Source organism: Prionailurus bengalensis, chromosome E1, assembly GCF_016509475.1.
Source record: "Prionailurus bengalensis isolate Pbe53 chromosome E1, Fcat_Pben_1.1_paternal_pri, whole genome shotgun sequence".
NCBI lineage: Eukaryota > Metazoa > Chordata > Mammalia > Carnivora > Felidae > Prionailurus > Prionailurus bengalensis.
The window spans coordinates 35176278-35313432 of NC_057347.1; the positions used below are offsets into that span (position 1 = coordinate 35176278).

Here is a 137155-nt window from a genome sequence, read left to right on the forward strand (position 1 = left end):
AAAAGTACCCTCACTGCAGGGGGGATTACTGCTCCAGACAGGCAGGGAGGGGGATGGAAGAGATTACACCCCATTCCCCACCCGTCTAGCCTAATCTCACAGGCCAGCCGGCTTGGTGCCTGACCCCAGGGAAGGAGTGATGGTAAAGCATTTACTGCTCCTTAAAAGCTTCTTCGGGAATTCTGGCTGGGGGTGTCGCTGAGCTAACCAGGAGCCCATGAAATAATAATCCCGCTCATTAGCCTCAGCCTTCCAAGCTCTGGGCTGACTCCACCCTCCTACATCCCAAAGCACTTAAAAGGGTTTCACCCTTGGAAGTCTCAGGACGAGGGAGATCCAAGCACCTCAGTAATCCAGTTTGCCCCCATGCTGCTGCTGCTGGAGGTGTTGGGGGTCCCAGGGTCACTGGTCCTGACTGCTGGTTCTCAGCTCCTCCTCCCACCCTTAGAAGCCAACTTTCCCACCTGGCCAGAAGCGTGGGCCCAGACCCCTTGGGCTGGGACCAGTTAAGATGACTCACCAAAGGGTGTGGGAGATTCTGGGCAGAACACTCAGGGGCCTGCGCCCTCCTCCAGTCCACACAAGAGTTTCTGGGGACACTGTCCAAACTTCCATCCCTCAGCTAGGTGAGATTTCTGTCTCACCCAACTTCTGCAGAGGGGTCGGGGGACCTTTGAGGGGAGGCAGGATTCCAGCTCCAGACTGGAACTTGGAAACCCAAGTCCCAAAGCTTGTTCTTTAAAGAGGTCTTCTAAAAAGGGCTAGGAGGGAGGGGAGATTGATGATGGTTTCTTCAGCCTGTCCCAACCCAAAGTGTAAAATTGCCGGCGGGGGGGGGGGGGGGGAGGGGGGGAGGGGAGGGGGAGGCAGGGGAGGAGGAGGAGCGGGGGAAAGGGCAGAAAGCAACCCTGGGCAGCTGGGCAAAGGAGGCAGGTGTCACTGGAAAGCCTGAGGTCTGGGTTCATTTCCGGTTCCTGCTTGGAGCCCAAATCTTCCCTCTCCCTTAGCCTCTGGATCCAGTCCTGTGGTTCCTGGCCCCTCCCTGTCCCAATATTCAGGATTCCCAGGCAGCTTCCCACACCCCATCCCCCATGCTCCTTTGCACGTGTTAACCGGCTTATATCCCCGCAAAACCCACACACACCCCTACAGTGGAGGGGTGGGAGGATCCCCTACAACAGCCCTTCTAGGCGAGCTGGAGAGAGAGTGGGAGATTGGGAAGAAGAGGAAGAGGATGGAAGAGAAGAGGGCGGGGGAGGAGGCAGAGACCGCAGGAAGGCCTTAGATGCAGGAAGCAGCTGGGAGTGGGGGGAGGCTTTGTGCCTGAGTCGTTCCCTGGGTCCTAGGGTCCACACTGTTCAGCATTTTCTGAGATCTGTGGAGTGAGGCAGCGCATCTGGACCTGTCATGGTCTATTGGGTGGACATTTACTCCCAGCCCTGGCAGCTGGGGATGGGTAGAGGGCAACCCAGGCTCCTTGTTGTATATGTGGGGTTGGGGAGAGCATCAGAACAACTTTCTGGGTTGCCGGGACAGGGGATGTGCAGATCACTACCATATTTCTCCCTGCCTCCCTAACACACACTTGCACACAGTGGCCAGGATCCTTTAGATCAGAGACCCAAGCTAGACCTCTCACTGCTGAAACTTTGGCCCCAGCCCTCCAGAATTCCTCCTCCCAAACTCCTTCTTGTTTGAGAGGCAAGAGTGCCCTGGCAGGGGCTTGAAGACAGGGATTCGCCCCCTCTCTTGCAGCCTGGGTGCTGGGCAGGCTGACACCCCTTTCAGACTTCCAAAGGGCAAAGGCCAGCTTTGGGCTGCCACCTGGGCCATGAGGACCATTTCCTTTCTCCTTTCCTCCTCCACCACAAAGCCAGCAACACTGGACCCAGCTTTCACACCTTAGAGAGCGCAAACGGTTCTACAGGAGAATTTGTGAAAATGCAGATTCCTGCGCCGGCCTCTGAGATTCTGTTTCACAAAGTTTGGAGGAGGGCCTAGAAATCTGAATTAAAAAAAAAAAAAATTAAGTGCCCATAGATTTTGATGCTGATGGTCTTGAACCCTACTGGGGAACTCCAAGGACCATGAAGGATCCTTTGCCCCGCCCCACTAATCTCCCCTCACGTTTGGAATGGAGAGGGGACCGCACAGAGGCCACTGGGGCTGGATTGCCTCCCCGCACCCAATATTTGGTGGGGGTGTGCTTCTGAGCGTCGGGATAAGCCGCAGGCAGAGGTTGGGATGGAAGGGCCGAAGAGGACAGGCCGGGAACTGGGGTCAGCGTCAGGCGGTCGGCGAGGGACCGGCAGGGGAGGGGATACGTTCGGGAGGAGGGGAAGGGGAGGGCTCACAGACTCCGGCCCCGGAAATCCGATCCCTTTAGGACCCAGAGGTGCCAGTCCCCCAGCGGCGGCGGCGAGAAGGGCAGCCGCTCGGTCTCGGGCAGCCGCCGCTCGGGCAGAGCCAGAGAAAGACCGAGGCTCGGGGCGCGGGGGGGAGGGAGGGAGGGAGGGTGGCGCGGCGGCGGAGCGGCCCGGGCCGGCCGAGCAGCCATGGGCGCCGGGGTGCCGGGCCCCCCGAGAGCCGAGGCCCCCGGCCGGGTGGGGGACGCCCGGGCTGCCAGCCCCGCTGACACCGCCTCGGACGATGTGAGCCGGCGCCTCCGCCGCTGCTTCGCGGGCAGGGCGCGCGGTCCCACCGGCCCCGGCCGCCGCTTTTCTAATTTGGGTGGGGGCGACCGTAGCAGGCCGCTCTCTCGGGCTTTGAAAGAGGGGCTGGCTGTCTGTGGCAGCTGGATTGGGGGAGGCGACCCACACAGGGCGCTCGGAGATTTTTTTTTTTCCTTTTTTTTTTTTTTTCTTCAAGCGGGGTTAACTGTTTTTGGCAGCTTGGTTTGGGGGGAGCCTAAAAAAGGCCTTCCGGGGTTTCTTTTCTCGGGGGGGAGGGGGGCGGTGGTCCCGACTTGGCCAGCCGCCTGTTGGAGGGGGGGAGCGGGAAGCGAGGGGATGCGCCCCCGTCTCCCCCCACCATGATGAAGACGGAGCCGCGGGGGCCCGGGGGTCCCCTCCGGAGCGCCTCCCCGCACCGCAGCGCCTACGAGGCGGGCATCCAGGCGCTGAAGCCGCCGGACGCGCCCGGGCCCGACGAGGCACCCAAGGCGGCCCACCACAAGAAATATGGCTCCAACGTCCACCGCATCAAAAGTATGTTCCTGCAGATGGGCACGACGGCGGGGCCGCCGGGCGAGGCGGGCGGCGGCGCGGGCCCCACCGAGGCCCCGCGGGCGCCCGAGCGCGGCGTGCGCCTGTCGCTGCCGCGGGCCAGCAGCCTGAACGAGAACGTGGACCACAGCGCCCTGCTCAAGCTGGGCACCAGCGTGTCGGAGCGCGTGAGCCGCTTCGACTCCAAGCCCGCGCCCTCGGCGCAGCCCGCGCCGCCGCCGCACCCGCCGTCCCGGCTGCAGGAGACGCGGAAGCTGTTCGAACGGAGCGTCCCGGCGGCCGCGGGCGGCGACAAGGAGGCCGTGGCGCGGCGGCTGCTGAGGCAGGAGCGCGCCGGCCTGCAGGACCGGAAGCTGGACGTCGTGGTGCGCTTCAACGGCAGCACCGAGGCGCTGGACAAGCTGGACGCCGACGCCGTGTCGCCGACGGTCAGCCAGCTCAGCGCCGTTTTCGAGAAGGCCGACTCGAGGACCGGCCTCCACCGTGGGCCCGGGCTCCCCAGGGCCGCGGCCGCCGGGGTTCCCCAGGTCAACTCGAAGCTGGTCAGTAAGCGGTCCCGGGTGTTCCAGCAGCCGCCGCCGCCACCGCCGCCCGCCCCGTCGGGGGATGCACCGGCCGAGAAGGAACGCGGCCCTGGAGGGCAGCAGCCTCCGCAGCACCGAGTGGCCCCTGCCCGGCCGCCCCCCAAGCCCCGGGAGGTGCGCAAGATTAAGCCCGTGGAGGTGGAGGAGAGCGGGGAGTCGGAGGCCGAGGCGGCGCCCGGGGAGGTGATTCAGGCGGAGGTGACGGTCCACGCGGCCCTGGAGAATGGCAGCACCTTGGCAACCACAGCCAGCCCCGCGCCCGAGGAGCAGAAGAAGGCCCAGGCGGCCCCGGAGGAGGCCACGGCGACCGTGGCTGCACCTGAAAGAGGGGTGGGCAACGGCCGGGCCCCGGACGTGGCCCCCGAGGAGGCGGATGAGTCCAAGAAGGAGGACTTCTCGGAGGCAGACTTGGTGGACGTGAGCGCCTACAGTGGGCTGGGGGAGGACTCTGGGGGCAGTGCCCTGGAGGAGGACGACGAAGAAGACGAGGAGGATGGGGAGCCCCCTTACGAGCCCGAGTCGGGGTGCGTGGAGATCCCGGGGCTCTCGGAAGAAGAGGACCCGGCCCCGAGCCGGAAGATCCATTTCAGCACGGCGCCCATCCAAGTAAGTGAGCCCCCCTCCCGCCCCCGCGCCGCCCCTGCCACGTGCACGCCGTCGCCCCCGCCTCGCCAAGCCGGGTTTGGCAGGCTGAGTCAGCCCCTGCCACCCAGCCCCCTTCCCAGAAGTTACCACCCTGAGGGGGGCGTGGGGGAGTTCCAGCTGTTTGTCAGAGGGGCACGATTTTCAGGCCTGAGACAGGGCGGCCTGCCCCGACCTGCCCTCAGGTTCCTCTGCCTGCTACCTCGCCCAGGCTCCGCCGCACCCGCATCCTGGGACACCTGCTTTCCCTTCCTCTCCCAGACGCGCTTCCTCCGGAGGCTGCCTGAGGCTGGGACTTGGGTGGTGGGGAGGTGTGCGTCTGTGTGTGTGTCCTCAGGAGACCCTCCCCACATCGGTCCTTACTCCACTCTGGGCGGGAGAGGTGGGGGGAGCTTAGAAACACCCCACCCCCACCCCCACTTTTCCCCTATAGAGGAGGGAGGAGCCAAGAACTTCCTAAAACGAAGGTGTAGGGGACCGCAGCCCTTCATCCCGTCTGTAGCCCCCACCCCAAGTTTGCAGAAGTGAAAGAGGGAAGCAGGTCTATGAGGGTGAGCTGGGCCGGGCCCATGTCACTGGGGGTGGGGGAAAGGCCTGGCGCTGGGGCCCTGTTTCCTGGGGTCGGTGCTGGGCCATCTGGGGAGGTGGAGGTGTTGGGTTCCACAGGGAGCAGGCACCTTGCCTGGCCCATGAGGGGGCTGGGCCTTGGACTGGGCACGAAGAGAGGGGGTGGGGCTGGGAAAGCCCCCAGGATGCCTGGCAGCTGCCCACATGCCTTTGCTCTTGGCTGCTCAGTAGGACAGACTCTCATGGCCTTGGCAAACTCCCAGTGCTCTTGCCACATTCTCTGGGTGCCCTAAAAGAGGGATGGGAGCTGCCCCTTTTGGGGGTCTCAGTCCCCCCCCCCCCACTTCCCCACCATCGCTCTGGGTGATTGGTTTGCGGCTTGTGCCAGTGCCCTGAGCTCCTCAGAACAGTGCCGACGGGGTCTGGGTAGGGGGACATCCCTGGGAAGAATTAAGAGTCCCAGGTCACCACCCCCCACTTCCTGCCACCCTCCAATCTTGGCTAGCACATCCAGTCTAGATGGCCCTTTCTCACCACCCCAGGCTCAGCTGTGCCCAGCACCAGGTCTGCTGCAGGGGGGTGTTCGGGCCCCTGGACTCTCCTAGGCCTGGACCCTGCCTTTACCCCTCCCCTGCCAAACCCTCATCTGTCTGCTTGAAGTTTCCATAACTGCTCTTGGACACTGAAGCTGCCCAGGTTTCCTCCCACCCCTCCTATCGACGGCTGCCCCTCTCCCACCTCCCCGCTCCCACCCCAGCGGAGGCCTGAAAGGTGCCACTCCAGCCACGCCATCCCTCCCCCATCTGGGGCTGCGACCTTACGTGTCCTTTCCCAGCCCTCCCCCTCCTGAGGGCGACAGGATCCTGGATGGCCTGGAAGGAAGATTATGGTGTTTCTTGGGACCCGAGGAGGAGGTGGGGACCACGGAGGGAGTCAGGACCCTCCCATCCCCAACCAGTTCTCTGAGTGGCCTGATCCCTTCAGAGGTGGAGTTTGGTTTTTCAGTCCTGGGCCTCTGACTGTCTATATTTGACACCTTACCCTGATTTTTGGGTAAAAAATAGCGCATGATTTGGAGCAGTGTTTCCCGACTCCCTGGTGACCGTCGCTCGCAGGAGTGTGGGAGCCAGTGGTCTGTGGTGCCGCCGTGGTATGTGTGACTTTTGACCTTGCTGGGGATTTCCTCCTCCCCACCCTGGGCAGTGGGTCCCTGTTTTTCCCCTTTCCCTGCCCCCATTCTGCATTGACACTGATTGGAGGGTCTTGTGTCCTACCGATGACCTGGTTGTTGCCTCTATGGAGGCTTCTGCTGAGGACAGAGAGCCCGATTCCACATGGTCAGTTGGGGGCGGGGGACTGGGCCTTCTGATAGGCTCGGCACATCGTGGTGGGCAATGTGAGGGGTGGCCTGGGGCCTGGGGTGAGGGTCAAGGGACTCGTGCAAAAGTGGGCCAAAGCCGATTTGCGAGGCCCGGGGGCATGAGTGCAGCGGGGACGAAGTCACAGGTGACCCACATGCCAGGGCCCACCGGGTGGAGTCTCATCCTGCCCGACCACTGGCCAACCCGAGTGACCTTAGCGGCAGACCTGGCATCTTATTCTGTCTGCAGACTGGGTGGCCCCTCCCTCCAGGGGGCTTGGAGGCCAGCGGCCAGATGTCAGGGGGCCACTGCACAATTGACGATGAGCTTTAAGGGCCTGAGCTCGAGTTTCTCTGATGCAGCGAAATCGAGGGGAGTGAGTTAAGTGACCACATAGGCCCCTCCCAGCTGCACTTCTAATCCTATGAAACCCCCCCGTGGGAGCGAGGCTCCGGTGGGGAGTGGAGGATGACACCGAGCGAGCCCGAACAAAGGCTGGGACACAAGTCTACTGCCCGCCAGGGTGCCCCTGGGCCTGCTCCTGGAGGAGAGAGGGCCCCGGCAGGGGCCTCGGGGGACACGGTGCTCCACTCCAGCTGCTCAGGCCTCAGGCCCAGCCATCCGATAGAGCTGCTCCCACCCTTCCTCGCCCCCGCTTAGCTCCAAGTGGTGCCAACCTGTCGCTGCAGGCAACGAAGCATGAACGTGTCATGGTACCCCAAATGGTGCTCATTAACCTCCTACTGGGGGTACCCCCGCCTGGACCCAGAATTAGGCACTCCCACAGAGCCCCTGCCCTAGCTTCTCTGTTCTCTGGGGGAGGGTCGGAATTCTCCTTCTCACAGAGAGCCACAGGAAGGAGACAGCAGAGGGTACAGGGGCCGACAAGGTAGGGCTGGCCTTGGGGCCTCCCTGCAGGCTGGGCTCACTGTGGACCACATCAGAGAGGCTGCTGCCTGCCCGGGCTCCTTGCCGTCACCAGGGCCCCGAGCCTCTGGCCTGGGCCTCCTAGTGCACTGGGGATAAGGGGCACGCCTCAGAGCTGCTTCTCTGGAGGGAAACTGAGGCCTGGCCATGCAGGCAAGGCCACGTGGGCCTGGCGTTCTTCCCCCCATCCTCCCCACCTCCCGTCACCTGAGGGGCACCTCAAGTAGAGTGCTGCCCTTTCTCCATGGGGCTGGGGTGATCCTGCCTGCCTCCCTCCCCCACCCCAGCCTCAACTTCAAGTTCAGGTCAGCTGGGGCCTGGGGTCCTGGGTGCCTCTCTGTCCCATTCTCTCCTCCTCCCTCCCCTCTCCCTGCGTCTCACACCCGCTCCCCCCTCTCTCCCCATCTGGCAGCCTCCCGGATCTTCTCCATTCTTACTCCCCTCCTCCGCTTCCCCTCTGCTCCTGCTCAGCCTGTTCTTTCGACTCTCCCGGACTCTCCCCGCTGCCGTCTGTGTCTGCCCTTGTCTGGCTCTCTGGGTCCTCCTCTGTCTCTTTCTGCCCCAGTCTGTTAGTCTACCTCTGACCTGGCCTCCTGGCCTCCTGAGTCTGACGGTTTCTCCAGGGTCGCCCTTCCTTTCCTTCCACAGCAGCCTTGCTCATGCCCAGCTGGGGCTGCAGGAGAGAGTGACGGTGTGGATGGGGCGACAAGGTCCCTTTGTCTCGCGCGCGCTAGCAGGCCCTTCCTTCCGAGCTGGGGTCATCTTGGGGCTGGGGGAGGCCTGGAGCAGGCCAACGGGTGGCCTCAGCCGGCCCTGGCGGCCTCTCCGTACCAGCTCTGCCCTTGCCCTCTGACGAGCCGCCCCTCTGCAGGTGTTCAGTACCTACTCCAACGAGGACTACGACCGGCGCAACGAGGACGTGGATCCCATGGCCGCCTCCGCTGAGTACGAGCTAGAGAAGCGGGTAGAGAGGCTGGAGCTGTTCCCTGTGGAGCTGGAGAAGGGTGAGACACGGCCGCGGGGTGGGGGTGGGGGGTCTCTCCACTGGCGCCAGCTCTGCCCTGGGCCCTGGCGTGGGGCGGGGGTGGGGGGGCTTCCTCGGGGACTTTGGCGTCGCCCCTGCCAGCGCCCCCAGCCACACGGACTCCATTGCAGCCGGAGCTCCCACCACCGACCCTGTCCTGCCCCACTCTGTGCTCACTCAGCCCAGCTGCCAGGTCCCCGGGGGGGGGGACGCGCTGGGGGCTGGGCTCTGGGTTCTGTGTGGGCCTCACGCTGATGGGAGGCCGGCACTGATGGGACACTCCCAGCCAACTGTGTCCTCACAGGCTGTCATGGGTGCCGGGCAGGGATGGGAGGGGCCGCCGTAACAGCATGTAGACTCAGGTCAGTGGGGTCCCCGAGGAAGGAATGCTTGCATTGAGCTCTGAAGGTGGAGGTGGGGGGGGGGGGTGGAACTCAGGAGAGCTTGCGGGAAAGAGAAAAGAGAGACTCGGCTAGATTTTGATCACGAGGGCAAGGGGGTATGTGGGGCCTCGTAGACCACGTGGAGGACAGGTGGTCCCCGTGGATGGACCGGGAAACCGTGGCAGGGCATGGGAAAGGTATTTTAGAAAGACCACCGCAGGCTGTGCTGTGGGGAGAAGGGTCGTAAGTGGATGGGGAGAGACCACAGTGGTGTGGACCAGACGATGGCTGTGTGGGAAGTGGGCGCCCTGGAGAGATCCTTGCGAGGCAGAATCTGCAGGATCTGGAGGTTATTTGGCCGGGGCGCAGCCCGTGAGGGGGGAGGGAGGAATCCAGGTGACTCCCAGGCCCCAGGAGGGAGTGGCAGACGGGAAGAGCCTGTTTGTGGGGGAAGATAAGAGTTTGGATGTCAGAGGCCCGTGAGACAGGAGGGGGGGCAGCTGCGGCGACTAAAGCGGGAAACGCCATCCCGTCCCTCTGCACCCCTCATCTGCGTGCAGAGTCGTCTCTGGCCCACCCCCCGGGCCACCCTCGGCCTGCCCTGCTGCCCAGTGGTTCTTGGGGGTGGAGAGCACAGAGCAGGGAGTGACCCACGAGCCTCCCGGTTGGCTTGACAAAGAGAGGGGAGAGAACGGTGTCCCTTCCCCAGTTGCGGACATCCCCTGAGTGCGGGGCCTGCTGCTCGAGGTCGGGCCGTGCCCTGGGGTGAGGTTGGAGACTGGGGTGGGGGGGACGTCTCTCTCTCTGTCCCCCTGCAAGCCCTGGCTGGAACGCCTCACCCCACCCCCACCTCCCAACACCAGCCTCTCACGACTTTTTGCTCCACAGACTCTGAGGGCCTGGGCATCAGCATCATCGGTATGGGGGCCGGGGCGGACATGGGCCTGGAGAAGCTGGGCATCTTCGTGAAGACCGTGACCGAGGGTGGTGCAGCCCATCGGGACGGCAGGTACCACCTCCCCCTCCCCCACTGGCTGCCAGCCGCGGGGCGGGCCACTGTCTGTGTGGGGCTCAGGTATTCCTGGAGCCTTACTGTGCTAGATGCTGGTCCAGGGGGTACAGCGCCAAACACAACTGATGGGACCCCTGCCCTCAAGGCACTCACATTCTTTGGAGGGGGGCTGCACGGAGGCATCGCACGTCCTGGCTTTCGGTGTGTGTTGGGCTGCGGTAGGGAGAGCACAGGCGTGGAGGTTGTGTTCCTGGCGGAGACCTCTGAGCTTTTTGATTTTCACTTAGCAAATACCGAGTCTCTGGCTCTGTGGGCGGGGCTGGAGCCAGCCCTGAGGAGTCAGTGATGAGGGCCTTGCCCTCAAGAAGCATGTGGTATGTTGAGGCAGACGGGCATCCAAGTGGACGCACAGAAACCACGGGAAAAGTAGCACAGGGGTGCCACGAAGGCATCAAAAGGAGGACGTGTTCTCTCTGGCTCGCAGGGAAGGCTTCCTGGAGGAAGCGATGTTGGAGCTGAGACCTGAAGGATGAGCAGGAGTTAGCCAGGCTGAGGGAGTAGAATGTGCAGCAGGTTCCAGGAAGGGGACTGAAAGCAGGCGGGTGTGGCGGGAGCATAGCAAGCAAGGGGGATCCAGGTGCGTGGTGTGGCTAGAAAGACTGGTGGGCCGTGCCTGGAGGGGAGACGCTCCTTGTGTGCGTGCGTGTGCATGTGTGCGCATGGGCGCTCTGCTTGGCGTCTGAGGCTGGAGGGGTCAGAAGGTTCAGGGAGGGCCTCCTGGAGCCCCAGGCAGCCCAGTGACCCCACTGTGGGCCCCTCCACTGTGTGTGTGTATCGCAGGGGGGAGGTGGGACGGGCTTTAGGGCGTCCCCGGGGTTGTCGGAAGTTGGAGGTCGATAATCAGGGGTGCCTTGTGGTGGTACCTCCCAACCCGGGCCCCTTCAGTGTGACAGAGGTGAATGGGTGTCCCTGTGAGGGCCGGGTGACTTGAGGTCATGTTGCTGGAGCTTGGGTTGCCTCACTCAGGGTGCTGCTGCCTGCTGTGGCCCTGGGGGCTCGGGGGGCAGACAAAAGGAAGGTGACGGTCTCCGCCCTTTCCCTTACCCCCTCATTTGAATTTCCAGAGCCTTCCCTGTGGTCCTCCGTTGGTGGTGTGGGAAGTGTGTGCCCATGTTGAGTGTGGCCACACGTGGGGCGTGCGGGGGTGAGCTCTTCACAATAGGCCATTTCCTCCATTTCCGCATAGGAGGCCGGGGAGAAGGCCTGGAGCTTGCAGGGAGGTGGGAGTGGAGGAAGGAGGTGGCCAAGGGTCCCGCCAGTCCCTTCGTCCCCCTCGGCAGGCTGGGCCGGACACCCCCGTCTCTCTCCTTGTGCCGAGAAGCAGGGCCCCTCGTGCCACACCGAGAACGTGGTGGGGGCTGTGTCCCCGTATGAGGGTGCCATGAGCCTACGGGCCAGCACGTGAGCGCCGCAGTTTGCTCCGCTAGGTGGGTCCCGGGCATTTGGGAGCCACTCGGCAGACCCGGGTCTGTAGACGTGGACTTAGAAGCGGACCGTGTGTCACCTGTGCTTCGGGCCCCCGCCGGCGTCCGTGGTGGTAATGAACTCTGGATGCTCTATACCCGCTCTGTCGGGTGTGACGGAGGAGGGACAGGGGTGTGATTATCGCAGGACGTGCGCCTGCCACCACTCCTGGTCCTGCCTGCCCGGGTCTCCCTGCCCGCTGGTGAGTCTGGGCGATACGGGATGCTCTGGCCTCATGCGTTTTATGCAAGTAGGCAAAGTACCAGGGCCCAGCGGGGACTGAGCCTCGAGTTTCGGATGGGAGGGGGACCACCTCTACCTCAGCTCCGGTTCCCCGGTGACCCCCGCTGACCAGTGTGGCCTCTCCCAGGATCCAAGTGAATGATCTCCTTGTGGAGGTGGATGGCACGAGTCTGGTGGGAGTGACCCAGAGCTTTGCAGCCTCCGTGCTCCGGAACACCAAGGGTCGAGTGCGGTAAGGGCCCGGAGCAGGGGGGGGCTGGGTGGGGGGGTGGGGGTGGGAGCGGACGGGAGGTTTGGCCCTCATCCCGGCACTCAGCCCACCTGGCCGTACCCAGATAAGGTTCTGGGCAGCCCGCCTTATTTTTTTTTTTTTTAATTAAAGTTTATTTTTATTTATTTTGAGAGCGAGAGAGCAAGCGGGGGAGGGACAGAGAGAAAGAATCCCAAGCAGGCTCTGCCCTGTCCGTGCAGAGCCCGACGTAGGGCTCGAACTCACGGACCCTGAGATCGTGACCTGAGCCGACTCCAAGAGTCAGATGATTAACCGACCGACCGAGCCACTGGGCGGCTCACCACACAGAGGAGCTTTCATGGCCTCCCTCCCCAAAGGAATTGCTGTGCCCATATCCCTACCCTACGCCTGCCGTCCTCTCCCAAGCCCCTGAGTACTGCTGGCCACCAGCACAGGCTTCAAGGCCCATGGCCCGCTGCACCTCCAAACTGGCCTCTTGGACTTATTCTTCCCCTGCGTGTCCATGACTAACTCACCAAAGAACCAAGATGTGCAGGGAGAATGCCATCCAAATTGGAGTCTCCCCCACCGGGCACCTACCCCATCCTTCTCTCTCACCCACTGTGTAATCCTGGCCGACTCTCCTCCCCGGGCCTGTCCGTGAAGGGAGTTGGGCTAGGAGCTCCTTGCGTCCCTCTCTGGCATAATATTCGGGGACCACTCCCTGCCCCCTCCAAGAGGGGCACTGCCCCCAGGAAAGGGTGGTGGACAGAAACAGGATGTGGGTGGCCAGGGAGAGGAGGGGCTGGTGCCTGGAAGTTCCACTACTTCCTCTCCATCCCAATCTCCACTCACCATCGTCCCGCCCCTTCCTGAAGCTTGGGGGCTTGGAGCTCACACAAGGCACACCCCCACAGCCCCAGGGCAGCGGAGTGGGGAAGCCGGCTGCTGGGATGGGTCAGGGCCCCGATTTCTCCCCCGGTGGTGGAGGAAGAGCCCCCTGCCCAGGCGGCTTCTGAGCTCCTGTCCCCTGCAGCCCAGCAGGGGGTTTGGCTGACATCACCCCTCCCCCCAAACTGGCCGCGAGGGTTAGCGGGCCTTCTGCCTCTCTGGGGAAGGAAACCCAAGAAGGGCCCCCAGCTCCCCCATTCATTATTAACACTCCACGGCCTCTGGACTCAACCCTCTCATTTCACCTCCCTTGGGAGGGTCCGGGGGGCGGAGGTGGTGCGCCAGCGGGGAGGATGGTGGCATCACCCAGTCGAAGACAGAGGCGAAGGCATGACGCTAGTGCCCCTGCAGATTTATGATTGGCCGGGAGCGGCCAGGCGAGCAGAGTGAGGTGGCCCAGCTAATTCAGCAGACCCTGGAACAGGAGCGATGGCAGCGGGAGATGATGGAGCAGAGATACGCCCAGTACGGGGAGGACGACGAGGAGGTAGGGACTGCCGGCCCGGCCGGTGGCATCATCGCCCCCTGGTGGCTGGATGGAGCATTACAACCATCCTCTGTCCCTGCTTTCCCAGGCCTTGTGAAGAAGGCGGGCGCACACCAGTCCCTATCCCGGGGGAGTCCCCAGACTGAGGGAGGACACGCAGACCCTTCCTTCAAAGAACACTTAGTCTTCTGGAAGGGGTCACACTTTCTGTCTTCAGAGACCCTTCCTGCTCCTACAAGGAAAACACAGTTCCTTCAAAGAGTCCCTACTCTAAGGGGAAGGCATACATAGCCTCTACCCTCAGGGGACCTAATCTAAGGAAGGAGACGGGGCTCCAGACCCCAGGGGACCTGTGGAGTGAAGGGAAAAGCACAGGCTGTTTCTTCAGGGCTCCCAGTCTTACAGGGGAACTACCTGGGCCTTCAGGGGACTCCCCAGGCTGCTGGGGGCAGACGCAAACCACGCCCACTGGCGTAGCCCCGGTCTGATGGGGGAGGCATGAACCACATCCCCGGGTAGCCCCCCAGTCTGACTTGGGCAGACCGTTGCCAGTCTAAGCCCCGCTCATCAGGGCTGAGGGAGGCCGGGGTGGACAGGATGTGCAGTCGCCTCTCTCCCTTCGCAGACAGGAGAATATGCCACCGACGAGGATGAGGAGCTCAGCCCCACGTTCCCAGGGGGCGAGATGGCCATCGAGGTGTTCGAGCTGGCGGAAAACGAGGACGCCTTGTCCCCCGTGGACATGGAGCCCGAGAAGCTGGTGCACAAGTTCAAGGAGGTGGGAAGAGGAGGGGAGGAGCGGTCCCTGGGCTGGTGGCGGGCAAAGGCAGGCCATTATCCCTCCCAACAGCACGGCCAACTCCAGCCGGAGCTGAGCGTCTGCCTCTCTGCCCCCACAGCTCCAGATCAAGCACGCTGTGACTGAGGCAGAGATCCAGCAGCTAAAAAGGAAGGTAAGAGCATGGCAGGGGGAGTGGGGTCACTCACCGAGATCTCTAGGGACGCCCACTCGGTGTGGACATCGAGACACTGGACTCGGGCTTCACGTGACCGTATACGCAGGTGCGTCAGCCTGCATAGGTACACCCTCGGCATCCGTCTGCCGAGACACAGAGGCACGACCCTCCCTCGGGAAGAGGGTCACAGGACGCGTGCATTCTCGCAGAGGGGCTGATGTTGGAGGCTGGCAAGCCAATTAGAGGCCCTGGTGGTGTCCTTGGGCGCGTGGTGACCAGGGCTGCCCAGAGTGCCGGCAGAGGGTATGGATAGGAAGGACGGGTTGGGGCTGCATCTCTGAGGTGGAGATGATGGGCCACACCCCATGCAGAGCATGAAAGCGAGTCAAAGGTCTGTTCGTGCTTTCAATCTGTAAAAGCCTATAAGGCACCTTCTAAGTGCCCAGCACTGTTCCGGTCCCCGTGGTGGGCAGAAGCAGATTTGATGCCTGCCCTTGTGCACAGTGACGTCTGTGTCCTTACCAACTGACACGGGGCTCTGTAGGAGGAGAGTACAGGGGTGCCGAGCACCTAGAGCAGGGGAACCTGATCCAGCCCGAGTGTGTGTAGGGGCGGGTGGGTGCGGGGGGCAGAGCTGTTGGAGGGAATCACAGGAGACTTCTGTGGGGAAGTGACACACTGAGCAGAGAGCCAACGAGTAAGCTAGGGGGAGATAATGGGGCAAGAGGGAGAGGAGGTGGGGGGGGGCATTCTAGGCAGAGGGAACGGCACGGGCGAGGGCCCTGTGGCAAGAGGGAACGTGGCAAGTCTGAGGATCTCCAAGAAGGCCCATGCGGCTGGGGTACGGACAGCAGGTGGCGTTTGCCACCAGCAAGGCTGGAGGGGGAGGCAGGGGCTTGAGGCTGAGCGCTGGCGTGGCAGTGAGACCGCGGAAAGGAGGACTAGATTTGTGCGGGTGGGGTGACCGTGAGAAGCGGGAGACAAGGTGGCAGAGGAGCCGGGATTGTTCAGGAAGCCACCGAAGCAGGGACTGGTCAGCAGGGCCAGAGGGGACAGAGGGCGATGGCGACCCTCACCGGCCCTGCTCTTTTACACCTACCCTCTTCCTGTGGCCCTGTGAGCTTGGCAAGGCAGGAAGCAGTCCCATTTCACAGATGGGAGGCCGGAGGCTTAAGACAGAAGTTGCCTTGCCGCAGGTCACAGAGCTGGTCAGCGACTGACCCGGGCCTCTGGCCCGCGAGGCGCGTGCACGGCGCAGGGGCCCTGGCTGGGGGCTCTGAGGCTGAGCTCCCGCCTCTCCCCACTCCGGGCTCTGGTTCTCAGGCTCAGCCAAGGAGAGTTACTAGTGGGGGGGCAGTGGGCTCCACACCTGCAGGCGTCCTCCAGAGACTGGCCCCGGGGCCAGGATGGGGGCGCTCCTCGGCTGCCTCTGGCCCGCACCAATCCATGGCTGCTCCTTCCTCAGCTACAGAGCCTGGAGCAGGAGAAGGGGCGGTGGCGGGTGGAGAAGGCCCAGCTGGAGCAGAGCGTGGAGGAGAACAAGGAGCGCATGGAGAAGCTGGAGGGCTACTGGGGGGAGGCCCAGAGCCTGTGCCAGGCTGTGGACGAGCACCTGCGGGAGACCCAGGCCCAGTACCAGGCCCTGGAGCGCAAGTACAGCAAGGCCAAACGCCTCATCAAAGACTACCAGCAGAAGTACGTGGCCGGGGCACTAGGAGCAGGGGGTGGGGGTGGGGGGCGGGTCCTGGCCCAGGGTGGACCGAGAGAGGCCTCTGGTGGTACAACCTCCCCACCGCCACCTGAGTAGAGAGGCAGAGAGCACAGAAGTTGGAGGGCGCCCTGGTGAGGGTGCCTGAGCCCAGGATGACTGGCCACCGGGGCCAGCACAGGCCCCAGAAGCTTTGGAAAGACCTGGGGCCTCCCCACCTAAGAACAGGGGGAGAGAGAGAGAGAGAGAGAGAGAGAGCTGCTCAGGTGGGGCTAAGGACAGGGCTGAGGGCCCTGAGACTCCTTGGATGGCAGTCAGACCACACACCCTCACCCATGGGCTGCCCCCTGCTGACCCCTAGGGAGATCGAGTTCCTGAAAAAGGAGACCGCACAGCGCCGGGTTCTGGAAGAGTCAGAGCTGGCTAGGAAGGAGGAAATGGACAAGCTCCTGGACAAGGTAGGCCCAGGGGTGCGCTGGGGGAGGGGACAGCAGGTAGACCCCTCCTCTCAGGCTCCCTGTGGATCCTGGAGGGAGACAGAGAGAGTCGTGTTGCTGGCTCGGGGTCCTGCCACCACCAGGGTGGGCAGAGGGGCAGGGCCTGTGCCTGGTATCAGGCCTGACCCCTCTCCCTTTTGTTTGCCAGATCTCAGAACTGGAAGGAAACCTGCAATCACTGAGGAATTCCAACTCTACTTAACAGGAATCACTCCTTGACGGGACAATAATTAATCCCCTCCCATTGTCCTCCCTCCCCTGTCCTCAATACTTCACCCCGCCCCCTACCAGCCTGGGGACAGGTGCCCCGACTCCCCCACCCTCCGCCCCACCTCCCCCAGCTTCAGGGACCAGAGGGCCTGGGCAGACAGAGGTGGCTGGAAGAACGGCCTCTTGCTCGCCCTGCGGGGCTGAGGCACGGAGGCCCAGGGATGCCGAGGGTTTGGCCTGGGTGGTGGATGGACACAAGGACCTGCAGACCATACTGCCAGACTTTACAACCTCCAGCCTTTGTCTCTGGACTGGAATGGGGCTGGGGGCTCTCCCAGCATCTCACCACCTGGAGGCTGCTCCCTGCCCACGGGGCTCCTACGTGGCCCCTGGGCCTCTTGACTTGAGATTCTACCTTCTTGGCCCCTTTCCCCATCCCCCATCATTGTGCTGTCTCTGTTGCATTCTGACCCTCCTGCTGGGAGGGGTTGCCTCCACGCCTCCTCCTCCCATGCTGGTCCCTCCTCCCAGGAGGGACAGAGTCCACCCTGGAGCCTGGAGGCTGGGACTGGCCCTGCACTGATTTCTCATGCATCCTTCGGGAAAAGGGGAGAGTCCAGGACACCTGGTCCCCAGCTCCCCCTTCCCTGGGGCAGCAGCCCTCAATTTTTCCTTGTGCCTCCCGACCCCCAGGTGCCAAATAGCCATAACCTCCTCCTGGAACTGTTCTGTGGCCTCTCTGGGCTCCGAGTTTCCTGGCCGAGCCTGGGAATACCAGGGAGGAGAGGTCAGCTTGGGGGGCCTGGCTGCAGCTTAGGCAAGGCGAACATTTCCCACCCACCCACCGGAAGAGCCAGGCCCTGCCCTGCCCAGGGCCACACCTGGAAGCCTTGTACTAACATCGCAAATTCCGCCTCGCTCCACCCACGCCCACAGTTTTCCAATGGTTTGACCGGAGGGCAAAATTTTACTACTACTCATCTTTTTGGAGACCAGGGCTGCCCGGCTGGCAGCCTGCTTTCTAAGTGAAATCCACTCCGTTTCCCCACTCTAACCCCAAATTGGGGATTGGACCAAGGGAGGTGAGACCCACCCCCACCCCCACCCCCAGGTCCCCTCCTCTTTTCAGGATCCCCCTCTCATTCTGCCTCTTCCTCGTGCCCCTGCCCCAGACTGGATTTTTGTTCATTTTTTAAAAACAGACAACCCCCATCACATCCGTTTGGGCTTCTCGACCCCTGTAAATAGACCACGCCATCGATCAGTATTTCTCGCCCCCCACCCCCGACCCCTTGCCCCCAAGACGTGCCCCTACCCCCTGAAAGAGCTGGCTGTCTCAGTGCCCAGACCTACGCACTTCTCCTTCGCCCCGGCAGATGGAGTGGGCGGGGCCGCGGGGCGCTTCCGGTTTCTCCAACCGGCACCGCCCCCGCCCCGCCCCCCCGCAGGACTGCGTCTCTGTATATAATATATATATGTATGTATTGTTCCCGGTTTTGTACGGACCATGCCCTCTGTCAAGTCGCCCCCATAAAAGCAGCCCCCAGAGCCTCGCTGACTGGTATCTTGTTTCGTGGGGGAGGGGCAGGGTTGTCGGTCTGTGCCCCGTGGTCCCCTCCTACCCGTGCTGCCTCTGACCGTGAGGCTCTTTCTACAGAGATCCCATCTATTCCCGCTTCCAGCAAATTCCTTGTCACCATTTCCTCCATCAGCACCCATACATTTTTACCCATTTCTCCTGGTCAGGCCTGGGGTTTCCAGAGAGTTCCTTAGGCCTATTGCATTTCCTCTTTTTAGGAGCCGCCTGAGTTCAGAGAATGGGTTAGATACGATATGGTCAGGGGAGCCGCAGGTCCCTCCCCTGAGAAGTCTAACCTGCTGGGGATACCCAGTCCCTACTCTCACAAGGCACCTTACCTGAGGTACCTGAAGGATCAAAGGTTTCCTAGAGGTGGGAGGGGACATGGCAGAGCAGTTTTGTCCCCCCCGGTGCTAGAAAACTTAAGTCGTTCTAGCCCCCAGCTCTGTGCCAGCGTGTCTGATTGCTATAGAATGGGTCTGGCAGTCCAGATACCAGGGTTCCAGGACGAGATTTGGTGAAGTCCCAGAGAGTGGAGAGAGCAGGGGGGAGTAGGGCCAAGGCTGGGGCAGTCCCCAACACCAGCCTTAGCCTTGCTGTGGGCGCTGGTGCGTGTATATGTGAGAGAACAGAAGCACGAGGCACTTGTGCTCAGTGGCCTGGCCCCCAAGGGGATTCTCATGTTCCCCTTTGCCTGAAGGAATGAAGTCCCAACATCAGGGCCCTTTAAGGTCACTTTGATGGGTCCCTGACAACACCCAAGATGACTGACCTCTACCAGAACCCCTGGTGGCAGTCAGCACCTGAGGCAGGCACTCCCTTGCGGAGGGTTTTGTCACACAAGTCTCATGTCAAGCCAAATTCTGGCACCCATCCAGCCTGCCACCCACCTGGAGGGTACTTAGAAACCTAGGGATGGTGACCATGCCTCTCAAGTCGTCTTCTCCGGGTGGATCATCCTTGAAGGATCCTTAGAATACTTCTGGGAAGAAAGCTCCAGGTGCCCAACCAAATCCCAAGATCAGAGACCACCAGACCACAAGGCCACAGGTCATGGCTCCAGAGATAGAGGTCACTGAGGCCCTGCTCAGGGAACCTAGCCAAGAAATCCCAAGAAGTGAAGTGGCCGGACCAACACGGGTGGGAAGGCAGACATGGGGTTGTGACACCTTCTGCTGGTCTGACTGGGGCTACGTGTATATGGTGGGCTCCCGGTGCCCCCATCTGTCCTGTGCATTGTGTGAGGGTCCTGCACGCTGCATGTTCCAAAAGGTGGGCCAAGTGGTTCCCCATGTCTAAGCCTTGAGTGTGTCGTATGGCTGGGGGTGTTATGTGTGGCTTTGCTTTGAGTCTCCCAGCCCTAAGGTGTGACATGACCATGACGTCTGTCCATGTTTGGGGCTATGTCAAGTGGCTATGGGCAGGCCTATGTGAGGCTTGTTACCACGGCCCTGCTCTATCGCCTGCTTGAGCAGGATGCCACAACCCCGGCACTTGCCATAGTGGAGGGCAATCAAACGAAGGGCGTTTTCTGAACTTCCAGAAGCTTAGGCATCACTAGAAACAGGGCTCCTTCCAGGTCCTATGGCCTAGCAGACACCCTCTCCCACACAACCTGCACCCCTCAACACTGGTGTTCCACACCCATGATGTCCCCACTCCCTACAGGGCCTATGTCATCAGCCCCTCGCTCCACCCTATCACCCAGACCTCACCAGATGCCTGAAAATCATGTCCTCTTGAAAGATCCCAGACTCAGCCCTGTAGGGTGTCACCCAGAGTCCCTGGCCCCCTCCTCCGCTCCCCACAGTCTAGCCAGCACTCCATGCCTGCTAGCAGATTCCAAAGACAGACCCAGAGATCCCTAAAATGCCCACAGATTTCCTAGGACAACTTCAGCCTTAAGGCTTATTAATTCTGTCCTCACCCACAACCCTCAGGCCATCCGGGCTCAACATGCCATTTCCCACAGCCCCTCAGAGACCTGTGACTACAGATACTCCAGCCGGCCATTGGAGAACTCTATCTCTACAGGCTGCACAGTTCCCCCTTGAGCTCCGGACCCCCTGTTTGCTCTGGAAGAAGCCACTTTCATTCTTCAAAGTCTCTGTTTCCCCCCTCTTAAAACGGGGGTAATAGAAACAACTACCTCATGGGTTTATTGTAAGGGTGACATTAACTATCAGGGAAAAACGTGCTTAGTACAGCGCCCGGCTCCTACGCCATCACAGTATGGTAGCTAGTTGTTGACTATTACACTATTTCCCCCCGGGGGCTGGCCTGCCACCAACTCCAGCTCACTGCTCCAAGTGTGATCTCATCCCTGCCCCCACCCCCCACCCCCGACTCCAGGACTCGAACCTCACCCAAGCCTCCTTCTCCTTCAGTGGCCAGTGGTCCCCCAAATCTGGCCAATTTCTTTCATTCTCTATGCCGAACAGTTCTCAGCTTGACCTGTGATCTTCAGGCCTCCTGCCCTCACCTCTCGGCCTCACCAGGGCTCTCCCTGCCTCCAGCTGGCTTCTCCAATCCACTCTGCACAGGGGAGCCAAAGGGTGCTTCCTAAAAGGCAAATCTGAGCCCCTCATTCCTCTGTTACTGCCCCCCCCCTCCCATGGCTCCCCGTTTAAACTGCAAGCACTCCCTCTGCACCTTTGCAGCCTCACTCCTCTTCCTTTTTTAGCCTGCCACCCCCCAACCCCACTAGCACTCCTACCCTGTGCTGCCTGGCAGGGGTAGCCAACACAACACCTCCACCTGGAAGCCTGCCGGATCGCCACCACCTCCACCCTCACCCACCCCCAGGCCTGGCCTGCGTCCTCCAGTGCGCACTCGTGGCGCTGAAGTGTCCTCTATGAACCGAGGCTCACGGCACCCGGGCTCGTCTGTCCCCCTGACAACGCCGCGAGCCCCGACGGGCCGGGGCCCTGGTGGTTCCGTTCCCCTCGGTGCGCTCAGGCCTTGGCGCCCAAAGTTGCTCGGTGGACGTCGGTTGAATGGATGAATCGGGAGCCCTCACAGACCTCGCCGAGGAGGCGGAAGCCCCGTGGGTCTAGAGGCGGGGCCGCTCTCCCACCCGCCCCCCCCCTCCCTCCCCGCCGGACTTCCGAGGCCCCACGAGTAGCTGCAACTCGGAATCCCCTTGCCCGACCACCGCGCGGGGCCTCCGCCTCCCTCCCGTCCTGCCGCCTCCGCCCCCTCTCGCTCCCTCCCTTCCTCCCTCCCTCCTGCTCTTTGTCTCCGGGCGCCCGCCTCCCCGCCACGCGCCCCCCGCACCGCCCCTTCCCGGGAGACCCCCGCGGACCCCAGCGGACGCGACGCGACGCGTGTCGGCCTGCCCGGCTGGGGGCCTGCATCCGGCGGGGCCCGGCGGGCGGCGGGGCGGGGAGGTGGTTCCCTCCGTCCCTCCCTTCTCTCTCTCTCTCTCACTCACACACGCACGCACACACACACACGCACACACACACACACGCGCGCACACACGCGCACACGCATACACGCGCGCGCGCACGGAGCATCCTCCCGTCAGGGCTCTGGTCCAGCCCCGCCCGCGCCTCCCGCTCCCCGCAAACCCTCTCCTCGTCTCCCGCTCCCCCCATCGCCTCCGGCTCCGGGACTCTCCGCGCCCGCCCCTCTCCCGGGATGGAGCGGCTCGAGCCCGCCCGCAGCCCCCCGCGGCCGGGGTGACGGTCCCCCGCCCCTCCCCGCCTGGCCCGCGCCCGGAGGACCATGGGCCCGAGGGGCTCCCGCGGCGCCGGACGCTGAAGATGACTGATGCTGGAGGTGAGGACCCCGGCGCGGACCGGGAAGCAGAGCGGGGGTCACTGGGGATCGCGGCGGGACCCCGAGTGGGGTCGGATAGGGCCTTTTTTCCCCAGCCCTGGGGGGCCGCGCGGAGCTGGGGTGCTGGGGCTGTCGGGGGGGAGGGGGCGGAGATGGGATTTGTGTCCCTAATCCTCTCCCTCCCGGAGAAATTAATTTTAAAAAACTGGTGGGGGGGTGCGGGGGAGAGGGCTTAACTCCTTCCTGCTCGGCGCGGAGTGGGACGGCTGGACCGGAGAGAAACTAGCCGCCCGGCCCCGACCGGGAGTGCGGTAGGTGCCCTGGCCTCCGCGGTGCTGGGAGCGCGCTCCGACTCGCCCGCCGCCCGCCGCCGCAGCCGGGGCCTAGGGGAGGGGGCGCCGCTTTCTCCGGCTCCCCATTGCCCGCACCCCCACCTCCAACCTCCCCTCCCGGCCTTTCCTTCCCAGCCGTTCCCAGTCGCACTTCTGTCTTAGTCTCTTTCTCCTCTTCCCGGGCCCCTTTCCCGCTGGGGCCCGCCCCTCTCCCGACAGCCACCCCTTGGGTCTCTCCTTGCAGCCCTTCCTGGGGCCTCACTCCCGGCCCAGGGGGCCCATCTCCACCACTGCTTCCCCGGCCCCACTCCTCTCTTCCCAGCTCTTTCTTCCTCCGCTCTGCAGCTCTGTGGACTGACTCTCCATCAACCTGTCTGCCCCTGTTCCTACTTCCCACTTCCCTCCTGGGCTCGTGCCCCTTTCTCTTTCTCCTTCCCGGGCTCCCAGAAAGCCTCCCTTACTCCCAGAGAAGAGTCAAAGGTCGTGGGCGCTGCTCCCCTGGGAACTGGAAGCTTTGGGAGGAAGGAGTGGCCTGGTAGCACCAGTCCCCAGCCTGTGCCCCGTTTCATTTCCACCTTGTGGCAGTTGCTGGTTGAAATTGCGCACGAGTGTGTGTGTGTGTGTGTGTGTGTGTGTGTGTGTAGGAGTGTGAAGGGGGGGGTGGTTTTCCAAAGCTCAGTTCTGGTGAGAGGGGTCTGGTGACCTCTCGGATGGCCTGCTTCCCAGAGTTCCCCACGGGTCGGGTCGCCCCATACACACCCCAGGGAGTTAGTTGTTGAGGGGAGGGAAGGAAAGCCGTTTGTGCTGAATCAGGATGGACGGAGGCACAGGGTGAACTGGAAGGCCCGGCCTACCCCAGAGGGTGCCTGAAAGAGGGCTCCATCCACAAGAGGGTCTCCACCCGGGACTGGGACTTGGAGTGCAGAACACGGGGCATCTCCATTCTCAGCTCGTCTAAGAGAGGAGGCACCGCTGCTGACCTCAGAGAGCCTCCATTCTGATGGGAGAGGCCGTTCTTCTCTTCAGAGAGTCCCTAATCGGATGGGGAATACCCTCCCCTCTCCTCAGGGAGCTCCCATCTGATGCAGGGGAGCCATGACCTATTTAGGGAATCAGTGAAGTATAAAAAATCCCCCATTTCCCAGTGGTTGGGGAAGGGCGGATTTAGAAATTATGTGGACAAATGGGAGGAAGGAGGGCTGTCTCAGACGGCTTTCTGCAGGAGGGGTCGGCCAGGTCTTGGGCAGATGAGGCTTTGTGATTGAATGAGGGAATTGTGCTCATTCTTAGGGGCAGCCTTGCTTCCAAGGCGGCCCTTCAGGCAGGAAGAGAGGTTCTAGAATTTCTTTGCTACTGGCACCCAGAGGTCAAGAATGGCACGAGAGTTCTTGGAGGACCCCTCTTCTCATACCTCACTTCCTGCTTTCAGCCCCAAGCAGGGGAGCTAGGGGTGGAGGTGGTTTAGAAGTTTCTCCCATCCTAGACTGTGTGGACCAGCTCCCCTTCCACGACGACGTCTCTCCCTTCTCCCAGCAGGGGCCTTTCCTCAGTCGCACCCTCCCAAACTGCAAATCGTCACCCAGGATGGGGCTGAGGAGCAGGAGACAGGTTGAGGTTGAATTCTGCCTCTTATCCCCTGCATCGGAGTTTTCCCGTGTGTACAGTGGGGATACTAAGAATCTCAAGCCTGGACAGCTCCCAGCGAGATGGTGTCTATGTAGTAACAGAAGAGGAAAGTTGGAAAAGACTCCAGCAAGCATGAGGCCAAGCTTCCCCATAGCTGTCAAATGCATTTCTAGCCCAGTGCCCTGCACTGCTCACGGGACCTGAGTGTTAGCAGTAACTGGAGATCGTTTTCCAGCCCTGCAGTGTGCCCCTGCCCCTGAGCGTCCTCTCTCTCTCACCCTGTCTGGTATTCCCCTTCCCCTCTAACACCCAGGCCTTGGTTTAGGGCTGCTGCTATCCTACGTCTGCTCAGGAGCCTGCCCACATAGTTTCAGATGCATTGCACATCCTGCTTCCCCACCTGCCTCCCTTCTTGCTTCCCCCACCCCCCACAAAGCAAAACAAAACCAAAGCCCTACCCATCACGCTTCCTCCCGGAACATACTTGATGTATCACAGAGATTTGGCTGTCCACTGTTCTGCTGTGAGTACTCCTCATACCCTTCTGCATCTGTGAGTCTGTCTGGAACTGTGAGAACTGTGAGTTTGTCAAGAACAGTGGCCCTGCTGATGGTGCCAGCTTCCTGAACAGCTCATGTTCAGGAAGGCAGGTGGTGAGCACACCAGGGGTGGGGGACGGGGGGTGAAGTAGGACTGGGTGATAGATGGGAAGACGGATGGATGGGTGGATGTATGAACTAATGGATGCAGAGATGAACTGATGGATGCAGAGATAGTATGAAAAAATGGATGCAGGGATGGATGGATGGATGAATGGATGGATGGATGGTGGATGGGTGAATGAATGGATGGATGGATGGTGGATGGGTGAATGAATGAGTGGATGGATGGTGGATGGGTGAGTGAATGGATGGATGGTGGATGGGTGAGTGAATGGATGGATGGTGGATGGGCGAATGAATGGATGGATGGTGCATGGGTGGATGAATGGATGGATGGATGGTGGATGGGCGAATGAATGGTTGGATGGTGGATGGGCGAATGAATGGATGCTTGGTGGATGGGTGAATGGATGGATGGTGGATGGGCGAATGAATGGATGGGTGGTGCATGGGTGGATGAATGGATGGATGGATGGTGGATGGGCGAATGAATGGTTGGATGGTGGATGGGCGAATGAATGGATGCTTGGTGGATGGGCGAATGAATGGATGGTGGATGGGTGAGGGAATGGATGGATGGTGCATGGGTGGATGAATGGATGGATGGATGGCGGATGGGCGAATGAATGGTTGGATGGTGGATGGGCGAATGAATGGTTGGATGGTGGATGGGCGAATGAATGGATGCTTGGTGGATGGGTGAATGAATGGATGGTGGATGGGTGAGGGAATGGATGGATGGTGGATGGGCAAATGAATGGATGGATGGATGGATGGATGGGTGAGTGAATGGTTGGATAGTGGATAGGTGAGTGAACGGTTGGATGGATGGGCAAGTAGATAGATGGCTATGTAGGTGGGCAGGTGGATGGATGGATGGATGGATGGATGGAAGAACCTGGGTTCTGCTCCTGATTTTGCCATTGGCTTGTCACGTGACCTTAAATTAACAGTGACCTCAACAGTCACTCTCCCCTCTGTTTCTTTATTTGTAAAACGAGAGGATTAGATTTAATAATCCCCAAGATTTCTCCCAGATTTGATGTTGGACAATTTATGACGGTCAAGCGTTTTTAGGGAATGGTGATGATAGAAAGGCCCAGCACAGTGAAGGGGGGCAGTTCAGTGAGCCGTGTGAAGGCACACAGCAAATCAGCTTGGCCACAAAGCATACGACTCCGCCTGTGTCTACACCCCGGATTTGCTCCTGCCCCTATCCACTCTTCTATGTCTGCCTCCTGCCCTAGCTCTCACAGTCCAGAGTATGGTTCAGGCGACTTCTTTTCCAAGGAGCTGGAGGAAGAGTTCTAAGGGAAGGTGAGGGGCCATAAGACCAGGAGCAGGTAGCCAGCCGCAGCTCCCTGGTCTCCACCAACCTGAACCTCTTATCCATGGTCGTTTTTTTTTTTTTCTCTCTCTCTCTCTCTCCCACCCGATCCTCCCCAGCTTCCTTGAGTCATGGCTTCTTCAAAGCTACGAGAACCTGCGGACGAGGTTTTTGGTAAGTTCTGTTTGCTCTAACTCTATCCAAGGCCATCGGCATTGGGGGGATTCCCTCTGGGACTTCAGTGTGTGTTGGTGTGTGTGTGTGTGTGCGCGCGCTCTGTGGCCTTTCAACCTGGGTCTTTGTCATTACTATCTATGCCAATTACAACAACAATAAGGGTCTTCATTTATCAAGTACTGTCTCATGCCAGGTACTAGGCTAACACCCCAGTCTCCCATGCGCTATATCATTTACTCCCCACAGTCATGCTAAGAGGTGTGCCCTTTGTCCAGACAAGGTGCCGAGAGCACAGAGTGCTGCAGTGACTTGCTTTAAAGATCACACGGCAGGTTAGTGGCAGAGCTGAGACTAGAACTCCAGACCGCCTGACTCCCTGCTCTCCGTGTCCCCGTGTCCCCAGCACAGGTGATACACGTTACCTCCACATCGCATAGTGAGGGACCTTAGCCTGCAGGATGTGCGTGGAAATCAAATGCATAGGGCACAGAGCCTCTGTACCCCCAGGCTGGCCCCCTCTTTACACACTGGGGTGCATGCGCGCACCTGCTCCTTCCATCATTTACCCCCTGCAGTCTTTCTATTGTGTGATATGGGGAGAGACCACCCTGACAGGGCCGAGTTCCCAGCATGCACTGGGGTGGAGAGGCTGTTTCCTAGCTGGATTTGGTGGAGGAGTCGGGGAGCAGGGAAGGTGAAGGAACATGGAGGGAGAGGTGGAGACAGAAGCGGTTGCCCGAAGCCGATGGCAGGTGTGGAGCCCAGGACACTCACATTTGTGTGCACAAGCCTCAAGGGGCTCCCAGCTTCTCCTCCCTTGCCTTCTCATCTCTACCTGCCCTCCCCTCCTCTGCCCGCCCTCTCCTGCTCACCCGGTTCTCCCCTGTGTGGCCACATGCCCTGGCAATGCCAGGAACTCCTGCCTCCTGGTTCCTGGGAAACTGCTTTCCTGGCCTCCCTGGGGCCCGTGGAATGAAGGGTTTGCCTCCTGGACTCCTCCAGCCTCCAGCTGCCTCTGGGCCTCAGACTCTTGGGTCTCACCATCCGCACCCAGGCCTGGCCTGACAGAAGTGAGCGCCCCCTTACCTCGGCTTCTGGGCCTCCCAACACCCCCTAACCCCAACCCTGCCTGTTTTCCTGCTCCCAGACCTGCTGAGGTAGCTGGCCGCCTTGCCTGCTTCCTGATTCGAAAGGCAATTAAATATTCATGACTCCCCAGTGCCCAGGGCTGGGCTAACTCCCTGCTGGGGGAGAGAAAGAGAGAGACAGAGAGACAGACACAGAGATGGAGGGAAGCCAGGGAGCCAGGTAGAATAGGGACCAGAGGAGAGACAGGCCCCCCTTGTCTCAAAAACACTTAAGCCCCCCTAGAAGTTCCTTCGCTCCCTCGACCCTCCGACCCTTCGAGGTAAGCTGCCTGCAGTCCTGATGTGGCCCAGAGTCAGGAGCAAAGGGCCCTTCTCCCTGGGCCGGGCACCAGCTGTCCAGGCGTCCCAGAACGGCGAGAACACTGGTCTGGGAGCCAGGAGGCCTGGATGCTGTCCTGAACTCCCCCTGCACCTTTGGCCAAACCTTGCCTGTCTGAGCCTCAGTTTCCCCACCTAGAAAATGAGAGGTTGGACTCACAAGGTGCTCCCATCTCCACCTCAGGGGAGGTAGAGCGGGCTGAGTACTTACACACTGAGCCTCCGGAGCCAGACTGCCTGTCACCTTGGCCCCTCTCTTCGGCAGCCGTGGGCCTTCAGGCAAATTAAGGCTGCCCTGGGGATTCCCGGAGTCTCTTCCTCCTAGGGTTGTGGGGAGTTTAAATGAGCTAGTGATCGGAAAGCACTTAGAACGGGTGCCTGGCACAGCGAGAGCCCCGTGAGTGGTAGCCATTCTTATTCTGTGGTTCAGTCCTTGCTGCTTGCAGATAACGCTTGGAGAGTCTGTGTCAGGGATCAGGGGGCAGAGGGCTCCCTCTGGAAAACCCCAGAAGCGACGCAGGGGCAGCTAAGGAACTAGAGGCACAGCGTCAAGGCTGGGGTCCCAAATAGCAGTCCTCGGGCAGGACCTCTCCCCTCGCCGAGCCTCCGCCACTGCGTCTGGACAACTGTGACCGTCCCCGTGGGTCCACCCTCCCCGGTGTCCGGGCCGGTCCCCTCTCCTTGCGGCCTCCACTGGCCCACACCATCCCTTCTCCTTGGAAAGTTCTTCCCTGTTCTCTCTACCACCTTAGCTCTTCACTGTCTCCCAGGCCTCAGCCCGGCTACCGAACCTATAGCCCCCAGCCCCTGCCTTCGTCCCTTCCGCAAATACCACTGGGCCCCTATCATGTGCCAGGCTCTGTTCCAGGCCCCAGGGAGACAGCACCGAACATGCCAGACAAGGTCACTGCCCTCGAGGAGCTTGCGTTCTAGCGCGGGGGCAAGCGGGGAACCCACACGGAAGCACCCACACGACGAGACAAGAAACGTGTCACGGTGCGGAGCGCTCCGCAGAGGACTTAAGTGCGGAGCGTGCACGTCACCACCTTCGCGTGTCTTGAGCCCGTCTCTGCCCGGCTCTGCGCTGGTCCCCAAAGGGTGACTTAGCTTCAATACAGCACACACCGACTGACCACCTCCTCTCTGCCGGGCCCCGCGCCAGCTCTCACGGAACACGGCGGACGGCGCAGGACTTGACCCTCTGCCGCGTGCGGACTGGCACGGGACAGACACTTCCGACCAGACCCTGGGGCCAGGCCTGCCGAGGGGCAGCGGTCCTGCGGGGCCGGCGGGATGATGGATTTGAGTTGGCAGCCGGACAAAGGAGGGGTGGGGCAGAGGAGCGCTGCAGGAGCGGCCCAGGCAGAGGCAGGTGGAGACAGGGACCCAGGTGCGGCCGGCAGGTTAGTACCGCTCCCGCCAACGCCACCCGCAGCTCGTGCTCTCTGAGCCCTTAGCCACGGGCATTCTGGCACAGCTTTATATAGTGATCTGATTTAACGCTCACACAACCCTGCGAGGAACATACTCCTGCCATGACCCCGTCTTGCTGACGCGGAAGCCAGTATCCAAATGTGAGTGACTTGTCCAGAGTCACCCAGCAAATGGCACAACTGATTTCAGCCCCGGCCAGCCGGCTCTTAACCATGGTCCCTATAAGAGCCTGCTGTGCAGAGGAAATGTGGGAAACACAGAAAGGGGGAGCTGGGACCCCTCCGGCCTTGCCTGGAGGGCTGAGGGGCATGGGCTTTATGTTGTTGGCTTTGGAACCCTCCCCCCTCCCCCGCCCCGCCCTGGGTTTCAAAAGCAAGCAATTATGGGACACAGTCAGAAATGCGCTTTAGAAAGTTTCTTCTGGCTCGTGACAAGTGGGGAGGGAGGCGGACCGTTGGCAGGGAGCTCAGGATGGAAGGACGCTGAGGCCGTGCTCAGCTGGCTGGGTCTTCGGGGAAGTGGCTGGTGAAGGCCTGAGCTCAGGCGGTTCAGTCCCAAGGGAGAGAAGAGGCCGGGTTGCAGAGGTGTGAAGGAGGCAGATGGACAGAACCACGGCTTTTCCATTAGAATGATATTTACCAAGACCCTACTATGTGCCGGCATCCATCCTGAGTTAGAGCAGTGAACAAAATAGAGGAACGTCAGCCCTCACGGAGCTGGCATTCTAATGACTGGAGAGACCACAAACTAAGCAAAATACACAGCATGCCAGAGAATGATACATGATATAGGGAAAAACAGAGATTGGGGTTCTGGGGCGGGGTGGGGGGAATTATAAGTTGAGTGGTCAGTCAAGTCCTCGGTGACAGAAAACATTTAAAGCAAAGACCTGAAGGAGGTGAAGGAGAGAACCACGCAGAAACCCATGGCGAGAGCCTTGCAGGAAAGGGAAAGAGGAAGTGCAAAGGCCCTGAGGTGCAGGCGAGGCTTGTGTGAGGAAGAGCCAGGAGGCTGGGATGGCCAGGAGTGGAGGGAGCACGAGGGGGAGAAGGAGAAGCTCAGAGAGGTAAGGGGAGCACGGAGTGAGTCTGGAAAAGCCACTGGGACGACTTGGCGCTTACTCTGTGCGAGGTGGAAGTCCCCAGAGGGTTCTGAGCAGAGCAGTGACAAGGGCTGACATGTTCTATCAGGATCACTCTGGCCACCGCTGTGTTGAAAATAGACCGTAAATGGGAAAGGGAGGACAAGGGAAGATCAGCTTGGAGGCTTTTGCGATAATTGAGGCAGGAGGTGATAGTGACCTAGACCAGGGAGGCTGTGTGTCCCCCTCTCCTCCCTGCCTTCCCATCCTCTCCCTGCCTCACCTCTTCCCCCTTCTTCCTCTGCTGTCCCTCCCCTTCTTCTCCGTGTGTATGCCAGGCTCCACTCCTATTCCCCTGGATTATTTTGAACCTAATCCAAAACATTGCATCGTTTCACCATAAATATTTCAGTGTGTCTAGAGGTATGTCGAAAGTGGAGCTAACAGCCGAGGGCAAAGGGTAGCTTGGGGCTGAGTTGGGGGGCTGGGTGGATGACGGGGCCTTCTGCTGAGCCGAGGAGCAAAGGGGAAGCAAGCCGGTGTGAGGCAAGGCGGTGGGTTCATTTGGGTGGATTCCTTGAGGAGCCTGGGTGCCTTGGACGTGGCAAGTGCCCTGGCCGGCGCCGAGGCGCCCCGGGCTTCGGGGGTGAACCAGGAGGTGGTAGTTAAGTCAGGCCAGCAACTGGGGTGGCTTAGGGGGTGTCTGCAGACAGGACAAAGAGGAGCAGGGAAGGCAGGGCAGGCATGAGTGATGGGATGGGGGACCCTGAGATCGTGGGGGGGGAGCGGGGAGGGGGAAGAAAAGGTCTGGGAAGGACATCTTCTGCCCGGAGACCCCAGTGCCGAGCCTGGAGATGCTGCGGGGCGGGGGCTTCGTTCCCAGGTGGAACAGATGAGAAGGAAAACGAGGAGCAGTTGGGATTTTGCATGACCCGCTGGGTTTGCCTCGTCTTCCTCCACGTCTTCATCCGGGACCCAGCCCGGCACCGCCGCCCCCAGGATGGCGGACACAGGCCTCCCGGGGCCTGGGTTTCCCCCCTGACGCCGCTGCTATGTTCCGGCTCAGCTGCGAGCCTTCTCGGCAGTGCTGTGTCTGAGCGCCAACCCCAGGCGTGGCCCGGCGAGCCCGTCTCTGGAGCCAGACGAGTCAGGCTCGGATCCCGGACCACTGCCAGCTGGTGGCTGCCCTCAAGAACTTGACCTCCCCGAGCCTCAGTTTGCAAGGCTGTACGACGCGCGTAATAGTTGTCCCTCGCTCACTGGGGTGTTTTGAGCGGACGGGGCGAGGTGTGAACCTTCCGGCACGTCGTCGGGGCTTCTTCAAGGGGAGCTGTTATTACCGTGATCTGTCCGGCCTCATCCCCAGCCCTCCTCTCCACAGAGCGACCCCGCAAGTGCCCCGGAGGTGCTCCCGCCGTGCGGAGAGCAGGTTGCCAAACCTCCTCTCTTGTAAACTCCCACCCAGACCTTAGACCAGCTTTGGTGCTTCCTCCCCTGACCCATCCAGACAGGACCCTCCTGTCCTCCTCGGTGTCCGTGAGCGTTTGGCCCACACGGCCGCATTCAGGTGCTGACGCGTCTGGCTTGCCCGGCGACCGTCCGGGACCCTGTTCTCCGTCTCATTCGTACTCCCGGGGCCCGGCACTCACAAACATTGGTTGAATGTCTGGGGTGTGAGTGCAGGCGGCTGCCTGAGGTGGGTGGGCCTCTGGGCTTGCTGTCCTCACGTGTCTGGTCTGTGTCCCCCCCCTCCCCCACCTGGTTCACAGACCTGGACTTGGCCGTGCCAGAGACCGTCAGACTGGACAGCAGTTTACATAAGGCCCGAGCCCAGCTACTGGCCAAGGGCCGGAGACACCGACCTTCCCGCTCCAGGCTTCGGGACAGTGCCAGCTCTGCAGAGGACGGCGAAGGCTCCGATGGGCCCGGAGGCAAGGTCGGGGCAGCCCACCCAATCACACGTACCCTACCCACCCCCCTCTGGCCCGCCCCGTCCCCCCATCCCTCCAAACCCCTTTCCAGGGAAACCCCACTCCTAGACTTCTGACATAGTAGCACCAACATTCACATCTGGCTCACGTCAAATTTTACGCAAGGTGTGATCATACCCATCATGCGTGTGAGGGACCTGAGGCTCTGAGAGGTTCAGTAACAAATGCACGCAGTTAGGAAGTGAGGAGGGCGGGATTCAACCCCAGCCTGCATGACCGAAGCCCCCCCCCCCGGCCCCCCCTCGCCCATCTCCCACATCTCACGGCCCAGCCAGCCCCTTCAGGGGGCCCCCTCGCAGTTTGCGGGGTGAAACCAATTCCCAGCCCCTCGGGGAAGAGAAGGGGAGGGTTGGCAGTGAGCGGCTGCCCCCTCCCCCAGGTGACGGACGGCTGCGGGAGCCCCCTGCACCGGCTGCGCTCGCCTCTGCACTCGGGCCCGGGGTCCCCGGCGGGGGGCTCTTTCTGCCTGGAGCCTCCGGGGTTGCGGCGCAGCCTGGACGAAGACGAGCCGCCGCCCTCGCCGCTCACACGCTACCGGCCCCTGCACAACGCCACCTCGCACGAGGGCCTGGCCGCCGCCTCCTGCTCGCCGCCGCGCTCCGCGCCCTCCTCGGACAGCTCGCCCAGCTTCGTGCGCCGCCACCCGCGCGCGGAGCCGCACAGCGAAGGTGAGCGGTGGCCGGTGGCGGCGCCCCCTGCTGGCGGGCGCCGGGACTGCAGCGGGCGGACCAAGCAGGGCCGAGCACCTTGGCGAGGGGGAAGGGGGGAGGGGGGAGGGGGGGGGACACATCACGGCTCACGCATTCGCTTCCTGTGTACCAGACTCTGTTGCGCACTGGGGACACACAGGTGGGGAAACAGATGCAGCCTTTTCCCTCGCGAGGCTTGCAGTTTGGGGGAGAGGCCATCTAATAATTCCTTATAGGTTAAGGGGGAAGCGATCAAATCATCTCTCAACTAAACGTGCGGGTTACAAGCTGTAATCAGCGCTATGGGAGAAACGTGCGCGGTGGCGGGGGCGACACCGAGCAGGGCGAAAGGACCCAGCGGGGAGCATCCTGTAAGGCTTCTCTGAGGGCGTGACATGGGAGCCAAGATGGGAAGGCTGGTTAGAAGTTGGTCAGGATAAACTGAACCCTGACTAGCAGCGGCCCCTACGCGTCCGTGGATTGCATAAGGCTTTTCGCACATATTCCTTGAAACAGGCAGGTGTCATCACGGTCCCGTGAAACAGGTGTTATTGTAGATCAGGTGTGATCATCCCCCTGTCTGAGATAAAGGCAGCTCAGCGAGGTAGGGCGATTTGTCCTCAGTCGCACAGCTAGCGAAGGGCACCGGAGCCAAGTTACCTGATCCTAAGTCAGAAGGGTTTCCATCACCTCACCCTGGCAGCTCAAGGAGGCGGGTAAGCCACCCCACAGGCAATGTCCTTCCCTCTCCTCTCCAAAAGATGACAGCCGGGACACCAGCCCCCCTGAGCCCGCCAGCCCCACCATCGGCCTGGATAAGAAGACTCGCCGCAAGTTCTTGGACCTGGGGTGAGTGGAGAACGGGCCAGCAGCAAAGGCTTGGGGCTGTGGGGTACAGGGTAGCACGGCGGGCCGCCCTGCCCCACTCCCCGCCTGCCCTCCCCACAGGGTCACCTTACGCAGAGCATCCACTAGCAAGAGCCGGAAGGACAAGAGCAGCAACCGCTTGTCCATGGGCAGCAGGTGAGTGGTGCCCACAGCCCCTCGGCCACGGTTTCCGCCCGTGGTTCCCTGTGGGCCCGGCCCTCGGCTCGGTGCCCCCACCCATGCAGGGTGCTCTCTCCGCAGGGAGTCAGTGGAGGGGTCCGGCAGGTCGGGGGGCTCCCCGTTCCTGCCCTTTTCCTGGTTCACAGACAGCGGCAAGGGCTCGGCGTCCTCCGGCAACACCACCTCCCCTGCCTGCTCCCCTAAACACGAGGGCTTCAGCCCGAAGAAGTCGGCTTCTCAGGTGAGCCCGTGGCCTTCCTGCCCTCGTGCCGGCCCCAGACTCAGGTGACGCGAGGGCACGCTTCACCCTGGCTCGGGCTGGGATCCAGGCCTTCCTCGAGTCCATTTGTCTACCCACGGAGCCATCCGGTGACTCATTAGTTCGTCCGTTCTCGTTCTCTGAGTTCGTTCATTCACTTGTTCGCTCACTCACACTGAGCCGTTCCTTCGTCGTTTCATTTACTGAATTCAACGCGTCAGTGAACACTGGGCTTCCCCTGGTGTATTCCTCCCCCCCCCCCCCCCGCCCCCCAGCCTGAGGCCTCCTCCCCTCGGGCTAAGTCTCCTCCCTGGCTCGGCTCTAGCCCCACGTCCTGTCTTAGGAGCCGGGCTCCCCGTGGGGTGGGGTGAGGCCTGGAGGCGACAGAGATGAGTGGGGCCCAGACTAGCCAGTGCTTAGGAAGCTGGCCGCCCTCTGGGAGAAGTGACACCGGGGGACAGAAGCAACAGTCTCTGCTTATGCTCGTGCTCGTGCCGCCCTCCACGGTTTGCAAGGCTTCAAGTGCATGCTTTTGCTTTGCTGTCCCAAAGCGCAGGCACGCTACCCCAGTCGAATAGATGAAAGAATAAGACGAAGAGAGAAGGACTTACCGCGTGGGTTGCTTGCCAGGCTCCAAGCCCGTTCCGTGGCTGTGCCTTATGTGCTCCCGGGCCAGAGGAGATCAGAAAGCTGGGCATTCGGGGGAGAAAGAGTTCCTTCGGACCCGGCGCTTCTTTGTTGCCTCTTTCCCTCCACGGACTCCTTGCATCTCTTCCTTCCCTTGTGCTGAGCCCTGGGATGACATAGTGAACAGACAGCCCAGGGCCTCGGAGAGCTTGTGGTCTCTACTCAGGCACTTAGCAGCCAGGGTGCCGGAGGCCGTGGTGGGGAGGCACAAAGGGGGACCCCTGACCTAGCCTGGGGGAATCCTGGTTGGCTGCCTGTAAGAAGTGACACCTCCTCCATTCCTGCTAACTATTCTGCCTCAGTTCTAGCCCCACGTGCTCCCAGAAGCCTTACGTCCTGATGCCTCCCGTGAGTCACCGTGTCATATGTGCCTGCCCAGCTCCTGGTTCATGCATAGGAGGCACTGGTGCTCCGTCCCCAGATTCAGCTCCACGCAGACAGGGGGCAGGGGGTTGGGAGCGTGGGGCGGGGGGTAGGGGGGTGGGGGCTCCCTTGGGCTTGCAGGTGAGCTGTCTTCAGCACGCACCCCCCCCTGTCTAGGAATCCACCCTGAGTGATGACTCCACACCCCCCAGCAGCAGCCCCAAGATCCCCAGTGGTCCCCGGCAGGAGACCAAGTGTTCCTACCCCTACCACACGCTGTCCCAATCTTCGGATGAGGTGAGTAAGCCCTGACCTCGGAGCGTCGGGTGTTCGGGCCACAGGCCGGGTCACCCCACCTCACTGTCCTTGGTCTCCACCCCAGTTCCTGGACGAACCTCTCCCCACTGTCCACCACTGGACCAGTCAGCAGGTGGGCCAGTGGCTGCACAGCCTCAACCTGGAGCAGTATGCCGCTGAGTTCGCCGCGCGGCAGGTGGATGGGCCCCAGCTCCTGCAGCTGGATGGAAGCAAACTGAAGGTGGGTCAGAGGAGAAGAGCCGTGATCCAGCTGGAGCCCGAGGCAACCTTCCGGGATCGGGATCCCCTCACCCTGACCTTTCCTTTCACTTCCTTCGAGGCCATTCCCTGACCTCTGACCTCTGGGCAAGGTCCATGGCCTGATCTCTGGACTCTAGCATGGGTCCCCAGTCTGCCTCGAAACTCAAGCGCAGGTCTTCAGTTTGACCTTCAAGCTCCAGCCCCAGTCTCCAGGTTGACCTTGACCTCCACGACTATCGTATCACCTGAGTCTTGATTCCGAGTCTCCCGGTGTCCTAAGAAACCAGGCCTCTCCCTGATCACCTTGTCTGATTCTCAGTCTTGGAGGGTGCTGGTAGTCAGGGGAGGTCAGAGGGCGCACCTCGGATCTTTGTGCTGGGAGGTTTCTGGCCTGTTCCCCACCCTCTGTTACACTGCTTGGGGAAGGGGTGGTGAGGAGAGTCCCCAGGGAGTCTGAGTGGGGAGGGGCCTCGGCTACTTACTAGCTGTGTGACCTTGGGCACATCACCTGCTCTCTGTGGGCCCCGGGGGTGCTGGGGTCGTGCCACGGCTGGAATCCAGAGTGGCGGAACGGGGGCTGAGGATTGCCAGGGGTGGGGGCAGGGGCTAAGGGTCTGGAAAGATCCTCCATTGGCATCTTTTCCGAAGGCTCCCCTTCCGAATTCTTGCCCTGCGGGGTCTGGCCCACAGGCAAGTCTGGGGGGTGGAAGAGAGCTTACGCCTGGGGCACAGAGAACCTGGGGCTCGGGTTGGCCAGGGCTCCGGGCGGTTCTGGGGCTCGTTCCCTCACCCTTGAATTCCTCCCCCAGAGCCTGGGGCTCAGCAACTCGCATGACCGGGCGCTAGTGAAGCGGAAGGTGAAGGAGCTGGCAGCGGCCGCCGAGAAGGAGCGCAAGGCCCAGGAGAAGGCCGCACGGCAGCGCGAGAAACTCCGGCGCAGGGAGCAGGAGGCCAAGAAAAGCTAGGGGAGGGCGAGGGGCAGGCACCGGCACCCAGGCGCTGGCGGCCGCCGGGCTCGGTGGGCACAGGCCTCAGCGAGAAGGCGGGGCCTGGGCGCCAAGCTTGGGCTGGCCTGGCCCCACACTCTCAGGGGGGTACGTGCCCTCTCCCACCCTGTCACTCGGTCTGGACCCAGATCCCCCAGAAAGGGAGACCCCAGGAGAGGGCCCGGTGATAAATCCAATTTTAAGGACGTTTGGCACGGAGTCCCTAGGGGAGCTGGCAGGTTATGGGCGGAGGGCAGAGAGGCCAGGGCTGAACAGGTCTGGGAGCCCTGAGGCACCTGGGTCAAGTCTGACCCTCTGCCCTCAGGCCACGGCGGTGCTGGCCGGCAGTGAGCTGGGACACCTGCCTGGCCTGCCTGCCTGCCTTCTAGAGGCCCTGAGATGGGGCCAGGGTCCCAGGGCTGAGGGAGGTAGGAAGCACCTCAGCAGGAGTGGGTGGATAGAGCTGTCCCTCTCCAGCTCTCCGAGGTGGCGGTGTGCTGGGAGAGCTCCGTGCTCCCCAGGGAGGCCGGGAGGTGCTGCAGCAAGTTGCACTCAGGGTAGACTCCCGGTCTACACTCCTGAACGGGAGCGCGGAGAAAGCGGCATGGTCATCCCACGCCATCTTTGCAAGGACCTTAGGGGCAGGAAGGGAGGATGAAAACCTCCCCTTCCCCTTCCCTGTCCTGTGGGTCCCAGTGGTGAGATGACAGCCATACAGATCTGTCCCTCTGGGGCCCATTCAAGGCCTGGTCTTTGACCTGCCCTCTAACACAGGGCACACGTCTGTTGCTCCCTCAGAGGACACCTGAGACCTCTCTGGGGACAGAGCAAACTTGGGAGCTGGGGGGGGGGGGGACAGGATACCCCCAACCAGTGCCTAGGTGGTACTGAACAGGTGAACCTTCACGCTAGCTGGGTAGAGAGGCACCATCTAGGAGTCCCCCCACAATCTCTTGGAAGGGTTCATCCACTCTCCCCCATCTGCTCTGGTTCCCGTCTGGGCCTCAGTGGGTTCCAGAAACCGGCAGGCAGTGCAGGCTGTGGGTCGCTGGGCCACAAGGAAGGGTGGGGCCAGCCCCCTGGGTAGGGGCGGGATCTATCCCGGCGGCCCAGGGATGACCTCTATCTGTCCTTGGAAGGAGGGGGCTTTCAGACGGTCCCCTGTCCTCAGCAGCACTGGCCGGCAGCTGGCCCAGCTTCTGGAGGATTGGCCAGTTATCAGTGGGGCTGGGGGAGGGGGGCTCTGATTAGAAGTCCCCCTCCACCTCCCCCTGCCTGGAGTGGCGGACAGGACCCAATGCATGCCAACACCCCCCATTCCTGCTCAGGGGCTCAGGCTTCAAGGCCACCCCTGCTATGGCCAGGGTCCTGTCCGTGGGACTCAGCCCTTTGCTCCTCTCTGCTGTCTGTGCTGGGAGAGGGGCTTCAGAGGAAACTGAGGTACGGGGGCACCGGCACCATCTGCGCCTGTTGGAGGGGCTGGTGGGGAGGGTGGAAGGCACCCAGGCCTTTGAAGCTATCAGGAGCTATGTGGGTGCCCACCTGCATGTGAAGGGGGGGTGGTACTCAATTTATTTCAATAAACACTTATGATGTGCCAGTGACCTTTGTCTGCCCCAGGTGGGAAGCTGGGCTGGGTCGGGAGGCTGCGCTGGGCCCTGAGGGTGGTGGGGTGTCACCAGGTGCTATACTGTCGGGCGTTCTGAACGGATGGCTTTGCCTGGTGCTGTGCTCGTGGTAGACACTGAGTCATGCCCTGGGCCGGGTGTCCTGGGCGCGTCATACGGTAGTCACAGGGACCGCAGTCTGCGTGTGTTGTTTATGCATGTGGATCTCCTTCCCCCCCGCCCCGCCCAGGAAAGCAGCCAGGACACGGTCTCATTCAATCTCCTCTTTACTGTGGATGTCACGGTCATCATCACAGCCACTAGGAGGAACACACAACTTTAACCCCCTGTGTGCTAAGGGGAAGGGTGGGGGCTTTCAGGACTATAAAACTAGCTATGCACATAGAGCATTCTAGGGAGAAAGCCACCCCAAGCACCTGCGTGTCCAGGCACAGTGGGAGGTGGGGTCTGGAGCTCAGCTGGAACCGTGTGGCTGTGGGGCCGGCAGGTGGGTGTGTGCATGTGAGGACATGCCAGGGGAGGGCTTGGGAGGTGCCTGAGGGGCTCTGAGAAGCTTGGCTGAGGGCAGCTGATCTCTGGGGCCTCCCAGGGTCTCCCACTTTAAGGGTGAGCCCTGGGTGAGAACTCCCACCTCCTAACCTTGACCTTCAAAGCTCCGGGTGGAGGGAGGCGCTGTCGGACCAGGTCCCCAGCCAGGGGCCCAAGGGTGCAACCCCCTTTCTCCACCCGGGGACGCCCGGCTCCTTCCTAATGCTGACACTGGACGAGGGCCAGGGTGCCTGCACGGGCTGGGGGAGGAGGAGAAGGCAAGCAGGGTGTCCACTTGGAAGGTCAGGGCCGTGGAGGGCAGTGAGGGGGACCCAGGACCCCTGGCAGCAAAGTGGCAGCCCTGGTCTCAGAAGGAGGACGGCCATGGAAACAGCTCTGGGACACCCCATCAGGATGGAGACGGTCCCCCGTCCTCAGGCATCGCCCACCGAGCCTGAACACCAGGGAGACTACTTAGGGGTCTCCGTGGAGACAGAGATTGGCACTTAGGGGCCCCCCACGGACTGGTCGCCATGATTTCCACAGAGACAGAAGCTGGTCATCAGGGGGAGCCTCCCCCCCACCTGGGGGGAGCTGGGGAGGGTCACCGTGGTGGCCAGTCCCAGAGACAGCAGTCCATCCTCTCAGGTGCAGGGGAGCGAGGCGGCCCCTAGCTGACACGGTAGGTGGACGTGTTCTTGGGCTCCGTGCTGGGCACACACCAGTCGCCCGCCTCCTGGATGGTCTGGTAGTGACGCCAGGCTGACTTGTTGTAGACGGGCAGGCGTTCCACGGAGTCCGTGGACAGGGCCTGGAGAGCACTAGGGTCAGCTCGTCCCGCTCCCAGCGCCTCACCCACTCCTCAGGAGATCGCCCTTTCCCCCCGGGTGGGTTGTGGTGGCCTCTGAACGTGACCATGTCTGAGTCAGCCCAGCCAGGTGCCAGGCACTGGCTGAGACAACTGACCCTGGCCCACGAAGACCCACGAAAGGACCTGTCCCTTCTGTGCCTTGCTCCTGCCCATTCAGGGAGGCTGCTCACTGAAAGGGTCAGGGAGGCAGAGGGAGGGTAGGCTGTGACCGTGAACAGGGTCACGGACGCTGGGCCTCAGTCTCTTCCTGAGCTGAATGACAAGTTCTCTATGGTACGCCCCTTCCTCCTGGGTATAAGAAGTCAAAGGCCCCCAGAACAGGGGTCTTGGTCATACACCGTGGACTTCCTTAAATTGCCTGCTGGGTTGGGAATGCCTGGGGGTTGGGGAACTATAGCTTTGCTCTGATTCTCGGTCTGGAATGGGGAGAGGACTGGGGGGGATGGAGAAGAAACCCAACAGCAGGCCGACACGCCAGGAAACCCCACAAGCCGGGCCCTGCGGTCTAGGAGCCTCACCTTGAGGTAGATGACAGCATCGGTCCCAAAGCCCTCCATGGAGAAGAGCTGCAGGTCTCCCTGGAAGTACTTGGCATAGAGGCGGGAAATGGGGAGCCCGTACCCGAAGCCAGCCTACAAGGGGGCAGCAAGGGAGCGTGATGCGGAGGCTGGTGCTGGGCCTCCTGGAGCTGCAGGGACCCATGTGCCGAGTTGGGGTTAGGGCCAGGGGATTCCCAGGATCCCCCGGGGGTGAGGGAAATGGGTCCGGTGGAGCCAGAAAGGCTGAGCCGTCTCAGCAGGGGTTGGTAGGAAGCAGGGGAGGCAGAGGAGCTCGGCCCTGGGAGCCAGTGGGTCTGGACAGGTCCAGGGGCTCCCGTTCCCACACCTCCTGCTCTGCTGGGAAGGCAGGGAGGTGCTGGAGAGTGAACAAAGCAGAGAGAGAGGCAGTAACTTCGTGGGGCCCTAGTGTGAGAGGGAGAGTTGAGGAAAGGTGACAGACAGATACCTGCAGGTCAGGTCAGAAGGCAGCCACAGGCTGGGGGGTGGGGGGAGTGGGAGAGGTGCCCTCCCCCGCCCCCCAACCCCCCAGACTGGGAAAGGTGACTGACACCACACACAGCCATACAAGAACAAAGACCACGGGAATCGAGGAGGCAAGTGATGGGGACAGTGACTGTTTGGTGAGGTGAAAAGACAGGCCTCCTTTAGGAGGCGGGGGCGGGGGGGACTGGAGAGAAGCCGTCTCACCAGCGGGGTCCCTCCAGTGCCTGGCTGGGGGGTGGGGGCTGTGGAGTACATGTAGCTGAAGAGTCGCTCGATCTTCCTCAGGGGGACTCCCCCACCCCGGTCACTCATCTGGGGGAGACGGATATGTCGTCAGTGCTCACGCCGCCCCACACCCTGACACCCCTGCCCCTCTCTTGGTCGTCCCCATCCCCAGGGTCTTCTCCGAGCCCATCTCATGGTGGGAGGGAAGTTCCCACCCCGCTGTCCTCCGGCCCCAAACCAAGAGCCACATACTTTGATGGACAGATCTTCCTCACCCAAGGCCACCATGACCTTGATAGGTGGGAGGACAAGGCTGGACTCGTGGCTCTCCACAGTTGCGCGCATGGCATTCTGTGAAGGGAAAGGGGGAAGTGATGAGTGGGAGCGGCCTGGCCCAACCACCCCCAACCCCACAGAGGGAGGGCCATCCCCCGCCCCCTTACCTTGAAGAGCTCAAAAAGCATGTGGTAGAGGTGGGAAGGGACATAGACCATGTGAATTGGCTGTTTGGAGTTGGAGGCTGCGGGGAAAGTCAAGACCAAGGATCAGAAAACTGTCGAGAGGTCACCATTCTGCATTCATTCACTCAGCACCTAGGACCCAGCACTCAACCACCCATCTATCGTCCAACCATCTGCTGGGCCACCCATCCGGCAATTGTTCCTCCAGCTGTCCATTCGTTCGGCGTCCGTTCAACCATCTATCTATTCATACGGTATCCATCCATTATAAAATGTCCGTCCATCCATCTGTTCATGCATCCATCCAACCACTGATGTTTAATGGTCAACATTTATGAATTCGTCCAACTCCATTCAACCATCCAACTGTCCCTCAACTATGCATCTATTCAAACATCTATCCTTCTGAGTTATCCATGCATTCAGAGGGTACAGATCCATCCTGCCCTTGATCCACTGTTTATCGAGCCACCCATCCACTCAAGAAGTATCTATCCATCCCATATCCAGCCTCCTAGCATTCACCTAGCATTCTTTTTTTTTTTTTTTTTGAACGTTTATTTATTTTTGAGAGAGAGACAGAGCACAAGTGGGGGAGGGGCAGAGAGAGAGGGAGACACAGAATCCGAGGCAGGCTCCAGGCTCCGAGCTGTCAGCACAGAGCCCGACGCGGGGCTCGAACCCACAAACCACGAGATCATGACCTGGGCCGAAGTTGGGTGCTTAACTGACTAAGCCACCCAGCGGTGCCCCCTGGGGAGATTTTTAATCCAGTGGGGGGAGGGGAGAGGTGCTGCACATGACTCTTAGAACAGCACTCTGCCCCTCAAGAATCGCTCTGACCTGGAGAGTTTCTTGGTGTCTTTTCCAGGTACCTGGCACAGAGCTTTGTAGCAGGAGCTCAATAAGTGTGCGGTGGATTAAGGAATGAGGGAATCCCAGGCCCTGCGCTGGGCAGTGGGGCATAAAGTTGAATAAAATTCAGCCCGACCATCTTGGAAATTCAAGTCTGGACAAACACACAACTGACTTTCACATTGGGTGTGGTACCCAGAGCTATGTGCCAGGCCCTGAACTTGACCCCAGGGATACTGAAGTAAAGTAGCCTATCTCTGCCTTTCTAGCTTTGTCCCCAAGGAATTCAAACAGAGGTAGGTGGGTGCCTAACTATGTTTTCTAGGAGGTGCAGGAAGGCTTTTCCGAGGACCTGAACTTGAACTGGGCCTTAAGGATGTGGGCAGCATGACTTCCAGGCATGAAATACCTACCTAGGTTTCTGGAACCCAGGTAGGGGGTGGCTAAGGAGCAGGTGGGGGAGGGGAAGGGTATAGAAACTTCCAGATCCCTGATGGCCCTTTCTCCTATGCCCCTGATTCATCAGCAGGTCCTGGCCTATTTCTTTTTATCAAATCTACCCTCTTTTTTTCGTCTCTGCTGCCTTGCCCTCCCATGGATTCCTGCAGTGACCTCCTAACCGGGCTTCCTGAGGTCTCACCCACCCTCTCCAACCTCTAAATATCTTCGCAACATAAGTCAGACCCTGGCATCACTGTGTTTCAAATCCTCCGATGGGCTTCCCGCTGCACACGAAATCCCAGCTCCTGTCTGTGGCCATGGGCCCTGCGTGCCCTGGCCTCTGTCTCCAACCCCTTCCCGCCCATCTCCCAGCCCACTCACTGGTCCTGCTGGTCCCTGACCACCCCATCCAAAGTAGGACCCTTGCAGCCACCTTCTTGTATCCCCTCTTGCCTTCCTCTTTTGGTAATAGACACCCCCTCCCCCAAAGTTTTAACGGGCACGTGGCTGCCCAGCTAGACTGAATTCCCAGGCTCCCTGGCAGCCGGGCATGGCCAGGTGACTTAGGGGAGGGACTGTCCACCCCCTGAGCCCTGCCTTCTACATCTTCTTTCCCTTCTCCAGCTGGAACTGAGACCTCAGGGTGGGTGGCCAGCTCTGACTGCTCTGCCCCAGGGGCTGGAGAGGGGGACGCCTCTCTTGTAATTAAGCCACTGTTGTCTGGATTCTGGAAGGGCAGCCAAATTGATACCCTATTAAATACACCGCTCCTCGCCATCGCTGTCGTGTGACCTCATCTTGCTTCCTCCCCATCACTTGTCACCATCTGAAATTAGCTTGTTTATTATTTGTTCACTGGCTAACACCCAGCACCAAGAACGTAGCCTCCACGAGAACAGAGTGCCTCGCCTGGCGTGTTTACTGCCTAATAAATGCTTAATATAAATTAGTAATGATACTGCTAATAATAAGTCAATACTAGCTCTGCTTCTGCCCCATCCAGTGCTTTTCCTCCCCCCCCCCCCCCCCAGGTCTTTTCCTGACTCTCCCATATCACCTTCTACTCCGGAGCCCTTAGACAAACACACACACACACACACACACACACACACACACACACACGGCCTTGTTCACTCACTATTGATCTCTTGGATCTCCAAGTCAGGGGAGGCCATGTAGTACTTGTCACACAGGAGCTTGGCCATATCATAGGCATCTGAGAGAAGAGAGGGGCCATTTAGGGAATGGGGCGGTCCCGGCAGGCAGCCGACCCTCTTGGCACTGGCTTGGGCGGGGGGGGGGCATCGCTAACATTACACCCAAGGGGACGAGGCCCCCACCCGCCAGGGAATGGCTCAGCCTCGGGCCAGGTGTCCTGAAAGGGGTCTCTGGGGCTCCTCCGTGTGGGTCAGCACGGCAGGCACGGCTTACCCTTCACCACCTCGGAGACGTTGCAGTTGGGGTCGATGCTGCCAATGTGTTTGGGGTGGGCCGGGTTGGTGCTGCCGTCAAAAATCAGGGCTGTAGGCAGGAAGGAAGGGTGCTGTCCGTGGGGCTCCCCTCCTGCCCCCAGGGCTCTCTGACTCCACCCCTACGCTTAACACCTTTCCCCCCCACCTCCTCCCCATCTGGACTGTTTGCGGACCTGAAGTCTGCTCAGAGAGCCTCCTCCCCCACACAGCCCACATTACATTTCTTCCTCCTTCTGCTAAACCACTTACAAAAATGATTTTCCCCGTCCCGCATCAGAAATGATCCGAGCATGAGGAACTCACTTGATTTTCAACTGGTTACGATCTCTCAACAATCACAGTGAATACTTTGGGACTGGGGGACTCGGAACAGCAAACTGTTGCCGAAAGTACTAGAGAGGGTTTTGACGAATACCACACGGGACAGTGTGTAGGGAGGGAACATGATTTTGCATCCTACAAACACGGAGAACAACACGCCTCATTGCTGCCGTGTTCCTTCTCCGCCGTGGAGCCAGAATCCCTCTTTCGGGTCCTGAGCCACCTCCCCCAGCCCCTACTCACTGTGCTGGTTGATGAGCATGCGGATGGAGATGCGGCTGAGGTAGAAGCGGTCCAGAAAGTACTGGATGTTCTGGTTGGAGACCGGGTCGTCGCCGTAGGTGTCCTTGTACTCCAGCACGCCCTGCGCCATGGTGGGCACCACGTCGTTGTGGCGGTTCCGGATGGTGATCAGGGCATCGGTGAACCTGCAGGGCACGGCGGCTGTCGGCCCCCCGCCCTGTCCCAACCCTGGGCCCCCTCGGGCTCCTCCCCACCTCTGACGTCCTCTTCCCGAGTCTTCATTCACTCGACCCTTCCCAACCTGATGGACACACGGTGCCTTCCCCACTGCTTCCCAAGCCTGCCCTGAATCTCCCACCGCCTGTCTGACAGCTGGGAACTCTTCACGGGCAGGGGCTCGGATCCCCCAACCAGACTCAGGGACACCGAGGCCAGGGGCCAACTCCCCCCTCAGACTGGATAGCCTTGAGGACAGAGGTCATTTCTTCCATCCTCCTGGCATTTCTGCATCTGGGCTGTGACCCCGAGCCCCCTCGCCTGCACCCGCCCTCCTGCACCCGGTGGAGGCCCTCACTCACTGGCTCAGGGTACGATGGTCCTCGGGGTCTTTGTCCAGGAACTCCATGATGTCCAGGAGACTTTGGACATACCTGTGTGCAGTGGGGGAGGGGGGACATGGCCTCAGCTCCAGGCCAGGCCCGGCCCCCCTTCCCACCTGACAGCTGGCCCCATGCCTGCCCCGCCCCTACGGTGGGCGGCACCCAGACGGCACTGGTCGACGGGCCGCACCACACTTTTTCCCAATGCGTTTCATCTGTATGCGAATCTCCCTGACAACACAGTAAGTTATGCAAAAACATCTCTCATTTGCTGGTCCCCCATATAGCACCTTTGCTTTGGGATCTAAGAATGGCAGTCTCAGGAGGGCACTGGAGATCATCCCACGCCCGGGGCCTCATGGATTACAGACCAAGATTCTGCAGTGAGAGGAGGCTGGAGCAAGTCACTTAACCTCCCTGAGCGCCCTTCACGGAAACCGACTGTAACATCTGACCTGTCGGGTTGCTGTTTCATCCCACGGGGCATGGCTGGCCAGCCCGGGGCATGTCGGAGCCCAGGCTCAGTGAGGATTATAGCCTAATCCTAACACTCTGGGCTGGGCACAGGAGCCGTGCAGTCTGCCCAGGGGAGTGGATTTTGAAGGGCAGGTGGGAAGGACACAGGAGTGGGGCAGGCAGGCCCGGCCCTGGCCATGGGTGGGGCTGGAGCCCCCAGCGAGCCAGGAAAGCTCACTCCACTCCAAAGGCCCGACAGGGGTACGTGGCCGCCTGCTGCTCCCATCCGCAGGCCTCGTTGGGAGGCCAATTTCCTCAGGATCTACAAAAGAGCTAGGTAACCGGGGGAGTGCTAGGAAGTCCTGAACTCGGGGCAGCAGGGGACCGGCCGGTAAAAGGGAGTCAGGCCCACCCGTGGCAGCAGAGGGTATCAACCCAGAGCCTGCGTCAACCTAGAGCCCCTGTGAGCCGGGACCCCCGCTGTGGCCCGGCTGACATGCCCAGTCCACAGGCTGTTCTCCTGGGGAAGGCCACCAAGCGGAGCCTCTCTCCGGGAGAAACACTTCTAGCCAGCAGGAAGGGGCTGCCTGGGGCAGAGGGCTGTGGGGCCCAACAGTCTCTAGGAGAGGCCCCTCCGCAGCAGGAGCATTCCTTTGTACACAGTGCTTTGACCTTGACAGGTATGACGAGCAGGAATTAGCCCCGTTTCACAGGTTCCTCAACTGAGGCCTGAAGCAGCCGTCCAGCTGGGAGGTGGTATAAGAGAAGACTCAAGCCTCCGGCACTCTGGCCACCCCGTAGTGCCGTCTGCTCAAAATGCTCACCTCCGAGTCCCCGCGGGTCCCTCTGTGCAGAATACCCTTCCCCCTTCACCTACCAACCGGTCTTCCCTCTCTTGCTTCAGACAGCGGAAGAGAGAGTGGGAAAGCTGGCTTGGGGGCTGGCTCTACTGAGTCGCTGTCTCGGCTTTCCCACTTCATGGCTGTGTTGCCTGTGTAAGTCGTGCAGCCTCTCCGGGCCCGAGTTTCCGCCTCGGGAAAACAGAGGGTCTTGTACCTACTGCCATCGCTACCTTTCAGTGAGGCTCGAACGTGACCATTGGCACAGTGCCTAGCACACAGTGAGCACTCTCTAGATGTGCGTCCTTGTCACGAGTGGAGGTTTAAATGTCGCGCTGGGCTTCAAATCCACGTCTGTCTGACTCCAAGTCCACACCGTGTGGCCAGCTGCCCGCCACCTACACTGGTCCTCATAGTGCTGGGGCCAATGTGATGGCGGCCGGCATTTCCAGGGGGCCAGGCTCGGACAGGGCTCGGCCCTGTGCTTGCCTGCTCCCCTACGTTAGCCTCCGCGTTAACCAGGGAGCTAGGTGCTCCTGCTGCACCCATTCCACAGATGAGGGGGCTACCATGCAGAGCAGGGCCTCTCTCTCTCTCTCTCTCGCAGGCTGTGTGCCGCCAGATCCCTGTTCCGCCCCCTCACCGCCATGCCCAGGATAAGCTTCACGCTCAGGATTCTGGGAGGGCGAGGGGATCTGGGGAGAACACCTGCAAGGGTACAAGGCTGGGGTAGGTAGAAGAGAGGAGGGGGAGGAAACCAGCTGGGGAGTGGAGCCCAGAACCCCTGGGTTAGAACCCCTGCCGGCCTGCCTCGCAGGGCCTTTCCTTCCGGGGAGTAGTCCTCCCAGGTGGACTCTCGGGAGGGGAGAGGAGAGGATGGGAAGGATTTTCCCAGAGGACCCCGGCCCCCGCCTGAAGCCTTGCAAGGTCTGCTGCACCGGATGTCACGATCGGGTCCTAAAGGGAGAGGCACCGGGGAAGGAGTGAGGCTCGCTGGCTCCCGCGCTGCCCCCCACTCCGAGGGCCAGCGAAAGAACTGGGCTCGGACCCGGGAGGCCGGAAAGCGGTGGTGCAATGACAGGCACTCCACTTCACTTCTAAGTTTATCCGCCCCCCAAACCCATGGCCGGACAGAGCAGGCCCAGCCGGCAGCGGGGGCCTGACACAGCTGCCCTAGGGAAGGCCTGGGCCTGCCGACCTCAGCAAATCAGGCCCCGGGGCGCCTGCCTTCTGGGGCCTTCTAGCCTGCCCAGAGCCCTGGATTTGGGAGGCGGGGGAGGGGTGGGGGTGGCGGAACATGTGGCGAGGTGGAGGGGGCGAGCGCACACCGTGCAGTAACGTCCACAGCCGCTGGGAACAAGAAGTGTGAACGAGGCCGTGGCCATTTGAGGAGGGGGAGGTGACAGACCTGTCCTGCATCGTCCAGATGGAAGCTGCTCTGTGGAGGGGTGCTGGGTGCAGTCCCTGAGCCAGGCAGACTCGGGTCCTGGGGCTACAGAAGCCGCTGAGCCGCTCAGGTCCCTGGCTATAAAGTGGGGTTCACGGCAATAGCACTCTGAGGTTCTCAGTCTCAACTCTGATCCTGGAAGGAGCGGGTGAGGGGGTCGGTGACGATTTGGCCCCAGCCCCAGCCCCATGCCTGGGGTATGGCGGGCCCTGGGTTCTCAAGGGCCGTGGTTCCTGTAGGGTTGGGGTGCGGGGTCTAGACCTCACTGACGGGCAAGGGAGGTTCATGAGAAGGTGCTGGCCATACGGCCCCCGGCCCCTTTCCCTGCCACCCCTTGGTGGCAGGAGATTCTTAACCTCACTTAACCCCCTACCTTCTGGAAGCACACGCCTACCAGCGCCACGCCCTCCTCCTTGGGTTGGCTTTCTCTCCTGCTCCGTGCTCAGCATCCCTAGGCGGCACACGTTCCGATAAGGGGAGCCCTACTGTCTGCGGAGGACTCGCTTTGTGAGTGTGGAAACCTCTGATCCACGTTGCTGCCCACCCCCCCCCCCCCCCCCAAACACAACACTCTTCCCCTCCCCTTATGAACGCAGCCACCAGGTCACAAGGCCGCCGCTGGAGTCCCGGCTCTCTCACCAGCAGCCTGTGGTCACACCTGTGTCTTCACCTCTCTGAACCTCAGCCTGCTCATCTATGAAATGGGGATAAAAACAAGGCCTCCTTCCTCGGGCGGTCGGGAGCGCTAAGTGCGGGAATACACGGACATGCCTAGTTCCTGATGCACAGCAGGCCCTCCGGGTCTGTTTGCTTTGGTCATTGCCATCGCTATTATTGCCACATTGTCTAAGAGAACCTCGGCCACAGTCACAGATCTTTGGCCTGGAAGGGACTGCTGCCCCGGAGCTCAGGGCATCTAACGGTGGCAAGTGCCCTTAGAAACAGGATGGATCCCCGTTTTATGGGGGAGGAAGCCGAGGCTCAGGGAGGCCAGAGGCTTGCCAAGGATGAAGGGTCCAGCAAGCAGCAAAGCCAAGCCTCAAAGTCGAGTGTGCTGACACCGACACCAACGACCAGGGCTTTCTACTCTCTTCCAGTCGCTTCCAAAACAGGCGCCCTCTGCACCAGGTCTGTCTGGTTGAAACAATTTATCAGGTTTATTTAAAACCAGGAATGCTCAGCTTGTCCACACTGACCCTCCACCCTGGCCTAGACTCTCTCGGCAGCTGAGAAACTCGCTAGCTATCGCCACATCTTAGCACCACTGCCTCTGATCGCATTTGCACAGGCCTCTCCCATTTCCCAAGGGACGGCATTTCCTCCCTACCCATCAGACTCTGAGGACAGTGGCCCTCCTGCCAGGCTCCTTGGTATGTTGTCCCCCTGCTGTCGTGCGAACCCTGCCCACCTCCACCTCTGCGTCCAAGCTCCTGGAGGAGGTATGCACTCTCTCACAGGCAGCCACCTCGTCCCCATCGGAAAGTCCTTCCTCCCCTCACACTTCAGCTTCTCTTGCTGCGGCCCATGCCCGTTCTCTGGAAAAAAAACCTCAGCAGGCTTCTCTTCAGTGCACCAGGACACTCACTCTAGGAGTCCCGTCGCCTGCTCTCCTGTGAGTTAAATCATCCACCGGGAGGGGTTCTCTCTTGTCTAACTCCGCTCCCGCCTTCTGTTGCTGGACGCCACTTCCAAGCTTTCGGGGAAGAAAAGCCAGGCCAAGCCCGCCCATGTGCCATTCATTTTCAGGAATGGCCTGTGCAGGAGCCTGGGGGCGTCACGGGCAGTTCAGCAGCTCCCTGCTCCCCTACACCCTGACAGACATCCTCCGGCTCTCCTAGGAACACGGCGTCCCGGGAGGGGCCCGAGAGGGCCTGTCTTGGAGTCAGGGACCTGCTGGAGAGGCAGTCAGCCAGTCAGCCGGGCAGAGCCGGAGGAGGAGCGGGGGACCAGATGGCACCTTCTGTCTCCTCCCTGCGACTTCCACACGCCCCATGGTGGGAAATACCGGCTGGCTCAGATGTCCTGCACCTCAGAGGGACAGGGCCCAGCGAGGGGTGACCTGGTGGGGCTATAGGAAGACCAGTTTCCGCCCTCCCCCCCCCCACCCCCCTTCACAGCTTGTATCCAAAGCACTATAGGCACAGAGTGAGGTCTCAGAGGCCTGCCTCTACACCTTGGCACTGGCAGTTCCAAGGCCTGGAATGCCCTTCCCTTCCTTCTAGTTCTAGGCTCACGGAGGCACCCTATAAGGCCCAGGGATGTATTGCCTCCGCTAGGCGTCCATTTCAACTTCCCCACAACTTTCTGCTTCTTTTTCTAAACGCTTGTTAATTTTGAGAGAGAGAGAGAGAGAGAGCATGTGCATGCGAGGGAGAGGGGCAGAAAGAGAGAGGGAAAGCGAGAATCCCAAGTAGGCTCTGTGCCACCAGCGCAGAGGCATGTGCGGGGCCGAAACCCCTAAACCGAGATCATGGGTCGCCCAATACACTGAGCCACCCAGGCAGGTGCCCCTCCCCCACAACTTGCTGACTCAGTGTGCACCTTCTGTGTGCCTGGCCTTGTGCACAAAACGCTTTCCTTACTGTGTCTCAAGTTGGAGAAAGTCCTGCGTGTGCCTACCCACGCGTAGCAAAGATGCTGGAAAGGCCCCAGTAAAACCTTATGAAACGCTACCCGTGTTTGGTTACGGGGTGGAGGGTAGTGGCTGGCATTCTCTTCTAGCTGCTTTGCCGTGTTTTCCAAATGTCAAAGTGGGCATGTTATACAATGAGGAGAAAAACCTAACCGATGTCACTTTTGAATAATATTTTGGTTCTCGGGAGGGCACCTGGATGGCTCAGTCGGTTGAGCGTCCGACTTCGGCTCAGGTCATGATCTCACGGTGCGTGAGTTCGAGCCCCGCGTCGGGCTCCGTGCTGACAGCTCGGAGCCTGGAGCCTGCTCCGGATTCTGTGCCTCCCTCTCTCTGCCCCTTCTCTCTGTCTCTCCAAAATGAACCCACGTTAAAAAAATTTTTTTTAATATTTTGGTTCTTAAGTAAAAGCAACTCTTCTTCAGCAGCTCATTGCTCCCACCACCGCCTATGGAGCTCTTCACTGACCCACTCTGCTCCCTACCAGATCGCAGGCTCCCTGAGGGCAGTTGCTGCTGCTGTTTTCCCGTACCCAGCATGGCCCTGGGCTCACAGCAGGTGTGGACCCATCCAACAGGATTCCACAGCCACATCACGCCATTGCCAGAAGAGCCAGCAAAGGGCTTCTGCACAGGTACCACCAAAGACCAACAATGATTAGCCACTTTCGTGCCCCTTACAAACTCCTGTTTGTTCTTCACGTGACTGGCCATTGATTGATGCCATCCAGTTACTTAACCTGGGACAGAGTTCTAGAGTGACCTCTGCTGAGGATTTCCCTCTGCTACTGCTACGACTTTTGGGCCTTGCCCCTCCAAAGTTCTTGGGGGTAGGTACCAGGCCTGGGTCTGAGTGTTCCCCAACATCCAAAACAGTCTGACTTGTAGCTTGGATTACATAATTTGAAAATTCGTTTCTTTCTGTTTCCCTGGCCCTACTATGTTGCCCCAGATAAACGTTACCCGGTAGGTGCTGGCTTTTCAGAACCAGGGCCAGTGGCGAATGGCGACATGAGCTTGGTTTGAGTTTTGGCTGCGGAAAACGATTTCCCAGGGGGATCCTGGGTTTCCAGAGGAAGGAGAGGATGGCCCACAGGCATGGAGGCTAGGAGCTTTATCTTGGCCTCGCATTCCACTTGACCTTGGGCAACTCTCTAGCCTCTTGGAGCCTCTGTGCTTCCCCACTGTCCCCACCTCCCTCAAGGCTGCTGGAAGCACAAAGACTCCATCTCCGAGCCCAGGGGCATCTGGCAGCGGCATGGGCAGTGGAGTGGGAGTGGCCAGGGGTCTCACCAGCTCTGGACCAGCTGTACCGAGGGCGTGCTCAGCACCCGGTCGGGAAGCAGGTTAATCTCTTTCATGATGTTGGCCAGGCGCACGGGCAGCTCCTGCCGCAGGAAGGTGAATGACGTTTTCTCACAGGCATTGCTGGACCCTAGAGGGAGAGAGAGAGAGAGAGAGGGGAGCCCACCCAGCTGCAAACCACTGGAGCCACTGATCATCTCAGGGTCAGGTGGAAAAAAATCCTTCATTTCCTGAGAGTGCAGAGAAGCGACCAGGGGCACGAAGCAAAGCAGCTCTCCTAAGCCCCTGCACTGTTCTCACCTCCATACCACCCCTCCGAACCCTCTTCAAGCTTGCGTCCTCTCCCCAGCCCCCACTGACCCCTGCTTGCCTTCTACCACAGGGGACAGGGCCACTCCCAGGCACTCTTGGAGCCGCCTCTGGCCTAAGCGACCTCACTTTGTGTCTTTCTGTCTCTCTTAGCAGAAGCTCCAACTGCAGAGTAGAGGGGGTGGAGTGGGGCTGATCCAGGTGGGCAGAGAAGCCCGGGAAAACCACCCCTTCCCGGGGCTGGAAATGGCCGAGGTGAGCTAAGCCTGATCCATCACAGCTGCAGGGGCCCAGCGTCATTGTGGGCCCAGTCCGTCCTCACCTAGGCTGGTCTTGATGACCACTGTAGAGTTGCTCCTGCATTAATGCCTGCCTGTGGGGCAAACAGGGCCCAGGCTTGGGAACCCAAATACCTTGATCCTTGGTCTGGCTTCAAGATGAAGACCAAGTGATAGACTAAGGCCATGGCCTAGGGTCAGAAGACCTAGATTCGAGTCTAAGTTCTGCTCCCAACTCTGCCACCAAGGGCATGTCACCGTCCTTCTGAAGATCTGTTTCCCCCACTGCACTACAAGTGGACCCAACCCTACTATGAGCCCCACCTAGCCCGTTTCTATAACTGGGGTCCAGTTTGGACCGGACAACTGCTGGTGGCTGGGAATGGGCCCAGGAGGCTTTCCTACACGGAGACAGCTCGAACAGGGCAGGGGGACAGGCAGACAAGTCCTGGGGAACAGGGGCCCTGTGTCCTGGCTGCCACCTCCCCACCCCCTCCCATCGGTGACGCAGCTGTAACTCGAGCCAGGCACTGTCTCTTCAACTCTTGAGAGACCTGGGCATCCCCTCCTAATCCCCAGCTGGCACCACGGAAATACATGTAGACAGACAGGGCCCACACAATGCCTGTTTCAGTCGCCACACTGGCACAGCTTTGCTTCTGCTCCAGAGGCACCCCCAGCGCGCTGCTGGTGGGTGATCCTGGCCCAGAAACCTAGGGACAGCCAAGGTTGCAAGCCTCCTGACTCCACCTCATGGTGCCCCAGGCCTTGGCCCGGTTGGGGACAGGGAGCCAGGCCCAAACAGATTTGCTCTTCAAGTGTCCTTGCCCACTGGGACAGCTGGGGGCCAGCTCCTTCAGCGGGTGGAGGCATAGGGACCAGCGACCTCCCTCCTGTTGACACTTTCTGAAAGAGCCTGGGCCCCACCTGACCCCAGGGTGCCCAGCCCAGGCCAGGTCTTCTTCCAGATGGTTGCACCTCCCAATCCTGCCTTGTTACTGCCACCAGCATCCCCGCCCTATTTCCTCTCCAACTCCTACCCTTTGAGCCACTAGGGCAACCACCGTTAACCCTTTCTGTCTGGATATATGCCACTCCCTTCCTGCCCTAACATCATCGCCTCATTGCCCCTTACTCCAAGACCTCTCGCAAAGCCCAGCAAGACACCTGGACCCCTCCTTGTCAGTGCTCCCACTTCCCATTAACGACCTAGTCCAGAGCTCTTCCCCAGGGCATCTTAACCCTTTCGGGGCCAGTCCCGGCCCCCTCCCTTTAACCCTTTCCTGCCGGGTACCCTTCCAAGCAACCCTTCGCTGTCACGCAGGGCCTTTCTTCTCCGCATTGATCCTTCATGACCAGGGCCTCTTCACTTACCGCCCCCCGGCGCCCCGCGGGCCCCCGCGGCCAGCCGCCCCCCGCGCACTCCGTACCGAAGTCCAGAAACTGCTTCATGGACAGCGGGGACGGGGAGAACTTGCTGAAGTGTTCGATGTACTTGGGCGCCCCTGCCAGGGACGCATTTTTCAGCAGCGCGCGGACCCAGCGCATGGCGGCGGCGGCGGCGGCGGCTGCGGCGGCAGCGGCCGCTGCTCGGGCTCGGGCTCCAGTCCCTCCGCGGGCAGCGCTGGCTCTAGCGGCGGCCCAGCCCGGCCCAGGGACTGGGGCCCGCGGTCTCCTCCCCGCCCCGGTCCCGGCAGTCCTCCAAGCCCCGGCCAATCGGCTCGTCGAGGTGCTCTGACGTCGCCAATGGCCGCTCACAAACAACCCCGGCAGAGCCAATCGCCTCTTGCCCCGGCACGTGGCTTCCCCTGGACCCGCCCCCTTAACCCGTCCATGCCCGGCGAGGCCCGTTGTTTTCTTGGGTAGCACCGAGGGCCCGCCCCCCGAGCGTTCGTTCCGCCCTTTCCTCCTCCGGGCCAAGCCCCGCTTAACCCCTGCCTCCCCAGAGGTCCGTTATTCCTCCTTTCCACTTCCTTTCCCGCGCTCTCCCCGAATCTCCTTCGCTCGCCTCCCCTGAAATTATCCGGATAGTTTTCAACGAATCCCTTTCCTCCCAAAGGGACCTGTTTCACCCGCCCGGATCCGCATTTGCGCTCCCCGAGGGGGACGGTCTGGTGGGTTCCCAGTCCGGATGACAGTGACTTAGACTGGAAATGTTTGCAAACTTCGGGATCAAGATGCAAGCCCATGCTCACCCCTCATACAGATTTGCCCCCACCCGCTTCCACACAGATCCAAGCGGCTCGGGAAAAGGCGACACCCAGAGTCAAAACCCTAACGACTGGCGGCGGCGGAGGCAGCCGCTAGCATCGGCGCTATGAGTGCAGTTTACAAAACACTTATTTTATTATTCTCTACTCATTTGACTTGAGAAAGCGACCATCTTCGCCCTGGGCTTCCTTAGAGAAAGGTCCTGGCAGGTGATCTGTGCTGGGGATTGGGGAGCCCTCCCTTCCCCAGTAGCCCTGAGCTCTCATAAGAACTTGGCGCCCCCTCTCGTGGTGGTACGTCCTGACCCCGCCTTGCCCCTTTGATGTTTTCACTCTTTCACTGTGCAGTTCTTGGGCCCCACTGACCAAGTGCCCAATAGGCTCTGGGCTTTGTGCTGGGAACAGGAAACACAGAAAGAATAAAGACGTAGTCTTTCCCCTTGATCGTTTCATTTCTCAGTTTGGGAGGTAGCTGCTTAAGTAAGTAGTTGCTGTATAACAATGTATTACAGTCACCACCGAGCTATGTGGAAGGCTTCACAATGGCAGGGACTCTTAGCTGAACGAATAATAACCTATGTGCTGGGCACTGTTTGCATGCGTTATTTTATTTAATTCTCCAGATGGCTCGATTGTGCTGTTATTGTCCCCATTATATAAATGAGGAAACTGAGGCTCAGGGATCCTTCTCAAATGCAAATCTGAACTTGTTTTCTGTTGTTGTTTTCGTTTGTTTTTTTTAGTTTTATTTATTGAAGTCACCTCTGCACCCAACACGGGGCTCAAACTCACCTCCCAGAGATCAAGAGTCCCATGCTCTTCCAACTGAGCTGGCCATGAACTTGTTACCTCCCTTGCTCACAGCCTTTCAGTGGCACTACACTTCTTACTGGCGCCTTTCCTGCTGCTGCATGATGTACTTTGGCTTAACTCTCCAGGTTCATCTCTCCATATTCCCCTGCTTAACTCCCAGCCATAATCATCTACTGCCTTGAACCAGCCTCCAATCTCCAAGACGTTACAAAGGCTGTCTCTTCTGCCGAGATCGTTCTGTTTTCTCACCACCTGCTCCTTCTTCAAGTCTCTGACCCTACCAGGCTGGGTTATGGGTTCCCTCCAAGGGCTCCTTGGACCTCCCAACCTTAGCACTATTTGGGTCTTATCACACTGAGTGGAAATCGTCGGCTGACTCCTCTGTGTCCCCCACTAGACTTGAAGCTTCAGGAGGGCAGGGATGTCTGTGTCTGTGTAATTCACTGCTCGATCTCCAGCCCCAGGTATAGCACCTGGCACACAGAAGGGAAAAGAATGTGAAAATAGAATTGGGGTCACCACGGAGACATGCCACAGAGGCACCAGGGAGGAACAACGAAACATCCTTCCAGCTGGCAATTACATCATTGATGATGTTGGTGAGTGCAGTCCTCAAGATGCCAGGAAGAGTATGTGGCATACTACATGTAAAAAGCCCGGCCCTGGGGGCGCCTGGGTGGCTCAGTCGGTTAAGCGTCCGACTTCAGCTCAGGTCACGATCTCGCGGTCTGTGAGTTCGAGCCCCGTGTCGGGCTCTGTGCTGACAGCTCAGAGCCTGGAGCCTGTTTCAGATTCTGTGTCTCCCTCTCCCTCTGACCCTCCCCCGTTCATGCTCTGTTTCTCTCTGTCTCAAAAATAAATAAACATTTAAAAAAATTAAAAAAAAAAAAAAAAGCCCGGCCCTGGGCCTGGCACATAGTAAATAATCAGTAAATAGCAGCTATTACTATTATTGTCAAAATTTAAGTAATAATGAGAAGGCTGTAAGCCCTGAGGCTAGGTGTAGGAGAGAGATTTCCCGTGATCCTCTCGTTAGTGCTGGACTTCTGAATTTTTTTTTTAACGTTTATTTATTTTTGAGACAGAGAGAGACAGAGCATGAACGGGGGAGGGGCAGAGAGAGAGGGAGACACAGAATCGGAAACAGGCTCCAGGCTCCGAGCTGTCAGCCCAGAGCCCGACGCGGGGCTCAAACTCACGGACTGCGAGATCATGACCTGAGCCGAAGTCGGACGCTTAACCGACTGAGCCACCCAGGCGCCCCAAGTGCTGGACTTCTGTAATGTGGCCTCTGTGCTTAGGTCTGCAAAGCTTGCTGCAGGGTGATAACGGGAGTGGCATGGAGTGGTCAAGCTAGGTTTAGGTGATGCTGAGGTAACCTCCACCCACACCATGCCCAGATTTCCCACTATATATACAATGCAGGTTGGTGGGGGGCGGGGAGGGGGGGCTCTCAATCCCCTACGGCAGCAGCAGCAGCAGCAGAGGAGGGAAAGCCCGGGAGGGCCTCGCCCAGCAATTAACTCTCTCAGCCCAGAATCGATCCGCTTCCCTTCCGCTCACAACTCACTGGCCACTATTAGTCACATGACCTCATCCAACCAGGAAGGCCCAGGAAGTGCCATCCAGCCATGTGCCCAGAGGGGGAGAATCACCTTACGGGTCCTTCCAGTGACACAAAAGCCGAGACCCTCTTGGGGAACAGTTTGGAGGTGCTACAACTCCAAGGAGCTCCCGAAGCTTGACATGATCGAGGACCCTTTTATATAAAGTGGGTATTGCCGCCTCTCTACCATGATGTTTCTTTCATAAAAGTGTAGCACCAGTCCTGAAAATGACTACTTACACTGCGGTGTGTGTGTGTGTGTGTGAGAGAGAGAGAGAGAGACAGACAGAGACAGACAGAGAGAGACAGAGACAGAGAAAGACTGTGTTCTCATCCAAGCATAAACAGTCTGTCATACACACACACACACACACACACACACACACACATATGAGACTGGGGGCTGAGCCTGTGAAGGTGGCCAGAGGAAAGCGTAGATCCCTAGATCCCACCTTTTTTCATAAGTAGAAAGTGTCTGCAAAAGACAGGAGTGAGGCGGACTGAGCTCTGCAGCTGGACTTTGCCACCCCACGCGTGGTGTTACTCCCGACTGAGCAAATAACCCAGGTTTTGAAAAATGAACGGGGGGGGGGGTTCCGATTATTATTGGTTCTGAGAGCTTTGGGTAGTGGCTGGGGTTTTCCTGGAGGAAGTGGAGCTTCCACCGTCAATCATCCCGGAAAGGGGCAATCCCAGCCCAGAAAGGGGCAGTCAGTGAGGCAGGCTGGGAGACACCCAGACAGACATCAGCAGGGGGTCCTGGGAGAAAAGCCTGGGTTTGTGGGCTCTCAGAGCCGGCTGAATAGATGATCTGCCTCTAGGCTTCACTGAGTAGTAATTTTCAGCCTCCGGGGAAATCTTCCAAAGGCCATAGCTTTGAGGACGATTGACGGAAGGACCCAAACCACAATTCAGGACAAAGAAGTCATGGGGAAAGCTCCGTCCTCCCAGTCCTCCCAGGCTCGTATGGAAAGGGGGCCTTAGGGAGAGCTTGGCCCAATAATGTGGGCCAAGGGGGCTCAGTACCGAAGCAGCCCTGGAGCAGTGGCCACAAGACTAGGACTGCAGGTACCCCTGCCCAGAGTCTGCACAATAGATACTAGGACCTTTCTGTCTTTTCAGTCTTCCGGACCCTGCACATCACCACCTCTCCCTCCCTCCTCCCTCCCCAGGGCCAGCACACTGTGCACCAAGAAGCCGTTTGGGATTCTATCCAGTCTACTCAGGTCCCCTCCCTGACTTTAGGTTCTGGATCTCAGTTATATGTCCACGACCATCCCTTAGACCAGGACATCACTGAGAGCAGGGGCTGGTATGTCCCCCTCCCCACCTCTAAGATCCCTCCCCGCACCTGGCTTTGTCCGCCCAGGGGTCAGCTAGATGACATCACTATCCAACAGACCGAACTGGGGGTGGTACAGGGTGGGGGTGAATGGAGGCCGATGCAGTGCATAAAAACTGGGAGCTGTTTATTGGTCGCCTGAGAAGCCTATATACAAAGAAGGCACAAGGAGGGGGAGGGAGCCTCCCGCTACAGTACCATGGAAGGGGACAGGGACTGGAAAAGGGAACCGCCAAGAGGCGGGGGTCAGGAGAGGTTCCCTGGAACCGGCCTCAACTTCTAGACTGGGCCTCAGGACCTACCCACGGGGGAGGAGGCAGAGCTAGGTTGGCTCTGAGAAAGCCAAGGACAGCCAAGAACTCTCCTTCTAGGCCCCCTCCCCATGGTCAGTGAGGGCAGAAGACGTTCTGCCCAGGGGGCAGGGCCAGGGCTCCCTCCCTGTTCTACATTCAAGTGTCGCTCCCTCTGTGATCTTGCGTGTGTTGCGGGGGGGGGGGGGGGGGAGATGGTCTCTCCAGGCCTTCAGAGGCCTGCGCGGTAGTGGTGGGTAAGAAGTGGTATCTCCTCTCTACGTCCAACATCTCCTTGGCCCAGGACTGGTCCCCTCCTCTGCTGAGCGTTCCACTGAGTTCCCAGGGCAGTCCCGCCGCCACGTGTCGAGCTGGCCGGTGGCTTTTGCCCATCTTTGTTCCTCCAGACTGCTCTCCTCGCCAGTGCGGGCCGTGGCCGAGGAGAGAGGCTTCACAGAGGTCCGTGAAGGAAAGCCATCTCGGGGGCCTTCCTTCTAGCTCACTCTGCTCTTGGGTCTGAGCACGCCCAGTCCTCCAAACGCCACGGTGGGCAACCTGAGGCAGGCCCCCGCGCCCTCTGGCATGGGTGCCGGGAGCTGGGGGCCCGGCGCGCCGTTCCTTGTCAGTAGTTTTAGACTTAATAGCAGAGTCAATCCAGTGACTATGGCTCAAGATGGGTCCAGTGTGCATGGGGGAGGTGTCACCACAGCGGGGGCATTTTCCTCCTGGCTCTGGTGGAGGCCCTTTGGCTTGGTTTTGGCACAGGCAGAGGCAGGGCCACGCATGTCCATGCGCCAGCCGTGGGGCACAAGCACAGGCCACAAGCAGGGGGGCCCGCGTGTGTCCAGGGCCCAGGGCTGCGGTGAGCACTGCAGGGCCCGCGACCCCGGCCCTCCTGCGGGGAGCCCGTGGCCGGATAGCCCACGCGCGTGCTCGAAGAGGTGCGTGTGCCTGAGTCTGCTGCTGCCAGCCAAAGGCAGTGGCCCCTGTGGACCGTCCGGGGCATAACTTATGATAAATAGAAGGGGGCACCAGGGGGAGCAGGGGTGGGATCGGGGAGGACATCAGTAGTATCGGTCCCGACTCTGCCAGCTGGTGACCCAGTGCTTCTTGGTAGGCACGGTGCTCCCTGGAGGCGGATAGCGCTCCTCCTCCCGGATCCGCACCGCGTGGTACTTGGGCATGATCCGGTAATAGCGGGTCCTCTTAAAGAAGTCGCACTGCATTGGGGTGAGGGGTGGAGAAGAGGAAGGGTATCAGCGATCCAGCAATCCGGGCCGCAGGAAGTTGTGCCCAGCCGCTTCCTCCCCCCACCCAGAGGCCCTCAAAGCCGGGACCCCCTGACCCAAACACATGCCATCTCCCTGCACCGCGACAGGGAGGGCGAGGTTGCCCACCCCACGCCCCAGAGGAAGGAGGAGCTGAGGAGGGCAGAGAGGAGAAGGGAGGCAGATGGAGACAGAGGCGGGGCACTGAGATTGTTGATGAGAGGGCCAGGATGGGTGGTGGTCTCCCTGACCATGCCGTTGGGGTGGGGGTGGGGCCAGTTTGTCGCCTGGGGGCGGGGGGGGGGGGCTCCAAGGAGGAAAAATACTAGTTCCAGGAGGACTCTACTAGTCCCGTCCTTCTCAGGAGGTGTAGACTCACTCCGGAAGTTTGCTGTGTGGCCTAGAGATGGGGCCTCGCCTTGGCCTTGCTCCTTTTCCAAGAAAGCTTTCCCAGAAAGCCAAGGGGCACGGGGAGCATTTTACGGCCCCCTCTTGGGACCCCAAGTCTTCAGGGGAGGCAGTGAGAAGACACCTTGAGCTGTCCCAGGGAGTGGAGGGAGACCAGTGGCCTGCTTTTAGGGGTGGCGCTGGGGACAGAGTGAAGTGCAGAGAGGGCCCATGGGGAGGAGGAGCGGATAGGACAGAGTCAGAGGCCCCGGCCAGCTGCGAGGCTCAGGGAAGAGGGCCCGGAGGCCGCGTTACCCGGGTGGGCCGGGGGGCGGGGGACTGCCCCCCTCAGTAGTCGTCGGTCAGCCTCTCTGTCTCTGACGGCTGGCTCTTCATTTCCGCCTTCTGCCTCTTAGCTTCATACAGGGCGCGAGTGCGGGCTCGCTTGAAGAAGCCGCACTGCGGAGGGGAGGAGGTGGGGATGGGCCATCAGGGGGAGCTGGGGGGTCCTTGCCAGCAGCACTCATGGGCGGGGGCTTAGGGCTGCGGAGCCCGGATGCCTAGGCCCCCGGCCCCAGCCCCAGCTTGGTGGTGTGGCCGGAAACCAGAGCTTCCCTGGCTTCTCCTTTCCAGCTTGCAGGTCCCCCCCCATTAGCCAGGCAGGAATATCCTGGTGAGTGAGGTCAGGATGGGACAGGGGGTGCGACTGGCAGCTGGGGAGAAAGGTGGGGATGACATGGGGGAAGGGTGGGGGAGACGTGAGGAATGGGGTGAAGGAAGGGCTGGCGAGGGTCTGCTGGTGGGAGGTCCCAGAGTGGAAGTCCCAGTGGTGGTCTGGGGTCCTCACCTTCCAGAGCAAGAGGATGATCAGCCCCAGAAGCAGCAGCCCGGCACTCACGGCCACAAGCACCAGCCATAGCTCGATCTCCGCTGGCAGGTCCTCCACCAGCTCAGAGTCAATGTCCACGGAGAACTGGCGAGCGAGCGTGGGAAGAGGCTCAGCCCTGTGTCTGCCCCCTGGGGCCCCATGCCGGGTCCAGGACCCTGCTGTTTGACCTGCTACCAGCAGGGGGCACTCCGGGACCAGAGAAAGCCCCTGCCCGCCCACTGACGGCGGCAGAGGCCTCCATTCTCTCTGGTTTTCCCTAGGTGCAGACTGGCAGCAAAGGACCAGCGTCAGATCTGGGAGGCAGCCTGGAATCTGGGTTTGTAACCTACCCATCCAGGCTTGAGCCCCAGCCCCATCCTGGATGAGCTGTGTGTGTGGCCTTGGACAAGTAATTCCTCCCCTTGGAATGTACATTTCATGCTCTCTAATAGGGAGATCATCATGCCTACCTCACAGGACGGCAGAGCGGCCAAGAGCATGGGTTCTGGAACTAGACTACCTGGGTTCAAGTCCCACGTGTGCTATTCCTTAGCTGCGTGACCTTGGGAGAGTTACTTAACCTCTCTCTGTAAAATGGAGACTCTGAGAATGATACCTACTTCAAAGGTTACTGGGAAAGATTAAATGTGTTTGCCGGATACGTAACAAGCACTCCACAAATATTTACAAAAAAATAAAGAATGCAGAGCTTATAGCACCATATTTCTTCCCCTACAATGTGTATGTATATTATAATATAAAATTATATTACATATATTACAACGTTATATAATCATACATTATATTATATACAATGTGAAGTATATATTATAAAATATATTATATAATATTGTTATAATTATATATAACATTATATATAATATGATATATAATACATAACATTGTAATATAATATACCATACATAGCATATAAATGTTATATATGGTATTATATTATAAAATTATATTACATAATATATATATTTTTTATACATTTATATTTATATATTTATATTACATTACTTATTATATACATAATGTATATATATTTAAATAGAGAAAATTTTTTTCTGACTACGACTATATATCATTCTTTCTTTTTTTTTTTTTCAATATATTTCTTGGGGCACCTGAGTGGCTCAGTCGGTTAAGGGTCTGACTTTGGCTCAGGTCATGATATTGCAATTGGTGGGTTCGAGTCCCGCATCACGCTCTGTGCTGACAGCTCAGAGCCTGGAGCGTGCCTCCGATTCTGTGTCTCCCTCTCTCTCTGCCCCTCCCTTGCTTGAGCTCTGTCTCTGTCTCTCAAAAATGAATAAATGTTAAAAAAAATTAAAATACGTATTTCTTTAAATGTTTCTTTATTTTTGAGAGAAAGAGAGAAAAAGAGACAGAGTGCAGGCGGCGGAGGGACAGAAAGAGAGGGAGAGGCAGAATCGGAAGCAGGCTCCAGGCTCCAGCTGTCAGCACAGAGCCCAACGCGGCTCGAACCCAGGAACCATGAGATTATGACCTGAGCTGAAGTTGGACGCTTAACCGACTGAGCCACCCAGGCACCCATCATCTGTATTTAAACAAAAAATAATCAAAATAATTTCTAAAGAAATAATCATGGAGCAACTAATGGCAGTTACGCGTCGACTTCGGCTCAGGTCATGATCTCACAGTTAAGGGGTTCGAAACCCGTGTCAGGTTCTGTGCTGACAGCTGGAACCTGGAGCCTGCTTCAGACTCTATGTCTCCCTCTCTCTCTGCCCCTCCCTCGCTTGCACTCTCTCTGTCTCTGTCTCTCTCTCTCTCAAAAATAAATAAACATTAAAAAAAGTTAAATACAGGGGCTCCTGGGTGGCTCAGTCGGTTGAGCGTCCGACTTCAGCTCAGGTCATGATCTCACGGTTCGTGAGTTCGAGCCCCGTGTCAGGCTCTGTGCTGACGGCTCGGAGCCTGGAGCCTGCTTCCGATTCTGCGTCTCCCTCTCTCTCTGCCCCTCCCCCATTCATGCTCTGTCTCTCTCTGTCTCAAAAATAAATAAAACGTTAAAAAAATAAAAAAATAAAAACTTAAATACAGATGATATAAAGAAAACGAAAGGTTCCCAGTAATCTTACTTCCTAGAAATAACTCTCCTCAACATTTCAGTGAACCTCTTTCCGTATTTTTTAAATACATATGTTGAACATACACACTTTTTTCTCCCACAGAAATGGGGTCTCTGTGTGCTGCACACTCTTCTGCGACCTGCTTCCTCTTTTGGTTTTATTATCATCATTTTGTGATGTCAATTAATAAAGATCAACCTCATCTCTTCTGAGGACTGCATAGTCATTCTAGAAAATGCACCACAATTTATTGAACCAACATCCTAGCGAAAGACATGCAGACTGTTTCCAATTTCGTGCCACCATAAACAACGCTTTAAAATATCCTCTATTCGCCTATTCATCCTGTTAGCTCTTTAAGACGTAGTATCATGTGCTGCCTCGAAAGCAGTGTGCATTTTACACTCTAATAGATATTGACAAATGCGTTTCCAAAAAGAATCCATCAATTTATACCCTGACCAACAGCATTTCCTTCTACCTCGTCAGCATGGACAGCGTTACTCTTTTTAATCTTTTCCAATCTGATAGGAAGAAAAAAAAAATCTTGCTGCTATTACTTTTATGTCCTCACTATTGAGGTGACTATTTCTAGTTCACCCTGTACACTGTCCATTTATCTTTACGCTGCCCTATTTACCTTTACATATTAAAAACTGGGCGCCTGGGCGGCTCAGTCGGTTAAGCGTCCGACTTCCACTCAGGTCATGGTCTCACGGTTTGTGAGTTCCAGCCCCGCGTCGGGCTCTGTGCTGACAGCTCAGAGCCTGGAGCCTGCTTCGGATTCTGTGTCTCCCCCTCTCTCTGCCCTCCCCCTGCTCACGTTCTGCCTTTCTCTCTCTAAAATAAATAAAAACATTAAAAAAAATTTTTAATACATCTATACCAACACTTCACCATATGTGCTATAAACATTTTTAAAAGCAACCTATCGGGGCGCCTGGGTGGCTCAGTCGGTTGAGCATCCGACTTCGGCTCAGGTCACGATCTCGCGGTCCGTAAGTTCGAGCCCCGCGTCGGGCTCCGTGCTGACCGCTCGGAGCCTGGAGCCTGTTTCCGATTCTGTGTCTCCCTCTCTCTCTGCCCCTCCCCCGTTCATGCTGTCTCTCCCTGTCTCAAAAATAAGTAAATGTCAAAAAAAATTTTTTAAAAAATAAAAACAACCTATCATTCGCCCTTTTAGTTTTTTAATCATCAAAATTTTTTAAAACTTCACATGGTCTAACTTGTCAAATACTTCCTTTGCTACTTCTGGGTGTAGTAAAATGACTCCCTCCCCCCATAACTAAAGATTACTGTTAAATTGTTTTCTGAGTTTTCTTCTGGCATATTAAGTTTTATTTCCTATATTTAAATATCTACTCTAACTCAACTGTACAGTTGGTTACCATGTGAGGTAAGGGTTTGTCTTTACTTCCCAAATGGGTTCTCCCAACCCAGCTTAATAACCTAACTTCTTCCGCTGCTTAAAAGTGCCGTCTATGGGGCGCCTGGGTGGCGCAGTCGGTTAAGCGTCCGACTTCAGCCAGGTCACGATCTCGCGGTCCGGGAGTTCGAGCCCCGCGTCGGGCTCTGGGCTGATGGCTCGGAGCCTGGAGCCTGTTTCCGATTCTGTGTCTCCCTCTCTCTCTGCCCCTCCCCCGTTCATGCTCTGTCTCTCTCTGTCCCAAAAATAAATAAACGTTGAAAAAAAAAAATTAAAAAAAAAAAAAAAGTGCCGTCTGCGTAATAACATAAATTTCTGTTCTGTTCCATCGGTCTTTCTGGCCCTTCCCCCACTACCTTAATTTATTTTAGGAAATACACCATAATATACTTAGCCAACCCTCCCTACAGCTCCCGTGTGTATGTCCTCCACTAAATCCTTTTCACAACAAATTGTTAACAATTTTGCCTTTTTTTTTTCCCCCTCCCCGATGTAGCTCGGAACCAAGCTGGAGAACTTTGTTCTCAAGTCTCCACGGGGATGGCAGGTCTCCCCAGAGAAGCTGTGCAGGTCCAGTAAGCTCAGGCAAGGGTTCTCAACCCTGGTTGCGCATTAGAATCCCTGAGGGGCCTTTTAAACATACCCAAACGGGGTCCCCACCCCCACAGACTCTGATTTCATTGCTTAGGGGTGCAGTCCAGACCCCAGGGGCCCTCCAGAGGATTCCCAGGTGCTGCCACGACTCAGAACCACACAGCTGAAGAGAAGACGCGCTGTGCTCCCCTGCCCCGGCCAGGTACCCCTGCTCCCCAAAACGCTCACTCACCCACACGGTCTTGTTCTCCATGCTGATGGCCGGGATGCTGGTTCGGAGGAACAGGGTAGCCCAGCTGCTTACCCTGACCCTGTCAAAGTCTCTGTAATCCTGGAAGCAGGAGGAGGGGGAGGGATGCATTAAAAGAAGCAGCTGAAGCCCCTCTGAGCCTCCCTCTTGACCCCGAGCACCCCCCCTCCCCACCAGGGTACCCTCCCCCGACACAGCATCTTTAAGAGGCACCCAAGGGACCTGAGAGCCAGGCGTCTCCACACAAATGCACATCACCCATTCATTTCTTTTTTTTTTTTTTTAATTTTTTAAAGGTTTTTTTTTATTTAGTTTTGAGAGGCAGAGAGAAAGCACAAGCAGGGGAGGAACAGAGAGAGAGGGAGACACAGAATCTGAAGCAGGCTCCAGGCTCTGAGCTGTCAGCACAAGCCTGACACGGGGCTCGAACCCACAGACTGTGCGCTGAAGTCAGACGCTTAACTGACTCAGCCACCCACATGCCCCTCACCCATTCATTTCTGCCTCAGGTCCTATGCCGGATGCTACAGACAGCGGAGACAAGGAAGGTCACAGTCCAGGTCAGGTCTCTGGGCTAAATCTGGCCCGTCACTTGCTTTTGTAAATAAAATATTTTTGAGACACAGCCATGCCCATCCGTTTAGATATTGTTTATGGCAGCTTGTGCTACAATGGCAGAATTGAATAGTTACCGCAGAAACCGTCTGCCCCACAAAAGCTGAAAAGATTCATAATCCAGTCGTTTACAGAAAAACATGGTCTAGGTGGCCTGAGGAGGCCGGTACAGGAGTAACTGTAACCTAGAGTACAACGTGACCAGTGGCATGTGCAGCTTCTGAGAAAGTTCTGTGGGTAGGGGGTGTCTGGGTGGCTCGGTCGGTTACCGATTTCGGCTCGGGTCACGATCTCACGGCTTGTGAGTTGGAGCCCTGACTCGGGTTCTGTGCTGACAGCGCAGAGCCTGCTTGGGATTTCTGTCCCCGCCCCCCGCCCCTCCCCCACGCTCTCTCGCTCTCAAAAGAAATAAATAAACATAAAAGAAAAAAAAAAGTTCTGTGGGTGTCCAGGGAGAGCGTTTGCAGCTGGAAAAGTCAGAGAAGACCTCACTGGTGGTGAAGCATCTGGGGAGAGCCTGAGGGCCGAAGAGGAGTTTTCATGCCGCGACAACAGAGGGGGAAGGACCAGCACAGCAAAGGCGTGGACGTGGGAAAGCAACACACACACACACACCAAACAGAATGACGGACACACGAGAGAAGGTCGTTTTGGCTGGAGACGGACATTAGGTCATGTCCACAGGCAGACACACGAACTAACGCTGACAGGCATACAGTGACAGGTGTCCCATTCGCCGCATGTTAAATAGGATGCTGTCACTGACGCACGCACGCACGCACAGGCACGCATGTGCACCTAAGGCCTTGCTGGGACCCTGGCCTCACCCTCTCCCTGATGCTCTCCCCACCCTGGTAGGGGGCAGTGACCTCCAGATCCAGGCACTGACCTCGATGAAGGTGCTGTTCCACACTCGTGCCTGCACCGTCACATTGGTGATGACGGGGCTATCGGGAATGAGGCACTCCAGCCACACACAGCGGGTGCGGTCACTGCCACAGCTCTGAGGTGGGCAGGGAATACAGGACATGAGACGGTCTGGGCCTCCACATGAAGTCCGATCCCTTTGTATACAAATGGAGCCCAACACCCAACACCCCCTTCTCAGCCCCTCCCACACTGAGCCTTTGTTCACGCCAGCACCTGCCACCTGGGACACCACCCCCTACGTTCCCCCAGCTAGTCCTCAACGTGCTTCCCAGGCCTGTTCCTCTCTCCCTTCCAGCAGAGGGCGCCCCGCACCACCCACATCTCCCTGCCCGACCGCCGCCCCCTCCCTTGCCATTCATCCTGTCTCTCCCCATTCCCCAGTCCTCATGTCCAAGGCTTTAAGCCGCTATGTCACCCTCAACAGGATGGGGCTCTCAGGAATACGGCCAGTGTCTCTTCCTTTGGCCCGCTGAGTTGGCGGCAAGGAGAGTAGGATAACCACTAAGGCAGGAGATGAGTCTCCTCCCTCCGACTAGGGGCTCCGCAAGCCACGGGGTCACATCACCTCATCAGACTGGGGGCTCCTGGTGACTAGCACCCATCAGCCTTGCTTCAGTGCCCCCTCGTGCCCACATAGGCTCTGATGCGTGGGGATGGTCCCTTCCAACCTTGCCCTGGCCACTCACCAGTTGGGTCTCAGACTTAGCTTTCTTGGCAGCAGCCAGAGTGACTGGCGGGGGACCCTGGCCTCCCCCAGGGTCCAGCTGTCGTCGCCTGCGCTGTGGAGATGGCGGCCTGTCCCCAGGGACCTGAAGAGGGAAGAAGGGGTCGGCTAGGAGAAAGGGGTGGGAGCAGAGTAGGGGGGGAGGGAAGGGGGAGAGGTAGGCTCCTAAAGGGGTATGAGGAGAGGGAGGGCAAGACGCCGGCCTTCCTCCCTGCAGCATGCAAATGAGGTGCAATGCAAATGAGATGTAAATGAAAGATCCCCGAGAGAGATGGTGTCCTTACCGAGAGAGTGAGATTCAGAGGGTTGACAAGGTCCCCAGGTGGTCGGCAGGGCCAGGACCCATTGCCGTGGACGGTGATCTCTGTAGGGTACAGCAGCCACTTGCCATTGATGACTTCGTAGGGCCACTCCAGCCCTAGGACCAGGGTCCCCAGGGCTGCCAGCCCTTCCCCCATTGGGCCCACCTGTGGGCACAAGGGGTGTCATGGCCACCGCCTCCTGGAAGACCACCTCCATCTCACCCATCCCAACCCTCACACCCTCAGACCCCAGACCCATCCCCCCCCACACTTCCCAGCAGTCCCCACCCAGGGTCCCAGTGGCCCCCTTACCTGGAACTCATACTTGAGGGGGCTTCCCACATCCTCCACAGTTTTCATGCCAGACTCGCCCATCACTGTTCCCCCAAAGAAGCTTTGTAGCCGGTGACTCACCCTAAGGGTAAGAAAGACGCTGGAGTGAGGGGGTGGGAGGGGCCCTGGCAGAGGGGCTGGGCACCGAGGAAGGTGAACTACAGCTCCTCTAACATCAGGCAGACCTGAGAAAAATCCCTGCTTGGCATTTACTAGCTGTCTGCTAGTTATGCCTCAAGCGAGTGATTTATGCTCTCAGAACCTCAGTTTCCTCATCTGTGAAATGGAGTTAATAACACTTGCTATATCACGGGGTTGTTGTGGGAAGTCAGTGAGCTGATGTATATAAAATTCCTAGCACAAAGAGCTCTCATGAAATGGTAGGCCCACACCAACACCTTAGCCCCAGGGTTGCTGATTCCTCCACTGCTACCTGCCTTGCAAGGAGACTAATACTAATACTAATACTAATACTAATACTAATACTAATACTAATAATAGTAATAGTGATTGTTGTTGTTAAAGGAAGGGATGACCCAGGGGAAGTAGAGGCCTGAGGACACCAGGTCGAGAGAGGTGTGTCTGAGGACTTTGGGAGCCACATTCAGGACACAGAAGCCCCAGCCCAGGCACAGCCGGCTGGGGCAGGCGTGGTACCCACATGCTGAGTGAGGCCTGGAGCGTGTAGTCCACCAGCAGGGTCAGGGTCATGGGCCACAGGTTGTCCTGGTGACTTGACCTGGGGAGGGAACGCAGTGGGTAGGGGAGATGTGTCGGCTGAGGCTGGGGCAGGAGGAGGCCCCAGGGCGCCTCACTCCTGACACAGACTACAGACTGGTCTCAAGGTCACTCACGTGGAGAGCTGTAGCTGCGCCTGGAGTTCCCTCGTGTGCAGAGTCACTCCGATGACCTCGAACGTGATGAGCAGCTCCATCTGCCACGAGGGCCGGGAAGGCAAAGAGGGGCACTTGGGTTCGGGCAGGAGCAATGCCACGGGGGACAGAGGGACTGAACCCTGCCCTAGGGAGTTGGGTCTCTGGCCGCCTCCTCCCCCCCCCCCGCCGTTGTGAGCAAGGGGTCTCCACCTGGCCACCTGTGTCCACTCTTCCGCCTTGCTAGCCTCATCCTGCCTCCCTTTCCCCTTCTTCTCTGTCAATGACATCTCCGATGCTTTCAAGCTACAAGACTTTCAGCAAGATACTGTACTTTCTAAGCCTGTATTTTCTTTCTATAAAACAGTATGTACCTCCTCAGAAGGTTGTGAGAATTACAGCATAAAAAAAGTGCCAAGTGTTGGACTCAGGGCCTGGCACATAGTAGGTGCTCAGCAAAATCCAGTTTCCTCACCTCCACCTGCTCTAGCTTTGTATGTAGCTCCCTAGTGGCCCCAGTTTTCTTAGTCTCTGGGTCTCTCCTCTTGCCCCCCTGTATTTCCCTGTGTCCTACCCTGGCTCTTTGCTTCAAGGAGGCCTGGGAAGCAGGCAGGCAGAAGCAAGGTTAAGGTGCTCATCAGAGTAGCAGCCTGGGACCCACAGGGCTGGGAAGGTCTGGCCAGCACTCACCCTCTGGTTCCGTTTGAAGGGGTTCCCCAGCTCACAGACGATGGTCTCATTGGCCTGGCACGTCCCAGCCTGAGGAAAGATGACAAATCAGGTCAGCCCCTTCCCTGTGACACTGGGTCTGATGCCGGAGAGGCTTGAGCACCGGGTTCCCCTAGCATTAGGGACGCTGCAAGCACCTGAGGAAGCCCAGCCCAGAGGAAGGAGGGTGGACACACGACAAATAAGAACACATGTAAACGACATGCATATAAGCATGCAAATGCTCGGCGGAGCCCCAGTTGGGCTCTTTGCTCCGCGGAGGGCACTCACGGGGCGCACTGAAGACAGCAGCAGGGCGGGAGGCACCTCCAGGGTGAGTAGCGCCTCGTGGGCGTCTTCCCCAGCCCGCTCCCTGCTGCGGGTGTTGGTCACGTTGATGCTCAGGTGTAGTTTCCGGACGTCTCTGCTGTAGTGCAGCCTGGGGCAGGAAGGAGACCAGGGTGAGCCCAGAGCCCCGCCCCAGGCCAACTAGGCTCCGCCCCCCAGGCCCGCTGGTGAGGAAAGCCCCCTTCTCGGGACAGCAAGGCCCGGCCCTCTAGCCTCCCCCGGAGAAGAAAGCCCCTTTCCTGGCCGGTGAAGGCCAGCCTGAGCATCCCCAAGGTCAATTAAAGCCCCGCCTTTCCCTGAGGCCCCTCCCCTCAGATCTTCCGGGGTCCCTCAGATCTCTGACCTAAAGGGCCCCGCCCCTCATCTTCAGTTACCCAATGAAGCCCCGCCCCGCCCTTGGCCGTTCTGCGCGGCCTGGACCGCACCTGCTCAGAGGCTGCCCCAGCTCCGACACGAAGGCCGCCTGCATCTGCAAGTTGCTGTCGCATATGTTGTCCTGGCCGCACTCCTTCTGGAAGTGAACCTGGAGGAGGCCGGAGGCGTAAGGGCCCACCACCCATACCGCTCTCTCGCTCCACAGCCCTCCCGGGCCCCGCCCTTCCGACCCTGGCCCCACCCACCTCGGTGTGGTTCTCCAGGGACTGTGCCTGGTTTAGGACCGGGTACGCGTCCAGGGACCGCAGCCCCAGCCGGGGGCGCTCAGGCATCCGTAAAGGTAAAGAGTAGTTCATGGAAATGATGATGGGACGGAGTTTGTCGCGGACGTTGTCCTGGGGAAGGCGGGTGGGTTGAGCCCAGGGTTGCACTCCCCTTCCCCGCCGCCCCCCCCCCCCCAGGTTGAACCCTCACACCACACTGAACCCTCAAGGGGAAACTGAGGCCCCTCCACACTGAAAAACCCCGATAGGACTCCTCCTCCCCAGAGATGGGGGGGGGAGTTGTTGAGCCTCCCTTCATCCCCGAGGTCCCCAGGTTGTGCTCTGTTTTGTCTTTTTATGTTTATTTATTTTTGAGAAACAGAGACAGAGTGTGAGTAGGGGAGGGGCAGAGAGAGAGAGAGAAGGACACAGAATCTGAAGAGGCTCCAGGCTCTGAGCTGTCAGCACAGAGCCCCACGCCGGGCTCAAACTCACAAGCCCTGAGATTATGACCTGAGCCGAAGTCGGACGCTTAAGCTTAACGGACTGAGCCACCCAGGCGCCCCCGTGCTCTCTTTTTCAACCACGATATCCTAGAGAAGGGCTGAGCTGGTCCCCCGCTCCACAGGCCTCTTTTTCTCCCAGACACAAACTAAGCCAAGAGTCTCACACCCCTCACTTTTCTCAGGGGCGATGAGCCCTTTGGTGCCCATGCTCCCTCCGAGGGTCTCTCTCTCTCTATCATATGCTGCTCCCTGTACCCCCTGCAGACCAATGGCCTTCCAGGCCACCCTCCCCCTCCTCTGCCTCTGGGGAGATTCCAATCCCTCCCCCCTGACCTGGTGGGACTCTAGCCACCTCCTGCAGAGATCCTGGATCAGTGTCCCACCCCTCGCCCCTCCCTCACCATCAGGAGCAGTTCCAGCTTCTGGCAACGCATGTCTGGCATGGAGAAGAAGCCATGGAAGACCGCTGACTGGCTGCGTGCAAAGCGAAGCCTAGGCGGCCGGCGGTCCCGGTCGGCCTCCAGGGTGTAGGCCAGGGCTGGAGGTGGATGGGGTGGTTAGCAAGCGGCCAGGTGACCACGCTCCTCCCCGCCCCGCACCCCCACACTCACTGATGTTTCTCCTGTAGTTGGGGTTCCCGGCACTCTGGTTGTAAGCAAAGCACAGCTCCACCTGCACGCTGTTGGGAGGCGGGAGACACATAGGAGGGCCTGCTCACAGCGGGACCCAGTTATCCAGGCCCTGGCTCTCACCCCTGTACTGGGCAAGGGGAAACCAGGGCCCTTAGAAGGAAAGGCAGGGACAAAACTGGGGAGTCCACACAGCTGGTTTGCGGTGTCCCTGGTTTCTTCCCTCCCCACTCCCATTAAAGCCATAGAACACAGGGTTAGAGGTCACCAGTTGGGAAACTGAGGCCCTGAGAGCAGAAAGAGTTGTCTGAAGTCACCCGTTGGTTGGTGCCCTGCCCAGTCTTGTATAGGACCTGCTGTCCAGATCTCTTTCTCCCACTCACCCCTGCTCTGTGGCCCTTTGCCTTCTGATCCAGGCCTCATTCACGCACAGACCCCGGGGGTCATCACCATTGTTATTACTGTCACCATCTTAGCAACTAACACGTTCTGAGCACGTAGGGTGTACAAGGTGCCGTGTGAAGGGCTTTGTGTACGTTATCTCATTGAATTATCACAACAATCCTGCAAGTTGGTTATTATTGTTAACTTTGTTTTATAGGCAACGACTCTGAGGCTCAGGGGGATTAACAGTTTGCCCAAGGTGGCTCTCTGTCCTGTCCCCCTAAGTGTCTCCCTCTCCCCTCCTCCTCTAGGAACCCACTCCCCAGAGCCCACCCCTGTATACCACTGCAGTGGGCATAGCTGGGATTTATTCAAACACTGCAGTCCAGAGCTCCCACTCCAAACCCATGCTCGACTACCTCCCCCCCCCCCGCCCCGACCAAAGTGGGTAATTTGCCTATTACCTCCTGCAAAGAAGTCGGCTTTTTAATGAGGTTGGACAGGAGGGGCAATGCTAACCCCAAGAACCAACCCTCTAACGGTGGGATATCAGGAGTTGCCAGGGGAGGGGTTTGGGAGCCAGAGTCCTTCCTGGCGTGCTCATATATAGAGAAGTGGGTGGACAGAGCAGGGGCCGAGAGTCTTACCAGGAGGTAGCTGTGCAGAGCGCAGGGTCCAGCACGGATGGCCTGGCTACCAAGGTCTTGTGGAGGATGTTGATGACCGGTCGCGCCCTGCAGGGAAAACACACAGACACCAGTGCCTCCTGCCTGCCCCCTGTCAGGCCAGGCCTGGGGCTCACGCTTGCATGGACCCGGTGCCCAGAGATGGTGGACAGAGGTGGGGCTCCACGCAGACAGGGCTGGAGGAGAGAAAGGCCCCCATCTACCATTGCCCTGGCTTACCGCAGCAGCACAACGTGGTCTGACAGGCTCCCCACTAGGAGGTCCGGGTAGAAGTTCTCATCCACGTCCATCCGTCCACTCAGTGAGTAGCCAAAGGTGGCCAAGCCAGGCAGTCCCAGCTCCTCCCCAGGGATCACCTGGGGGCAGGGGGAAGCGGTGGGGACAGGCTCAGGGTGAGCTCTGGGGAGTGGGGCAGAGGGGGAAGAGGGAGAAGGTGTCTGCGGGGAAGGAAGGCAAGCCCCCTTTGTCCCTGTCCATCCATACCTGCTGCGGCTCTCTGAGGAGCCCCCCGGAGCTGCTGTGATAGATGTACACTTTGCCCAAGCCCTCGAATGGGGCTCCCACAGCAACGTCTGGGGAAGAGAGGCAGGACGGTTGACTCTGGGTACCGTGGGCCCCCTGTCCCTCCAGCCTTGCGCTCCAAGGCCACAGGGGCCAGCATGAAACTGACCTCACCCTGCCAGGCGGTGCTTCAGAACATCAGGGAACAGAGCTCGATGGCTGGGGATTAAAACCGCGACCATCATGAGCCCAGGTGCTTCCTTTTAAAGTAGGTCTAGGAGAGCCAAATGACTTACCTAAAAGCCATACCGCAAGTTAACGCCAACGGGCAGGCCTAAACTCCAGATTCCTGGCCTAGTGTTTGTTTTTCCTTGTTATAGTACTTTCCATCTCCTCTGCCAGCCTCCCCTTCAGATACCCGGTTCTTCTAATCGCATTTACCAGCAGGGCCACAAAAAGAAGGGTTCCCCATTGGTGACTTTGCCACGTAGTTATCAAGCACTGACCTCATTTAATCCTGACAAGAGTCCTAGGGGGGTAGGTACTCCCATCCCATCTCACAGGTGAGGAAGCAGACTCAGAAAACCCCGAATCACACAACTAATGAGTAGAAAAGAGGACAGTTTGAGTCCCTGTCTGTCTACCACTGGGGGCTGGAATTTTAATCACACGATAACTTTTCTTGTTAAGATTCGTTAGACTTTAGACTTTTAAAATTCTAACCAGTATTGGGGCGCCTGGGTGGCTCAGGCAGTTGAGCGACCGACTTTGGCTTAGGTCATGATCTCACGGTTTGTGAGTTCCAGCCCCGCGTCAGGCTCTGTGCTGATGGCTCAGAGTCTGGAGCCTGCTTCTGATGCTGTGTCTCCCTCTCTCTCTGCCCCTCCCCCACTCATGCTCTGTCTCTGCCCCTCCCCCACTCATGCTCTGTCTCTCTCTATCTCAGAAATGAATAAACATTAAAAAAATTTTTTTTTAATTCTAACCGGTATTTCCACAAATAAGCCCCGAATGTTTTATGATCTTCTTAAATTTTACTACACTCTTTCTAGTTTGCCGTTTTTGATTTGACAAGGCCTAGGTAACCAGAAAGCGAAGCTTGTTAGAAAAGTATGTAAAGGAAAAGTAAGTAGGTCCTGAGTAGAAACCAGACAACTCTTCTATCAGTAAATGCTTAGGCTTTGCTAACCGAACTTTCTAGCACCTATTTTGGCTCTTTAGAGGCTCCTCTGCCTTCCTTTCAGTTCTCAGGTATGTTCTGGGAAATCAAGGTTGTCAGAAAAAGTGGTTTCCAGATAAGCTGGATGCTCTCATGGCAACCAGGCTCTTCCTTAATCTGTCCCCTTTCCTTGACACCCCAGGTCTAATTGGTCCCCAAGCCCTGTAGAGCACTGGACACCCTCTATATCTGGGCTCCCATTTTGTCCCAGCCCTTAACACCCCACATTTGATATAATACGTTCTTGGGGCACTTGGGTGGCTCAGTCGGCTAAACATCTGACTTTCGCTCAGGTCATGATCTCACGGTTTGTGGGTTCGAGCCCCGCGTCAAGCTCTGTGCTGACAGCTCAGAGCCTGGAGCCTGCTTCGGATTCTGTGTCTCCTTCTCCCTCTGCCCCCCCCCCCCCGCCCAACCCCTTGCACTCTGTCTCTCTGTCTCTCTCTCAAACATAAACATCAAAAATATTTTAAAAAAAGAATACATTCTTGATCTTAATACCCCAGCCTTGCTCTCCCCCAATCATTCCATATCACCCTCCAGAATCATCTTTCAAGGTACCAAGCTATCAGATCACATCCCTGCCCCAAAACCTTCTCTGGACACCCCTCCGCCATTACCCACACGTAAAGCCCCAGTTCCTCCGCCCGGCTTTCACAGCGTCTACCCTGTCTCCACAAGGCCATTCCGGTCTCATCTCTGACGTGAACACCCCACATCCGCTCAATTTGGGCAGATGAGGGCAAGTACCCCATGCTCATGTTCTGCCCCTTCTGTTCCCCTCCAGTGTGCACACTCAGCCCAGACTCCGATGCCCAGTGGTACATCCACTCCTCCAGGAGGTCCACCGAGCTTGCCTCTGGTGGCTCCCTCCGCACGACCTCTCTCTATGACTGCTGTGAGCTCCCTGGCCCTGGGCCCCAGTCTCCTCTTCAGGCCCTGCCAAGGCTGGTATGCGGCTGGCACTCAGTCAGTGGGTGTGCTGGGGCAGGAGTGCTGGCTCATACCCTGGAATCCATCCTGGTTGATGTCACCAATGCTGGCCACAGAGAAGCCAAAGGCAGAGCGACTGGGGCCGTGAAGAAGGAGGGAGGGGTGGGCAGGGAAGGAGGTGCCTGCCTGGTTCATGAAGACATAGACGGCACCCCCCACCTCTTCTTTCCGCTCAAAGTAGTACGGGGCGCCCACCAGGAGGTCCTGCCACCTGCACAGGAGAGAAGGAGGGGAAATGGGAGTGTGGGGTCAGCCTCCAATATACAACAGAACTCTTGTTTAGCAGGTACAATTGTGCCAGAACACACGGCTATATAAATGGCATTTCTGGTCACGCGAAGGACATGGGAAGGCCAACATGACCCTTTAAGAGGAACCGTGTGTCCTGGAGAAGCCATGGAGCCGCAGATCACACCCAAACAACCCACATCCACTAGAACCATAAACTGACAAACGGAGACGCAGGTGTCGTGCAATTGACATGTAAATACCCGGAATCGCCTAGTGTCTAATTGCCAATCAACGCGCAAATTTGACTTGCAAATCCCCGTAAACAGCATGCAAACAAATGAACAACCACAACCCTCCATTTCTCTGCCCTGCGGCTTGCACAAGCCTGCCCCCCTCCCCATTCCCCCTGGCCCCCGAGAATGTCCCTGGATTCTCACCCATCATTGTTCAGGTCTGCCAGGGCAATGGCGCTCCCAAAATAGGCGCCCACCTGCGTGCCCTCCAGCACCTGCCTCCGCCGTAGGTCTCCGCCTGCCTCCTGGCTCAGCAAGAAGACAGCGCCCATATGTCGGTGCCGTGGGGCACCCGTCACAATCGTGATGTCCGTGGGGTGCAGGATGGCGCTGCCCACCTGTACTGTGTACCCTGGGACGAGGGCAGGGTGGTCAATCAGGGCTCAGTACACTTTGTCCCCTTCCACTCTGGACCCAGCCCCCCCAAATCCCCCAAATATCTTCTATTCCTCTATCCCAAGTTGGGAAAGAAAGTGGACCGTGGACGCCCAGCCTCCAATCCCGCCCGCACACTGGACTGTGACTTCCGTGAAGGTAGAGACCTTGCATCTCGGGTGCTCAGAACAGGCCCGGCATATAGGCGGTGCTCAACGGGCGTGTGCCAGTTGAACTCAATGGCCCTCCTCACACCTGCACCGTGGCCTCGCTGTCGTACCCGGCACTGAAGGTGAGAGGCCAGCAGGCTAGGAACTGAGCCCCCTTCTTCCTCTACCACCCAATGAGCCACCACAGCAGGACTCACCAATATAGAGGTTTCCTTGGTCCTCTGGCTCCTTGTAACTATATTCGGATAAATCCCAGTCCTTCCGCTGAATCATGTAGCTGTTTCCTTCACAAGGATTTCCGGGAGGGGGAGGAGAGGAGTTTAGATCACCACTGTCTTCATCCTCCCTATCGAGGTCCCCCTGCCACCCCTACCCCAATAAGGACAATAATAACCCCTTCTATTTGTGAGCACTTTGCCATTGGCAAAACCCGTCCCCTTTATTTTAATAATTCTGTGAAGGAGAATGATGATGCCTGTTTTACAGATGAGAAAAACAAGGCTCAGGGATGAGAAGCAGTTGCAAGAGACACGGCTAGAATCTGGTCATCCAGGCTCCTGGATACTAGATGACTCTTCCCTCACTCTAGACCCCGAGGCCAGACGCCAGGCTATTATCTCCTGGTTCTGCCCCCAAACTCAGGCTGCCTACCTGTCCCCTGCTCCATGGGTCTGCTGCTGGAGAGTAGCCACTGCCCTGCTGAGGTTCTGAAGGACCAGGGGGCAGGGGAGGCAGGACCAGAGGACTGAGCAGAGGCCTCAGTCTCAGGTGAGTCGAGCTACAACCATGCCCTGGGCTACCTGTTGGTCAAGAGGAAGGCCTCTCTCTGCCGGCTGATTCTACAATAACGATGCAGTAAGGACAGAAGGCTCACTGTGGCTACAACACGTGTGGTGGACACAGGTAGACGTGGAAGGGACGGGAGCCCTCAGACACCTGAGCGGCAGCGTGGGGCACAGCAGTTACAAGCTCGGCTCTTGGTACAAAGAAATACTCTACAGGCCCCCAAAAGATTGCCCTATAGGTACCAATGCGAAAAAATGCCCATAGCTTATTGATAAGTGGAAAAGAGAAAGTAGCAGAATAGCACGTTTAGTTGTGATTCTGTTTGCATGTGTGTTTTAAAAAGATATCTTAGGGGCGCCTGGGTGGCTCAGTCGGTTAAGCGGCTGACTTCGGCTCAGGTCATGATCTTGCGGTCCGTGAGTTCGAGCCCCGCGTCGGGCTCTGTGCTGACCGCTCAGAGCCTGGAGCCTGTTTCCGATTCTGTGTCTCCCTCTCTCTCTGCCCCTCCCCCATTCATGCTCTGTCTCTCTCTGTCTCAAAAATAAATAAACGTTAAAAAAAAAAGTTAAAAAAAAAAAGATATCTTTAAAAAGACATCTGGATATCCTGGGGGCGCCTGGGTGGCTCAGGCGGTTAAGCATCCGACTCTTGGTTGTGGCTGTTTGGGCTCAGGTCATGATCCCACGGTTGTGAGATCGAGCCCCACGTCGGGCTCTGTGCTGTCAGGCGGATTCTTGGGATTCTCTCTCTCTCTCCTGTGTCTCTGTCCCTCCCCCTGTTCACACGCGCACGCGCAGTCTCTCAAAATAAATAAATAAACATTAAAAAATTAAAAAAAAGAGAGAGAGATCTATATATCCTAAAATAAATCGGCGGTTCCGTGAGACACTTAGTAATCTGCACAGGGAAACAGGACGAGGGAAGTGGGTGGGAGAGGAGGGGCACTTAAACTGTTTTGTTTTACCAAATCCTTCTGCCCCAGTCAGCAGTCGTACCAGGAGCGTGTTTTATGGTTTTAATAAGGTTTCAAATTCTTGAAGTGGAGTCAGATGGACCCGCGCTCCAGTCCAGGTTTCGTAACTTACTGTTGGCCTTGGGCAATTTACTTTACTTCTCGGAGGCTCAGCTTTCCATGAAATGGGTATAATGATACCTGCCTCATGAGAGTATTTTAGGATTGCTTAACATAATACGTGTAAAGCCTCTGGCACATAGTAGGCGCTTTAAAATAGTAGAGGTGCTGGCGATTGCCGATATGGGCAGAGAGATCTCTTCTGCCCTCTGGTGGGGAGGGTCTGGGCTGGCTGTCCCGGGTGGGGGTGGGGGGGCTGGCTGGGAGTGGGTGCTCCTCCTCCCGTCCCCCTTGGTCCCCACCTTTCCAGTTATAGGCACCCGGAGCGCCGAAGTACACAGTGTTCTGGGTGAAGCCACCGCTGGTGCCCAGCTGGCACATGCCCGTCTCCAGGTAGTCCGTGTTGCTGTTACACATCTCATTGTGGTACGTCTGCCAGTCATCAGTGGGGTCCAGCTGGAGGTCATTGCCCCGCACATAGCACTTGCCCACCATGCGTCGCTGGTCCTCGGACCCTGACCACAGCACCTGGGTGTAGCGGTGGGCACAGACCTGGGGACACCCCCCCCCCACAACACACACAGCCTGAGCCCGTAGCAGGGACCGAAGACCCGCTGTCTCCTTGGCCCTGTGCACCTCTGGCTTTGCTAGGGAGGACTTGGAAGAGGTGTCCTGGCTTGTTTTTCTTCCCACAGTGACACCTGGACCTGCGTCTCCTTTCCGGGATTTGGAAATCTGCTCTGAAGGTTGGGAACACGTTTTGGAAGGCCGGGAGGTCCTGGGCGGGAGAGTGGCTTACAGATCTTGGCAAAAGGAAAAGGGGAAAGGATGAGGGGATGTGGGATCCAAGCTCTCGGGTCCCAGACAGAAGCAGAGAATACTCCAACCAAGGCTGTCAGGCTCCTGCGTCTGAGCTCCGCAGTACTGGGCTAGACTGCTCTGCCCCTGTCATACCCCCTCCCAGCACACTACAGGGGCTCGACAAAGAGTTGTGGGGCAAATCGATGAGAACAAGGTGTTTGTAAAACAGCCAGGGGTCAGGTGAAATCCAGAACTAGGCCTGGGTCTCGTGTACTTGCTTTCTGTGTCTCCTTCCAGCCATGGGCCTGAGTCACTGCTAAGCCTCCGGTGCCAGCAAACTGCGCGGCACACAGTAGGTGCTCACGAAACATTTGTGGCATGAACAGACGGGTCAGCGGACAATTGTCGAAGGGCCCAGGATCTAGGACTGCCTTAAATGGAATCCTAGACCACACCATCCATAACACGGTTCTAAAACGGCGTCTCAGTTTTAAGCTCCGACATTTGATGCAAACCCAGAGTTTAAAACAGTGTTCAAAGGTCATGGAAATTGCAACAGGGATGACTATGGGGGTGGCGATTGATTGGAAGGGGACATGGCTCTCCGGAGTGATGTAAATATTTCTTTAATGGGTATCTGTTGACACAGGTGTTTAATGTGTCAAAACTCACTAAAAGGTAAAATCTGTACATTTCGCTGTCTGTAAATTTCACATCAATTTTTATGAAAAAAAGAACGGTCTATCTGGGATTCAGAAATTGAGACCCCCCCCCCCCCAGGGGCCGACACTGAAGAATGCAGCCAGGAATTGGCAAGTGACAGCAGGGAGTGGCCCCCAAACCCCAGCCGGGTGAGCTGGGGTCAGCAGGGCTATGCCTCTTCCGCCATCAGCCTGTCAGGAAGGAGCGGGCCCAGGCCGCACTGCCCCAGGCCTTCTCTGCCCTTTCCTCCTCACAGTTCCCTCAGCTCGTTCCCACGAAGGGTGAGCACCCCGGGGGGAGGGGTGGCGGTGGGGATGGGGGGAGAGGAAGTGGGTGATTCAGACAGGACCCAAGCCATGCCAGGCCCTAGGCGCATGCCAGCACCCCTCCCCCCACCCCACTGCCACATAAGAGTAGGATCGAAGGGCCACTCAGGCCCCTGGAGACATACAGGCATAGAAATGGACATCTGCAAGGTCCCAGCTCAGTTACCCAAGACCCCTCCCCTGCCCTCTGCTTCCCTCCCCAGCTGCTGGGAAATGAAGGAGAGGGCTGGGGTGGGGGGAGCTGACAGTGAGTACCCACTTACCAGGACTCTGCCCGCAGGGCCCTGGCTGGCCACAGTCACCCCGAGCCACATGTCCTCAATAATGTGATGATCGGGGTCACCTGTCGGCATGGGAGGGATCATGAGCCGGGGCACTCATCCTCCCTGTGCCTGGAGCCTCTGAGGGCCGGGGTTGGTCTTTCTGGACCTCTACTCCTGCAGACAGCATCCCCCCCCTGCCCCTCCCCCAGCCCGCCATTAATCTCAGCTCCACAAATCCCATGTGGTCCCCCTCTCCTCTAAGAGCTCCCTCCTCCCAGCTGGACAAGAAGGGACTAGAAACTGCCCAGGTAAGCCTGATAGCTCCTCCAGATCATTCTCTCTGTGCTACCCCCCTCCACCAGACCCCTGACCCAGCGCTGATCCCCAGCGCCTTCCCCTCACTTTTCTCAGAGATGTTCATCCGCACACAGTCATTCTTGTAGGCAGTGAGCGGGCACAGGTACACAGCACCGGTCCGGTTGGTATAGCCATCAGGCACGGCGAGGTCCCGGGGAGCACCAGCCAGGAGCCTGGGGGGCAAGGAGGTTGGTGAACCCGAGCTCAGACTCCCCAAGGCCTGCTTCAAACAACTCCCTGTTCACCATGTTTCCAGAGCATCTGCTGGGTCCCAGGTGCCAGGCTGTGTGCCAGGATCTGGGGTCAGGAGATGAATGGATGCTGGCCCCCGCCCTCCAGGAGTGGCCAGTGCAGGGGAGGCCGGCAAGAAAACAGACATCTGAAGTAAGTGCCTCAGGAGACGAAAGCGGGGAGCAAATCTGCCCAGATCCAGTGTGGGGCGCAGTCAGGGAGGCACACAGAAGGGGGAGCCCGGCCTGTGCTGATGACGATGAGGAGTCACCAGGAAGAAAGGGAGGGAGGGCAGGCACTTCAGGCAAAGGTGTGACATGTGCAAAGGCCAGGAAGTATGAGCAAGCAGGGTGACTCAGGATCCGCAAGGCCCCTAGTACAGCGGGGGGCAGGGGGCGGGGTGGGGCCACACAGGAGGGCAGGGTGGAAAGGGCAGCCACAGAAGGATTTTTCTAAACAAGGGAGTGACAGGAGCAGATCTGGGTTTGGGGAGGAATGTTTGGCATCTGAGTGACACGGTCGGATCTGGCTTCTGGAAGGAATTCTTTGGCTTCTGAGGCGAAGGTAGACCAGAAGAAAGTCTGAAGGAATCCTGGCACAGGTCAACTTCCGGGGGGCCTGAGGGGAAACCGTGTGAGGGGTGGGGTGGGCTGCTGGAGGCCTGGGTCCTTCCCCTCTAAAGTATACGAGGACTTCGGTCCAGGGGCTGGCAACAAAGAATAGGAGGTAACGAGTGAATGCAGCGAGTGTCCCCTAAACCACAGCCAGATGAGCCGAGGTCAGCAGGGCCCTGAAGTGGCTTGGGTGATACTTACTCTCCCCCCACACGGCACCACCACCACCTTGAGACAGGCATACAAGGTGCAGGGGGCTGGGTAGCTGACACTTTGGACAATGGGGCCGCAGGGCAGAGTTCTTGGCAGTGGGCACCAGCATGGGGATGGGCGAGGACAATCACGTTGCCCCCAGCCTGCCTAGAACCCGTCTTTGGGGATGCTAACCGCAAGTTCCTCCAAGGGTGCTTAGGGCCCTGGCCACCCATCCCGTCCCAGAGAGGTGGCTATTGGAGAGGAAGGCAGATCAGCCTGGAAGCAGGATCTCAGAAGACGGTCCTTAGCCCACCAGCATCAGAAATCTCTGGCATGTTTGTTAAAACAGCAAAGCCCTCAGCCGACCACAGACTGTCCGAATTGCATCTGGGGGTGGAGCCCTGGAACCTGCATATCTAACATGGGCACCTCAGTTTGAGAAGACAGCTCTACGTCCCCCTTGCTCTTGGGGCATCATCTCCCGGCAGCCTCTGGACATTCGGCCAGGCCCGCCTCCCAGACCCTGATGGACGCAGCCTTCTGGGTGACGGGTACCTCCTGGGTACCCCTCCATCTGGCCCCGGCAACACTATCACCCTGAGGCTTCCGGCTCAGAACTTGGGCTCTGGGCTTCCTGCCAGAGTCTGGAGGTGCACAGCAACGGCCCCACCTGCAGCTCCTTCCTGGGACCTGTAAGCAAGGGCTGCAGGAGGGGGCAGGGCAGGGCCCGGGCAGGCCGGGACCTGGGGTGCCTCCGCCCACTGATGTCAGGAATGCGCTGCCTGGGGGTGCTGGCAAGGGGGCGGGACTTCTGCCTGCACCTCACTCCTCCTCGGGCTCAGACCTCACCCTGGGAAGTGTGGCTGGGGGCGGGGGTGCGGCTTCTTTAAGCAGAGCAGTGCTAGGAGGTGCGGGCAGGAAGGCTGGCAGGGCACCAGGGTGGCAGCCGGGCCCGGTTAGTCATCCACTGTCTGGGCCGGAGAGGGTGCCCGGTGAGTCCGCTGCCTGACCACCCATGGACATCTGCCCCCGGCGCAAGTGACAGGTGAGAGACAGAAGCAAAAGCCCGTGGGAAAGGAACATTCCAGCCAGCCTGTAGGGAAAAAAAAACCCTGATGGCCTGCTCACGGGGTTTGTTCCGCCTTGTGTGGCAATTTTCTTTTCCCTCTCTGAGCTGTGAGTGCCTCATCTGTAAAATGGGACAGCAGCTGTCCCACCAACCCTGGAGGGGGGACAAAGAGGTTCATTCTTCAAGAGGGCTTTCTGACAATGAAGTCAGGGCCAACGTGAGCACCGTCCGTCTGACTCCTTGTGGCATCAGGGACTGGCCTTAACTTACTCCCAGGTGTCCCCCCTCCACCCAAGCACCCAGGAATCTTTGCCCCACCGGGTTTAGGGGACCTGGAACCAAGGGCAAATAGCAGACTAGTTCGGTTTAGAGGGAGCAGAGGTCGGGACCTAAGTGGCACTTCCACGGGGTTGGAATCACTAAGGTGGGGGTGGGGCATTCTAGCACGGTCGCTCAGGTTTGGCTGAAGGTAGAGGCTGAGGGATGGCTACCGTGACCTTGAAGGGGTAGGTCCAGGCCTCGGTGGGCGAGGAGTCCCTGGGGAGCCCCGGCTGCAGTCCAGGGCGCGAAATGCAGTGGCGGTGTTGCTGGCCCCCCGCTGAGCTCTGACCAAGTTGTTGGGGTGGGGGGGGCTGGTGAGGTGGCTGAGGAGCCGGGTGACCGTGACCTCCTAGCTTTGCTCATCTCAGAGGGCATGGGCTGAGGGGCCCCTCCTCTTAGCCCCCTGGGGTACCGAGCAGGCAGAGCCAGGCACGAATGGCAACTAGATTGAAAGAAATCCCTTTGCCATCTATACCCATTCGGCCCTCACCCTGCACCAGCCTTGTGCCCACTGATGGGCAGTGGGGCAGGGCTGGTGCCCTAATTCCAGCCCCACATCCTAGGCCCCTCCTTTCCCAGAGATTCCACAGGGAGCCCCCCCCCCCCCAAACCCTTTCGAGTATTTTTAGCTCCTACTTGGCCTGCTCGGAGGCCCTTTAAGGTCCTCTGGCTCCCAGCCCGGGATCCAGTGGGTCTATAGCCAGAGGACTGGGAGTTGGATGGGGGAAGGCTTGTGCTGAAGGTCAGGTCCAGCTTCCTCTAGCCACAGCCAGGTGTGGGAGAGACCTTACTGGCACGTAAACTGAAGTGTGAAATACCATGCAAATGAGCACCTCTGCTACCTGCTTTCGGGTCTGGTCCAGATCAGTGAGTCTAAAAGCTGACCCCTCCCAGACCACCCCCGAGCCCACCCTCTGGGCAGCAGTCAGAAGAGAAGGGAAGCTAGAGGGATGCTCTACCTAGCTCTGGGAGCACAGAAGAAAGGAGGGAGATCGGACAGCCCCTCTCCTGGAGCCGGGCTGGGGCCCTTTGGGAACTAGGGGGATGGATGAAATGACCTCTCAAGGGCTTTCAAAGAGCTGCCTCCTCAGCCTCTCCTTTGGCTTCAGCCAGAAAGCCCCCTCCTGGCCTCTGGGGAGTCCCTCAAGCTCCAAGTCCCATCAAAGCACTTCCTCACCCCCATCCCATCACTCTTCCCGGAGCGGTTCAAAGCTAATGCAACAGCCAAGCAGAAAGCAGCAGAATGGGAGGAGGCTGGGGAATGGGATCCAGGAGCAGTTAAGGCACCAGGCTGGCCCCCTGGGGGGCCCTGGGGTGGGCTGATGCTCAGAGAGACCGCCTGTAAGATTCAACTTCCCAGGCCCCTGGCTTCGGGGGGGGGGGGGGCGCTGGGGTGACTCAAGTGGGAAGCTTTCAGTTACCTTGGAGGAACCAGAGGGGCCAGCACTCAGACCACAGGCCCGGTGCCTTACTCCTCAGGCCGGGAAGCGGGTCGTGCAGGGCACCCCCTCCCCTTTGAGTCCCGCGGGGTGCGGGTGGGGGCAGCTCCCAGACGCAGGATCCCAGCTCTGCGCCCATCCTGCTGCCCGAATTAGCCATCTCCCCAGAGGCTGCTCCTGTGGCAGCTGAACTGTGGCCCTCTCCGTCCTCCCCCTACGTCTGCCTTACGCTGCCCCCTCTCCCTTCTGGTGACTCAGCCCAAGAACCAGAGCAATAAGCTGGAGGCAGCGAGACAATGAGAGAGGACAGGAGAAAGAGGCCTTGGCCCCAAACAAGGAGTCTTTCTCATTTCATCTCCCTCTTGCTGGCTCCTTAGTATTTTTTCCGTGTTTGATTCCTTAGGGCGTTCTTCGTGCCGTCGAACCTCAGTCCCCTGCACTGCGTCAGACATCCCCTTCCTCCTTTGTTTAGCTCTGGCCAAATCCCTTCCACTTCTTTTTCTACCAGATCAGCCTTCCCCTGCCTCCTGCCCAATTTTAAACCTCCTTGGCCTGGACTGGTCACTGGAGAGAGCCAGAGGAAGAGGGTACCACGCGTGCGGGAATTCTCCCGCAGCCACGGCTGCTCTGCCCATTTCCTCTGGCACGAGGCTTGGAAGCTGCCAGGCGTCTGCCCTGCCCCGGGACACATGTTTTAGGAGAGCACAGCAGGCAAGCCTGGTTCCTACCTACCTACCTCAGATATGACCTCATTTGCCGGGAGCCACAACCACCTCCGCTGCCCCAGGCTCCTCACTTCCAGGCAAGGGCAAAGGGGAGAGAGAGCCCCAGAGGTATCTTCCATAGCCCACAAGGTCAGGCCAGACCAAGACAACTGGATTCCCAGGAGGGAAGTACAGAGCAGGTGCAGGGGGCTGGGGGCAGGGGCCATCTCCCAGAGGAATAGTCCCTCTGCTTCCCCCGGGCTCCTCATGCGTCTCGCCCAGAAGCCCAAAGTCCTTAGTCCTTGGCCCTGCTCCACACCCCTCACTTCCAGAGACTGGGAAGCTGGGTTGGAGAGAGCTCTGATGTTGCAGACGGGGAAATCCGGTCCAGAGATAAAGGTGAACAAAGAGGTCCACACCTGGGTTTTTAACCGCTTCTGGAATAAGGCCTTCTTTGAGAATATGATGAAAACCACACTCCTCCCCTCCTTCTGCCCCCAGAACAATACACAGACACACGATATTTTCAGGGGCCCCTGCATCTCCCAGAAACCTTCTAGGAACCCCAGGCCAAGAGTTTTCTCAGGACCATGAAATCTCTCCCCTTTCTGAGGGGCTTTGCGGCTAACAGAATATAAGACTTGACTTGTCGGTTCCCCTCAAGCAGCTGTTCGCATCTGGCTCCACAGCTGGCCGCAGCTAAACCCAGCTGGCCCGGCTGGCTCTCCCCAAGGGCCAAGGGGCAGAATTCGGCGAGAGGAGGAGAGATGAGCCAAGAGACAGAGCCACCCCCGGGAAAGACAGGACATCGGAGAGACTGGCCCAGAACTCTATCTAGAACTACCTGCCTCTCCAAGGTGCAGTCGTTTTAGAACCTTCTGGGCTCCTGGCACGCCTAATGCCATCTCCAGCTGCCCAGGAAGAAAAGTAGAGGTCCTCTGCTCAGCCATCTTGGTCAGTGAGGGCCCGGCTCTGGCACGAGAGCCCTAAACTGCTCCTTGGAGACGTAGGCATACACACAGCACAGAGATATACACACTATCTCACGAAAGCCGAACTAGAAGTCATGTTGTTCTCCCCCTGACATGCAGAGAAATTAAGACTCAGACATTAGTGACAGATCCAGGACTGGAAACTGGCAGTGGGACTCTGGCACCTTTTCTCTCTCCTCCATGCCAAGTTGCCTCTTATAGGCCAACAGAAGCAGGAAGGAGCATATAGATCCAGGTCCAACCCCTCTTTGGGGAAAACTGGCCCAGAGAAGGGAAATATCTTGCCCAAGGCCACATGGGGGTGGGGGTGGGAGTGGGGTGGGGGGTGGGGCTTACAGAATCCATTATTTACTCCAGTTTTTCACTATTTAATCTTGCCTTCCTGATCTTCTCTTTACACTATGCTGCCTTATATCATGCAGATTCAGGATTGAAAAATCCGAAAAGCTTTTTTGGGGCTGGGGCGGAAAGAGCACCAATATAGAAACTTGTGCCGATGGTCACTTAGGGTCTCCAAAAGACGAAGGGCAGCCCGAAGTTGCTGGCGCTGTGCTGGGAAGGGTGTGGTGGACTGGGCCCCTGCAGAAGCGACATGGAGGCCAAGGAGGTAGGTAGACTGGGCTGGGGCTGGGCCAGCAGGGGCAGAGGCTGAGGCCGGGGCAGAGTTTGGACTTTGGATATTCCAAGCTTCCTCAAGTTTCTGCAGGCCCCAGCCAACGTTGGGAAAGGCTTCAATAACACTCTGTATGTGCCTATGTCCTCTCGCTCAGCTGGAGTTGGACACCAGGTGGGGGGAGATGTCGGGCAGGTCCCCCAGCCCAAAGAGGTTGGGGGGGGGCCTGCCCACCTGTCATAACTCCTTCCCTCCTGGGGTGGCCTCCCCTGCCCCAGCTGCCTTTCTCTCCCAAACGCCAACCCCAGCACCAGAGCCCATGGCAGAGAACCCTCTGAAACCTGCACACGCCCCTCTAGACGCGAGTGTGCACCATGGCAGGGGGGATGGGGGGAGGAAACACAAACAGCTGGATGCAATCTCCTTCTCTCCTCTCCCCTGTGGCTAGCTGCTCCCCCTCCTTCTCCTTACAGCTGTTGGGGAAGGCGACCAGAAGAGAAAAACACTCTTTCCCTCTTCAAACCAAAACAAACACACTCAGGGTTGAAGATTCAACATGAATCTGTGGAATGCAGGGAAGATGTCTGGTGGGAGGGCGTCCCTGCTGGGGGTGGCTTGGGGAGCAGGAGACCAAGCAGGAGGTGGGACAGCTCCCTCGACTTCGCCATCCTCAAGGGGTCAGAGGGAGCTCCTGGACAGCTCCAAACGCCCACACTGGCCCATCACTTCACCCAGCAACTGCCCAGCAGCTGAGGAGGCCCTCCAGTCCGGCTCTGCAGAGGGAGGGTGTGGCTGGCATGGCCGGCCGACTAAAATGCGAGGTGTAAAGGCCTGGGAGGGCTTAAATACATACGCCCACGGGTTCTTCCCAGGAACGGGGGAAGAGGGATCCACTAGGTGTTTATTTTCCCCAGGTCCCAGCCCTGGAGAGAAATACTCGGTACATGAGGTCCTCGGTTTACAGAATGGGAGGGTGCCCAGGAAACGGGGATCCCACTTCTAATCAAGAGAGGTGTGAAGAGCCCAGGGGCTGAGTTTAGGCAGGTTCTGGCCCGGTCAGCACTTGCCAGCGATTACCGACCCCATCCCCTACCCAACCCCTCCACTTCCCGCCAGACCTTGGCAACAGAAGGGCTGCCCAGGTCCCCGCCCCCTTAATCCCGACTCCCTAGAGCCGGCGGCGGCCCCGCGGGCCTGGAAGCCCGGCTGCGCCTCGGCTAAGGATCCGCGCACCCTGCGCACACCTCCCTCCCACCCCACCCCCGCCAGCCTCACTTACAGGTAGCGCTGCTGCCGCTCCGTCTGCCGATGGAGGGCGACCGAGTAGCCGAAGAGGCTGCCCGGGTTCCTGGCCTCCTTCACCACCAGGAATCGGGTGTCCAGGTTGAAGGCGGAGGCGACACGGCCCCCGGCGGCCACCATCAAGGCGAGCGCGCAGAGCATCGGGCGCGGGACGCAGGCGGCGCGGCGGGGGCCGGGGCCCATGGCTGCGAGCGGGGGCCGGGGCGACAGCGCGTGAGGGTGCGGAGCTGGGAGTGAGGACCTGTTCACCTGCTGCCCGCGCCACCGCAGAACAGTCGCCCGGGCCGCGTCGTTGAGCGCCGCAGCGCCGCGCTAAGTTTCTGGCCCCCGGCCCCGGTCAGTCTCACGTCCTCTCAGGGTCTGCGCTCTCAGATTCCTCTCCGAGGTTCGCGGGTCGGTTCTCCCGCCTGCCCGGCCGCCGGGTCACCGCCCCCCCACCCCCCACCGCCCCGGGCACCCTGCCCCCAGCTGGTCCTGGCCGCGCCCCCTTGGCCGCACTGTGGCCCTCGATCCCGGCTCGGCGGCGGCTCTGGGCACGCAGACCGGTGGACCGCAAGGAAGACCGCAGGGAGGGGTTCCCTCCGCGCGCGCCCCGCCTCCCCACGCCCAAGCCCGCACCTCCCCACCTTGCGCGCCCAGCCGGGGCTCCGCTTTCCTTCCGGGGAAAGAGAAAAGGTCCCGGCTCCGCCACCGCCTCTTAAAGGGGCAGCATCGCCCCTCCCTCCTCATCCTCCCTCACCAGGCTCCGCCTTCAGCCCCAAACACCTGTCGGGAGCCCCCAAAGGCTTGGATTTCCCTTCCCCGCCCCATGCTTCTCCCGAGAAGCGTCACACACCCCCCCCCCACCCCCACGCCCGAGCAAGATGGATTGGACGGGCGGGGCCGGGGGTGGGATTTGTCCGGCCGCTTTGCTCCGGTTGCTACTGCTGCTGGAAAGGCAGTTCCAGGCGCGGCCACCTCTGCGGGCCCGGCTGGAGAGCCCCGGCGTTGGCGTATCTGGGAACCGACGTCCGCGCGCCGCTGGCTGGAATGCGCCCGGCTCGCCTCCGCGGCGCTGTGAGTCCCCGAGAGGAGGCTGGCGGTCTCTGGGCGTTCTTCCTCGCACCCAGGCCCTTCGCTGTCCTTGTCGAGATTGATTTCTCTTGCCTACCCGCCCTCGCCCACCCTGATCCGGGCTGGGAGTGGTCCCTCAGCAAAGCCAGACGGATATTTAGCAGTGGTAATAACCAAGCATTGCTAGTTGTAGTAAGCCACAAGACAGCAGTTCCTCCAAAGGGCTGAGCCTTCTCGTCTCCCTTATAAGCTCGTCGGGGTGGAAATGAGTCCCTTCTCCTTAGAACGCACTGTGTGGCCAGGGAGCTGGGCCCAGACCGTACACGTATCTCATCCGCTCCTGCCTTCAGGGCCCAGCCCAGCAGAATCCCAAAGGTCTCCTTCTCCTACTCGGGCTCAGACGGAGTGTTTGGAGACTGGGCGGGGACGGAGCCCCCATAGGTGCGTGATGGGTGGTGCCAGGTGGAGGTTGGTGGGCGGGGCCCAAAGGTCTCGTTATCCTCAGAAGAATCTAACCGAAAGGGAACTTCAAGAGGTCACTATCTACTTTCTTGAATCTGACTCAGATTTCTCATATTGAAGCACAGAGACCCACTTCTGCTGAACATTCTTTTCTCCAGGCTGAAGGAGCGTTCTTATTTTGGCCCAGAAATTCAGGCCTCAGCACTCGCTCTCTTGAAATTTGACTTAGAGGGCCTATCTCTGAGAGTTTATAATAGTAAGAAGAAAACTACTATGTAGCAAGTGCTCATGCAGCAGGAACTATGCTAAGTGCTTTACAAAGATTATTAAATTTTTTTTAACATTTATTTATTTTTGGGACAGAGAGAGACAGAGCATAAACGGGGGAGAGGCAGAGAGAGAGGGAGACACAGAATCGGAAGCAGGCTCCAAGCTCCAAGCCATCAGCCCAGAGCCCGATGCGGGGCTCGAACTCACAGACCGTGAGATCGTGATCTGAGCTGAAGTCGGACGCTTAACCGACTGAGCCACCCAGGTGCCCCTACAAAGATTATTAGATTAAAGCTTCGCAACAATCTTCGAAGATTATCTGTTTTAAGATGAGGCAACCGAGGCTCAGAGAGGTTAAGCAACTTGGTGAAGACCACACAGCTCGGATTTTAATCCTATATTATCTGGCCTCAGGGTCCTCCTTGACCACTTATGCTAATCATTAACACTTGTACAATACTTGGGGCAGCTCTAGGTTTTTTGGGGGTGGGGGGTGGGGGGAGCCTGAAGCCTGTACAATTTGGAGCCCTCTTTAAGGAGAGGAATAAAGAGCTGGGAGTACAAAATTAGATTCAGAGGCTGGAAAGGGACTTGCACGTTATAGTTTATGAATCATTTCACGTGCAGACTTCTATTTCACCCTCCTGGCCTCTCTGTGAAGTCAGGATTATCATCCTCACTTGACTTATGAGAGAGTCGGGATGTCCAAGGTCACACAGCTCATTTGAGTTGGAGCTAGGACCGGAAGCTCCTGACCACACCTATGTCTTTAAGAGACGAGTCCCAGGCAGATGTTGGTCAGACAGCCAGATGCATCTAAATGAAAGCAGCTGCAGTAACAGCGTTCTCTGTGATGTTCTGTGAGACGACATCCATCCCTGTCTGCCCTTAGGACAGCATCTGTTCCCGAGCTGTGACTCCCAGAGCCACCCAGCCTCTCCCCGCAGTCTGCCTTCTAGTCTAGCGCCCATAGGGCCATCTAAGGTCAAGGAACAAGAAGCTGACCAGGATGGAAGTTGATCAGTTACCTTGTTCCCCTTTGGGCTGGCTGCTGGGTCCTCTACTGCATTCCTGGAGGAGGGGAGACGTCCAGGGCCAGGAGAGCAGGGGCCAGGGTGGCTGCTTGGTGTGGGCAGGGGTCCCACCTGACACAGCTTTGAGCGTCCTGTGATGACAGATGGGCTCTATGCCAGGCATTATCTCTTTGGCCATCCCAAACAGGAATGACCAGCATGTCCGATCCCAGGGCTGGGAGCAGGAAAGGGAGGAGGGATGGTGTTTCCACTCTAGGGGAGTATCCTGAGGGAATGTGGGAGCCAGAGCAGGGCGCCTGGGAGGGGGGGGGGATCTCCAGCTAAGGAATGTGGGGGAGTGTCAGATAGGTCTGGGGGAGACAGAGCAGGGATGGAGGGAGACGTGGACACTGGAAGGGTCTCTGGGCTAGAGAGATGCAGAAAGGGAAACCGTAAGTTCATGACAAAGTTCTGAAGTCCTCTGGTTCCAGTGATGTGTCATCCACGGCTTCGTCTCATTCGTCAGTTGACTTTATCATGTCAGCTCTGCTCTGTGGAGAAGGGGCCCTAGTAGCTACAAAGGTAGACAGAGAAAAACAGAGACACATGAATAACATGCCTCAGGAGGACCCAGAGTCCATTTTTTAAACTTTTTTTTTAATGTTTATTTATTTTTGAGACAGAGAGAGAGAGAGAGAGCAAGCAGGGGAGGGACAGAGAGAGAACGGGAGACAGAGGATCGGAAGTAGGCTCTGTACTGACAAGCAGTGAGCCCGAGGCAGGGCTCACACTCACAAACAGTGAGATCATGACCTGAGTCAAAGTGGGATGCTTAACCGACCGAGTCCCCCCCCCCCCCCCCCCGGCTCCCCTCGGAGTCCTGTTTTTGATTGGCTGCTGACAGCTTGTAAGCACCCCCTCTCCCTCTTCCCCTTTGCCCCACACCTGGACAAGCTGATAATAAAACTGGGGGGCTGTGTTCCCTCCTTTGGCATCCATGGAGGATTCGAACTCCGTCAGGCCTTCTCTGCTCAAAAGCTCACTTTGATCTCACTCCCCAACCACAAGAAGGCAATCTCCTTTCCTTGCTCTCCCTGGCTGGTTCAGACCTTGCTCCACACGCCAGCCCTGCTCTCCCCCAGAGACCTCAATTATGTAAATAACAAACCTTTTCATGCCCTCTTGGCGTGTGTGTGGCGTCATCAGTCTTGAGATCAAGCAAAACCTTGGGTGGGGTCCGTCTGCCTCTGGGGGAGCCTGGCAACAAGCCAACTCTGGGTTGTGCTGTAAAGGCAGGGAGGCTTCTTGGAGGAGGAGTATCTGGACAAGGGAGAAGGGAAGGACTAGCAAGACGGGGGCCTCGGGACAGAAGAGGGCAGAAGAGCCGGGGCCTGGTTTGGGGTGAAATTTCCTCAGTCGCAACAATGACAACGTCAAGATTCTATAAAGGCGCCTCGGTTTATTTAGCGTTTGCTGGGTTTGCGCTAGCCTTCCTCTGGGTGACCACTCCCGACCCTATCTCGCTCGCCCAGAGCCCCAGGCTTGCTCAGTCCTCACAGGAAGGTCAGCACGCAGATGGGGTGTGCACAGGCAGCTGGGGAGAGAGGTGGAGCAGAACTGGGGTGCCGTGTGTGTGTTGAGTGCAGGCTCTTTTCGGTCTTCTCACCTTGGGCAAGTTACTTTCCTCCTCCGAGCCTCGATTTCCCCATCTGTGCAACGAAAGGGCTGGAGGAGATCTCTCATTATTCCCTCGCCGGCATCCTGTGTGTCCTAAGGCTCCTAACATTTGTTGAACTAAGTGGATGAGATCTCTGCTATTGAATTAAGACTCAGGTCTCTATCTCTGATCTGAATTGGAAATGCAAATTACTGAGGAGGGAGGGAGGAGCCGTGAAGCATGAATGGGTTTATCAGATTTCCTTTCTCCTGTGACCTAGATACCGGCAGGCGCCTGGTCCCCCGCTCAGAATCTGTCAGCCTCAAACATTCATTGACAACCTACGATGGCCTGGCACAGAGCTGAGAACCTCCAGGGGTGTCAGAGACGAACCAGAACACCTTCCAGGGAGGCCTTCACCTTGACCCCATATTTGAGCTTTCACCTTGACCCCACATTCAGAGAGCTCTCAAATGTAAACAGCCTAAGTCTGCACCACATTGTATTTTAGGGCTGGGGGTGGGGGGTGGACGGGCAATGGGGGTGCCACGCAGTCACTCTTGAATCTTCCAGGCCTTACGGTGACTTCCAGTCTGGGCTTGCAGTGTGATTATAGAAACCCGACGCACAGGTTTGTTGGAAAACAGTAGAGCTGAGGCCCAGAAGTCACTCACTACGAGATAGTTGTGCTGCACTGTGGATTACGCTTGTATTCCCAGCACCCGTGACGGTCACTCACACGCGGTAGTGCGTCTTCAGCCACCGTGTGTCCAGCTGAATTCAGTTGGCCACATGCTCCGTACGGCCCTAAATCAGAGAACACAGTAGAGGTGAGTGAGAGGCCAGCTCGGTCTCGTAAATATCCTCTTGCTCCCGTCCCCTCCCCCACCCTGGGATCCTGTTGGGACAAATGTCTTGGCTCAGTGGGTTGAAAAGGAAAGTCAGAATTCTGAGGCATGAATTGCTGTGCCCACTGACTCACTTCCTCCTCCCCACCCACTGCAGACCCAGCCGGGCCCTGAGTGACACAGGTTGCAGCCTTCTCCCTGCCCGTGCCCCTCATCCGAGCACTCCACCCCCCAGCCCTCGCTGCGGACCTCACCCGTGAGTGGAAGGGCAGTGACACCAGCTGCCCCTGATCTGAAGTGCGCTTGCAAGTTTTGGTGAGCTAGGGGGCAGGGGGTGGGGGTGGGGGACGGGAACAAATTCTGCTCTCAGGACCTTGAGCCTGACGTGCAAGGCAGAGCACCCCTCTGGAGTTTGACCTGGGAGGTACCAGAAATTCATTCCCCTCCTCATAATGGGCGCTCTCCTTTCCTGCCAGGATCACAGAAATTCTCACCATGAGGCAACCTTCCTGTTGCCCTAAGGCCTTGTCTCCCGAACGTTCTTATTAAAAGGCAGGGAGCTCACCTGGCAGGGTAGCATGTGGGCTCCCTGGCAGGGATGGGGCAGGATGTTACAGCATCTCCCACAGAGCCCAGGGCCCTGGGTTATAAATGATTCAGGCAGCAGGAAGGTAGGGGGAGGGAGGGAAGAGGCCAGGGCTGGGACAGAGAATGATTTAATGGAGGGGGGTGGCAGGCAGGCCCCTGGCACTGTCCTTATTGGTTCCCAGTTAGCGTGATGGGCAGTGAAGAAGGGATTTCACTTTCCTGCAAAACAGTGCCCCCGAGTCTTGGGCTTTTCCCTCTGGAGGTCCCTTGCCTGCCTTGTCCTGGGCTCCTCTGATGGGAAGAAGAGTTGTAAGGGCTTGGGGGACGTCACGGCCACTCCTCGGTGGCAGAACTGCTCTGGGCAGCACTCCTGACCGTGGCTCGGAGGCGGAGCGCGGGCACAGCCCATCTGGACTGCCGAATGAGATGGAACTCAGGGGTACGGTGTGGGGGGTGGGGTGGGGGGAGACAACCAGATGCGCACGGGGACACGGGCCCAGCGAGGGGCCACGGGCGGGGCAGCCGGGCAGCAATCACAGAGGCTGCAAGGGACACGCTCAGGAAAGCCTTCGGCTTGCCGGCCTTGGAACTGAAGGCAACGGCTGGGTTCACTCACCCCTGGGAGTGAGCCGAGAGCCTTTGCGGCTTCAAAAGACCGATCCAGGGCGGATGCAGGGATGCACCCGAGAAAGGACGAGGACCTGCCCTGCTGCAGAGATGTACATGGACGTGAGAGATACGTGGGTGAGGGCGGGGGCAGGAGCCGGTGGCGCGTCGGTGCAGGGGATGCGGGGAGAGGTCAGTAGCCAGTAGCTGGCGAGTCCGCGGGACCTCCGGGGACTCCTAGGTGGAGGTGTGTTCGGCAATCTGACAGAGGCCCCGGGACAGGGGTGGAGGAAGACAAGGCCAGAGGCCGGGAGGGCCCCCCAAAGTGGCGCGCGCCAAACCTTCCGGCAGAGGGAAGATCCTAGAGGCCTTTCCCCAGAAGCACTAGCCTCAGCTTGGATGTCAACCGGGCTCCTTGGGGTCAGGCTTGGCCCGCAGCAGGCTCCCCTGAGATAGTTCCCAGGGTCTCTCACCACCTGCACCCTGGACTCCAGGCCTCAGCTCCGTCCTTTCTTCCCTCTGGCCCCCTTCTTGTTCTAACTCTCTTGGTTACCACCCCAGAGGCCCCCGCTTCATTCATTCCCTGCCTACCCTCTTCTCTGCCCCCACAGACACCCTTAGGCGTCCGAACAATGCACAGCTGTCCTTGCTGCCAGTGTGCCGGGCAGTGGAGCCCCTACCCCAACGTGCATCAGCCTCTGACTCACCTTTAGTCATCTCTGACCCTCATTTCTTTGCAAAGAGGTGACGGTCATGCCCAACTCTGGGAATAGTTGGGACATAACTGAGACCATACCTGAGGTGCACCTGGCATGGGACCACCCCCTGTGCCCTTCCCTTCTCTTCCCTTGGACAATCATTACATTTACTACCCTGACCCTATTCAAGCCCTGTTTTTTCCCTCGGACAGAGCGCTCGCCATATTGGGCCATATGTCACTTATTACCTGGGGCGAAGTTGCTTAAGCTCTGTGACTCAGTCTCTCTGTCTGCACTGGAGCTAATAACTGCACTCTAACCCTAGAGTCGTTGCGGAGAGTAGATAAGAACGTGCACAGGGCCTGCTGCAGAGTAAATAGGCCAATAAATGTTATTTTTTTTTTATTGAGATGGTGGGGGGGGTGGTGACGACAGGGCTCCCAACAGCCCTGACTCTCAGAATAGGCAAGCCCAGACCGCCCCCCTCTCTCTCCACCCTGCCCATAGCTCCTACGACACTGCTCTGCTGGGAGCGGAGGTCAGTGATATGCCTCAGATTGAAGCTTCTCTGGTCCATCAAACAAATCGCAGTGCTCCTCTGTGGGTTCTCCTCGGCTCCATTCACTGCGGTGCGTGGACGTTTCTGTGCCTGGGAAATGGACCCCCAAGAGCTGGTGGAGGTGTCAGCCCCTGGGGAACCCCCATCACAGAGGAGCCTGGCTGACCTTCCCCGGGGCTCAGAGTGGGACTCCCACACAGAGATGGGGACCGGTGGAGAGCGGGCATCCTGGAATTCTTCCTGGAGGAGGAAAATGGGAAGAGCTAGGCTGAGAAAAGGGGTGACACGTTTCACGGGGAGTCTCATTGCGCCAAGCTCTTTATGTAGATTGCGACCTTTATTTTTCAGGAGGGGCCTGTGAGGTCAGTCCTGTAATCTGCTTTTCCAGAAGGAAGCAAAGGCCCGGACTGACAAAGCGACATGCCCAAGGTCACACCATTCCAGAGGGGAGCAGGATTCTAGTCCTGATCTGCTGGGCTCTGAGGGGAGGGCCGGGCCGAGGATGGAGGGAGAATTCCAGACTCTGGCCAGCTGCCCCTGCATCCAGGGAGGCTGTGGGTGGGGTGGAAACAGCCACCAGAAGCCAGGGGCACGCGGCAAACAAGGGTGCCAGGAAATGAACCGGACCCAGGGTCCTTCCTCCCGGCCCGCCCTGTGCCCCTGGCCAACTGCCACCTCCCTTTGAGGCTTCTCCCTGCAAGAGAACAGAGAAAGCCAGCCGGAGCCCAGGGATGGCCCTACACGGGGGGGAGGGGGGGGACCAGGAGGGTCTTGAAGCCCAGGAGGAGCCCTGCCAGGCCTAAGCGCCCCCTGTCCTGGGAAGAGAGATAGAGATCCCAGGGGTCTCATCCTGTTTGTCTCAGATGGAGCTCAGACTGGGGCCTCGCACAGAGAGGGCGCTCAATAAATGTGCGTCGAAAGGAGGTACAGCAGGTGTGCCGTCCAAACTGCGAGGCTGGAGGTGAAGAGGCCGGGTCCGGACACGGTTTCTGCCCCCGCCTCGTGACCCTGGACGAGTCTCAGAACGTCCCTATCCGTCAGATCAAGCTGTTATCCTGGAATGTGCACCATCGCTTGGGTCCCTTCCAGCTCTGACAATGCAGTTCTATTCATTCTTTTACTCACTCGCTAATTTGTTGTCTCAGCGAAATACATCGTAGAGCCCGAGAAATATACTTTGGTACTAATGAGGCAGTGGGCAGAGTGGCGGCAATCGGCAAAGCTTGTGGGGGGATAGTGACGGGTCCCCCTCTTGAGCAGGGACTCTGGGGTCAGATGGCCTGGGTTCAGATTCTCCCTCCATGACCTGCTCACTGAGTAACCCTGGGCAAGTTACTTACTCACGTTGAACTTGGACTTCCTCATCTGTAAGATGGAGATGATAGGAGGCTATACCTCGTAGGGTTATTGTAAAAATTAAATGGGATAATACAAATAAGTTGCTTAGGGAAATAGTACACAGCAGGCGCCCAACAAGTCTTAGCTCTTCCCGTTCCTTAGAAGGCGAGCGAACTCCAGCAGACAAAGGGGGTTGCTGTGTGGGTGCAGGGGTAGGGGTGGGGGGAAGCATCAGCACAGCGTGTGCTTAGATACAGAGGCGGGAAAATCCAGTACTGCCGAGGAGCACCAAGACACCCGTCCAGACTAAGTGGGAAGAGGTAAGTTGGGTGCAGATGGTGAGCGGCTTTGGTCAGGCTAAGAAACTTGGATCTGATCCTGTAGGTTGGCATTTCCCAACTGCTGCTCCCCAGAATTCCATGAGCCGGTACTGGATGTTTTATAAATATTTCAGGGCACCTGGGTGGCTCAGTCAGTTAAGCGTCCGACTCCGGCTCAGGTCATGATCTCGTGGTACGCGAGTTCGAGCCCCGCAGTGGGCTCTGGGCTGACAGCCCAGAGCCTGGAACCTGCTTCGGATTCTGTGTCTCCCTCTCTCTCTCTGCCCCTCCTCTGCTCACATTCTCTCTCTCTCTCTCTCCCTCCCTCAAAAATAAATAAAATTTAAAAATTAAAAAATAGGGGCGCCTGGGTGGCTCAGTCGGTTAGGCGTCCGACTTCAACTCAAGTCACGATCTCGCGGTCTGTGAGTTCGAGCCCCGCGTCGAGCTCTGGGCTGACGGCTCAGAGCCTGGAGCCTGCTTTCGATTCTGTGTCTCCCTCTCTCTCTGCCCCTCCCCCGTTCATGCTCTGTCTCTCTCTGTCTCAAAAATAAATAAACATTAAAAAAATAAAAATTAGGGGCGCCTGGGTGGCGCAGTCGGTTAAGCGTCCGACTTCAGCCAGGTCACGATCTTGCGGTCCGCGAGTTCGAGCCCCGCGTCGGGCTCTGGGCCGATGGCTCAGAGCCTGGAGCCTGTTTCCGATTCTGTGTCTCCCTCTCTCTCTGCCCCTCCCCCGTTCATGCTCTGTCTTTCTCTGTCCCAAAAATAAATAAACGTTGAAAAAAAAAATTAAAAAAAAAATAAATAAAAATTAATATATATATATATATATATATATATATATAAATATTTAAGGGGTGGGGGATGGGGGAGAGGACAGAATGACCGGATGTCCACCTGCAAAAGAATAAAGCTGGACCCCCTACTTCAGATCGGGTACAAAAATTAACTCAAAACGGATCAACGATCTAAATACAAGAGCTAAACCAAAAACTCTTAGGAGAAAGCAGAGGGGTAAATCTTCGTGATCTTGGATTTGGCAATGGATTCTCAGATGTGACCGAGGGAAGCAGCGAAAGAAAATATAGGCAAACCCAATGCTGTGGTCTCGATGTTTAGGCCCGTCCCCCTCCCCACCACATCTGTATGTGACAGTGCTGATCTCCAAGGTGGAGGTGGGGCCTTTGAGGGGTGATTAGGTCAGGAGGTCAGAGTTTCCAGATTGGGATCAGTGCCCTTATAAAAAGAAGCTCCCCAGAGCCCCCCAGCCTCATGTGAGGATACAGGGAAAAGTCTGCAACCCGAAGAGCGTCCTCTCCTGACCGTTGTTGTGCCCTGATCTTTGACTTCCAGCCTCCAGAATAAACGTCTGTTGTTTATAATCTACCCACTCTGTGGTATTTTGTCGCAGGAGCCTCAACGGACTAAGACACTGAACTTCATCACAATTTAAAACTTCTGTGCTTCAAAGGACCCCTTCACGAAAGCAAAAAGATAGCCCATAGAATGGAATAAAATATTTCTAAATCATAAATCTGATAAGAGATTGGTTTCTAGAATATATAAAGAACTCTTACAACCCAATAAGAAAAAGGCAAGCTTAAAAATGGGCAAAGGATCGGGGCGCCTGGGTGGCTCATTGGTTAAGTGGCCAACTCTTGATTACGGCTCAAGTCATGATCTCAGTTTGTGAGTTCGAGCCTAGCATTGGGCTCCGTGCTGATGGTGCAGAGGCTGCTTGGGATTCTCTCTCTCTCCCTCTCTCTCTCTGTGCATGGATGTTCTCTCTCCCTCTTTCTCTCTCTTTCTCAAAATAAATGAATAAACTTAAAAAAATTTTTTTAATGGGCAGAGGATCTGAATAGAAATTTTTCTAAACAAGACATACAGATGGCCAACAAGCCTATAAAAAGATGCTCAACATCACTAATCATTAGGGAAAAGCAAATCAAAACCACAGTGAGGGGCACCTGGGTGGCTCAGTCGTTTAAGCGTCTGACTTTGGCTCAGGCCATGATCTCATAGTTCATGAGATCGAGCCCCGTGTTGGGCTCTGCGCTGACAGCTCAGAGCCTGGAGACTGCTTCGGATTCTGTGTCTCCCTCTCTCTCTCTCTGCCCTCCCCCACTCGCATTCTGTCTGCCTCTCTCTCAAAAATAAATAGACACTTAAAAAAAAAAACCCACAATGAGATATCACTTTATACTCCCGAGGATGGCTTGAACCAAAAAGTCAAATAAATAAGTGTCGGTGAAGGCGCAGAGAATTCGGAGCCCTTGGGCATGGCTGGTGGGAACGTTAAATGATGTGATTGCTTCAAAAAATAGTCTGGCATTTTCTCAAAGAGCTAAACATAGACTCACCATTTGACCCAGCAATTCCACTCCCTGGTATATACCCAGGAGAGATGAACACATATGTCTGCACAAAAGCTTGTACGCGACTGTTCGTGGCAGCATTATTCGTAACAGCCCCAAAGTAAAACTCACCCAAATGTCCGCCAACTGATGAACAAACAAAATGGATCACATCCACACAGGGGACTATTATTTGGCCACAAAAAGGAATGAAGCGTTAATACACATTACAGTATGACTGAACCTTTATGATACACGAATTATATCTCAATAAATTGTAAAGAAAAAGGAAACACAGGCAGGGTGTGAATCTAACATCATATTCATTGGGGGAAATTCTGGGTCCGGGAGGGGATTGTTTATGTTTGTTTGTTGGTTTAGCTTTGGGAATTCTCTGAGCTAACACGCATTGATTGGCAAGCTTGGACCACTTTTGAGTGTTGTGGCATTTCCCAAAATGATGGCCATAGTTTAACCACAGAACCATTTCCAGAGGAACGTCTCTTTGCTTTTCCCAAAACGCTTTTCACAGAACACAGTATGGCAAGTTTGGCCATAAGCAATGGGGAGCCATTGAAGGTTCAAGCAGGGGGGAGGGCCTGGCTAGAGCTGGGCTTAGAGGGAGAACAGGCTGCGGTGGGGGGGAGAAGGGAAGGAGGAAGGACAGCCTAGTGACCTGGGGCCAACGAAGTGGTTAAAACGCATCTAAATAGACCTTTCTGCAAAGAAGATACACAAAAGGCCAGATGAGCACTTAAGGAGATGTAGTCATCAGGGAAATGCAAATCAAACCCACAATGAGATACCACTTCTCACCCGCTAAGTGTGCAGGCAGGGTGGCAGGGGTCTGAACGTGGCCTTCACTGTGGAAGGGGTGGGGAAAACCATCCTGCCTCACCTCTCTTTGGCTCCTGGAAGGGGTGCTTTCCTCCTCCCTGGGCTCCCCCACCCGAGCCCTAGGAATTCCCAGACCCTCCCTGACCCAGACAGGAGCTCCCCACCACCCTGGTGCTTCCGGAGAGGATGCTAGGGACTGTCATTCATCCCAGCTGTGCTTACGTCCCTTTTCCTGGAAGGGGGATGGGCACCAGCCTGGCAAGGCTGGAGGGGGTCCAGGGAAGGCACCAGATCTAGAGACACACAGGAGCCTGGCGGGCGGAGAAAAATAGTGGGTAGGAGCAAGTTGACCTGATCAGAGCCAGGCTGGAGCGGGAGTCTGTGTGGCCTCAGAGCACATTATTTCCCACAGAGCCTCCCTCCCCCAGGCCGTGAGAAGCACACCCAGAGCTCAGGGCCGAGAGAACTTGGAGAACTTGGCCTTTAAGTCTTAAAAACCTCAGTCATAATGGTTCGTGTTTATTGTGTCCTTAGTCTCTAGCCCGTGCTAAGTGCCCCGCCTGCATGATCTCATCTGATCCTTAAAGCAATCCTATGAAGCAGGTAATATTATTACCTCCATTTTACAGATGAGGAAACTGAGCTCTAGAGCCCTGCGATGACTTGCCTGATATTACACAACGCGACAGTGGGCCAAGGCAGCCTCATGGAACGAGGTTAGATATCGAGCCATAGCAAGGTTGGAAAAGTGCACGTGGTGGCCTTCTTCCCGGCCCTGACTCCAGCGCTCCGGTCCCCCAGCCCAGCCCAGAGCAGCCCTGCATCCACGGCCTCTCCTGAGGTCCTAGGATTTGGGACAGGGAGCACCCCTGAGACTCTTCAGCCATCCCCCTGCAGCAGGTAAATTCACAGCTGCCTGGTGTCGGAGTTGTCCAGAGATGTCCTTCAAAAGACAGAGGCCACGGGAGGGTGGAAAGGTCACAGGGAAGGTTGAGGGCTGTGTGTCCCCCTCCAGGCTCCCGCTCCCAGTGGGGCAGGGAAGGGGACCCCCACGGAGTCTCAGGGCATCCTCCCAGCAGCACTCAGCCCTTCTAGCCAGGGTGACGGCCGGTAGACGGCTCTTCCAGAAAGAGACACGGTAGAGCAGGGCGAGGACCCAAGTTTATTCTCCAAAGGCCAGAACGGGACTCACTTCCATCCCAACACCAAGTCAAGGGCTCCCAGAAGGGCAGAAGCTAGATTTCAGAAAGAACACCCATCAGCAAAGGATTTTGGAGTCGAGAGAGTAAAGGCTTGGGGTTTCCCGGCTGGGCCAGACTCTGGTGAGCATAGAGGCGGGGGCGTGGCTGAAATGGTACCACCGTGGGTGACGAAGAAGATGGGGTTCCTGTCTGTGGCCAGACCCGCTCGAGGGCCTAGCAGATCCCTGATGCGGATCTGAGGCAGAGGGATGGACACCGTGGCCTCCCGCTCCCGTAAGCCTTCTGTGGCTGCAGGAAAAGAGTTGGCTGTGTGCGGAGGGGCGGGTACCGTTCACTCCCCAAATATTTACGGACAGTGTTCTTAGTGCTGGGCCCAGAGCCAAGGCTCTTGGGTCAGGCCCCGGCTGTGTCCATTACTCTTGTCTCCCTCGGGCAGGCAGACCCTGGACGCGGGGAAGGGAAGCCGGAGGAGGCAGGAGCCTGGCTCACCCTGCGTGGGGGATGGGACCTGTAGAACAGTGAATATCGCCTACTGATCCCTCCCACAGCCCACCCTCCTGCGGGGATCTGGCTGCATCCCAGAAGGCTCAGGCCTGCTCTCAGAGGAGAGGCTGGGAAACTGGGGGCAGGAAGGGGGCCTCTCGGGCTCCTAAGATGGGGGGTGGGAGCTGTCTCTTTGGTCTCTCTGGCTCCCATCATCCAGCCCCCCCCCCCCAAGAGCGGGGGCTCCCCCAGGGCTAGGCTGGGTCAGATAAGCTGCTGCCTGCCTTACATCCTGGGCGGGAGGCAGCCCCAGGAGGCAGAGCTGACAGGAAAAAATAATCAAGGAGCTTGACAGGAGTGGGGGGGGTGGGGAGAGCCGACAAGCCCCCACCTCCCAGAGTACACTGTAGCTAGCCCCTAGCTAGACACATAGCCAGAACCACCCACAGGGGTGGGGCGGCCCACGGAAAGTTAAGACGCGGGTTCTGGGCCGTGCGCAGGGACCAGGAGCTCTGGCCGCCCCCCCCACCAAGGCCCCTGCCCAAGCCCCTTCCGGAGGCTTCTCCCTCGCCCCCTCCTCTGGCTCCATCACCCTACTTCCGCCCCCTTGTCCCGTCTCTGTCTCCCTCCGTGTCTCTGTCCTCTGAACCCTCATCTCTCCTGTCTGCACAGACAGGCTGGGACAGGAACCCAGGGGCCTCCCACTGAAAAAGGCTTGGTGGGAGGAGTGGGGCGAGGCCAGGAGGGGTCGCGGATTCTCCAGGGGAGTTGAAGACCCAGACCCTTGGCTGTCTCTGTCCCTGCCTGCCACCACCGCCCACGCCCCCCCCCCCCCCCCCCCCCCCGCTCTGCCATGCCATGCCCGGGAGGTTTGGGGCTGCAGCACAGGAATAAACAGCGTGTCTCTCCCTCGTGGTGTGCGTTAAGTAGCTAAATCTGAACTTCACCCAAGCTTCTCCTGACCAGGTAAACCCCTGCTCCCCTTTCCCACAAGGCCACGCTTTCCCCACAAACACCCCTGAAGACAGGGGGCGAGGCTTCCTACCTGCCCCCTGAGGAGCCCGCGTCTGCTCAGGTCAGTGCTGAGAGGGGCGTCAGCCTTCAGTCCTGACAGGCTCAGGTCCCGTGGGGGCCAGGACTCCCGGAAAGGACGGGCCCTCTGCCCCGCCACCGCCTCTCCTTCCCCAGTCCCCGGCTTCCCTGGCTGGGACCGGTCAGGGAAGTGGGCTGGTCATTCCACCCCTTTTGGGGGTTCCCGGCCAGGGCAGCCAGGGCAGGTCGGCCCTAGACTTGGGGTGTTCGGTGGGAAACGTGGCGGTCACAGGAAACCTGAGCACTCCTTCCCAGCTCTAAGGCCCCCTCTCCCCGCCCCACCCCCCACCCCCCACAGCAACATCTGGAAGGCCCACCAGCCTCTCCCAAGCTCCAGGGACGCCTCCCTCGGGAAGTCTTCCAGGTGGAGCTGACCCTTCTCAGGCTGACTCACAAAGTGCTAGTGAGCGCCTCGCCTCCCCTGTGCGAAGCCCACACAGGACTCCTTGGGAGAGACCCAGAGGAGCCCCCACCCCTGCCGCTCAGTTGTCAGCCAGCTGCGTGGGGTACAGGCAGAGCAGGCACCCCGCTCTCGCTCGCTCGGGTTGGAGGGCTGGTGTGGTCTAGATTTGGGGAGGGTGGGGGGATAGGGATGAGACTAGGGAGGGCCTGATGAAGGCATCCAGGAAGGCTTGCTCTCTTCGGGGCTGCGCCCACCCCTGCCGCCCCCCTCACCCCCACACCGAACTGATTCCCCCCTAACCACGGGGGCAGAGCGTGCTTTTGGCCCTCCTGCCTACTCACCTAGGGCTCTGCCTCTTCCCTACAGCTCCCCCCTCCCGCCCTGTCCCCCCTCTCCCAAGGCCGCCCACTCCCATGGCTTCCCAGCCGTGTGCCTTGGGCCTGTGATAGAGGAAATAGGACGTTGTCTCCCGCGGTTTTGCTGCTGACCAACTGGGGCCGTGCTGGTGACAGCTCCGTGAAAGGTCCGGTCTTGCACCATGAGCCTCCAGACGGGCCAGACCTACAGGGAAACAGCATAAGCAAAGGCTGCAAGACGATCGGGATTTCCAACTTGTGCGAGGCAAACGGAACCACTGTCGTCTTTGTCCTCCACCAGCCCTGGGGAGTAGGGAGCAGAAGCCCCCTGTTCTTCAGTGTCGGCTTCCCCAGAGCCGGCCCCTGATTTGCAAGGCAGCCGGTCACTCGTTCCCCACTCCCCAGGGCTTGCTGACTCTCCTTGGAGCCTGTGGCCTGCGTCTAACCCCTTGGCTCTTTGAAGGTCATAGTCCTTCCACCCAAAGACTTGGGAGGGAGGAGTGGGGGGGGGTGTCTCTCCTTCAAGCCTCTGGATATCAGTGGGGTGATTCTTCTTGGCCTCCTCCAGCCATCTCCACATTGGGCCACTGACATTCTCCGCGAGTCTGTGTCGTGTCCGGCTGAGAGGGGCTGACTTTCGGCAGCCCGGCAGCCCTGCACCAGCGCAGGAAGGGGTGAGGGGAGTCCGCGGAGCAGATGGCCCTACACCACATCTAATCTCCCCCTGCTCGCTTCACATGAAACCCCAGGGTGATCACCCGGGGTCTCGAGCTCTCCCGACTTCCAGACTCCGTCTTCCCCTCCCACGTGAAAAACCATACTGGGGTTTTAAGCTTTAGCCCTCACCCCAAGAGTCCCGGCTGCTCCCCTCTACCTCTGCTTTCTGCCTTTTGCCAAATTCTCCATGTCCTCTTTGCCCCTCACCTGTGGGCTGTTGGCTCTGTGCTTTAATTCCTCCCTAAATACTGCTCATCGAGCAGTGAGTGGGGTGTCACTCCTCCTGAGAGGTGGGGGTGATGGAGGAGGGAGGTGGCCTGTTTCCATCCATCACCACCTACCTGACACTGCTCCAAGCACCCAGCCGCCTCTCCTCCCATGGCTGTTCTCCTTCTCACCCTGGTTGCCCAGCGCCTTGTGACCTTGGTTCTCTGTTCTCTGCTTTGTCTGTCTCTGGCTTCTCCCACTCCCACTGCCCAAGATTCATCTGTGTTGTCTCTTACAGTTGTATTTCGTTCCTTTGCATTGTGTAGTATGCTATCATATGAATAGACCATCCCTTATTGATCTAGTCTGTTGCTGATGGGCATCTGAGGCTTTCAGTTTGGGGCTGCTGACTATAGTGCCGTGGTGAAAATCCTTGTGTGTGTCTTTTGGAACATAATGTATGTTTTTCGTGTTGGACACATGCCCAGAGATGGAAATGCTGGGCCATAGGGGCTGAATATGTTCAGCTTTAACTGATCCTGTCATAAAATTTTCCAAAGTGATTCTGCCAATGGACACTCTTACCAGCTGGGTATGAAAGTGCTATGTGCTTCATGTCCCTACCATATTTAGTTGGTCTTTTCATTTTAGCTTCTAGTAGCTTTTGCATTTTCCTAGTGACAAGATATTGAACACCTTCCCTTACGTTCACAGGCCATGTGGAAAGCCTTATTTGTGAAGTGCCTGTTCAAGTCTCTTGCCCATTTTCTATTGGACTGTCCATCTTTTTTGTATTGATCTGTAAGAGTTCTTTCTATATTATGGATGCCATCCCTATGTATTGCAAATATCTGCTCCAACTCTGTAGCTTTCCTTTTCCCTTTCCTGGTGGTGACTTTTGATAAACTGAAGTTCTTTATTTTAATGGGGAATAATTTATCAAGTTTGTTCCATTATGGTTAGTGATTTTTGTGTCCTGTTTAAGGAAATTTGCCTACCCCAAACTTATGAAGATATCTCAATGTTTCCTTCTAGTTGTTATACCTTTTTCTTTTTAGATTCATATTCTAGCTGAAATTTATTTCTGTGTGTGATGTGAAGTAGGGATCAAGATACCTTTTTTCCATGTGAACATCCAATCAACCCAGCATCATTTATTGAGAAGACCATGCTTTTCTCCTTAGAGCAAAGCAGCAATATCTGTGTCAAAAATCAAGTGGGCATTTTTGTGTGGACCTGTTTCAGGGATCTTTATTTTTTTCTACTGGTCCATCCTTCCACTAACGCCATACTGTCTTAATATCTGGTGCTAGAAGTCCTCCAACTTTTCTCTTCTTCAAGAGTGTCTTGGCTATTCTTGGTCTTTTGTATTTCCATACAAATTTTAGAGTCAACTTGTTGATACACACACACACACACACACACACACACACACACACACATTCCTGCTAGGTTTTGATTGGGATTGCATTGACTCTATAGATTGATTTGTGGAGAATTAATACCTTTACAATCTTCCAATTCATGAAAATGGTATACCCCGCTGTTAATGTAGATATTTTACAGTATTTCGCAATATGTTTTGTGGTTTTCTATGTATTAAGTAATCATGTACTTTTTTGGTTAGATTTATTTCTCAATAAGAAATTGATATTTTTAAGGTATATAAATGATGTTGCAATTTTTTTTAAGTTTTTTTTTTTTTGAGAGAGAGAGTGCACTTGCAAGTGAACAAGGAAAGGGGCAGAGGGAGAGAGAGAGAGAGAGAGAGAGAAAGAAAGAGTCCCAAGCAGGCTCCACACTGTCAATACAGAGCCTGACATGGGGCTTGACCCCATGAACTGTGAGATCATGACCTAAGCCTAAATCAAGAGTTGGATGCTTAACCAACTGAAACACCCAGGAGCCCCAATGATGTTGTCTTCTGGGGTTTTTGTTTCTTTGTTTGTTAGATTGATTTTTGTTTTAATATATTTTATTTTTTATTTTTAAATATAATTTATCGTCAAGTTAGCTAACATACAGTGTATACAGTGTGCTTTTGGTTTGGGAGATAGATTTGCATGATTCATCACTTACAAACAACACCCAGGGCTCATCCCAACAAGTGTCTTCTTTTTTTTTTTTTTTTTTTTAATTTTTTTTTCAACGTTTATTTATTTTTGGGACAGAGAGAGACAGAGCATGAACAGGGGAGGGGCAGAGAGAGAGGGAGACACAGAATCGGAAACAGGCTCCAGGCTCTGAGCCATCAGCCCAGAGCCTGACGCGGGGCTCGAACTCCCGGACCGCGAGATCGTGACCTGGCTGAAGTCGGACGCTTAACCGACTGCGCCACCCAGGCGCCCCAACAAGTGTCTTCTTTAGTGCCCATCACCCATTTCCCTCCCCACCCCGTCAATCCTCAGTTTGTTCTCTGTATTTAAGAGTCTCTTATAGTTTGCCTCCCTCCCCCTCTGTTTGAAACCATTTTTTTCCCTTCCCTTCCCCCACGGTCTTCTGTTAAGTTTCTCAAGTTCCACATACGAATGAAAATGATGTTGTCTTTTGAATTCCTTTTGCTAATTGTGCATTGATTGTATATTGAAAAGAATTTGGGGGTGCCTGGGTGGCTCAGTCGGTTAAGCATCCGACTTTGGCTCAAGTCATGATCTCATGGTTTGTGAGTTCAAGCCCCACGTCAGGTTCTGTGCTGACAGCTCGGAGCCGGGAGCCTGCTTCAGATTTTGTGTGTCCCTCTCTTGCTGTCCCTCCCTTGCTTGCGCTCTGCCTCGCTCGCTCTCTCAAAAATAAATAAACATTTTTTAAAAATTGGAAAACATTTGGGGCGCGCTTGGGTGGCTCAGTCGGTTAAGCGGCCGACTTCGGCTCAGGTCACGATCTCATGGTCCGTGAGTTCGAGCGCCACGTGGGGCTCTGTGCTGACCTCTCAGAGCCTGGAGCCTGTTTCAGATTCTGTGTCTCCCTCTCTCTCTGCCCCTCCCCCATTCATGCTCTGTCTCTCTCTGTCTCAAAAATAAATAAACGTTTAAAAAAAATTGGAAAACATTTGATTTCTTATACCAAACTTGTATCCAGTGACCTTGCTAAATTCACTCATTTATTCAAATAGTCTGTACGTTTTTCGGATTTTCTCTGTATACCATTAAGTCATCTAAAATATTGGCCGTTTTATTTTTCCCTTACAATTCTCAGAACTTCTTTCTCTAGCCATAGTGTCCTGTCTGGGACTTCCAAGTGTAGTGCTGGACAGAAGTGGGGATAGTGAGATCCTTTTCAGTAGAAAGGCTTTCAACATTTTACCATGAAGTTGGACGGTGGCTGTGTGTGTTTGGAGATACTCTTCATAGTACTACTCTTTTGGACATTTTGCTGATAAGAGAATGGGCTAAGGGCTTGGGGCAGGGAACGCTACCGAGGAGGGGAGTCCCTAGGGATAGCCTGCTCCTCACTCAAAAACCAACACGGAGTTGTCTCCAAAAGGGACACACCTCCATGATGACTCCCCTTCCCGTCCTCTATGGAAACTTCAGTCTAGTCTAGGTCTCTCACTGTTCCTCTTTGGCTTTAGAACATGAGACCACCAGTCTGGTCTTGTCATTTCTCAGGGAACCTGGAGCTCAGAGTAAGGCTTCACGGCAGGTTGGTGGTAGACCCAGAATTAGAACCCACGGTTGCCAGATCCCAGCTCCGTTTCAACCACCTCTGTGGTCAGGAGTTGGGAGGTGGCCAGAAGGTAGAGGCATGTGTGTGTGAGGGTTTTAGGAATTGGACAACTTTGCCCAAGTTGGACATGGTGACCAAGATGCAAGGGGCCTGGGAGGCACAGGGAGGGGTCCTGAGCCCTGGAGGGGCGGGGGGGGGTGCGGGCAGGGGACAGAAACTGGAGCAAACCAAGACCTGGGATATTGAAGTCAAGCGGCATTCTCCTCTTCTGGCCGCCCCCTCCCCCGCCCACAGGGAATGTCCGGAATGTGATGAGCTGCTAAGATTGGGACTCCCACTCCACCTGGTATGGGGGGCGGGGTGCTTTGCCACCTCCAATTCTCCGACGGGATTTTTCCGGGGATGGGGTGGGACATCAATGGACATGATCCTAATGGAGGAACTTCATGGAAGGTCTGAGGACACGGTGCCTCTCATGCAAGACCAATGGGCCAGATGCCAAGGCCATGGGCATGGCCAGATGCTTTCCAGCTGAGCTGCACAGTGAGTCAGAAGGCACGGGGCCTGGGTTGAGGGAGGGGGTTCCCGGTTGCCAGGGAAGCGGGGCAGGAGGAGAGAGGAGAAGGAAATAAGGCAGAACAGTGGCTGGCACTCTTCCACAGGATGGAGCCCTATGGCTGATGGTTGAGGAAGCCATCTGGGGGCCCCGTCCAAAGAGCGACCCCAATAGGTGCTGTCCCATCCCTGCTGGGTCTGGTGTCCCCGTGCATAAAGAGCAGCCTGGGTCCTCATTGAAGCAGTTCCAGGGGGTCCTCCGATTCCATTCAGGGCAGTTACTCTCGGGCGTGTTCTTAGCCTCCAGGCTTACCCCTGCCCACCCTGCCTTTTTGTGGCTCTGCGGGGTCTCCCTCTGAAGACCTCAAAACTTTTGCAAAGCTGCATCCACTCACCTCCACCGAGTGACTCAGCCGCCATTTGTTCAAACCTACTAGGTGTCAGGCATTGTGTGGGTCCTGGAGCTTTGACAGTGAACAAGAGGTCCCTGCCCTCCTGCGGCTACACTTCAGGTGGGGTTGGGGTCAATAGCCAAGACATGGGTGCTTCCGGCCCAGGGGAGACAGGCGCTGGTGTTAACACTGGCACTGGGAACCCCGGGGGCGGGGGCGGGAGAGCGTGGCCGGGCAAGCAGGAGCAAGGGTGGAGGAAGGCAGAAGGGGTGCCGTGGCCCCAAGACCCGCAGGACTTGGTCCTGCTCCAGGTCCCTGCTTCCTGCGGGTGGACATTCCTGGACATTCTGGATGGACATGCCTGAGAAAAGCTATCAGAACAGAGCAAAGGGAAGGGAGGAACGGGGGAGGGGACGGACTGGTGGTTTGAGGTTGGGCCTGGTTGCAAGAGGATCAGAGATGGAGAAAACCTCAGCCCTGGGGACCAGTGTGCGGCTGCACCTGAGACCTGTTGTGGGCGACCTGAGATCGGGGCGGGAGGCGATCCAAACCTTGCTCAGGGCCCGCTGCCCGTTGGCTCTCGCTGAACGAGAACAGAAGGCAAGGGGCACCATTCCACGAGGCTGCAGTGGGAACAGATCCAAGCAGCAGGCCTGTCCCACAGACACCTGGTCACCACTGTGGACCCTTATCTGGGCGTTTGACCTGCTGCTGCGTAGGGAGGAGGTAGGCCACGGGCCTAGAACCCAGACTTAGTCTTGGCCACTTGCTTCCTCCCCACACTTAGCACAATGCCTGTTGGCATTGTAGGAGGAGTCCAAAGTGCTTGGGGAATACAAATCATAAATGAATAAATGATGGATAAATAAACAAATCTGTCAACCAGTTTGAGTCCCCAGCTGCCAGAGTCCTCAGCATTTAGGAATGGGCAGGCCCGCCACCTGGTGGCGATTGAGCTAACTGCAGCCCATGGTCAGTGCCCAGCGCCCCTCTCCAAAGGGCAGAGAGAACCCCGGATTGTAACAATCATGACTGATCCAGGGGCCGCCTTGTCCCTCCTCCTGCCTCCAGGCCACACCACCTTGTGTTCCGGCACACTTGGGCAGTTTCTCGTCTTTAAAACCTCCAAGGAAAGAGATTCCTCCCTCACCTCTTCTCCTTGGAAAATCCGACCTATGGTCTGACCTTCATGTTTTTCTCCTTTCCCTCTTGTCCTCAAGGCAGAGAAAGTATCAGACGGCTCCCCCTACCCCTCACCCAGGCTTAAAGATCAGCCTGACAGCGCCCGCCTGCTTTTGTAAGTTACAGTGTTATTTACATATCATCTGTGGTTGCTTTCTTTATCGGAGGCCACGCTACCTGCAAAAGCTACAATAGTCTCTATCCGGCCCTTTTCAAAGTTTGCCAACCTCTGTTGTAGCTGCCCTGCTGACTCGCTCACTTAACAATTGATGAGCACCTACTATATTCCAGCCCCGGGTGACCTCTGGCCAGGGTCACAGAGATAAAGGACATCGCGCCTGCTCCCTTGTCACTCGCCGTCTCTAGGGAGAAATGAGTAAGTAAAGCGACCACCTGTCAACCGCAGAGGCTTTACCACAGGAAGCCAAATTGCCCTCAAGTACAAGAGCAGTCGCACAATTAAATGCACCGCTGAAAAGGGGGCTGGATGAATACGGGTGTTAGAAGGCAGGGAAGAGCAAAAACATGGGGGCTGAGTCCTCATGGAGAACTTCTTCTTGGAGATAAGCTGGTCTCCCAGGACAAGGAGAAGTGGACACCAAGAAAGGCTTGGGCAGGGCCGGAGTTGCAGAGTTGAAGGCTTCAAGCTGCAGGCTTGAAGGTGAAAGTGACAGGAAACACCAAGGAACAGCCTGAGGCAGGCCTGGTACAGGATGCCTGCTGTATCATCAAGGAGGGGTGCTGACACCCGCCAGTGGGATGAGGAGAGCGGGGGCACCGAGAGGTATCTGGGAGGGAGAATCAATAACACTTGGGGATGGACAGATGGTGGCAGGTGAGAGCAAAGTAAATCGAATGACGGGGGGTCGCTGAGAAAGGGAGCAGTGGAGGAGAATCTTTAGCGTTTAGGGATGAAGACAGCAAGTTCAATTTCCAGTATAGTTTGAGCTGCCTGTGGAACGTCCAAGTTAGAGCGTCTGGAAGACCACGGGATGCCCGGCTCTGGACTCAGGGGGAAGATCTGTACCAGAGCTGTGGTTGAAAGTCATAGGAGTGGAAGAGAGTGTGCAAGGAATGTGTGAACCGAGGACAGAGGCAAGAACAGAATCCCAGGGCATCCCTCAGGTGCCTGGCCGAGCGCAAGGTGCAGGGGACGGAGCAGGAATCAGTCACGGCCCCTGTCCCCGAGAAACTCGCTGTCCGACCAGTAAGAGAGACACAGCAACAGATCATCTCAATATAATATGGTAAGTGATAAAATGGATGCATGTTTGTGTGGCTCCAGGGAGCTGGCCCCAAAAGACTTAGCGGAAAGCACTTTGGCTGGCCGCCGACAGAGTAATGGATGGTTGAGGACGCTTTCGCCGGCACAGCATCTATTCCCTCTTCTGGGAAGAGTCCCAGGCTTCCCTTCGGGGAACCACTTCTCCACTCTCAATTTGTGTTTGAGGGAACTGGCTCCTTCCAGCCTCCCTCCCACTCCGGGGTGAGCTGATAACCCAGGCTCCGCCGCTTCCTTTGGACACAGTGAGTGGTTTGGGGACAGGCGTGTGAACTAAGGGCACCCACTGAGACTCAATCCCAGGACTGTGTCTGGGGAAGCGCTTTCCTGGCTAAGATCGTTAGGGGAAGATAATGTAAGCACAGGCTGGGAAGGGGCGGGGGGGGGGGCAGCCACATGGAAAGCAGACAGATAGATAAGTAGACATGGTGACATCCTTTGACGTCTGTGAAGCTCTGGGCCCCGGCTTTCAGAAGTCCCTTACCCACAATGACCAGCTTTTTATTTTTATTTTATTTTATTTTTTATTTTTATTATTATTATTTTTTTAATGTTTATTTATTTTTGAGAGAGACAGAGACAGAATGCGAGTGGGTTAGGGGCAGAGGGAGAGGGAGACACAGAATCCGAAGCAGGGTCCAGGCTCCGAGCTGTCAGCACAGAGCCCGACGCGGGGCTTGAACTCACAAACCGTGAGATCGTGACCCGAGCCGAAGCCGGACGCCCAACCGACTGAGCCACCCAGGCGCCCCAATGACCAGCTTTGTAGAGAGCCAATCTTGTTAGAGGGACACAGCCATACCAGACAAAAAATTAAAACTCAGTAATACCATTTATAACCTAAGCGTGTTTTATGACTTTAACATAAAAGCATGAAAGTAGTTATTTACTCAAAATTGTGTGATTCTTTTATTATTTTCTTTCCTCGTCCATAAATGCTGTTATTTAAACAAAACAACAGGACTACTTGAAAGAGGTAATTAGTACTGATTGGTAACAGGGCCAATTAAGGAATACGTGTAAGAAAAATATAACAATATTCTTAGGTCATCTCTTTTCGTCTGATGTAGGAAATTTTATTTTAACTCTTCAGCACTCTTTGCTGGACGTTTAAATTCTGTGAGCTATAGAATTGTATATTCTGTTTTTATTTTTTAAGTTTATTCATTTATGTATTTAAGAATCTCTGCACCCAGGGCGCCTGGGTGGCTCAGTCGGTTAAGCATCTGACTTCGGCTCGGGTCACAGCCTTGCGGTTTGTGAGTTCGAGCCCCGCATCGGGCTCTGTGCTGACAGCTCAGAGCCCGGAGCCTGCTTCGGATTCTGCATCTCCCTCTCTGTCTGCCCCTCCCCTGCTCACACCCTGTCACTTTCTGTCTCAAAAATAAAACGTTAAAAAAAAAAGAGAGAGAGAGAGAATATCTACACCCAACATGGGGCTTGAACTCACAACCCCAAGATCAAGAGCCACATGCTCTTCTGACTGAGCCGGCCAGGTGTCCCTGATTGTGTATTCTTAAGATACATAAATGTAAGACGGCAAAAAGAAAAAGATACCTATAATAGGACAAATTGAGGCGATATTGCTCGTATTAAGGGATAATAATAACAATAATAAAGCAATGGCATGTTTCTGTCTGCCCCGTGACATGGTAGCATGATGTGAGTCTTGTTTTTCTATTCCAATAATACTTCTCTGAACTGCCTGCAGCCTTTATTTAGGAGAGCTTCATCTTCTTTTAGGCAGCGCCGAAACTTCAGAGAGTCACGTGTCAAGTTCACTCGGCCCCACAGCTCTGTTCCCTGTGTCGGTCCATTGTGACGACATCCAACTAAATCTCTCCTCAACAAAACCCGTGGGCACGGAATGCTTAGGAGTTCACTTCCTTGCCACGGCAGGTGTTTAGACCTCTGGGAATCCATCCCCTCCTCAAAAATGTCCCTTGCTTTGTATCTTACAGGCTTGTTTTGGTAGACCAATTGTTCATCAGTTGGTCCTTCGCGTCTACGGATTTATCACACAGACCAGCCGTGTCTAAAACATCCGTCGTGTTTAAATACTCAGCTGCCAGCAGAAGGTTGACTTCCTTCTCGGGAAAGATGGTTTTAAGGCACAGAGGTGATCCAGACTGTGAAATCCAAGTCGGATTCTGGGACGGTTAATTTCATGTCGGCCGAAATGGGTCATGGGGTGCCCAGGTGTTTGGTTAAACATTATTCTGGTGTGTTCCTGAGGATGTTTCTGAATGAGATTAATGTGTGAATCAGTAGACTAAGTAATGCAGACCACCCTCCCCATTGTGGTGGTTTGGTGGGGGGGGTGGGGGGTGGGGGGGTGGATATCCAATCTGTTGAAGTCCTACATGGAATAAAAGGCCGAGTAAGGGAGAGGACATTCTCTTCTGGCTGTCTTCATGCTGGGACACCAGTCTTTGCCTGCCTTCACACTGGAACTTATATCATCCGTGCTCCCGAGTTTCAGGCCTTGGAACTCAGGCTGGAGCTGTAGTACCGGCTCTCATGGGTTTTCAGCCTACAAACTGCAGATCTCGGGACTCCAACCTTCATAACCACATGAACCAATTCCTTGTAATAGATGATAGATGAGAGAGAGACAGGTTAGCTCGCTAGCTAGATATCTCGCATTGGTTCTATTCTCCGGAGAACCCAGACTAACGCAGATTTCCAATAAGTTACAATTTTCATTTTTAAAAAATTTTAAGAAAGTCTTGGGGCACCTGCGTGGCTCACTCGGGTCAGTGTCTGGCTCTTGCTTTTCAGCCCAGGTCATGATCTTATGGTGTGTGGGTTCAAGCCCTGTGTGGGGCTCTGTGCTGACAGCGTGAAGCCTGCTTGGGATTCTCTCTCTCCCTCTCTCTCTCTGCCCCTTCCCCCCCAAAAATAAATAAACTTTTTTTTTTAATTAAGAAAGTCTTGTTTAACTTGACTGCCCTTTTCTGGTGACTTCCTCCCTCCTTTTTTTTTTAAGTCTGAGGCAGTCTTATTTCCTAAATATGAGTCTTTTTCCCCCCTGTGTGAGCTTTTCTCACAACCTACACATGATGCTGAACAACTCAAATGCAGTCCGTTTATTCTTCTCTTGGCTCCCTGTGACCTCTCCAAAGATCACCAAACAGTTTTGGAGAAATAGCATATAAATTTCTGTTTATTGTGATCCCTTTCTCCATTTTTATCTTTCATCTACGTCCAAATTAGAGGAGGACATTCCTCTTCTCTCACCCTTTAAAAAAGACTTTACGGGGGTGCCTGGCTGGTTCAGTCAGTGAAGCATGCAACTCTTAATCTAAGGGTTGTGAGTTCAAGCCCCCCCCCTTCCCCGCACTGGACGTGGAGTCTACTTAAAAAAAATTACTTTAAAGGTCAACATTCTAACATCTCTGCCATAAACAGCAATACTGATAGTCATCTTGTAGGTAGGCATGTGTCTAAGGAGTATCTCCTTCCATGTGCATAAAGTCAGTAATCTCATTAAATGCTTCTGCACATTTTGAGGAAACTGAAACATGGCTAAAAATGTTATGAAAGCTTCAGCATCCCAAGTAAGTACACCATTCCCCTTTCAGCAGCATTGTGAACAGGATTCACTGCACACAGCCTCAGTGACCACACGTGACAAGGAATACGGTCCTTGCAAAAATAGTTTGGAAAAGTCACCAAACAAATGGATGAACGCACTGGATCCCACAGCAAGCAACAGCAACAACCCTGGATAGGAAGAAAAATCTGATTCCCAGACGTACCACATTATAAAATTCAAAATACCTAGTTTCAACAACAAAATTACAAGGCCTATAAAGAAACAGAAAATATGGCCCATTCACAGGAAAACAGGAAGGAAGCATAGATACTGGACTTACTGAAACAAACAAACAAACAAACAAACAAAGACATTGGACTTACTAGACAAAGACTTCAACTGTTTTTAAAATATGCCCAAAGAGGGGGTGCCTGGGTGGGTCAGTTAGTTAAGTGTCCAACTTCAGCTCAGGTCTTGATCTCACTGCTCGTGGGTTCGAGCCCCACGTCAGGCTCTGTGCTGACAGCTCAGAGCCTGGAGCCTGCTCTTGATTCTGTGTCTCCCTCTCTTTCTTCCCCTCCCCCACTCACACTCTGTCTCTGTCTCTGTCTCTCTCTCTCTCTCTAAAATGAAGAAACATTTTAAAAAATTAAAAAAATATATTCCCAAAGAGCTAAAGAAAAGCATGGACAAATAACAAAAGGAAACCAAGGGAACGGTGTCTGAACAAATAGAGAATATCAATGAGATAGAAGTTATCAAATGAAACCAAATAGAAATTCTGGAGCTTGAAAGTACAGTACCTGCAACGAAAAATTCATTAGAGGGGTTCAACAGTACATTTGAACAAGAAGAAGAATCGGTGATGGAAAGTCGATTGAAATCGTCCAGCCTAATGGACAGAAAGAAAAAAAGAAAAAGGACAGAGCTAGGAGAACTGTGGGACATTATCAAGTTCACCAACACATGCACTGTGGGAGTCCCAGGCGGAGAAGGGGTGCAGAAAGAGTAGGTGAAGAAACAATGGCCAACTTTGATGAAAGGCATGAATCTACACCTCCAAGAATCTCAAAGTGTTCCAAGTAGGATAAGTTTGAAAAATCCACACCGACACACATTCCAGTAAAAAAGAAGTCAAACTGTGCCACTCTTCTGTTCTGATGCACTGCATCTCACTTTGAGTAGAAGTCAAAGTCCTTACGATATCCTGCGAGGCCCTACGTGATCCCTCCATATCCCTCACGTCCCCTCTTTGTCTTCGTCTTCTGGTACTCTTGCTCACTCTCTCTCCAACCCTACTGGCCTCCTTGCGGTTCTTCAAACCCATAATTCAAACTCAACCACTAATGAAGGGTGTGTGTGTGTGTGTGTGTGTATGTGTGTGTGTTAAATGGAAGCAAGCTTGTGTAGATCTCAATGATGACAGCCAGTAGAGACAGGTTAATCAAGACTTCCATCCCTGAGTAGGTGGGAGGGGAAGGATCTGGAACCCCACCCAAGGGGTTAGCCTCACAGCAGATTCTCCCTTGTGTTGAGTCAAGAGGGGAAATGAAATGATAAGGGCTGGCTTTCATGGAACACTCACTGGGTGCCAGGCGCTGTTCAAAACAGTCTACACATGAGTTCTACTCTGTTCTTGCTTGCGTGGTTTCTGAGACATCCAATACAATTTGATGTACTTTTTTAACTTTATTTTTTATTTCATTTATTTTTTTTAAAGTAAGCTATATATCCAACATGGGGCTTGAACTCATGACCTGGAGATCAAGAGTTGCATGCTCTACTGACTCAGCCAGCTAGGCACCCCCATAATTCATGTAAATTCTTCTATAAATAAGGTGGTGCTTTCCCTTCCGGCTTCGTTCGAGATTTTCTCTTCTGTGGTTTTCTGTAGCTTGAACAAATTCCAACCTCCTGCACCCTGACCCCAAGAGTGCTCCCTCTGTGATGCCCTTGCGGCCTCCCTCTTATCTCGTGGGGATCTCCAGCCTGGACTTCTCTTCCACTTCTCCACCAATCACCCGACTCTTCAATTCCTCCTTTGCTCAACTTGGACTCCCCTACAAACCACTTGAACTACCACTTTTCTAATGGATGCTTCTCCCTTGCACGGCCAACAGACCTCCATCCTGGTCAACCCAACTGTCTGCTCATAGCCTGTCATGAAGTCCAGCTGGAGAGCAGGCCACCGCCTGGGATGGTCCCCACCATGCACCCTGGGGTCTCTACAATGTCATAGACTCCCTCCACAGGGCTGTGGCAGCCCAAAGTTCTTCCTTTCCCTGGTCAGTCCTTTCCCTGGTCCCCATGGCAGAAGCTACACGTAAGCCTTGCTCACCTTTCTGCACTTTCTTTAAGCCTCTGGTCCCATCACCTCCCCTGTCCTCAGCTATTAACTTCACACCTACCTTGCACACACACCCATACAGGAACTCCCAAATACCTCGAGTCATTCTTTTTACTCCGAAATGTTTCAAACACCCAGAAAAGTACAAAGAATGGTGTAGTAAGTACCCATGTGTCCTGTACCTAACGCTATCAGATTTACTTCTGTATTGGGCGCCTGGGTGGCTCAGTCGGTTAGGTGTCCGACTTCGGCTCAGGTCATGATCTCACGGTTTGTGGGTTCGAGCCCCGCGTGGGGCTCTGTGCTGACAGCTCGGAGCCTGGAGCCTGCTTCCGATTCTGCGTCTCCCTCTCTCTCTGCCCCTCCTCCATTCTCGCTTTGTCCCATTCTGCCTCTCAAAAACAAATAAATGTAAAAAAAAATTTTTGTTTTAAATGTACTTCTGAGGGGCACCTGGCTGGCTCAGTCAGTAGAGCATCTGACTCTTGATCTTGGGATCTTGAGTTTGAACCCCACGTTGGGTGTAGCTATTACTTAACATATTTTTTTTTAATTTACTTCTGACTCCAAACCTGCAAACGTACCTCCACCCCATAGAGGCTAAAAGTCAGACTGCCTCGGGGAGCCTGGGCGGCTCAGTCGGTTGAGTGTCTGACTCTTGATTTCAGCTCAGGTCATGATCTCGCAGTTTATGAGTTCGAGCCCCATGTCAGGCTCCATGCTGACAGCACGGAGCCTGCTTGGGATTCTCTATCTCCCTCTCTCTGCCCCTCCCCTGTTTGTGCTCTCTCTCTCTCTCTCTCTCTCACAATAAATAAATAAATAAACATTTTTAAAATGTTTTTTTTAAAAATCAGACTGCCGGAGCTCAAATCTCGAATGTGCCACTTACTTAGCTCCTCTGTGCCTCCGTTTCCCCCTCTGTTAAGAGGTAGACATGAGAGTGCCCACCTCACAGCAGCGGGATAGTAAATGAACTCATGTGTAGACTGTTTTGAACAGCGCCTGGCACCCAGTGAGTGTTCCATGAAAGCCAGCCCTTATCATTTCATCTCCCCTCTTGACTCAACACAAGGGAGAATCTGCTGTGAGGCTAACCCCTTGGGTGGGGTTCCAGATCCTTCCCCTCCCACCTACTCAGGGATGGAAGTCTTGATTAACCTGTCTCTACTGGCTGTCATCATTGAGATCTACACAAGCTTGCTTCCATTTAACACACACACATACACACACACACACACACACACACACACACACACCCTTCCAGCTTCCCCTCCACTGAACCCGCTCTCCCTGATATCACTGACTGCTCCCTTGAAATGTCATCCAAAGGGCACATCTCAGTCCTTATCCTGCCTGGACCGTATGTCCACAGCAGGATTTGACCTTGCTGACCGACCTCTCCCCCTTCTCCTCGAAACACTCTCTCAGCACTCCCCAGCACACACTCAGGACCACTTCCCTCTGTGCTGCCTCCCACCCATCTGGCCACTCTTTCACAAGGGCCACCCAGAACCCTCCTTGGCTCTCTTCCCTCCCTCCCTTCCTGGACCATCGCACCTGCGCCCGTGGCTTCGCTTAACCACAGGATGCCCCAAACCCTCAATGTGCATCTCCAGTCCAGCTTCTTTATTCATTATTTCAGATCCATGAAGGCAACTGCCTGCTGGACAGCTCCTCGTAGACGCCTCAAAGATGCTCAAACTCACCATGGTCAGAACTGAGCTAAGGGCCCAAGGTCTTGGGAGAATGATTTGGCAGTATCTTCTGAAGCCAGACAGACGTCTTTATGGCCCACAATTCCACTCTTAGGGACCCAACAGCAGTGCGCACATGTGTGCACCGAAAGACATGTACGAGAATGTTCACAGTGCTACTCATGATAGCCCCCAACTGGAAACCACCCAAACGCCCATCAACAGGGGAACAGATAAATAAACGGCGGCATGTTCACATGACAGAAACCTGCATACGACAGTGAAAAATGAATGATCTACAAATATATCCAGTAACATCAAACCCACACAAACATAATGTTGAACAAAACAAGCCAGACATAAAAGAGTATACACTGTTTACTTCCATTTATTTAAAAACAAAAAATAGGGGCGCCTGGGTGGCTCAGTCGGTTGGGCGTCCGACTTCGGCTCAGGTCATGATCTCGCGGGCCCGTGAGTTCGAGCCCCGCGTCGGGCTCTGGGCTGACAGCTCAGAGCCTGGAGCCTGTTTCGGATTCTGTGTCTTCCTGTCTCTCTGGCCCTCCCCCGTTCATGCTCTGTCTCTCCCTGTCTCAAAAATAAATAAGCATTAAAATATATATATATATGGGGCACCTGGGTGGCTTAGTGTGACTCTTGGTATTTCACGGTCGTGAGTTTGAGCCCCGCATCGGGCTCTGCAGTGAACATGGAGCCTGCTTGGGATTCTTTCTCTCTCCCTCTCTCTGCCCCCCTCTCCCTCTTGCTCTCTCTCTCTCTCCCTCTGTCTCTCAAAATAAATAAACATTCAAAACAGTAAAAAATACGCAACACTGACCAGTAGCACTAGAAGCTAAGACTGTTTACCCTTGGGGAGTAGTGACCAGAGGGAGCACGAGGGGGCTTTTGAGGGCTGGGACCGTCGCTTCTCGCCCTGGGTGCCAGTTACACAGCTGTGCTTGGTTGCCACAAATTCTCGTCGATTGTGATTGGTGCACTTTTCTGCATGCAAGTTTTAAAAAGAGGGGCGCCTGGGTGGCTCAGTCGTTTGGGCGTCGGACTCCGGCTGAGGTCATGATCTCGCGATTTGTGAGTTCGAGCCTCGCGTCGGGCTCTGTGCTGACAGCTCGGAGCCTGGCGCCTGCTTCGGAGCCTGTGTCTCCCTCTCTCTCTGTGCCCCTCCCCTGCTCAGCTCTGTCTCCGTCTCTCAAAAATGAATAAACGTTAAAAAAAATTTTTTTTAAGTTTTAAAAAGCAAAACAAAACTGGAAGCACCCTCTTCTTCATCAAGCAGCCCATGGTTCTCTCTCTCTCTCTCTCTCTCTCTCTCTCTCTCTCTCTCTCAGAGAATGGTCTTCTCTTTCCACTTAGTTACCCAAGTCAGAAGCCTGGGGCTTATTCCCCCACTGTCTCTCAAACGGATCTTCTTCTCTCCACCCTCATTGCCACCTCCTTCACCTGGACCCAACTGCCTTGTCTCTTGGACTCCTTCAGGAGCCTCCTCACAGTCCCCCCAGCCTCCAATCTTGCCCCTCTGACTCATCCTTACGTAGCAGCAAGAGGGATCCTTCTAGAACCAAAATCCAATCATGGCTCTCCCCTGATTGAAATCTTTCAGTGGCTCTCTGTAGCCACTAAATGAAGCCCACTCTTCTGCTCTGGGGGTTCTAAGGGCCCTGTGTCCTCCGGCTCTCCTCCAGCTTCGCCTTTAACCAACCCTCCCGAACGCCACGCCCCAGGCTGGCCCATGAGCCTTTGCGCAGACTTTCCCCTGAACTCTCCCCCTTCCCCGTGTTCCTGCTTCTCCCAGCTGAGTCTCACACATGCTTCAGGTCTCAGTTCAGAGACCTCCCTGCCTCCATGTCACAGCAGTCCCTGCTACCCCTGTCCCATTATGTGTCATATGGTAGTGAAACCGGCTGCTTCTGTGTCCATTTCTCCTGCTGGACTTTGGGCTCCTGCTCCATGGAGGGAGCATTGTGTCTGTCTTGCTCAGCGCTCCATCCCCAGCACCAAGTGCAATAGAGGCTCAGGAAGGATTTATTGGGTGGATGAAGAATTCCAGAAGACCTCCAGGTTGCGAAGTTCTGGACGCCTGGGATGTATCTCCAAGGCAGCTGGCGAGAAGGTGAAGGAGACTTCCCCCTTGAGTGACAAGAATCTGGGAATATGAAGGGGCCTCAGAGGCCATCTAATAATCCACTGTAAAAAAAATTTTTTTTAACATTTATTCAGACAGACAGAGATAGAGCACGAGTGGAGGAGGGGCAGAGAGAGAGAGAGAGAGAGAGAGAGAGAGAGAATCTAAAGCAGCTCCAGGCTCTGAGCTGTCAGCACAAAGCCCAATGCAGGGCTCAAACTCTCGAACCAGACGCCCCTCCACTTTTTGATTTACAAACGAGAAACCTGAGGGAAGGAGCCACAGGCTGGTCAAGGATGGGTGGGTGGGGAGAGAGGCACCTGCTACAGAGTAAGGCAAGATGATGATGAAGAGTGACTATTTAGTGCTGATAGGGCTCCTAAGACCAGTAAAGAGAATATTCCTTCTGGGTCTGAAGGTGGGGGCTTTGCACGTGGCCCCCTGAGCAGGTCTCCCCAGGGGAGCCGGACTCTGGCCTCCTTACGTTGACCACTAGATGGCGTCAGCTCCCCAGGCAAAAGAGAGAGCAAGGGCTGGGCTCCGTCTTCCCGAGTTCCTCCCCTCAGACCCCGCACCCTGGACGCCCAGTGGCTGTGCCATGCCCAGAGAGCACGACACCGGGCTCCAGGAGACAGCCTGCTTCAAGAGTATGCCTTTTCTCGTGCCCAGGGAGAGGGGGGACGATGGAGTCTGACCTGTACATTGGCCAACCCTGCTCCTCCGTCCTGCCAGCCTCCCAGAGGCCCCTAAAAGGCTGCATCATCCCTCCCCCCCCCCCCCCCCCCCCCCCCCGGGAAGCAGGACTCCTCCCGGCGGCCACCTGCTCATCTCATCGGCCCAGATGAGGTGCAGCAGGTGGCAACTGGTCCCACTGCATCCTCTGGCCACCTTACCACCCTGAGCCTGCCAGCGGATGGCCCTCTCGGGGAAGCTACTCTTGCTCTTATCCTCAAGCCCGGGGTAGCTTCATCCCCGTGCCCACCCCGTGCCTCCCCTCTTCCTAACCCTGCGCGCACACTCAGCCAAGATGCTCAGCCCCTCTCCAGTACTACAGGGTCTCCGTTATTCATTCAACAAACATCAACTGAGCGCTGAAGTGGTGTGTGTCAGGGCTGCTGTAGGCATCTGGAAGGTGGTAGTGAGCTGGGAGATACAGTCCCTGGCGGCTCGGAGCGCACAGTGCAATGGAGGACCAGATGCCAATCGCCCGCTCCCAACTATTGTTTAATGGCTCACCTCAGTCTTTCATGCTGCAGCTTTTGTCCATTTCTTTCAGACCTTCAGAGCAGAATGGAGCGTAGAAACTATGCTACTGTCATCCCCCGCCACCACCACCCTGTCGTGACTCCAGGGTTCCGGACTCCCAGTCCAGTGCTCACTCGCGGAGCTCAGGAGCCGCAGGCTGGGGTGGCGACCAGGAGGGAACGGGAATGACTCACCTGGGCCCTCTTTCTCGGTTGTGAATGAATGAATGAATGAACCCCTGAGAAGGGGCTTGCCAGAAGCTGTCCCCTTTCTGTGGGGAGCAGGGGGCTCCAAAGCAGGCCCTGCCCGCCTCCCCCTCTCGCATTGTGGGAGGGGAGCCGGCCGGCCCAGTGCCCTCGCTGCCCCCAACGCCTCGGGCTTTCTAGGCGCCCTCTTGGCAACAGAACAGAGGGCATCCCGAGCGGGTGGCAACTCGCCCCGCCACGGGCTCGGAGCGGCGGGCGATAGGCGCTGGGGGGACGCGGAGATAGACGGGCAGATAGCGCTCCCCTCGCCCGGCCCCCGCCCCCACCTTTCCCACGCTGCGGCCTCCCCGGAGCCATTCAGACCTGGCGGACACTCCTGCCCCTCCGCCCGGGGACGGGGGCCTTTTGCCTCCGCCAGCGGCAGCTCTTAAGTCCCGGGGATTTGCCTGGCATCCTGTCCGCAGGGTCTGACTTTGGAAGGGGCCACAGAGCCCCCTGCATCCTTCCCTGCGGGACGTTAGGAGTCTAGGTAGGAAGCCCCTCCCCCGGACTGGCGAGACTTGGGTTGGCTGCAGAGCCCAGAAATGACCACAAGGTGGCGCGCTGGCACTGCGCGTCCTGAGTCGCTTTAGCACCGCCGGGCAGACTGATGGGACATGAGAATTGACGAGGCTGCCCTGTGTGAAGGTCGTATGCGGCCGGGAACTGAGAGTTGGAGGAGCTCCCCCTCTTCCCCCCCCCCAAAGAAAGGCGGAGAGCAGCATTGGGGGTGGCGTGGAGAAATGCTGTAGGCGTTGGGAACAACCTGGACGACTTTGCGGGCCAGACGGGACTTAGGAGCGGCCCGTCCGCAGGAAGGGGAGCCTCTTTCCCAAGGCCTTCTTGGAGGGACAGGACTCAATGGAGCATCATGGGTCGACTGAGAAGGTGCTAAGAGTTTTATACACATCGGCATACAATGACACATTCACACGGAGACACCCCCCCTCCCGTGGCCCTCCACTCACACTGCTTCTAATATACCCTTGGCGGTCGCGCGTTCACACACACATACACACACACGCACACGGGCCTGCTCTCATGTGCATCGCTGTATACTGCAGAACACGTGTAACCCTCACACCACATACCCCAACTACACCCGTCCCACATACCTCATCTCTAAAAGGGCCCACATTCCCCCAGTGTTGTCCCCAGTGCACAGATTCTGACCCCAAACTTACTAAAGCACAGAGAGCCAGCCTCTTATCTCACCCAACCTCATGGGGACCCCAGATCCTCTGCTCCCTCTAGCAAGCCTGGGCCATTTCTGAAGCTGCACCACGGGCACGTTATGCACCTCCAACCGCTGCCTAAGCCCCTAAATCCACACACCCCTGCCCCCGCCCCCAAAACAGGACCCTCTCTGGGCCCCATTAGGACTTTCACAGGCCCGTGGCACTTTTCCCTGATGGGCCCCTTCCTCTATAAAGACATTCAAGATTACGTTTTATGATTGCACTGCTGTGAATATATTAATCTCATACACTGAAACATTTTCCTCAACCTAAAATGTCTTCCCCTTTTCTTCTGATTTTAAAAGAAATTAAAATATTTTCCAGAACCCTGGGGCCTTCCCACGCTGGGCACATTTGTCTGCCTGTCATTTGCACAGGGTACACACACACACACACCACCTTGGACCACCTCCCCCCACCCCCCACCGCGAACACCCAATAGCCAAATTCCCCTGCCTCCCCATCGCACCTGAGCCCACCTCCCAGCCGCAGCCAGGGAGACAGACAGACTGACAAATCCTGGGGGCCCGGCAGAGACACTCTTCCCCCCAACTCCTTCCTTCAGAGACGCTGGGAGTTATCTGGACTGGGGGCGGGAGCCACAGGAGGGGGAACAAGGGGTGTGTGTGTGTGTGTGTGTAACAACAAAGAATGGGGGGGAGAGAGGAGAGAAAGAGAACGAAAGAGCGCAAGAGCATGTTTTGCCTCGAAGGCAAGACTTGCAGCCAATCAGAGCGCTGGAGCCTCCCTCCGAGACTCCACTATTGAGTCTATAACCGGCTGGCCGGGCGGAGCTGGCAGCATTTGACTGTGGCTTGGGACGCGACGAGAGGCGCGCAGCGACCGCCCGAAGGCCTGCCATGGTCTAGGCGCCCCTCGACCTCCCCTCCCCCGAGACCCTGCGGGCCCTCCCCTCGGCTCTCCAACGCACACCCCGGCCTCGTCTCCTGCGCCTCCTCCGCGCCCCTGCCGGCTTCGGCTCGGCGGCCCAGGCCAGCCCCAGGACTCGCGGCGCCCGCCAGGATGAGTGGCTCCTTCGATCGCAAGCTCAGCAGCATCCTCACCGACATCTCCAGCTCGCTAAGCTGCCATGCAGGCTCCAAGGACTCGCCCACCCTGCCCGAGTCCTCTGTCACTGATCTGGGCTACTACAGCGCTCCCCAGCACGACTACTACTCGGGCCAGCCCTACGGCCAGACCGTGAACCCCTACACCTACCACCACCAGTTCAATCTCAACGGGCTTGCGGGCACGGGCGCTTACTCGCCCAAGTCGGAATATACTTATGGAGCCTCCTACCGGCAATACGGGGCGTACCGGGAGCAGCCACTGCCCGCCCAGGATCCAGGTGAGACCTTGGAGGGTTCCCCCAGGGAGAGAAAGGCGGGGAATTGAAGCCCACATCTAGGGAAACGTCGAGGGTTTTAAAAAAAAAAAAAAAAAGTGCTGTATAAAGTTAGACAAGGTGGGCTAGAAGACCCCCAGAGGGGACAGATGACCCTCCAGTCCCGAAGCTGTGCACCGCGGTCTCAGGGAGGATGGGGCCAGTTAGGGGAGGAAGGGGAAGAGCGTGGGGTGTCAGGGGACCTCCGAATCGGGTGCTTTTGCAAGCACTTCAGCTTTTCCATCAGATTCCGAAGGCTTGGGGGTAGGCAGCGGGGACTCGAAGCTCCAGGGGCCGTCTGGATATGGGCCGGGAGAGGGGGAATGGTAAGGGGGACATGGAGAGAGACAGACAGACAGACAGACACACACACACACCCCAGAAAGCAGAGCCTGAGAAGTGGGAAAGCGGAAAAAGAGAAAGGTGGAGAAACAGCAGAAGAGAAACGTGGAGTGAGGGAAAGGAGCAGAGGAAGGGACAAGAAAAAAAAAAAAGGAGGGAAGGAAGGAACAGAGAATCCGTACTATGCTTGCCACTTTTCTGAGAATCTAAAATTATTCTAAAATTTAAAAAGTTAAAAAAAAAAAAGGCAGGGGGGAGGGGGGAGGAAGAACGGAGGGAAAGAGCTAGAGAGGTGACCGAGGGCAAGGTGGGGGCGAGAAGGAGGCGGCCAGCAGGCGGGTGGCGAGCCGGGAAGGCGTCGGAGCGAAGCCGCGGCCCGTCCTCGCCCGGGTGGCCGGCGCCGGGGACCGCGCTCCGGGGGCCGGGCGCGGAGCTGCGAGCTGGGAGCGCGCGTCGTGGGCGGCCGCCGGCTCCGGCTCCGCTCCGGCCTCGGCTCCGGCTCCGGCTCGGTCGCCGCCTGTCGGGGCGCGGGCGGCGGAGCGCGCGCGGCCGGGAAACCCGGAGCGCGTCGGGGGGCGCGGGGGCGCGGGGGCGCGGGGGCGCGCAGGCCCAGGCTGAGCCGCCCCCCTCCCGGTGCGTTGCCCGCAGTGTCCGTGAAGGAGGAGCCGGAAGCCGAGGTGCGCATGGTGAACGGGAAGCCCAAGAAGGTCCGCAAGCCCCGCACCATCTACTCCAGCTACCAGCTGGCCGCCCTGCAGCGCCGCTTCCAGAAGGCCCAGTATCTGGCGCTGCCCGAACGCGCGGAGCTGGCCGCGCAGCTGGGCCTCACGCAGACACAGGTCAGTGTCGGGCGAGCAAGGACGGGGGAAGGGGGGGAGGGGGGGGTGCTCGGTGGGGCCCCGCGCAGGACGCCGGGGATGGGGGGGGCGGGTAGGCGCCGCTGAACCTGTCTGGCCTTTGAAATCCCCTGCAGGCCCTCGAAACCCTGGCCTGTAGATGGAAGGCCACCCCTCCCCCATGCCAAGTCTCAGCGGCTGTCGGAAGTCTCTGCATTAAAACGTGTACAGGCGTGCATATTTGTGAACCTGTGCAACCGTGTGTGTCTGCCACCGGGAGAAGTTTCCTCCCCTTGCTCCAGACTCCCCAGCTCCCACGCAGTGCCTGTCACTCACTTAATAGGAGTCCCTTTCGTGTCTTCCCCCACCCCCAGGCCAGGCATGTGTGTGTAGCAGTGGACGTATATGTGTATATGCATGAATATTTGCACACGTGCTAACGGGTCTGGGTGCGCAGGGGAGTGGTCGCATAAGGAGGGGGCAGTGTGTTTACAGATGGAGGGACACGTGTACATGACTGTGCACACTGGTGAGTGCACATACAAAAATGTGCACTTGTCTCAAAACACCCCATTCATGTTCGGCATCTAAATGCTTCACCCCTTCCTCTGCCCCAAAGCCAGGAAGGGAGGTTCCCCACCAAAGGGGGATAGGAACGCAAAGGTGAGCTCCACCCCTACCCCCAGCCTGATCCTAAAGCCCCCAGCAGCCTGTCGCTGCTCAGGGGCGGAGTGGCTGGTGGATGCCTGGCTCCCTACAGGTGTTGACAGGCGGGCCTGGGTTACTGCGGGCGGCTGGCTGCGTGGGGCCCTGTCCGCTGGGAATCTGGGTCACCCAGTGAGGAGCTGATTCATTGTTTGTATCAGTCACGGGGTGGGGAGCAGCAGGGGGAGGGGGAGATACCCCAAGGGAAATTTAGAGAATCATGGCTCACCTGCTCCTGAGTCCCCAGGTCACCCCCATTAGCCAGCCCCTGAGGGCTCGTCCAGGCCTGAGTGTGTGAATGCGGGCGCTCGTGTTCATGGGGCATTTATCTGGGTGCATCTGTGCGGGCGCGTGCGCATGTGTGTGTGTGTGTGTGTGTATCTTTGTAATCTGGTGTCTGAGTGTGAAGCTGTGAGTGGGTACATTCCTGCACATGGAAATGCTTATGTGGGTGTGGGTTTGTCTCTGGGTACCTGTGTGCCTCTGCTTATGGGTTTCTCATGTGAACAAAATGCCACCAACTGCCCATCGTAACTTATCTGAGCCTCCTGGTGACCCTAGGAAGTAAGGGCTGTCATCCCCATGTTGCAGATGGGGAAGGCAAGAATCAGAAAGGTCCAGGGATTTGCCCAAGGTCACACACTTAATAGGTGGTGGAGAGAAATTTGGACCCATGTGCAGGATGTTCCTAACTGCAGTCCCCCCCCCCCACCGCCCCCTCCCCTGCCCTGACAGATCGAGAAAAGGTACTGGGTCGGGGAGTCAGGACACCTAGGTTTTGCCAGGGTCTTGTGTAAGGTGGGGTGCTGGGTGCTGGACTTGCCTTTTCTAGGCTGGGGCCCTTTGGGGTTTTCACTAAGCGTTCTGAGAGGCTAACTAGCTCCCCCTCTTTTTTTTTTTTTTTTTTTTTTTTTTTTTTTTTTTTTGCCATTCCCCTCCCATGCAGGTGAAGATTTGGTTCCAGAACCGCCGCTCCAAATTCAAGAAGCTGTATAAGAACGGGGAGGTGCCCTTGGAGCATAGTCCCAACAACAGTGATTCCATGGCCTGCAACTCACCCCCGTCACCTGCCCTCTGGGACACCTCCTCCCACTCCACTCCAGCCCCTGCCCGAAGCCAGCTGCCCCCGCCGCTCCCCTACAGTGCCTCCCCAAGCTATCTGGACGACCCCACCAACTCCTGGTACCACGCACAGAACCTGAGTGGACCCCACTTACAGCAGCAGCCGTCTCAGCCGGCCGCCCTGCATCACGCCTCCCCCGGGCCCCCGCCCAACCCTGGGGCTGTGTACTGAGCACCCCACCTGACCTGAACCTCCCACGAAGGACCCGGGACCAGGCAGAAGGCGCCTCTGTCCTAGCCGACACTCAGGAATCATCGAGGAGCACAGGGGAAAGGGCACCCCTTTCCCCCTTCCCTTGCCCCTTCCTCCAGAGATCCAAGAGCTTCCAGATGAAATTTGCATGGACCAAGGATGTCCCCTGAACCTCCCTCCCCCTTGCCTAGACACCGGGGTGCCCCTCCAGACGTTGGGGCGCTCCCCTCCAGCTGGGACAGCTTCCGCTCCGGGAGCCTGGATTGGCTCTTCATGGCCCGTCACCTTCCAGCTTCTAAAACTTAGAGCTCATTCCGCAGACTGGAGAACTCGGGGACCGGGGACACTGTGCAGCATTTGCAGGTCAGGCCTGGGCTGGGGCACCAGGCACCATGGATCCCGGGACCTGCTAGGCCTGGTTCCTCCTAAGTCACTAAGCCACCTGTGGCTCCCCACTTCCTAAGCAATCCCTTCTGCCAAAAAGACATTGGACATGGTGACCAGGACTCAGGGTGGGGATGTCAACCCCCAGCCCGCACTTCTAGCCCTCGTTTCAGATTTGAGGGTTAAACCAAAGAAACCCCCCCCCAAGTGAGGGTATCTTTTAATATTTGTGGCTTTAGAGGGAAGAGCCCAAGGAGCCGTCTCTCTCCTCTCTCCCCCTCTGGTCAGAGAGGGGTGGTGGGTCTCAGGTGTCTTTCCTAAGGACCCACTTCTTCTTCCGTGTACAGGACTTTGCACAACTTTGGTTTTAAAAGCTGTTGAAAACTAGGAAAACAAAGGGCATTGTTAACAGATAGGACCAATCTCCCCTGCATGGGCACCTCTGCCCTGCCCCACCCCCACCCACCTCTTCCTCTCCTCCAGTAAGTTGGCAGTTTGGGCGCCAAGCCCCAAATCTCCAAGGAAACCTACCAGGCAAGACAGACCCCCCGAAACATCCCCTTTCCGGTGGCTTTGGAAGCAGATTGCTCCCGCAGATGGAGAACGGTGTGTGAGGCGCGCGGAGAGAGAGGGCAGGGTTACGGCTCCGTGCCTTTAGGGGTGGGGGGGTGGCTGTCTGGAGGGCTGGTAGCACTACCCCTCCTTGGCCCAGACGTCCCCCCCAGAGCTAACCTTCCTCCACCCTGATGTGGTCAAACGTCGAAGAAAAGGGGAGGTGGAGGACTGTAGCTATATATACAGTATGTATTTTTTTTTTTTTTTTAAGAACAACAGAGAGAAGCAGCCTCCTCCCTACTGTGGTTTCCTATTTATGTGGCCCTTGCCTCCTGGACGTACCTGCCTGTGCGTTGTGAGCAGAGAGAAACAGGGATGTGGGCTCCGGCTGGATTGGGGTTTGGTGGGAGGTACAGGAGCAAGGAGACACTTGGTAGGTCTCAGAGTCCCACCCTAGGGGGACGGGAACGAAGCCAACACCCACTCCCTCCCAGCCTTCTCCCTTCTGCTTTCTTACTGGACCCATCTTTATATATAACGTTAATAAAAAAGAAGAAACTAACCGCTGAGCTCTTTGAACTAGAGGCTGGAGGCAGACAGCTCTTGGGGAGGGTCTGGGAGTTGGGGAAGTTGGCGCAGAGAAGCCTGTGAGCCTCTAGGAGCTCCTGGGGGAGTCAGAGCCCTGAGGACCCACTGCCCGGACTCTGGGCTCAGGAGCTGGGCTGGGCCTGGCCCCTGGTGGCAGGTGTTCCTGACCCTGTGGCGGCCCCCAACTTGGCTGGTCTGGGTGGGTGGGAGGCTCCCAGCTGTGGCCTCCCTGACTCCACTCTGCTTGGCGGCTTGGCGTTCCCTGCCAGCCAGCTGCCTTCCGCCACTGCTGCCGCCGCCGCCGGGTCACCTCGGGGCTGCTCTTTGATCTTGGGCTCACACGCAGACATGCTTGCACACGCGTGTAACCCCCCTGACTCCACGCCCAGGCGCTCCCCGGTCCCTCGTTCTCTGGTCTGTCCCTTCCAGCTTGGGGTGAGGGTGGGGCCTGGGGCAGGGGGGACACCGCTGCTCGCTCGCTCGCTCTCGGAGCTGGCAGGGACCCCGGGCCACCGGGATCCGAGCTGGGTGACGGAAGCGAACAGACGAAGGGGGTCCTGTGTTTACCTTCTCAGGCTCAGCCCTGGCTCCACTCTCGCCAGTGCCACTGACCCGCCTGGGCCCAGCACTGCCACCCCCCCTGCCATTCCAGTGGCTCCACTCTGGGACTGGAGGTGGTGGAATGGATGGAGGTGTGTGAGGGACACGTGGTGGTGGCAGGCAGGAGGCAGTGTGAATGCACGCACTCGCATGTGAGCTACCTCTCTCTCTCATACGCGCACGTTCCGGGACACGCGATGACCTCTCCCCCGCCCTCACACCTACACGGACTCCCACCAGCGACACAGACAAAGACGCACACCCGAGACCCCTTGGCGTCGCACGGACGTGCGAAGCCGAAGCCATAAGCCTCCGGGAGACGGAGCCCCCCCAACACACAGGTGCGCACGCACGCATCCCTCAGGTCGCACATCCCAGGGTCACGCACAGGCACGGGCGCGCGCGCCCAACGAGGCGGCGACAGTTCCCTGCGCCGGAAAAAAAAGTCTCGGACCGAGAGTCAGCAACACCACCCAGCCGCAGAGGTGACCCGGCTCAGCCTGAAACCTCCCCGGCAGGCCGGGCCCTCGCTTTCCTCATCCGTCGAACGGGGACAACAAGCCCCACCCGCCCTGGTGGCCCCTGGGGCTGTTGCGAGGTCCCAAGCAGCGTACCAATGAGAAGTCAGAGGGAAGGGGCTCCGGCGGTCACAGGCACCTGGCCTGGGGGTCCTCTGGGCTGGGCTCCAGAACAGTGGGGACCCCCCACCCGCCCCCCCCCCCCCACCGCGCCCCTCTACCTCCCAGGAGGCGAGCCTTGCCTCCCCCACCCCCGCCCCTGCCCGAGGGAGGCGGAAGGGAGGAGGGCCTTCCGCCCACGGACGCCAGCCGGGCTGGCAAGGGTTAAGTGGCAGCTGCCAGGCGGGGCTGAGCTGAGCAGTTTGGTTTGAGGGCTGCGTGCAGGCAGGAGCAGCGAGGCGGCAGCCGGGCAGACTTACTGGAGACACTGCATTTTATTAGGGCTGGGCTGCCAGCAAAGGGAGGGAGAGGGGGAAAAAAAAAGGGCAGAAAGAGAGAGGAAGGAAGGAGGAGGCTGGGCAGGCCGGCTGGCGGGCGGGCTGCTCCGGGATGAAAGGGTGTTGTAAACTCCCTAATTCCTCCCTGCTCATCCCTGCTCGGTCAGGCTGGATTAACTGCCCGGGTGACCTCCCGCGGGGGTCAGCCCCACCCCTGACCTCCCCTTCCTCCTCTCCTCACCTCCCGGCCTGCCCAGTGGCCCTCTTCCACTCTGTCCAGGGGCCCTGGGCTGGGGGCCCGCAAAGAAAGGGCTTGGGTGGGGGGGACCTGGCAGGGTGCCAGGGCGGGGCTGCTGCGCCCATCTTCTGCCAGGTGCTTCTTGACTACACCCATTGCCTCGCCACAAGGTGCGGGGACGCGGGGGGCCTGGGGCACCCCAGTCTGCCCCCAGGGTCACTGTTCTCCCAGCTTTAGCGACAGCTGACGCTCGCTCAAGTCCTACTCTGTGCCAGTCATTTTGCATGGGATCCTCACAGCAGGCTGGGGGGTGGGGGGGCGGGGTGGGTGATGGAGTACCCACTCTTCAGGGGGGAAGACTGAGGCACAGAGCGGTTCAATCTCTGGCAAGGTCATATAACTAATGTGTGGCGATGCTGGGGTTTGCACCCGGGTCTGTCTGAAGGATGGGTGCTCTTAAAGGGCTTTCCTGGAGCTGAGTTGACTGAGGGGCCCCAGGGCAGAGCTTCAGAGAGCTGGAGCCCCCCCCCCATCTCCCTCCCGCCCCACCCAGGTTTCATGCACCCCAGGTGGCCAGCCCACCTTCCAGGCTCCTCCCTGGAGGAGAAGTGGAGGGGGGGGAGGGGCCGGCCCCAGGAAAAGCTTCAGGCTGTGGTCAGGAATGCTCCTGCCGGGAGTCAGCTGACCTGGACTGAATCCTGCCTCCATAACCTCACTGACTGTGTGATCTTGGACAAGTCACTTAACTTTTCTAAGCTTCAGTTTCCTCATTGGTAATGCCAGGATAATGCTACCTGTCTGGTAGGGTTGTCGAGAGGATTAAGCAGTATAATGCGAACAAAATGCTTAATAAGGTACCCAGCACATTGTGAGTACTGCTCAGGTAATGAGAGTTGCTGTTGACGATGGTGACGACGGTGACGGTCGTGAGGGGGGGAGAAGGGGCTGACTCCCCACCTTGCTTCCCGCCCCACCCCACCCTTGCATACCCCCAACTCAGACCCATGATCCAGCCATCGCTAGGAGGAATAAGTGTGTTCCCAAAAGGAGTAAATCAGCCAGTATCTACTGAGCACCTGCTACCGGCCAGGCAGTTCTAGGAGCCTGGCAGAGCAGATGCCCAAAGCCCGGGGGGAGGAAGGCACACACCTGTACGAGGTGCTTCAGGGTCAGAAGCGGGGCCAACCCCGGAGAGGCCCCAGCTGGGCAGACCTGACACGGTCCGGGAGGCCTGGAGGGGGCTGTAAGGGGAAAGGGCAGGAGCAGTGGGTGGGAAGGAAACCTGAAAAGGTTCCATGGAAGAGGGTAGCACTTGAATTATGCCTTGAGAGAAGGCGGGTGGCATGACAGGCAGAGCTGGGGCCTGGGAACCTGCTCCCTGGAGCACCACCTATGGAATAACTCCCCGGGGCTCAGGGTGGGGAGGAAGGGGGCTTATGGGAGAGCTGGAGATGCTGGCTAGAGCGATGCGGAAGGAAGGGGGGAGGCTGGGGTCCAGAAGGTCGCTAAGTCCTTCCCGGGATGCAGGGCTCCGAGAACGGCAGGGTCTGACGGCTCCGAGCCCCTCGGATGAGCTGGCATCCACTCTGGCACCATGAGCTTGGGGAAAGGAAGCCCCTTGCCCTACTTCTGGGGGAAGACAGGTCCCCGAGACCCCTCCGTTTAAGGGGTCCTAGGCAGGAGATCCTAAAGCTCTCACCCCATACACCATCTGCCTCGGCAACACACCACCTGCTCCCCAGTCTAGGAGAGCCCCCACACCTCCGAGGGGAAGGGAGTTCTGGGAAGCTGAGACAGGACCCCTGACGGGCAGCCCCCCAGCCCCCAGCCCCTGGGCGAGTTGCATCAACCAAGCCCGGGGAAGGAGGGGGAGGTGGTGGGGGATGGAGGAGGATGGGAGGAGGGGCAGAGGGGTGAACGGAGGGGGGAGGAGAAGGGGGCGCTTCAGCCAGCACCCTGGCCTCTGTTTTTCCAGCTTTAATTGCAGCGTTAATCACCTTAATAAGCTGTTTACCAGCCATCCAGCAGCCTGAGACTGGGAGACTTAGAAGCCAGAAAGTGCTTGGAGATGAGTTTCCCCGGCAGCCCCGGGGGAGGGGAGGCAGTGCTGATGGGGGGGTCCTGGGGGGCTTGGGGCAGAGGGAGCAGGTGGAGGCTGGTGGAGAAGGCTGGGACCAGGGAGTCCAGAAGGCCAACCTCCAGCTCTTCGAACAGGCCCGGCCGGCTCCCACAGAGGCTCTGGAGTCAGCTCCTTGGGCGACCCTTCCTTGACACCAGCCCGGGTCCCCAGCGCCCCCCCCCCCCTTCTCCTCTGTCACTCAGCCCTGTTTCCTGGTCCCAGTTCTGCAGAGGCACAGCGCACCTCTCACCTTGTCCTCGGCCTTGTCCCCGGCTCACAGCGCATGGCTGTGACTGTTGTGTTCACCCTGGGCTGGGAGACAAGTGGCAGTCTTTATGCCAAGGTCCGTGGGGGCAGAGCTGGGAGAGGGTCTGCACCGGGGGCAGCAGGGACAAGGACAGGGACTTGGCCGTGTTCACTGGGACACGCTCCCACCTCGGATGCCTCGCAGGATGCCCTGTGAACATGGAATGCCCGAATGGATCAACGAGGTGACAGAACCCTCGGGCCCCTCACACAAACCCTCTTGGCTTCGGCTTCCACTCCCGTCAGAGGAGGGGGAACCAGAGGGGGAAAAAGATAACTGTCTCTGTCTTTCGGTTGTCGGGGGTTAAATAAGACCAGAAGAGGAAAGCCCAACACCCAGTCACCCGCCCCGGAGCAAATGCAGGAACTCAACCGTGATGGCACCCTCGCTGGGCATGATCCCATCTCACTGCTGGGAAGCAGCCCCAGAGAGACTATGTGACTTGCCCAAGGTCACACGGCAAATGAGGGGCCGTTCGATGAGTGCCGGTGGCCACAGCTGGACAGGCGCTGCTAAGTGGGCTCTGAAACCCTGGCCTCCAGACTGTAGGACGAAGGATGTTCTCTGGACAAGTGGGTCAGACCCAATGATCTGAGCACCACCCCACCCCCACCCAGGGTCTTCAGTTGGTCCAGTCCACTGGCTGGTGAGTCTTGGAAGCTCCTGCTTGGGGGTGGTGGGGGTGGTGTGGCGGGGGGGGGGGGTATGGAATTGGCCTCTGGAACCCCTGAAAAGCTCGGAGGCTTTGGAAGCACTTGGGAGGGGTCTGGAGTCTGGTAACTGCTCTGCCCAAGGTCGGCAGTCTGAGAGAGGGGGTACTTAGGGGCCCAAGGTGGCCAGGAAGCACCCTGCAAGGAGGCAAACCTGGGGAGGGGGCTGACAAGGGGGCGGAGCCTTGAGGCTGAAACTTCTCGGTTGTTTGCTGGGGCAAACTGAAGCAGGATTGGAAATGTCTGCTGAGTAAGCAGGGAATAAAGACTCCACACCCTGGAAGATTAGCTGGTATGGGGGAGGGGGTATCCCCCCCCCCACCCTGGGCAGTTCACCTTGAACCTGGCAAACGGCAGCAGGGTGCCCTTCCCTGCGCGCTGAGAGTGCCTGGCCACGTCATGCAACGCGTGTGGCACTGCCCCACACCCACCCCTGGGGCCAGGCAGGCCTGTCCTGAGCTCAGGAATCACCAAGGGGGGTGCGGGGGGTGGGTGCGGGGAGAGACATACCCTTGGCCAACGGAGGGTAGGTAGGAAGCTGAGGAAAACAGGAGGCCAGAGGGAGTGGGAGGCTGGCTGGTAAGGAAGGAAAG

General features: G+C 57.4%; 5 protein-coding genes and 1 long non-coding RNA gene across 10 annotated transcripts; 4 read left to right on the forward strand and 2 right to left on the reverse strand.

Moving 5' to 3' along the window:
- Positions 1-2544: 2544 nt before the first annotated feature.
- On the forward strand, positions 2545-18080 carry PPP1R9B (protein phosphatase 1 regulatory subunit 9B). Its single transcript, XM_043585592.1, has 10 exons — positions 2545-4414; positions 8177-8309; positions 9601-9721; positions 11619-11723; positions 13026-13161; positions 13787-13939; positions 14061-14114; positions 15583-15812; positions 16187-16283; positions 16471-18080. The coding sequence occupies exons 1-10, from the start codon at positions 3032-3034 to the stop codon at positions 16522-16524; spliced, it is 2466 nt and encodes an 821-aa protein (XP_043441527.1). The 5' UTR covers positions 2545-3031; the 3' UTR covers positions 16525-18080.
- Positions 18081-21352: 3272 nt separating this feature from the next.
- SAMD14 (sterile alpha motif domain containing 14) lies at positions 21353-38183 on the forward strand. Its single transcript, XM_043585594.1, has 10 exons — positions 21353-21894; positions 25961-26015; positions 31769-31935; positions 32370-32658; positions 33441-33528; positions 33628-33702; positions 33808-33967; positions 35213-35332; positions 35418-35573; positions 36403-38183. The coding sequence occupies exons 2-10, from the start codon at positions 25973-25975 to the stop codon at positions 36556-36558; spliced, it is 1254 nt and encodes a 417-aa protein (XP_043441529.1). The 5' UTR covers positions 21353-21894; positions 25961-25972; the 3' UTR covers positions 36559-38183.
- A 274-nt stretch (positions 38184-38457) lies between these two features.
- On the reverse strand, positions 38458-54236 carry PDK2 (pyruvate dehydrogenase kinase 2). The gene is made up of 11 exons (XM_043585595.1): positions 53962-54236; positions 51933-52074; positions 45246-45317; positions 44668-44852; positions 44063-44152; positions 43770-43847; positions 41318-41394; positions 41127-41225; positions 40854-40961; positions 40125-40238; positions 38458-39546 (listed from the first exon to the last, which is right to left on the reverse strand). The coding sequence occupies exons 1-11, from the start codon at positions 54077-54079 to the stop codon at positions 39406-39408; spliced, it is 1224 nt and encodes a 407-aa protein (XP_043441530.1). The 5' UTR covers positions 54080-54236; the 3' UTR covers positions 38458-39405.
- Positions 54237-58612: 4376 nt separating this feature from the next.
- On the reverse strand, positions 58613-89357 carry ITGA3 (integrin subunit alpha 3). 2 transcript variants are annotated; one of them, XM_043585597.1, is made up of 26 exons: positions 88906-89356; positions 81494-81621; positions 81092-81171; positions 79302-79551; positions 77339-77425; positions 76741-76948; positions 76087-76283; positions 73843-73931; positions 73579-73715; positions 73321-73407; positions 72272-72339; positions 72062-72198; positions 71137-71286; positions 70942-71039; positions 70460-70607; positions 70151-70219; positions 69443-69522; positions 69250-69327; positions 68568-68670; positions 68238-68420; positions 67916-68038; positions 67189-67302; positions 65667-65765; positions 61295-61420; positions 60763-60906; positions 59899-60012 (listed from the first exon to the last, which is right to left on the reverse strand). In XM_043585597.1, exons 1-25 carry the CDS (start codon positions 89109-89111, stop codon positions 60796-60798), a joined length of 3156 nt encoding a protein of 1051 aa, XP_043441532.1. In that variant the 5' UTR covers positions 89112-89356; the 3' UTR covers positions 59899-60012; positions 60763-60795. The 2 variants fall into 2 exon arrangements, with proteins under 2 accessions (XP_043441531.1, XP_043441532.1); XM_043585596.1 differs by lacking the exon at positions 60763-60906 and having other exon boundaries at positions 58613-60012; positions 88906-89357.
- On the forward strand, positions 83420-98547 carry LOC122486100. 4 transcript variants are annotated; one of them, XR_006298013.1, is made up of 6 exons: positions 89841-89984; positions 93664-93858; positions 93957-94213; positions 94389-96169; positions 96631-96803; positions 97031-98547. It is a non-coding gene; the product is annotated as an uncharacterized LOC122486100 (long non-coding RNA). The 4 variants fall into 4 exon arrangements; XR_006298015.1 differs by having other exon boundaries at positions 96631-96752; XR_006298014.1 differs by lacking the exon at positions 89841-89984 and adding an exon at positions 83420-83533 and having other exon boundaries at positions 96631-98547.
- A 27734-nt stretch (positions 98548-126281) lies between these two features.
- Positions 126282-131607, forward strand: DLX3 (distal-less homeobox 3). The gene is made up of 3 exons (XM_043584116.1): positions 126282-126872; positions 127899-128089; positions 129738-131607. Exons 1-3 carry the CDS (start codon positions 126548-126550, stop codon positions 130083-130085), a joined length of 864 nt encoding a protein of 287 aa, XP_043440051.1. The 5' UTR covers positions 126282-126547; the 3' UTR covers positions 130086-131607.
- Positions 131608-137155: the final 5548 nt, after the last annotated feature.

Coding starts and splice junctions, on each gene's coding strand:
- PPP1R9B (XM_043585592.1), top strand. CDS start 3,032: ATGATGAAGACGGAGCCGCGGGGGCCCGGGGGTCCCCTCCGGAGCGCC. Junction 13,940..14,060: donor TGGTGCACAAGTTCAAGGAG/GTGGGAAGAGGA, acceptor CTGCCCCCACAG/CTCCAGATCAAGCACGCTGT. Junction 16,284..16,470: donor TGGACAAGCTCCTGGACAAG/GTAGGCCCAGGG, acceptor TTTGTTTGCCAG/ATCTCAGAACTGGAAGGAAA.
- SAMD14 (XM_043585594.1), top strand. CDS start 25,973: ATGGCTTCTTCAAAGCTACGAGAACCTGCGGACGAGGTTTTTG. Junction 26,016..31,768: donor ACCTGCGGACGAGGTTTTTG/GTAAGTTCTGTT, acceptor CCTGGTTCACAG/ACCTGGACTTGGCCGTGCCA. Junction 35,333..35,417: donor TGTCCCAATCTTCGGATGAG/GTGAGTAAGCCC, acceptor TCTCCACCCCAG/TTCCTGGACGAACCTCTCCC.
- PDK2 (XM_043585595.1), bottom strand. CDS start 54,079: ATGCGCTGGGTCCGCGCGCTGCTGAAAAATGCGTCCCTGGCAGGGGCG. Junction 45,318..51,932: donor GTACAGCTGGTCCAGAGCTG/GTGAGACCCCTG, acceptor CACTGCACACAG/GTATGTCCAAAGTCTCCTGG. Junction 39,547..40,124: donor ATGCTGTCATCTACCTCAAG/GTGAGGCTCCTA, acceptor AGTGCTCTCCAG/GCCCTGTCCACGGACTCCGT.
- ITGA3 (XM_043585596.1), bottom strand. CDS start 89,111: ATGGGCCCCGGCCCCCGCCGCGCCGCCTGCGTCCCGCGCCCGATGCTC. Junction 71,040..71,136: donor CCCTGGAGAACCACACCGAG/GTGGGTGGGGCC, acceptor GGCCTCCTCCAG/GTTCACTTCCAGAAGGAGTG. Junction 70,608..70,941: donor CTGGGGCAGCCTCTGAGCAG/GTGCGGTCCAGG, acceptor TTCCTGCCCCAG/GCTGCACTACAGCAGAGACG.
- DLX3 (XM_043584116.1), top strand. CDS start 126,548: ATGAGTGGCTCCTTCGATCGCAAGCTCAGCAGCATCCTCACCGACATC. Junction 126,873..127,898: donor ACTGCCCGCCCAGGATCCAG/GTGAGACCTTGG, acceptor CGTTGCCCGCAG/TGTCCGTGAAGGAGGAGCCG. Junction 128,090..129,737: donor TGGGCCTCACGCAGACACAG/GTCAGTGTCGGG, acceptor CCTCCCATGCAG/GTGAAGATTTGGTTCCAGAA.